The 144,179-nt window shown below is 47.2% G+C and overlaps 1 protein-coding gene across 1 annotated transcript; it reads right to left on the bottom strand.

Annotated features, from left to right (window-relative positions):
- Positions 1-45,496: 45,496 nt before the first annotated feature.
- LOC147113803 (sialic acid-binding Ig-like lectin 16) lies at positions 45,497-124,341 on the bottom strand. Its single transcript, XM_085995140.1, has 10 exons — positions 124,251-124,341; positions 87,739-88,098; positions 87,308-87,601; positions 82,451-82,732; positions 80,822-81,103; positions 67,976-68,215; positions 65,993-66,088; positions 63,268-63,329; positions 48,811-49,008; positions 45,497-45,792 (listed from the first exon to the last, which is right to left on the bottom strand). Exons 1-10 carry the CDS (start codon positions 124,300-124,302, stop codon positions 45,580-45,582), a joined length of 2,079 nt encoding a protein of 692 aa, XP_085851266.1. The 5' UTR covers positions 124,303-124,341; the 3' UTR covers positions 45,497-45,579.
- Between the last annotated feature and the right edge of the window lie 19,838 nt (positions 124,342-144,179).

The raw sequence follows: 144,179 nt of genomic DNA, 5'->3' as shown, positions 1-144,179 counted from the left end.
GGTCCCGCCTCCCTCAGTCGGGAGAGGTAGTTAAGACCATTAAATAGTAGTTAAGGGCCTCTGTAATCCTATTTTGACAAGTCTTTGTTATTTTACCACATTTTCAGCATGTTGCACGACGTCCTAAACCACGCCAGCTAATCCTGGCAGATTGACAAGTGGGTGGCCTCCTCACAGCTGCAGCTCCACCATTAAAACAGAGCTTTCATCAGGGAGCAGCTGCAGGTGGCAAAACGTTTGTTTCAAAGCTCTTCTAGCACTTTTAGCAGGCCTACTGAAGTCGGAGGTGCTGCAGCTTCTATCTCTCAATTGTGGGTCCTCCTTGGAAGACCCTCTCCCCACTTGGACTGAGTGCTTCCCCAACAGCTGCATGGGAACCATTTATCCTTTCACCATGGACCTCAGATTCGGATGAGGAGCAGCCACGGCTGCAGCAGAACCAGGCAGCTCAGCAGCAACAGCAGCAGGAGCCCCAAACCTCCTGCTCACCCACCTGATGCTGCACAGGGCAGAAGGTGCCAACACCTGGAAGCACGTCGTGCAAGGAATACACTCATCCCGACCAGATTTGCATAGGTTGCCCATTGTGACACATGTGCTTGGCTCCTTCTTAACACATGATAGACAATGGACATGACTCTCTGGCCTCCTTTCATGCTGATCACCAAACTGACCACGCAAGTGTCGCGGAGTCTGCAATGTGGAGCTGCCTAAGCCGAAATAACAGATGCCATCATGCCAACAGTTTGCCATCACCTAATTTTATTACATTCCCACAGGGATGGCATTTCCTCAATAAACAGAAACAATCACCCAATCTGCACACAGATCTGGAGGTTATATCCCTTGCCAGCTGGACCCACACAGCCTTGGTTTCTTTGTGAGGCCTCTTCCTCCCAGATGAGGGGAAGAGCACCTCCCTGCTGGCTCTCGCCCCCTCAACCAGCATACCCAGCGCCTCATCCGAGAACCTCGGTGAGGCGCTTGCCTAGGAGCTGGCCATTTTTCAAGGAGATAACAGCTTGGAGGTGGTGCAGCATCGACCAAAAACAGGTGGAATGAGCCAAGGCAGCAAGCAGCCCTTAAATGAAGCTGAATAAGTGATGTCAGCAGAGGCGAGTTTCATCCCAAAACACTAACTGGCCCAGGGGAACCCACACCTCTGAAATCAATTGGCCAATTAGGGGAAAATCGCAAATTGATAGATTAAATTAACTAATCATCAATATAATATTTCAGCAGTGCTTCCTGCAATCAGTTCTGCATGTTCAATGCTAAGCTGGTGTTCAATATATCCTAAAGTTTGCCCGTCTCATGTTCGGCTGGCACGGCTCCAGTATAAGTGAGGTCGGGTAGAAGTTTCGCTCTGGCTGCCCACCTCTGCTCCGCGGTCTCGTCCGTTCTCAGTTGGCCCTGGAGAGGGAGCATGGTCTCTTGGTCAAAATTTATCCCTCAACCAACATCACTAAAACAGATTTTCTGGTCATTATCTCATTGCTGTTTGTGAGTGCTTGCTGTGCGCAAAGTTGCTGCTGCCTTTCCTACATTACAACAGTGATTACACTCCAAAAAGTACCTCATTAGCTGTAAAACGCTTTGGGGCATCGTGAGGTTGTGGAAGACGCTATATAAATGCAAGTTCTTTCTTTCTTCAGGAGAAATGATGAGAAACCCCCTGTGTGCAATGAAATAAAGGCAACGTGTAATTCTAATTTAATTAAGTTAAATGACTTACCAAACAAAATCGAATAAACCCACCGTTTGGGAAGCTGGACGCACAGTTGACTGCAGCTTGTGGTGTGATCAGTTCCAGGAGCTCACTGCAGAAGCAACTCTCTCTAATATATACACCCAGGCACCTCCCTGTCATCGAGGACAGGAAATGCTCCCAGCCCAATAGAAGTGAGTCAAGGCTGCGGAGCTTTTGAAACTAAATGTCATAACTAATTTGCAGAAGGTAAAGGGCTGTTTTCAACTGACAAGTCACTCCAGCTCTGATGGATGTTAAGTTGCAATGTCGCCCTCACAGTCTGCTCTGTGCCAAAAGACTTCAAAAGACTTGCATTTATGTACAACAACAACTACAATAACTTGCATTTGCACAGCACCTTTAACGTAGTAAAACGTCCCAAGGAGCGATTATCAGACAAAATTTGACACCGAGCCACGTACGGAGATATTAGGATAAGTGAACAAAAGCTTGGTCAATAGAGGTAGGTTTTAAGCAGCATCTTAAAGGAGGAGAGAGAGGCGGAGAGGATTAGGGAGGGAGTTCCGGAGCTTAGGGCCTAAACAGCTGAAGGCTGTCAAAGCATTGCCAATTCGGGGCAGGACTGGCAGATTCTCTTCGAGACAAATTCGTCTGCGGTCTCCTAAGTGAAGGAACACAGAAAAGGTTACTTTCTGAGAAAGATTTAACACTGGACAAGGCTTTCAGTATGGCTGTATCATACGAAGCAGCCGCAAGAGGAGCTGCAGAGATACAACAAAAGCCACAGGACTTCGGCACCCATGAAATGACACAGGGTTTCGAGAGATGTTATCGCTGCGGCAGATCCACCCATGACCAGAGGGACTGCTGGTTCAAGGACAAAGCATGCAGGCAATGCGGAAAGATTGGACACATTGCACGTGTATGCCGATCTAGACACAAAAAATCCACGGACAGGAAAAAAATCAATAAGGAAAAGTACAGAAAGGTACAAATGATGACGGACAGTAGCTCCGAAGACCAGAAGAGCGATAGCGACTCCGGAAACAAGAGACTAAGCTGTCTCAAATTACATAATGTAATTGCCAAAGAAGATTACCAGACCATTTGGGTTACCCTCACGATAGCAGGGTCCCCAGTTAAAATGGAGCTAGATACAGGATCAGCTCTGACCGTCGTAAGTCGACGGGATTACGAGTGGCTATTTCCGCATATACCTTTGAAAGACACATCCATTATCTTGAAAACATATACGGGGCAGAAAGTATACCCCAAAGGGAAAATAAAGGTGCCTGTTGTATACAATGGCAAGGAAATACAGAAGTTGTATTTATATGTTCTGCAAGATGGTGGTCCACTGCTGTTGGGACGTGAATGGATCAGGAAGATACGTTTAGACTGGCACTCCATTCAGGCACTGATGGTGACCAGTAAGAAAAAAAATGATGATGACGTCATACCTGAACGATTAAAAGACATCTTGGCCAACGCCAAAGAAGTGTTTCAACAGGAACTAGGAACCTTGAAAGACGTCACCGCCTCAATAAAAGTGGAAGATGCGGCAATTCCCAAGTTTTTTAAGGCAAGGCCGGTGCCATACGCAATTCGTCCAGCAGTCGAGGCAGAGCTGGAGAATTTGGAAAAGGCAGGCGTATTATCCAAGATAGATTGGAGCGAGTGGGCAACACCCATCGTCCCGGTCATGAAGAAAACATTGAATAATGATAAATCTGAAGAACAGAGAAAAATTCGCATCTGTGGGGACTTCAAGGTGACTGTAAACCCGGTCCTTCACATGGTACAGTATCCTCTTCCGAGGATAGAAGATATTTTCGCCTCACTATCCGGAGGGAAACGTTTCACCAAAATTGACTTGGCACAGGCATATCTACAGATGGAGGTTGAAGAGGCCTCTAAAAAGTATCTCACGATAAATACACACAAAGGCCTGTACCAGTACAATCGACTGGTTTTCGGAGTAGCATCAGCTCCAGCTATCTGGCAAAGAGCTATGGAGCAAGTCCTCCAAGGGATTCCGGGGACTCAATGCTACCTAGATGACATCCTTGTAACAGGAGAAAACGACAACGAGCACCTTGCCAATTTGGAGCAGGTGCTCACTAGGCTGAGAGAACGGGGCCTATGAGCAAATCGCCCCAAGTGCGAATTTTTCCAGAAACAAATATCATATTGTGGCCACATAATTAACGAGGAAGGGTTGCATAAGTCACCTGAAAAAATTGAAGCGGTCATAAAAGCCCCAGCACCTGAAAATGTCTCACAATTAAGGTCGTTCCTGGGATTTATAAATTACTATCATAAATTTTTACCGAACTTGTCAACTCTTCTGCACCCTCTTAACGAACTGCTACAAACGGGAGTAATTTGGAAATGGAGCGAAGACTGTAAACGTGCCTTCCATAAATGCAAAGGCTTGGTCACGTCCAAGGAAGTTTTGGCTCATTACAACCCATCACTGCCAATCAGGCTGGCGTGCGATGCATCCCCTTACGGCATAGGAGCGGTATTATCGCATAGATTCCCTGATGGCTCGGAGCGGCCGATAGCTTTTGCGTCACGCTCATTGAACTCAGCTGAGCGTAACTATGCCCAGATTGACAGGGAAGCAATCAGCCTGGTATGGGGAGTGAAGAAATTCAACCATTACCTACACGGACAAAAATTTACCTTGTTGACTGACCATCAACCCCTCGTCTCCATATTCAACCCTAAAAAGGGTGTTCCCATTATGACAGCGCAAAGGCTACAGAGGTGGTCCCTTTTCCTAGGGGCACACCAATATGACATAGAATATAAAGGATCAAAACAGCATGGGAATGCTGACGGTTTATCGCGCCTACCGTTGCCAACGGTAGAAGAGGCACCTACAGTGGACCCAGTGGAGATGTTCCACTCAACCATAGTGGAATGTCTACCAGTAACAAATTCTGCCATTGAAAAGGAAACAAGAAATGACCCGACTCTCTCACGAGTCTACGATTTAACGGTGAAGGGATGGCCAGCACATGGCAAACCACTGTTGCCAGCATTCTCGCAAAGAAGAGAACAGCTGTCAGTGTGCCGAGGAACCTTGATGTGTGGATCCAGAGTGGTGATTCCACCCAAACTCCAGGATAAAGTGCTAAAGGAGCTTCACGAGGAGCATCTGGGTGGAGTGAAAATGAAGAACCTAGCCAGAGCGTTTGTGTGGTGGCCAGGTATCGATGGAGACATCGAAGAAATGACCAAGAGCTGCCTAGGATGCCAGAAGGTCCAAGACGCCCCACCACAAGCCCCTCTACATCCATGGGAGTGGCCCTCATCTCCATGACAAAGGGTACACATCGACTTTGCTGGTCCATTTATGGACTCAATGTTCTTAATCGCGGTTGATGCACACTCCAAGTGGCCGGAGGTAATAAAGATGTCCTCCACCACCACGGCAAAAACCATCACAGTATTAAGGACCATATTTGCCAGGAATGGGCTGCCTGAACAGATATGTTCTGATAATGGACCGCAATTTGTGTCCGAAGAATTCAGGAAGTTCTTAAAAAACAATGGGGTTAAGCACTACACGTCCGCCCCATACCATCCCGCCACCAATGGATTGGCTGAAAGGTTTGTCCAGACCTTCAAGAAGGCCATAAAGGCCATGGGTAATGAAGACATAAATCTACAGCATAAGGTAGATAACTTCTTGTTTTTGCATACAGGAATGCAACACATGTGGTTACAAACCAAACTCCCGCCATGATGTTCTTCAATAGAAGCCTAAGATGCCGGCTGGATTTGATCAAGCCAAACATCAGAAGGGACGTGGAGAACCGGCAATTTCAAGGCATGAATGAAAGGCCAACTAGAACCTTCCAGATAGGTCAACAAGTTTTGGCCCGGGACTACCGTACCGAGAAATGGCAGCCTGGAACTATTTGCACACGAGTAGGATCGCTGATGTATACCGTGGACATTGGAGAAAGCATAATAAGGCTCCATGCTGACCAGATCACAGAGTCATCCAAAAAGGGACAACCTACACCACAACTCTATACGCCTAATGATGAAGCAGAGATACCCATAGTATCTACCTCCGATCCAGTGATACTGGAACCCGATGAATCCAACACTGGCATTCAAGCCGAATCGACCTTGCCAAAAGAACCTACTACACCACCAAAAACTACTACACCACCGAGGCGTTATCCGGACCGAGTCAGGAAGCCTCCAGAGAGACTGACTTATAATTGATTAACTGCAGCAAATGTGTAGATTATTGTTCTTGTAACATGTTAATTAATGATTACTTAAAATGTTATGTACTGGTTGTCTAAAAGGGGAGGAATTGTGGTGTATGTGCCTTTAAGAGCCCCCTGTGTACTGTAATGCCGGTAGTGGCCACTCGGGCTATATAAGCCTGTATAGTGTCTTGTATCTGTTAGTTCACCTCCAGACTTTGTTCAGTAAACACCTGTGAAATCAACTCCTGCATTCCGTGTCTCCATTAACACACGGATACAAGTACTGTGCTCAGTTTTGGGCACCGCAGCTCAGGAAGCGTGTGTAGCGCAGATTCATCAGAATGATACCAGGGTTAAAAGGGTTAAATTATGAGGACAGGTTGAATAAACTTGGACTGTATTCCCTTGCGCTTGATGGGTGATCTGATTGAGGTGTTAAATAGAGTTGATAGGGTAGATACAGAGAAAATACTCCTCTGGTGGAGAAATCGAGAACATAAGGACATAGGGGGAAAAATTCGGTTGTTTTGTGCCTCCAGTTAGCGCCCTAAGAGGGCGCTAATGAGTCGCAAAGCAACTAGTGCCTGGGCGGGGCGATGTTTGCGCCGCTCGCAAAATTGACCAGGCATTTGCGGTGGCGCTAAACACTACCGCCACGATCTCCTGCGCCCACAGATCGTGATGTCAGTCGAGCGTGCAACGCCCCGGTAGCGCCTCGGACTGGATATTGAGTGGCGCCCCCTGCCTTACCACCTGCCACTAGCAATGACAGGTTGAGGGGAGCGTTTTGCAGTCGGGAAGGGACTGGGGGAGTGCTATTTAAAGGCGGCTGCTTCCTGCCTTTTTTTGTTGGCGACATTTTTGCACCACACATTCTGAGAGAGAGAGAGAGACTTCTGGAGAGATTCAAAGCTGTTTGAAGTTTTGGGTACTGAGCAGCACTTTGCAGGTTCATTTTGATTTGACTTTCCTTGCATCGATTTAGAAGAGACTATGGGGGCTGCAGTCTGAGCTCTTTCCCTGGGTTCTCTCCATTGTTCTTTCCAGCAGATTTGATGTACAGGTCTCTCCAGGCCGAGATTCAAGGATGCAATGAGCAGGGTGTGGATGGAGAGCAAGATCAACCCTCCCCTTTAAGAATTGGCCGGCGCCAGTGTGTCTGTGTTCCATTGATGACTGACATCACATGAGCTTTGCCAGCGTTCTGAGGTAGCGCCTTGCTCCTCAGCGTTGGTGCCTTAAGAGAGGTGTGCAGTGTCTGATTTAGCGCTCCAATCACCTCCAGGGGTGATAGAAGCCAAGTTTGCAGTTGGAGGCGATAATTAGCGCCAGGCGCTAAACTTTGTGCCCGGCCGATAATTGCGCCCCAAATGGGGCGATACTGAATTTCCCCTCCATAATCTTAAAATTAGAGCTAGTCCATTCAGGAGCGAAATCAGGAAGCACCTTTTCACACAAACAGTAGTAGAAATCTGGAATTCTTTCCCCCAAAAGGCTGTGGATGCTGAGGTCAATTGGAGCGTTCAAGACCGAGATACTCAATTTTTGTTGGGTAAGAGTATGAACTCATATGTAGCAAAGGCGGTTAAATGGAGTTGAGGTACAGATCAGCCATGATCTAATTTAATGACAGAGCAGACATGAGGAGCTGAATGGTGTACTCCTGTTCCTATGTTCTTAAGTTCCACCATGGAGTGCAACGACAGGTTTTCCCACGCACAATTTTTCTTTATCGTCCACCTATGAGCTGCGATCCATCACTTTCACACCTGGGAGGCAATGCACCTACCGGTCCTGACTTCAAGTCTGTATACCTTTCCATTTACATACCGACGGATGGAAGTCATCCTACCATTGTCGATCTCTGCCTCATCTGCTATTCCTCTCCCTCTATCACAGCCTTGGTGCTATGAGACTTAAAATCCACTGCCTCAACCCTCTGTTGACCAGACGAGGTACTTGCCCAGGGTGCAAATCAATACCCTCAGTCACCATTCCCTGTCGCAACTCACTTCACAAAACCAGCAGTTACCACTCTCCAATCACCACTCCCCCAGTCACCATTACCCATCACAACTCGCTGTCATGAAACCATCAGTTACAATAACTCCAGCCACACTTACCCTGTCACCACTCTCCCGGTCACAATACCTCCAGCCACCATTCCTCTCATCATAATACACCCAGTCACCATTCCCCCAGGCCCTATTCCTGGTCCATAATACCCTCAGTCACCAATTCCCAGTCACCAAACCCCCATCACTATTCCTCCAGTCAGGTTATCTGACCCTTCAGTAGGGTTGCTAACCCTCCCGGATTTTTCGGAGACTCCCGGAATGAAAGATGTATCCCCCAGGCACTGCTGCCAGCAAACTGGGAGAAATGTGGAGTTTATGGTTTCCATTCGGGCCGTGTACTTAATTCACCTGCTTGCGGGCAACCTCCCGATTTCCAAAACGTTTTGCACATCAGCTGTTAGCGCAGAACCGTGAGCAAAGACACTCAATCAAAGGGGACCCAAGCTTTATGATCTAAATGCAAACAACATTTGCAAACTGCGGCTAAGTGTCATGTGATCAGATGTCATGTGATCAGATGCCATGCAATTAACTGTCACGTGGTCAAAGGTCACGTGACCAGGCCTCCAGGAATATGGCCAACCCGAGTTACAACCCTACCTCTCCCCTGAGTCAACACTCTTCCAGTCACTTGGTGACTCAGCCTGCCCTTCATCCTCCATTTACAAATCCCTTAAAAACGACCTTTTTGCTTTGCACACATCTGGTTTGCCTGAGCTAGGATCCTGGTTTCCTGCCCTGTACCTCATACAGCACAATACAGTGGGAGCAACTTCTTCACTCAAACAGTATATCATCTGCTTGTCTAAACCCATCCTATTAGTTCAACGATTTGTAATTATCTACATTCGGTTTTTAACCACAGCAAAGTACTTATTAGTTAAACATCAGTCAAGCACCAGCATAAGCAGACACAAATCAAAGTAAATATAATTAGTCTGAAGGAGCCCTGTTCTCTAATTTGAACAGTAGTTTCCATAATCACACCGATTACATAATAATGGGCCAGAATTTGCTGCCAAAATAACGGTGAGCTTAATGCACCTGCTGTTAGTAATGTGTAAATCGTCCAGAAACTCCTGGCGAGGAAGAGATTTAAAAAAATTAATTAATGGGATGTGGGCGTCACTGGGAAGGCCAGCATTTATTGCCCATTCCTAATTGCCCTTGAGAAGGTAGTGGTAAGCTGCCTTCATGAACCGCTGCAGTCCGTGTGGTGAAGATATTCCCACAGTGCTGTTAGGAAGGAAGTTCCAGGAAGGAAGTTCCAGGATTTTGACCCAACGACAAGGAAGGAACAGCAATATATTTCCAAATCAGGATAGTGTGTGACTTGGAGGGAGACTTGGAGGTGGTGGTGTTCCCATGCGCCTGCTGCCTTTGTCCTTCTAGGTGGAAGAGGTCGCGGGTTTGGGAGGTGCTGCCGAAGAAGCCTTGGCGAGTTGCTGCAGTACATCTTGTAGATGGTGCACACTACAGCCACGGTACGCCGGTGGTAGAGGGAGTGAATGTTTAAGGTGGTGGATGGGGTGCCAATCAAGCAGGTGCTTTGTCCTGGATAGTGTTGAGCTTCTTGAGTGTTGTTGGAGCTGCACTCATACATGCAAGTGGAGAGTATTCCATCACACTCCTGACTTGTGCCCTGTAGACTGTGGAAAGGACTTGGGGAGTCAGGAAGTGAGTCTCTCACCACGGAATACCCTAGCCTCTGACCTGCTCTTGTAGCCACAGTATTTATGTGGCTGGTCCAGTTAAGTTTCTGGTCCACAGTGATCCCCAGGATATTGATGGTCAAAGGGAAGTGGTTAGACTCTCTCTCGTTGGAGATGGTCATTGCCTGGCACTTGTGTGGCACTAATGTTACTTGCCACTTATCAGCCCAAACCTGAATGTCATCTAGGTCTTGCAGCATGCGAGCACGGACTGCTTTAATATCTGAGGAGTTACAAATGGAACTGAACACTGCAATCATTAGCAAACATCTGACCTTCTGATGGATGGAAGGTCATTGATGAAGCAGCTGAAGATGGTTGGGCCCAGGACACTGCCCTGAGGAACTCCTGCAGCGATGTCCTGGGGCTGTGATGATTGATCTTCAATCACCACAACCATCTTCCTTTGTGCTAGGTATGACTCCAGCCAGTGGAATATTTTCCCACTGATTCCCATTGACTTCAATTTTACTAGGGCTTCTTGATGCCACTCAGTCAAATGCTGCTTTGATATCAAAGGCAGTCTCTCTCACCTCACCTCTGAAATTCAGCTCTTTTGTCCATGTTTGGACCAAGGCTGTAATGAGGTCTAGAGCCAAGTGACCTTGGTTGAACCCAAACTGAGCATCAGTGAGCAGATTATTGGTGAGTAAATGCTGCTTGATAGCACTGTTGATGACACCTTCCATCACTTTGTTGATGATTGAGAGTACGTTGATGGGGTGGTAATTGGCCGGATTGGATTTGTCCTGCTTTTTGTGGATAGGACATACCAGGGCAATTTTCCACTTTGACAGTTAGATACCGCTGTTGTAGCTATACTGGAACAGCTTGGCTAGAGGCACGGCTAGTTCTTGAGCACAAGTCTTCAGCAATACAGCTGGGATGTTGTCGGGGCACATAGCCTTTGCTGTATCCAGTGCCCTCAGCCGTTTCTTGATATCACGTGATGTGAATCGAATTGGCTGAAGACTGGCTTCTCTGATGGTGGGGACTGCAAGAGTAGGCCGACATGGATCATCCACTCGGCACTTCTGGATGAAGATGTTTGCAAATACTTCAGCCATATCTTTTGCACTCACATGCTGGGCTCCACCATCATTAAGGATGGGGATATTCATGGAGCCTCCTCCTCCCGTTAGTTGTTTAATGGTCCACCACCATTCACGACTGGATGTGGCAGGACTGCAGTGCTTTGATCTGATCCGTTGATTGTGGGATCGCTTAGCCCTGTCTATAGCAGGCTGCTTCAGCTGTTTAGAATGCATGTAGTCCTGTGCTGCAGCTTCACCAGGTTGGTGCCTCATTTTTAGGTACATCTGGTGCTGCTCCTGGCATGCTCTTCTCCACTCCTTATTGAACCAGGGTTGGTCACCATGGCCTGATGGTAATGTTAGAATGAGGGATATGGCGGGCCAGGAGGTTACAGATTGTGGTGGAATACAATTCTGCTGCTGCTGATGGCTCACAGTACCTCATCGATGCCCAGTTTTGAGCTGCTGGATCTGTTCTGAATCTATCCCATTTAGCAGGGTGGTAGTGCCACACAACATGATGGAGGGTGTTCTCAGTGTGAAGACAGGACTTCGTCTCCACAATGACTGTGCGGTGGTCACTCCTACCAATGCTGTCATGGACAGATGCATCTGCGACAGGTAGATTGGTGAGGATGAGGTCAAGTAGATTTTTCCCTCATGTTGGTTCTCTCACCACCTGCTGCAGGCCCAGTCTGGCAGTTACATCCTTTAGGACTCGGTCAGTAATGGTGCTACCAAGCCACTCTTGGTGATGGACATTGAAGTCCCCCACCCAGAGTACATTCTGTGCCCTTGCTGTCCTCGGTGCTTTTTCCAACTTGTGTTCAACATGGAGGAATATTGATTCATAAGCTGAGGGAGGACGGTAGGTGATAATCAGCAGGAGGTTTCCTTGCCCATTTTTGACCTGATGCCATGAGACTTCATGGAGTCCGGAGTTAATGTTGAGGACTGCCAGGGCCACTCCCTCCCAACTGTATACCACCGTGCCGCCACCTCTGGTGGGACATACCCAGTGATGGTGATGGAGGATCTGGGACATTGGCTGAAAGGTATGATTCTGTGGGAATTACTATGTCAGGCTGTTGCTTGTCTAGCCTGTGGGACAGCTCTATCAATTTTGGCACAAGTCCCATTAGTGAGGAGCACTTTGCAGGGTGTGCCTTTGTTGTGTCCGAATCCAGTGCCTAGTTAGGGTGGTCCGCCTGGTTTTATTCTTACTCTTTTGTAGTACTGGTTTGGTACAACTGAGTGGCTTGCTAGGCCATTTCAACCACATTGCTGTGCAATGTTCATCTTGGAGCTTTGTTCTGTGTGGCCGGTTTCCTTTAATGTGTGGTCTGTTTAAATTTCTGCGCATGCACAGCAAAAGACGATTTTTGGCCTGCACAGGACCTTTCTTAAGGAACATTAGCAACTTAGAGGGAACATTGAACTGGAGTCACATATATGACAGGTGGCAGATTTCCTTCCCTAAAGGACACTAGTGAACCAGATGGGTTTTTACGACAACCCAGAAGTTTCATGGCCACCATTACTGATTACTAGCTTTTTATTGCCGAATTTAAATTCCCCAGCTGCCGTGGTGGGGTTTGAACTCACATCGCTTAAGGTTTGCAGTGCATGTGTGTAAATGCACAAAGTGTGGTAAATAAGGTTGTTGAGCTGCAGGCGCAAATAGCCACATGGGAATATGATGTTGTGACGATAACTGGCTCTAAAAAGGGGAGGATTGGGTACTAAATATTCCTGGATATAAGGTGTTCAGGAGAGATAGGGAAGGAAAGAAAGGAGGTGGGGTGGCAGCATTGATTAAGGAGAATATTACAGTGCTGGAGAGAGAGGATGTCCTGGAGGGGTCAAGGACAGAATCTATTTGGTTAGAGTTGAGAAACAATAGAGGTACCATTACACACTAGGTGTGTTCTATAGGCCACAACTAATGGGAAGTATATAGAGGAACAAATTTGCAGGGAAATTACAGAGAGCTGCAAGAACTATAGAGCAGTGATAATGGGGGATTTCAACTATCCTAACATAGACTGGGATAGTAATAGAGTAAAGGGCAGAGAGGGGGAAGAATTTCTGAAGTTTCTTGATCAAAAAAGGGTGTAAGGATAAACCCAGTAACTAAAGGCCAGTCAGTTTAACCTCAGTAGTGAGGAAGGTTTTGGAAACAATAATCTGGGCCAAAATTAACAGTCACTTGGACAAGTGTGGATTAATTAAGGAAAGCCAGCATGGATTTGTTAGAGGCAAATCGTTTTTAACTAACTTGATCAAATTTTTTTGATGAGGTAACAGAGAGGGCTGATGAGGGCAATGCGGTTGATGTGGTGTACATGGACTTCCAAAAGGCATTTGTTGAAGTGCCACATAATAGGCTTCCCAGCAAAGTTGAAGCCCATGGAATAAAAGGGACAGTGGCAGCATGGATACAAAATTGGCTAAGTGACAGGAAACAGAGAGTAGTGGTGAACGGTTGTTTATCGGACTGGAGGAAGGTACACAGTGGGGTTCCCCAGGGGTCGATACTAGGACCACTGCTTTTCTTGATATATATTAATGACTTAGACTTGGGTTTACAAGGCACAATTTCAAAATTTGCAGATGACACATGACTTGGAAGTATAGCGAACCGTGAGGAGGATAGTGATAGATTTCAAGAGAACATAGACAGGCTGGTGGAATAGGCGGACACGTGGCAAATAAAATTTAATGCAGAAAAGTGCGAAGTGATACATTTTGGTAGAAAGAATGAGGAAAGGCAATATAAGCTAAAGGGTACAATTCTAAAGAGGGTGCATGGACAGAGAAACATGGGGGTATATGTGCACAAATCATGGAAGGTGGCAGGGCAGGTTGAGAAAGCGGTTAAAAAGCATACAGGATCCTGGGCTTCATAAACAGAGGCATAGGGGGCGATTTTCCCAGCCCTGAGGAGGCAGGTTTGGAGGCGGGACAGTTGGCAAATTGGCAAAAACTGAGGGCGGGTTCGGAACCTGCCTCCAACCCACCTCTGCACAATTTTGCCTGAGGCAGGTTTGATGGGTGTGATTTGGTCCCGCCTCCCTCAGTCGGGAGAGGTAGTTAAGACCATTAAATAGTAGTTAAGGGCCTCTGTAATCCTATTTTGACAAGTCTTTGTTATTTTACCACATTTTCAGCATGTTGCACGACGTCCTAAACCACGCCAGCTAATCCTGGCAGATTGACAAGTGGGTGGCCTCCTCACAGCTGCAGCTCCACCATTAAAACAGAGCTTTCATCAGGGAGCAGCTGCAGGTGGCAAAACGTTTGTTTCAAAGCTCTTCTAGCACTTTTAGCAGGCCTACTGAAGTCGGAGGTGCTGCAGCTTCTATCTCTCAATTGTGGGTCCTCCTTGGAAGACCCTCTCCCCACTTGGACTGAGTGCTTCCCCAACAGCTGCATGGGAACCATTTATCCTTTCACCATGGACCTCAGATTCGGATGAGGAGCAGCCACGGCTGCAGCAGAACCAGGCAGCTCAGCAGCAACAGCAGCAGGAGCCCCAAACCTCCTGCTCACCCACCTGATGCTGCACAGGGCAGAAGGTGCCAACACCTGGAAGCACGTCGTGCAAGGAATACACTCATCCCGACCAGATTTGCATAGGTTGCCCATTGTGACACATGTGCTTGGCTCCTTCTTAACACATGATAGACAATGGACATGACTCTCTGGCCTCCTTTCATGCTGATCACCAAACTGACCACGCAAGTGTCGCGGAGTCTGCAATGTGGAGCTGCCTAAGCCGAAATAACAGATGCCATCATGCCAACAGTTTGCCATCACCTAATTTTATTACATTCCCACAGGGATGGCATTTCCTCAATAAACAGAAACAATCACCCAATCTGCACACAGATCTGGAGGTTATATCCCTTGCCAGCTGGACCCACACAGCCTTGGTTTCTTTGTGAGGCCTCTTCCTCCCAGATGAGGGGAAGAGCACCTCCCTGCTGGCTCTCGCCCCCTCAACCAGCATACCCAGCGCCTCATCCGAGAACCTCGGTGAGGCGCTTGCCTAGGAGCTGGCCATTTTTCAAGGAGATAACAGCTTGGAGGTGGTGCAGCATCGACCAAAAACAGGTGGAATGAGCCAAGGCAGCAAGCAGCCCTTAAATGAAGCTGAATAAGTGATGTCAGCAGAGGCGAGTTTCATCCCAAAACACTAACTGGCCCAGGGGAACCCACACCTCTGAAATCAATTGGCCAATTAGGGGAAAATCGCAAATTGATAGATTAAATTAACTAATCATCAATATAATATTTCAGCAGTGCTTCCTGCAATCAGTTCTGCATGTTCAATGCTAAGCTGGTGTTCAATATATCCTAAAGTTTGCCCGTCTCATGTTCGGCTGGCACGGCTCCAGTATAAGTGAGGTCGGGTAGAAGTTTCGCTCTGGCTGCCCACCTCTGCTCCGCGGTCTCGTCCGTTCTCAGTTGGCCCTGGAGAGGGAGCATGGTCTCTTGGTCAAAATTTATCCCTCAACCAACATCACTAAAACAGATTTTCTGGTCATTATCTCATTGCTGTTTGTGAGTGCTTGCTGTGCGCAAAGTTGCTGCTGCCTTTCCTACATTACAACAGTGATTACACTCCAAAAAGTACCTCATTAGCTGTAAAACGCTTTGGGGCATCGTGAGGTTGTGGAAGACGCTATATAAATGCAAGTTCTTTCTTTCTTCAGGAGAAATGATGAGAAACCCCCTGTGTGCAATGAAATAAAGGCAACGTGTAATTCTAATTTAATTAAGTTAAATGACTTACCAAACAAAATCGAATAAACCCACCGTTTGGGAAGCTGGACGCACAGTTGACTGCAGCTTGTGGTGTGATCAGTTCCAGGAGCTCACTGCAGAAGCAACTCTCTCTAATATATACACCCAGGCACCTCCCTGTCATCGAGGACAGGAAATGCTCCCAGCCCAATAGAAGTGAGTCAAGGCTGCGGAGCTTTTGAAACTAAATGTCATAACTAATTTGCAGAAGGTAAAGGGCTGTTTTCAACTGACATGTCACTCCAGCTCTGATGGATGTTAAGTTGCAATGTCGCCCTCACAGTCTGCTCTGTGCCAAAAGACTTCAAAAGACTTGCATTTATGTACAACAACAACTACAATAACTTGCATTTGCACAGCACCTTTAACGTAGTAAAACGTCCCAAGGAGCGATTATCAGACAAAATTTGACACCGAGCCACGTACGGAGATATTAGGATAAGTGAACAAAAGCTTGGTCAATAGAGGTAGGTTTTAAGCAGCATCTTAAAGGAGGAGAGAGAGGCGGAGAGGATTAGGGAGGGAGTTCCGGAGCTTAGGGCCTAAACAGCTGAAGGCTCGGCCACCAATGGTGGAGTGATTAAAATCGAGGAGGTGCAAGAGGGCAGAATTAGAGGAGTGCCGAGATCGCAGAGGGTTGTGGGGCTGGAGTAGATCACAGTGATAGGGAGGGGCGAGGCCATGGAGGGATTTGAAAACAAGGATGATCATTTAAAAATCTACAGCTTTGCAGGACCAGGAGCCAACGTAAGTCAGCAAGCACAGGGGTGATGGGTGAACGGGACTTGGTGGGGGTTAGGACACGGGCAGCAGAGTTTTGGATGAGCTCAAGTTTACGAAGGGTGCGAGGTGGGAGGCCTCTTTAACATTTCATCAGCGAGCTGTGGACATCCCAATGTTGCTCGACACTCCCCCGTGGCTGTAGCACACAAGCTGCCTCCTAGGTAAGGCCTGTCATTGGGGGCATGGTCACCGAGGGGGAAGGGGGGGAAGAAGAGAGGGACGAGGGAGCATTCGGTAACAAGCTGTAAGATTTTCGTGGGGCACAGAGGAGTTCTCTTGGCCCCACATAAAACATTTTTTTTTAAAGCACAAAGTGTACCTTTTTCTTGGAGAGGCCACCAGCAGTCACTTTAAGGGTCATCATTAAGGCATCCCAAAGCCTGGAGATTTTTTGACTGGCATTCATCATGCCTGCTTCATCTATTTCTCTTTGAAAGTTGCAGTCAAGGTCCTGCAACAGTTGTAGGACCCCAATTTGCATATTTAAGCAGCCGTCCCACCTTAGGAGTGCCAGGTGCCCATTTAAAGGCCCACTGGAAAGCTGAATCAGACGGGCAAATGGGAGCACAAGATCCCCACCTGACCTTCAATTGCTGGTTGTCTATTTTTCAGACAGGAAATGACCGGTCAGCAGTTTACAGACTCCCCCCCCACCCCCCCCCCCCGCATATTCCCTCCTTGTTTACCTTAGCCCTTTCTTTATCTTTTTGCTTATTTGCTCTTATTTTCATCAGTTTTATCACAATATGCCCTCTTCTTCAATTTTAGTTCATTTCTAACCTTTTTAATTATCCATGACATGCTGAAGCTTGAAATAGTCTCCTTTTTAATGGTATGTATTTTGTAATCTCCTTTTTAAAAATATCCCATTTATCTACAGCCCAGTGTACCAACTTCTCTTTCCACCTCGCCTCAGTTAGTTCACTCACCACCTTTCTAAAATCAGCCCCTTCCAATCTGCTGTCTTTGTTTCTGCAGTAACTTTTTCCCTTTTGATTTGGACCTTGAACCGTGTCGTATTATGGTCAGTACTCCCAAGGTGGTTTCCATATTTAACTCATCTACCTGTTCCGTTCCGCTACTCTTAACTAGACCTAGCAACACCTCCCCCTTTGTAGGTCTACTAACATACTGCTTGAGGAAGGAGACATGTACAGATTGTTCTGAAATGCCCCTTACCCTAGCACCTTGGAGGCAAGAAAACATCTGGGACAATTGGCCTGGACTGCAAAAGACAGTGCCCACCCCTCTAATTATTGAGTCTCCTGCAACTATTAAATTCCTAGCTGGATTGTTTATCTCGCTCCCTTCAGCCATCTCCTGTTTGTTGGTGTCATTGATATCCATTAGATGGTTCTGCCAGAGTCCTCACCTTGCCCAAAGGAAATGACTGCTTCAAACTTGTTGGAGGTGTAATCTGCTCTGGGTGTTTCTACTCAAGCATGTCCATCCTGACCTTCCATGGCCTGTGGACAGCCATTACCCCTTCCTCTGCACTGCCAGCTCCTTAGCTCTCAGTGAATGACTACCCTTAGAAACCTCTCTCCCTTCCTGATGTGTCGGATTATCTCTAGCTCCGTCCTCAAATTCTGAAATCTAGTTTCAGTTGGAGACACTTACTGCAGCTGTGTCTGTCCGAGTCAACATTTGCTACTTGAAACTCCCACAGTTTATATTCTTCATCCATTTATACTTTCAATTAAACTGCTCCTTAGGTGACCTTGGCAGTTTGTGCCACCTCCAGCAACCTTTGCATGCCCATTCAGTGCCAGAAGTTCAATGACCTCACCAAGTTAGACAAGGTAACAGGAGACATTCATACTTTGTATAAATGCCACTTTCAGAGGCAGGCTTCACATTTCCACCTAACTTGCTCTGCCTGTGCCCTCCCTGCAGGGGGGACCAACCTGCAAGGGTTCCTTCACTCAGAGCCCAACATACAGGGAAGCAGTGAACAACTCATATGATATGAAGTTGCTCATTTCTTGCACCTGTTATCACTCCCATTAATGAATGCTTACTGAAGCCTCGTCAGCCGTGGCTTCGTGGTAGCACTCTCCCCGCTAAGTCTGAAGGTTGTAGGTTTGGAAACCCACTCCAGGGACTTGAGCACATAATCTAGGCTGACACCCCAGGGGAGTACTGAGGGAGTGCTGCACTGTCAGAGATGCTGTCTTTTGGATGAGACATTAACTTCCCTCTCAGGTAGACATAAAAGATCCCATGGCACTATTCGAAGAAGAGCAGGGCAGTTATCCCCATTGTCCTGGCCAATGTTTATCCCTCAACCAACATCACTAAAACAGATTATCTGGTCATTATCACATTGCTGTTTGTGGGAGCTTGCTGTGTGCAAATTGGCTGCCTCGTTTTCTACATTACAACAGTGACTCCACTTCAAAAGCGCTTTGGGATGAAAGGCGCTATATAAATGCAGGTCTTTCTTTCTTTTGTTTCTGGGAGCAGGCCCCAGCCAAAGGACATGCCAGTCCCAGGGGAAGCAGAGGCCTACACAGAGCTGAAGCCTGAAATAGAAGTGGGTTCAGGTGAGATAGAAGGGGGAGGATATCTGGCCTGATTTTTTCCTTAAATCTTCATAAGTCCATGTAAGGAGTTTACTGTCAGTTGAAGAATCAGGGCTCCATCAATCTTGACTTTACATTTTCTTTATCATTCTTTGTGTTGTGGGCGTTGCTGGCAAAGCCAGTATTTATTCCCTATCCCTAGTAGCCCTGGAGAAGGTGGTGGTGGACCTTATTCTTCAACCGCTGCAGTCCGTGTGGTGAAGGTATTTCCGCAGTGCTGTAAGGGAGGGAGCTCCAGGATTTTCACCCAGCGACAATGACAGAACGGTGATATATGTTCCTGGGTTGCAGCAAAGAAATCCCTCATAGCGTGAACTGGATACGGTAATCTTACACACCCTTGTGCATTTCTCCCACCTTTCAGAAGGTGGACTGATAAACACTCTAATGAGGCGAGGCAACTAAAAACCAAGAAACTGGGTTTATTTTACATGTAGTATATGAATGAGCAGAATATGGTTTTCAGTGAATTTCAACCTATTCAATAAGACTCTGTGTAACATAGAAAATAACAAATGCTCCACATGGCCCCCGTTTGTGGATGGGTTGCATTATTTCCAGTGCATTACTCAGTGGTAGGTGGGTTTATTGTTCGCCCTGGGGCAGGTCTTGGCCAGATTCACACAGGGAACGCGGGCTTGCCTGTGGAACCTGAATTCTGCTTTTGCAGTGAACCCTAGTAAAAGGCATTGGGAAGATGTCCGAATTGTAAGATGAGCATCGCTGACTTCATTTGGTCAGTGTTCTCATGGAACCAGCCCCCGGGTGGCTGAGGAGGGAAAAATTAATAATTAATAAGGATGAACCAGAGAATAATACTGCTCAGAGCACCGGCACAGGAGTGGATCTCCAACATCATAGAATCCTACAGCACTGAAGGAGGATATTCGGCCCATTGTGCCTGTGCTGGCTCTTTAAAACAGCTGTCCAATTAGTCCCACTCCCTTGCACTCCCCATAGCCCTGCAATTTTTTTCCTTTTCAAGTATATGCATATATATATATCTTCAACAACAACATTTGCTGATATTTGGAAACAAGAATTTAAAATATACTGTTGGAATTTAAAAAAATCTTTGTTCCTCCTCAAATTAATCAAAAAATAAATGGTTTGCAACTTTGACTAGTTTATTATAGAGAGACCAAAACTGTCTGTCTGCATCATCTGATTCTGCTTTAGAAATAACTGCCATCCAAAAGTAACTTTGATAATTTTTTTTACAAATATTACTAGAAAACATTCCCCGTACTCAGTACATTTATATTTCTTTTTATTGAGAAGCTTGTGTCCAGGTCCAGGATCCACAGTGCAGGACATCACCAAGTTTGATAAGAGTGAAAGAGATGATGAGGTAAAACAGTAAAGTAGTTAGGTTAGGTGACAGCAGGCTATTCAACGACAGGAAGTGTAAAGTCCGCGCCTCAATAATACACGGACTGCGGGAGAACAATTAAACAGGTACGTCAGACTGAAGTACAGAAGCCTGCTAGGGCCTTTTATACAGGGGTGGTCACTGCCGGTACTGCAGTATAAAATCAGTTCTTCTCTTAAAGGTACATACACAACAATTCCTCCCCTTTTAGATAAACATAAGAACATAGAACATAAGAAATAGGAGCAGGAGTAGGCCAATCGGCCCCTCGAGCCTGCTCCGCCATTCAATAAGATCATGGCTGATCTGATCCTAACCGCCAACCACTATCACAGAACCATCTCCTGAATCTAACAGAATTAGACACACGAAATAGGAGCAGGATCAGGTTACATGGCCCCTGGGCCCGCTCCGCTACCCACAGGGCCATGACCGATCCGAACCTAGACTCATGTCCAAATTCCTGCCCGCTCCCCGTAACCTTTAATTCCCTTTACTTCTAGGAAACTGTCTATTTCTGTTTTAAATTTATGTAATGATGTAGCTTCTATCATAACATTCATTTAACAACTAAATAATAACTAATTACAATTACAATTTTCTCAGTACTATATACATCAACTGAAATAATCATTTAGAAGTTCAGTCTTTGAGGAGGCTTCCTAATCCTGACTGGATAGCGCCTTTCTCGAGTATCCTGTTCTTGCAGTGGAGTCGATTCTGGCTCATTGTCATTGGTTGGTTCGTCAGCTTCCAATACCACTGCTTCTGAGGTAGACGCAATCTGTACTTCGGGCTCATTACCAGGTGCACATGCTCATGGTATAGGTTGGCTTGTTCCTGTGACTCTAGAATCTGGTCAGCATGGCGTCTCACGATGCTCTCTGCAACGTCCACTGTGTACATTAGTGGTCCCTGCTGTGTGCATATCGTTCCTGGCTGCCATTTTTCTGTTCGGTAGTCGCGGGCCAAGACTGGTTGCCCTATCTTGAAGCTCCTGGTTGGCTTCTCGTTGATGTGCTGGAATTGCTTATCCTCAACATCTCGTCTTATGTTTGGTTTGAGCAAATCCAGGCGACATCTTAGCCTTCGGTTGAAGAACATTATGGCTGGAGCTTGGTTGGTGACTGCATGTGTCGCATTCCGGTAAGCAAACAAGAAATTTCTACCTTGTGTTGTAGTGGTATGTCGTTGTTATACATCGCCTTTATTGCCTTTTTAAAGGTCTGAACAAGCCTCTCAGCCAATCCATTTGTGGCTGGATGATATGGGGCAGATGTGTAATGTTTCACCCCATTATTCCTCAGAAACCTCCAGAAATCCTCGGACACAAACTGTGGCCCATTGTCGGAGCAGGTCTGTTCTGGCAAGCCATTCCTGGCGAAGATGGTCCGTAGGACTGCAATAGTTTTCTCCGTAGTGGTGGAGGACATTTTGATGACCTCTGGCCATTTTGAATGGGCATCCACGGCGATTAGAAACATTGAGTCCATAAATGGACCAGCAAAATCAATGTGTACCCGTTGCCATGGAGATGAGAGCCACTCCCATGGGTGTAGAGGGGCCTGTGGTGGTGCATTTTGGACTTTCTGGCATCCCGAGCAGCTCTTGGTCAGGTCCTCAATTTGTTTATCGATTCCCGGCCACCACACATAAGCCCTGGCTAGGCTTTTCATTTTTACCCCTCCCAGATGACCTTCATGAAGCTCATTGAGCACTCTGTCTCTCAACTTGGGTGGAATTACCACTCGGGATCCATACATCAAGGTCCCCCGGCACACTGACAGCTGTTCTCTCCTTGGCGAGAATGCTGGCAACAGTGCTGGCCATCCCTTCACCGTCAAATCATAGACCCGAGAGAGTGTCGGGTCATTTCGGGTTTCCTTCTCTATACTTGAGTTTGTAACAGGCAGACATTCGACTATGGTCGCATGGAAGATCTCAACAGGGTCCATTGCAGGTGCTTCCTCTACCATAGGCAATGGTAGGCGCGACAGCCCATCAGCGTTTCCATGCTGTTTCGTACTCTTGTACTCTAGGTCGTACTGATGTGCCCCTAGAAAAAGTGACCATCTTTGCAGCCGTTGCGCCGTCATCACCGGAACGCCCTTCTTTGGATTAAAAATGGAGACCAGGAGCTGATGATCAGTCAGTAGGGTGAATTTCTGCCCGTGCAGATAGTGATTGAACTTCTTCACCTCCCACACCAGGCTGAGGGCCTCCCTGTCAATCTGGGCGCAGTTATGCTCGGCTGAGGTTAACGAGCGCGACGCAAAGGCTATTGGCCTCTCTGAACCGTCAAGGAATTTATGTGACAGCACCGCTCCAATGCCGTAGGGAGACGCATCACATGCTAACCGAATCGGTAGTGTTGGGTTGTAGTGGGCCAATACTTCTTTTGAAGTGATTAGGCATTTACATTTCTGAAAGGCACGCTTACACTCATCACTCCATTTCCATGTTACTCCAGTTTGCAGCAGGGCGTTCAGTGGGTGCAGAATTGTAGATAAATTCGGCAAGAACTTATGGTAGTAGTTCACCAGCCCGAGAAACGACCTCAGTTGCGACACATTTTCCGGTGCTGGAGCCTTGACTACAGCCTCAATCTTGTCTGGCGACTTATGCAACCCTTCCTCATCAATCATGTGGCCACAATACGAGATTTGTCTCCTGAAGAACTCGCATTTGGGGTGGTTGGCTCGTAGCCCATATTCCTGCAATCTAGTGAGCACCTGCTCCAGGTTGGCAAGGTGTTCACTGTCATTTTCGCCCGTCACCAGGATGTCATCCAAATAACACTGGGTCCCTGGGATCCCTTGCAGGACTTGTTCCATTGCCCTCTGCCAAATAGCCGGGGCTGATGCTACCCCAAATACCAGTCGATTGTACTGGTAAAGGCCTTTGTGAGTGTTTATCGTGAGGTATTTCCTGGATGCTTCTTCCACCTCCATTTGTAGATACGCTTGGGCCAGATCAATCTTTGTAAAGCGTTTCCCTCCAGATAGTGAGGCGAAAATATCTTCTATCCGTGGAAGTGGATATTGTACTGTGTGCAGGGCTGGGTTCACAGTGACCTTGAAGTCCCCACAGATGCGAACCTTCTTCGGCTCCCCAGGCGTGCTGCTCAATGATTTCTTCATTACAGGAACGATGGGTGTGGCCCACTCGCTCCAATCCACCTTGGACAGCACACCCGAATGCTCCAGACTCTCCAGTTCTGTTTCGACGGCTGGGCGGATTGCGTACGGCACCGGTCTGGTCTTAAAAAATTTTGGGTTTGCGTTATCCTCGATTTTTATTGTTGCCTTTACTCCTTTTAGAGTCCCAAGTCCTTGCTGGAACACCTCTTTCGTGTCAGTTAGAATTTGTGACAGTCGTCCAGGTGTGATGTAATCATCTTTTTTGTCAGTCACAGTTTGCGCCTGAATGGAATGCCAATCCAATTGTATTTTTCGGATCCATTAACATCCCAATAATGGTGGTCCTCCATCTTGTAGTATATATAGATACAGTTTCTGTGTCTCCTTACCATTATATTTAACTGGCACCCTTATTTTTCCTCTGGGGTAGACTTTTTGCCCCGTGTATGTCTTCAATACAATGGACATGTCCTTTAAGGGTATGTGTGAGAATAGCCGCTCATAGTCTCATCGATTCATGACAGCTAGGGCTGATCCTATATCCAATTCCATCTTTACTTGGGACCCTGCTATCATGAGGATGACCCAAATGGTTCAGTGATCCTCCTTTGCGATCACGTTGTGTAACTTTAGACAACTTAATCTCCTGCTCCCGGAGTCGTTATCACTCTCCTGATCTTCCGAACTACTGTCTGTCATTTTTTTTACTTTCTTGTACTTTTCCTTAGTAGTTCTTGTAGTGTTGGTTTTCTTTCCCGACCTGCAGACTCTTGCTATATGTCCCATTTTCTCACATTGCCTGCATACTTTGTCCTTAAACCAGCAGTCCTTCTGATCATGGGTTGTTCTGCCGCAGCGATAGCACTTTTCTGCTCCATACGCCATTTCGTTAGCGCTGTATTCTTGTGGTTTAAGAACATAAGAACATAAGAAATAGGAGCAGGAGGAGGCCAATCGGCCCCTCGAGCCTGCTCCGCCATTCAATAAGATCATGGCTGATCTGATCCTAACCGCCAATCTACTATCACAGAACCATCTTCTGAATCTAACAGAATTAGACACACGAAGTAGGAGCAGGATCAGGCTACATGGCCCCTGGGCCCGCTCCGCTACCCACAGGGCCATGACCGATCCGAACCTAGACTCATGTCCAAATTCCTGCCCGCTCCCCATAACCCTTTATTCCCTTTACTTCAAGGAAACTGTCTATTTCTGTTTTAAATTTATGTAATGATGTAGCTTCTACAGCTTTTTGGGGCAGCATATTCCATGGACCTACCACCCTCTGAGTGAAGTAGTTCCTCCTCATCTCAGTTTTGAAAGAGCAGCCCCTTATTCTAAGACTATGGCCCCTAGTTCTAGTTTCACCCATCATCGGGAACATCCTCCCCGCATCCACCCGATCCAACCCCTTCACAATCTTATATGTTTCAATAAGATCGCCTCTCATTCTTCTGAACTCCAATGAGTAGAGTCCCAATCTACTCAACCTCTCCTCATATGTCCATCCCCTCATCCCCGGGATTAACCGAGTGAACCTTCTTTTTACTGACTCGAGACCAAGTATGTCTTTTCTTAAGTATGGACACCAAAACTGTATGCAGTATTCCAGGTGAGGTCTCACCAAGACCTTGTACAACTGAAGCAATACCTCCCTATTTTTATATTCTATCCCCCTAGCAATGAAAGCCAACATTCCATTGTCCTTCTTAATCACTTGCTGCACCTGCATACTAACCTTTTGAGTTTCATGCACCAGGACCCCCAGATCCCTTTGTACTTCAGTACTTTCCAGTTTCTTGCCATTAAGATAATAACTTGCTCTACGATTTTTCCTGCCAAAGTGCATAACCTCACACTTTCCAGTATTGTATTCCATCTGCCAAATCTCTGCCCACTTACTTAGCCTGTCTATGTCCCCTTACAGGTTTTTTATGTCCTCCTCACTCACTACTTTCCCTCCCATCTTAGTATCATCTGCAAACTTTGATATGTTACACTCGGTCCCCTCCTCCAAATCGTTAATATAGATTGTAAAGAGTTGGGGACCCAGCACTGACCCCTGTGGAACACCACTAGTTACTGATTGCCAGTCCGAGAATGAACCATTTATCCGAACTCTCTGCCTTCTGTTAGTTAGCCAATCCTCTATCCATGCCAAAATATTACCCCCAATCCCGTGATTTTTTATCTTAAGCAATAATCTTTTGTGTGGCACCTTGTCAAATGCCTTTTGGAAGTCTAAATACACTACGTCCACTGGTTCCCCTTTATCCACTTATGTTACTTCCTCAAAGAACTCCAGCAAATTTGTCAAACATGACTTCCCCTTCATAAAACCATGCTGACTTTGTCCTATTAAATTATGATTATCCAAATGTCCTGTTACTGTCTCCTTAATAATGGACTCCAAAATTTTACCTACCACAGATGTTAGGCTAACCGGTCTATAGTTTCCAGCCTTCTGTCTACTGCCCTTTTTAAATAAGGGTGTTACATTAGCAGTTTTCCAGTCTGCCGGGACCTTTGCTGAGTCCAGGGAGTTTTGGAAAATTATTACCAATGCATCCACAATCCCTACCGCCACTTCCCTCAAGACCCTAGGATGTAAGCCATCAGGTCCAGGTGATTTATCCGCCTTGAGTCCCATTATTTTACCGAGTACCACTTCCTTAGTGATTTTGATCGTGTTTAGCTCCTCCCCCCCCCCATAGCCCCCTGTTTGTCCAGTGTTGGGATATTCTTAGTGTCCTCTACTGTAAAGACTGATACAAAATATTCTTTCAGTGTTTTTGCCATCTCCATATTTCCCACCATTAATTTCCCGGTCTCATCCTCTAAGGGACCAACATTTACTTTAGCCACCCTTTTTCTTTTATATAACTATAAAAACTCACTATCTGTTTTTATATTTTTTGCTAATTTACTTTCATAATCTATTTTCCCTTTCTTAATCAATCTTTTTGTTATTTTTTGCTGTCTTTTAAAGTTTTCCCAATCCTCTATCCTCCCACTAGGTTTGGCTACCTTATATGCCCTTGTTTTTAGTCAAATACTATCCTTAATTTCTTTACTTAGCCACGGATGGCTGTCTTTTCTTTTACACCCTTTTCTTCTCAGTGGAATATATTTTTCTTGGAAGTTGTAAAGTAACTCCTTAAATGTACACCACTGATCATGTATTGTCTTACCCTTTAATCTAGTTTCCCAATCCACTCTACTCAATTCCGCTCTCATACCTTCATAGTCTCCTTTATTCAAGCTTAGCATGCTTGTTTGAGATCCAACCTTCTCACCCTCTAATTGAGTATGGAATTCAACAATGTTATGGTCACTCATTCCAAGGGGATCCTTTACAAGGACATTTTTAATTAATCCTGTCTCGTTACACAGGACCAGATCTAAGGTTGCTTGTCCCCTGGTCGGTTCAGTTACATACTGCTCAAGAAACCCATCCCTAATACACTCAATGAACTCATCCTCAAGGCAGCCCTGCCCAATTTGATTTGTCCAATTAATATGATAGTTAAAATCCCCCATAATTATAGATGCTTCATTATTACAAGCCGCAACCATTTCCTGATTGATACTCCGTCCAACAGAGTTGCAACTGTTCGGAAGCCTATAGACTATGCCCACTAGTGTTTTTTTTCCCTTATTATTCCTTACCTCCACCCAAACTGTTTCATTATCCTGATCTTTTGACCCAATATCATTTCTCTGTATTACAGTGATTCCTTCCTTTATTAACATAGCCACCCCACCTCCCCTTCCTTCCTGCCTGTCCTTCCTGATCGTTAAATAACCTGGTATGTTTAATTCCCAGGCATTGTCGCCCTGCAGCCATGTTTCTGTAATGGCCACAAGATCATACCCATATGTAGTTATTTGTGCCATTAACTCGTCTATTTCGTTACGAATGCTACGTGCATTCAGATAGAGAACTTTCAAATATGTTTTGTGACACTTGGTTCCTGCTTTTGCCCTTTTTATTACTTTACCTTTTACTCCATACCTTCTGCCCCTTCCTGACACGCTCTGGTTTTTAATTTCCCCACTGCTACCTAAGTCTATGACCTTCTCTGTTGTCATTTTTATTATTTGCTCTCTAGGAACCTCCCCCCGACTAGTTAGTTTAAAGCCCTGTTTACAGCCCTAGTTATATGATCCGCCAGGACTCTAGTCCCAGCACTGGCCAAGTGAAGCCCGTCCCAATGGAACAGCTCCCTCCTGCCCCAGTACTGGTGCCAGTGTCCCAGGAAGCAAAACCCATTTCTCCCACACCAGTCTTTGAGCCACGCATTTAACTCTCTAATTTTATTTGTCCTAGCCAAATTCGCTCGTGGCTCAGGTAATAATCCAGAGATTATTACCCTTGAGGTTCTGTTTTTTAATTTGACCCCTAGCTGCTCATACTCCTTTAACAGAACCGGCTTCCTAGTCCTATCTACGTCGTTTGTACCAACATGGACCAGGACAACTGGATCCACCCCCTCCCACTGCAAGTTTCTTTCCAGCCCAGAGGAGATGTCCTTAACCCTGGCACCGGGTAGGCAACACAGCCTTCGGGACTCTCGCTCTTGGCTGCAGAGAACTCTATCTATACCCCTAATAATACTATCCCCTACCACTACAACATTTCTATTTACTCCCCCCTCTTGAATGGCCCCCCGTTCCACGGTGCTGTGGCCAGGTTGCTCATCCTCCCTGCAGTCCCTGCTCCTGTCCCCACAGGGAGTAAGAACCTCGAACCTGTTGGTCAAGAGCAAGGGCTGTGGCTCCTCCAGCTCTACCTCCTGGATCCCCGTACCTGCCTCACTCGTAGTCACACCGTCCTGTCCCTGACCATGGGCTACATCTGAATTACTTAACTTCATAGGTGTGACCACCTCCTGATACACAGAGTCCAGGTACTTCTCCCCCTCCCTGATGTGTCGCAGTGTCTGAAGCTCAGAGTCCAGCTCATCAGCACGGAGCTGGAGTTTCTGTTGTATTTCCGCAGCTCCCCGTGCTGCTGCTTTGTAGGATACTGCCACGCTGAAAGCCTGTTCTAGCGTCAGGTTTTTTTCCGAATGTAGTCGTTTCTGGGTTCCTGCACTCTGGAGCCCGCAGACAAACTTATCCCGTAAAGTGTCTGTGATATACCTATCAATTCGTCCAATAAAAAGCGACGAGTTAGGAACGTAACTAAAGGTTTTTATTGACTAAATAACAGAGCCCACCCTCGTGGGTGATCGGGTCCAACAAGGAGGAATACCAGCCAGTCGACTACCTTTATACCTGGGCAGGTAGGTGGAGCCATGGGCGGAGTCGGAGGTGGTCAGCCCAGGTATAACAGCGCGACAAGAGGCGACCTCGTATCGTGATACAACAGTGATAACGGTGATAACAATACAACAGTGATAACTATAGTGTAACGATAAAAGTGGTTTACCACATTCACCCCTTGTTTAGATTTGAGTCCGGCGGGGTGAAGTGTACTACCAGTTCTGGTATGTCAGTCTGTCCGGAGGCCTCGTAAGCCTCTCCGATCGTCGCAGCGGCGGTGCTGCATTATCCGGTGTTAGTGCTGGTGTCTGCGTGGTCGGCGAAGGCTCGTGGGGTTCCGGCATGCCGTCTACCTGGGCTGGAATTGGAGGGGTGGTGGGGGGGGTAAAGGTGGTGTCTCCGGAGTGCCCGAGGGTGCGAGGTCTCGTAAGGAGACAGTGTCCTCCCGCCCGTCTGGGTAAGCCACGTAGGCGTACTGGGGGTTGGCGTGCAGGAGGTTCACCCTTTCGACCAGGGGGTCTGTTTTATGGGCCCTCACGTGCTTTCGCAGCAAGACGGGCCCCGGAGAGGTCAGCCAGGTTGGTAGAGTGGTTCCCGTAGTCGACTTCCTGGGGAAAACAAACATTCGTTCATGGGGGGTGGCGTTAACGGCAGTGCAAAGTAGTGACCGGATGGAGTGCAGCGCTGTCGGGAGGACTTCCTGCCAGCGGGAGGTTGGGAGGCCCTTAGACTTTAAGGCTAAGAGGACGGCCTTCCATACCGTCGCGTTCTCTCTTTCCACCTGGCCGTTCCCTTGGGGGTTGTAGCTGGTGGTCCTACTTGCTGCAATACCTCTCGCTAGTAGGAACTGACGGAGTTCCTCGCTCATGAAAGAGGAGCCCCGGTCACTATGTATATAGTTTGGGAACCCGAACAAGGCGAAGAGGTCGTTCAGGCATTTAATGACCGTGGTACTGGTCATGTCTGGGCAGGGGAAGGCAAAGGGGAAACGGGAGTACTCATCAACAATGTTGAGGAAGTACACATTACGGTCAGAGGACGGGAGGGGCCCCTTAAAGTCGATGCTCAGGCGCTCGAAGGGGCGGGTGGCCTTGATCAGGCTTGCTCTGTCCGGCCTAAAGAAGTGCGGTTTGCACTCGGCGCAGGTCTGGCAGTTCCTGGTTATGGTCCTGACCTCCTCGATGGAGTAGGGCAGGTTGCGGGCCTTAATGAAGTGGTAAAGTCTGGTGACCCCGGGGTGGCAGAGGTCGTTGTGGAGGGTCTGAAGTCTATCACTTTGCGCGCTGGCGCATGTAATTCGTGACAGAGCATCGGGGGGTTCGTTCAGCTTACCTGGCCGGTACAAGATATCATAATCGTAGGTGGAGAGCTCGATTCTCCACCTCAAGATCTTGTCATTCTTGATTTTGCCCCTCAGCTTGTTATTAAACATAAAAGCGACCGAACGTTGGTCGGTAAGGAGGGTAAATCGTTTGCCTGCCAGGTAGTGCCTCCAGCGTCGTACCGCCTCCACAATCGCCTGGGCCTCCTTCTCGACCGACGAGTGTCGGATCTCAGGGCCCTGTAGGGTCCTTGAGAAGAAGGCCACCGGTCTCCCCTCCTGGTTAAGGGTGGCGGCTAGGGCGAAGTCGGATGCATCGCTCTCGACTTGGAAGGGGATGGACTCATCCACTGCGTGCATAGTGGCCTTGGCAATGTCTCCCTTAATGAGGGAGAAGGCTGCGCACGCTTCCTCCGTAAGGGGGAAGGATGTGGACTTCATGAGGGGTCTGGCTTTGTCCGCATAATTGGGCACCCATTGGGCATAGTAGGCGAAGAGCCCCAGGGTTCTCTTAAGTGCCTTAGGGCAGTGGGGGAGGGGTAGCTCCATGAGGGGGCGCATTCTTTCGGGGTCGGGGCCGATGAGTCCGTTCTCTACTACACAGCCAAGGATGGCAAGGCGCGAGGTGTTAAACACACATTTCTCCTTATTGTAGGTGAGGTTCAGCCGTTGGGCTGTACGGAGGAATTTCTCCAGATTCACGTCGTGGTCCTGCCGGTCGCGGCCGCAGATGGTGACGTTATCTAGGTAGGGGAATGTGGCCTGCAGTCCGTTCTGGTCAACCATCCGGTCCATCTCCCTTTGGAAGACCGAGACCCCGTTGGTGACACCGAAGGGGACCCTAAGGAAGTGGTATAGGCGCCCATTCGCCTCGAAGGCGGTGTACTGGCGGTCCTCGGGGTGGATAGGGAGTTGGTGGTAGGCCGACTTAAGGTCGATGGTCGAGAATACGCGGTATTGTGCAATCTGATTGACCATGTCAGATATGCGGGGAAGGGGGTATGCGTCCAGCTGGGTGTATCTGTTTATGGTCTGGCTGTAGTCGATGACCAGGCGATTTTTATCGCCGGTCTTAACGACCACGACCTGGGCACGCCAGGGGCTGTTGCTCCCCTCGATGATGCCCTCCTTCAGGAGACGCTGCACCTCAGAGCAAATGAAAGCTCTGTCCCCAGCGCTGTACCGCCTGCTCTTGGTAGCGACGGGTTTGCAGTCGGGGGTGAGGTTAGCGAACAGGGAAGGTGGCGGCACCTTGAGGGTGGATAGGCTGCAGGTGTTACGCGGTGGGCGGTTTAACCTTCGCTGGTTGTCGACTGTGAGTGGGGGGAGGGGTCCACCGTATGCTAGGGTTACACTTTGGAGGTGGGATTGGAAGTCCAGCCCTAGTAGGACGGCAGCGCAGAGCTGGGGGAGGACGAGGAGTTTAAAGTTTTTATACTCTGTACCCTTAACCGACAAGGTCACAGCACAGTAGCCGCTAATGTCCGTGGCGTGGGACCTCGATGCCATCGAGATTCGGTTGCGCGTTGGCAGGACAGGGAGGGAGTAGTGGCTCACCGTGTCTGGGTGGATGAAGCTCTCCGTGCTTCCGCTGTCGAACAGGCAGGTCGTGGCGTGGCCGTTTACTTTGATGTCCATCATCGACTTGGACAGGTGGTGTGGGCGGGCTTGATCCAGAGTGACGGAGGCTAGCGTGTAGGTAAGCGAGTCGTTGTCGTCTGCGGGCGAGGCGGTCGTCGGGTCCGGGGGCCCGGTGGCAGTCGGGCGTGGTGGGTAAAATGGCGTCTCCCACGAGGTAGGACAAAATGGCGGAGAAGATGGCTGCCCCCATAACTCACATGAGGCACTATTGGGGTCGGTTGCCTTGATCAAAGATGGCCGCCCCCATGACTCACGTGTGGGGATACTGGCCTCAGTTGCCGTGAAAGAAGATGGCCGCCCCCACAGTTCGCATGAGGCACTGCTGGCCTCTGAAGATCCGCTCCTGCAGGCCTTAGAGAAATGGCCTTTCTTCCTGCAGGTTGTGCAGGTAGAGTTCCTGGCTGGGCAGCGCGACCTCGGGTGCTTCTCCTGGCCGCAAAAGAAGCAGCCGGCGGCCCGATCGCGGGTGCCCGATGTCGGAGCCGGTACCGGGGGTGGCGGGCCCGGTCGGGTCCGGGACGCCGACGCTGAGGTAGGTCCCGGGGGCGGCGCTGCGAAGGGTATTGCGGTAGGGGTCGGGGTAGGTCCCGGGGGCGGCGCTGCGAAGGGTATTGCGGTAGGGGTCGGGCCCGAGTCCCAGGGTCGCGAGCAGTACCTGGAAAACGCCTCCTGGTCCTGATGGGCCACCTCCAGGGAGAGAGCGAGGGCTTCAGCTTTGTCCAGGTCGAGGTCTTTAGCTTCAAGCAGTCTTTGCCGTGAGTAGTCGGACCGTAGGCCTTTCACAAAGGCATCGCGGATATTATCTTCCGTATTTTCAACAGCCGTCACCGCTTTAAAGTCACAGTTCCTGCCGAGTGCTCTTAGCGCCCGTAAAAATTCAGCTACAGACTCTCCTGGCTGTTGCGGGCGGGATCTTAGGAGGTGCCTGGTGTACATGTAATTTACCGGGCTGCGGTACTGCTGTTTCAGTAGGTTGATAGCGGCCTCGTACGTAGTCGTGTCCTGTATGAGTGCGTATACTCTCGGGCTCGCTTGGGCGTTCAGAAGTCTTAGTTTGGATCTCTGCGGGGCGCCGGATTCTTCCAGGTAGGATTCGAAGCAGTCCAGCCAGTGTTTGAAGTTGAGGGCTGCGTTTGCTGCCTGTGGGTTTAGATCCAGGTACGGTGGTTTGAGGGCTTGCAGCCAAGCCGGCTGGTGTGGCTGTGCTTCTGGGAGGGCTTCTGGCTGGCCAGTAGTAGACATCTTTAAAATTTAGTCAATAAAATTGATATACCTATCAATTCGTCCAATAAAAAGCGACGAGTTAGGAACGTAACTAAAGGTTTTTATTGACTAAATAACAGAGCCCACCCTCGTGGGTGATCGGGTCCAACAAGGAGGAATACCAGCCAGTCGACTACCTTTATACCTGGGCAGGTAGGTGGAGCCATGGGCGGAGTCGGAGGTGGTCAGCCCAGGTATAACAGCGCGACAAGAGGCGACCTCGTATCGTGATACAACAGTGATAACGGTGATAACAATACAACAGTGATAACTATAGTGTAACGATAAAAGTGGTTTACCACAGTCTGCCAGTCCTGCTCCGAACTGGTAGTGCTTCGATAACTTGCGTAGTTCCGTAAGATAGTCAGCATTGTTCTCATCTTTGTGCTGGTTTCTTTTATGGAAATTGAATCTTTCTGCTATCAGCAGCGGTGTAGGGTTTAGGTGTTCCTGTAAGATATTAACAATCTCTTCAAAACTTTTCTCCATTGGTTTAGCTGGGGTAATTAAATTCCGCAATAGGCCGTACGTTCTCGCGCCCATTAAATTTAATAATACCGACGCCTTCTTTCCATTGGCCACCTCATTGGCATTGCAGTATACTTCAATTCTTTCCACATACGTGGTCCAGTCTTCTACCTCGTTGTCGAAAGCAGTGATACTGCCACTCTTCGGCATCTTGGGTGATTTAAAATGGCGCCTCCCGCGCTTTTTCTTCTTCCCCAATGGAATAAAATGGCGCCTCCCGCGCTTTGCCTTCTTCCCCAATGGAATAAAATGGCACCTCCCGCGCTTTTCCTTCTTCCCCTTGCTGCCACGCTGCTCCTAGCGTTCTACAGGGTAATGGTGGCGACCCGCGGCTTCGGCGCGTCTCACTTTTCCTTCCCCTCGTTTATTTTCTCTCCGCTGCCCGGTTCTTGAGCACCGACCGCGCCCTGTGCGCTCCACCCTCTCTCTCTCTCTTTCCTCCCGGCAACGCTGCGCGGCCCCTTTTGCAGAGCCGCTCGATCGAGCTCGAGCCCGCCGCAGTCCGGAAGGGTCAGCGCACTACCTGCTACCAGCACGATTTGCTGGAACACCTTGACTGGGGAGCCAAGCCCAGCTCTCCACAGCCTCTCCCGCAATTCTCCGAACACCGATGGATCCTTGGGCGGTTGCCCGCGGTCGACGCCCGTTGCTCTAACTTCGACCTCCAAGAAACTTCTTCTCAGGGAAAGATCCCCGTGAGGTGATGCAGTACTGCAGGTGAGTTCGAACTTGCTCGTCGTCACTGTAAAGTCCGCACCTCAATAATACACGGACTGCGGGAGAACAATTAAACAGGTATTTTACTGAACAGAGGGTGGTCACTGCCGGTACTGCAGTATAAAATCAGTTCTTCTCTTAAAGGTACATACACAACAGGAAGCATCACAGCTGGGCTCAATTCTCCTCCCAACATCCCCACATGCGCACTTTCCAGTGGTGGGGGAGGTGGTTTTGGGGTCATTTGATAGCAATCAGGAGCGAGAACCCAGGATGATTCACTCCCCCCTTCCCCTCGCTCCTTAGCCCTCGCGGAGCTGAGGCGAATCGCAGCAACCAAACCACTGCCCAGGCTGACACTCCAGTGCAGTACTGAGGGAGTGCTGCACTGTCGGAGGTGCCATCTTTTGGATGAGACATTAAGCCGAGGCCTCGTCTGCCCTCTCAGGTGGATGTAAAAGATCCCACAGCGCTGTTCGATGAAGAGCAAGGGAGTTCTCACTGGCGTCCTGGTTAATATCCCTCAACCAATGGCCCTTCACTAAAGTTATCAAAACAAAAATAATTCCAATGTGAAGCCAGCCATCATTAGGGGGAAGATTTTGCAATGGAAAGGGAGGGCAATCGATCATCATTGTCCATGTGGGAGCAAATGATATAAGCCAAGGTCTGAATTCATGCAGGATGGATTTAGGAGATTAGGAAACAAGTTTAGGAGCAGGACTTCACTGGTGTTAATCTCAGAATTACGTCCCCAGCCGTGTGCTAGAACAGGGAAGGACAGGAAGATTAGGGAAATCATTGCATGGCTAAACGTGTTGTGAAGGAAGAGGGATGTCACTTTGTTGGGCATTGGCACCAGTTCTGGGATTGATGGATTTTGACCAGGATGGGCAACATCTGAACAGAAATGGTGCTAATGTACCGGCAAAACAGGGAAGCGATTACATTTTTAAACTAGGAAGGGGGCTGCTTGGAAAATAAAACTAACCAGGATCAGTTAGGGGCCATAAATATAAGAGTAGGGGTCATAAATATACAATAGTCACTAATAAATCCAATAATGAATTCAGGAGAAACTTCTTTACCCAGGGAGTGGTTAGAATATGGATCTCGCTACCACAGGGAGTAGTTGAGGTGAATAACATAGATGAATTTAAGGGGAAGCTAGATAAATACAGGGAGAAAGGAACAGCAGGTTATGCTGATAGGGTTAGATGAAGAGGGGTGGGAGGAGACTCGTGTGGGGAATAAACGCCGGCACAGACCAGTTGAGCCAAATGTCCTGTTTCTGTGCTGTACATTCGATGTAATTCTATGTAAAGGCTCCACAATATACACCTATGTGGCCACAAAGGCAAAAAGCTGGGGCGCTCTGGGTCGGTACATCCTTGAATGTGTTTTGCTAACAGGACAAAGGAGTTCAGATACCTTAAATTAAAACATTAAAAAACTGCTGTAAATCTGAAGCAGAAACGGGAAAATGTTAGTAATCATTCAGCATCTGTGGAGAGCAGATGAGTTAACATCTTGGGTGTTTCGCCTGAACTGCCTCCAGGGTACCAATGGAGGAGATTTTCATAGTGATCTCCCATTACTGACATGTCCTTCCATGAATGTGGAAGGCCAGTGTTGCTGTAAATGGCCGATGGCATTCTTTCACACAAGTGGAGAAATTCCTGAAATTCTCCAAATCCCAGTGACTCATTCTCTTTGAGCTTTCAGATGGCGCTATCCCAGGAATGTTAGGTGCCCTTTAAATCAGATCTAGATGCCAGCAATCCAACTATAATTCCCAAACATGTATTATAATAATGTTTCCGTGTCTGGATTGTTTTCCTGTAATTTTGGCCTACAATTGAATAAATAGACACCCTCCCAGCCTAACACTAATGCCATATTAGTGCTTTGTTAGTACTGCATTAGTCCTGTGTTAATGCGGTGTTAATTCTGTTTTAGTCTTGTGTTAGTGTGGTGTTTGTACTGTGTTAGTCTGGTGTTAGTGCTCTGTTAGTGCTGTGTTCGTGCATCATTAGTGCAGTGTTAGTGCAGCATTAGTTCTGTTTTAGTCCTGTGTTAGTGTGGTGTTTGTACTATGTTAGTCCGGTGTTAGAGCTTTGTTAGTGCTGTGTTCATGCATCGTTAGTGCGGTGTTAGTTCTGTTTTAGTCCTGTGTTAGTGTGGTGTTTGTACTATGTTAGTCCGGTGTTAGTGCTTTGTTAGTGCTGTGTTCATGCATCGTTAGTGTGGTGTTAGTGCAGTTTTAGTCTTGTATTAGTATGGTGTTAGTCCTGTGTTCATGCACTGTTAGTGCGGTATTAGTGCTGTTTTAGTCTCGTATTAATGCATTGTTAGTCCTGTGCTAGTACTGTGTTAGTGTGGTGTTAGTCCTATGTTGGTGTAGCATTAGTGCGTTGTTAGTTTTGTGTTAGTTTAAAAAAAAAAAATATTTGTTTTTATGGGATGTGGGCGTCGCTGGCAAAGCCAGCATTTGTTGCCCATCCCTAATTGCCCTTGAGAAGGTGGTGGTGAGCCGCCTTCTTGAACCGCTGCAGTCCTTGTGGTGAAGGTACTCCCACAGTGCTGTTAGGTAGGGAGTTCCAGGATTTTGACCCAGCGTCGATGAAGGAACAGCGATATACTTCTAAGTCAGAATGATGTGTGACTTGGAGGGGAACTTGGAGGTGATGGTGTTCCCATGTGTCTGCTGCCCTTGTCCTTCTAGGTGGAAGAGGTCGCGGGTTTGGGAGGTGTTGTCGAAGAATCCTTGGCGAGTTGCTGCAGTGCATCTTGTAGATGGTACATACTGCAGCCATGGTGGAGGGAGTGGATGTTTCAGGTGGTAGAGGGGGGTGCTAATCAAGCGGGCTGCTTTGTCCTGTATGGTGTCGAGCTTCTTGAGTGTTGTTGGAGCTGCACTCATCCATCACGCTCCTTACTTGTGCCTTGTAGATGTTAGAAAGGCTTTGTGGAATCAGGAGGTGAGACACTCGCCACAGAATACTTAGCCTTTGACCCGCTCTTGTTGCCACAGTATTTATGTGGCTGGTCCAGTTAAGTTTCTGGTCAATGATGACCTCCAGGATGTTGATGGTGGGGGATTCGGTGATGGTAAGGCCATTGAATGTCAAGGGGCAGTGCTTAGACTCTCGCTTGTTGGAGGTAGTCATTGCCTGACACTTCTGTGGTGCAAATGTTACGTGCCACTTATCAGCCCAAGCCTGAACGTCATCGCGGTCTTGTTGCATGCGGGCAGGGACTGCTTCATTACCTGAGGAGTTGTGAATGGCACTGAACACTGTGCAGTCATCAGCGAACATCCCCATTTCTGACTTTATGTTGGAGGGAAGGTCATTGATGAAGTAGCTGAAGATGGTTAGGCCGAGGACACTGCCCTGAGGAAGTCTTGCAGCTGTGATGATTGACCTTCAATCACCACAACCATCTTCCTTTGTGCCAGGTATGACTCCAGCCAGTGGAGAGTTTTCCCCCTGATTCCCATTGACTTCAGTTTTACTAGGGCTCCTTGATGCCACACTCGGTCAAATGCTGCCTTGATGTCAAGGGCAGTCACTCCCACCTCACCTCTGGAATTCAGCTCCTTTGTCCATGTTTGGACCAAGGCTGTAATGAGGTCGGCAGCCGAGTGGTCTTGGCGGAACCCAAACTGAGCATCAGTGAGCAGTTTATTGGTGAGTAAGTGCCGCTTGATAGCACTGTCGATGACACCTTCCATCACTTTGCTGATGACTGAGAGTAGACTGATGGGGCGGTAATTGGCCGGATTAGATTTGTCCTGCTTTTTGTGGACAGGACACACGTGGGCAGTTTTTCACATTGTCGGAAAGAAGCCAGTGTTGTAGCTGTACTGGAACAGCTTGGCTAGAGGCGTGGCTCGTTCCAGAGCACAAGTCTTCAGCACGATAGCCGGGATGTTGTCAGGGCCCATAGCCTTTGCTGTATCCAGAGCGCTCAGCCATTTCTTGATATCACGTGGAGTGAATCGAATTGGCTGAAGAATGGCTTCTGTGATGGTGGGGACCGCAGGAGGAGGCCGATATGGATCATCTACTCGGCACTTTTGGTTGAAGATGGTTGCAAGCGCTTCAGCCTTGTCTTTTGCACTCACATGCTGGGCTCCCCCATCATTGAGGATGGGGATATTCATGGAGCCTCCCCCCCTGTTACTTGTTTAATGGTCCACCACCATTCACAACTGGATGTGGCAGGACAGCAGAGCTTTGATCTGATCCGTTGATTGTGGGATTGCTTAGCCCTATCTATAGCATGCTGCTTCCCCTGTTTATCACACATGTAGTCCTGTATTGCAGCTTCTCCAGGTTGGCACCTCATTTTTAGGTACGCCTGGTGCTGCTCCTAGCATGCTCTTCTACACTCCTTATTGAACCTGGGTTGGTCCCCTGGCTTGATGATAATGGTAGAGTAAGGGATATGCCAGACCATGAGGTTACAGATTGTGGTGGAATACAATTCTGCTGCTGCTGATGGCCCACAGTGCCTCATCGATGCCCAGTTTTGTGCTGCTAGATCTGTTCTGAATCTATCCCATTTAGCACGGTGGTAGTGCCACAGAACACGATGGAGGGTGCCCTCAGTGTGAAGACGGGACTTCGTCTCCACAATGACTGTGCGGTGGTCACTGCTACCAATACTGTCATGGACAGATGCATCTGCGACAGGTAGATTGGTGAGGACGAGTTTAAGTAGGTTTTTCCCCTCGTGTTGGTTCTCTCACCACCGCAGGCTCAAACTGGCAGCTATGTCCTTCAGGACTCAGCCAGCTCGATCAGTAGTGGTGCTACCGAGCCACTCTTGGTGATGGACATTGAAGTCCCCCACCCAGAGTACATTCTGTGCCCTTGCTACTCTCAGTGCTTCTTCTAAGTGGTGTTCAACATGGCGGAGTACTGATTCATCAACAGGAGGTTTCCTTGCCCATGCTTGACCTGAAGCCATGAGACTTCCTGGGGTCCGGTGTCAATGTTGAGGACTCCCAGGGCCACTCCCTCCCAACTGTATACCACTGTGCCACCACCTCTGGTGGGACAGGACATACCCAGCGATTGTGATGGAGGAGTTCAGGACATTGGCTGAAAGGTATGATTCTGTGAGTAGGACTATGTCAGGCTGTTGCTTGACTAGTCTGCAGGACAACTCTCCCAATTTTGGTACAAGTCCCCACATGTTGCTGAGGAGGACGTTGCAGGGTTGACTGGGCTGGGTGTGCTGTTGCCGGTGCTGGGTGTGCTGTGGCCGGTGCTGGGTGTGCTGTGGCCGGTGCTGGGTGTGCTGTGGCCGGTGCTGGGTGTGCTGTGGCCGGTGCTGGGTGTGCTGTTGCCGGTGCTGGGTGTGCTGTTGCCGGTGCTGGGTGTGCTGTTGCCGGTGCTGGGTGTGCTGTTGACGGTGCCGAGGTCGATGCCGGGTGGTCCGTCCGGTTTCAGTTTTATTATTATGTTTTGTAGCAGTTTGTTACAACTGAGTGACTTGCTGGGCCATTTCAGAGGGCAGTTAAGAATCAACCACATTGCTGTGGGTCTGGAGTCACATATAGGTCAGACCAGGTAAGGACGGCAGATTTCCTTTCCTAAAGGACATTAGTGAACCAGATGGGTTTTTACGACAATCCGATAGTTTCATGGTTACTATTACTGATACTAGCTTTTTAGTCCAGATTTATTTAATTAACTGAATTTAAATTCCCCAGTAGTGGGATTTGAACTCACGTCTACTGGATCAGTAGTCCAGGCCTCTGGATTACTAGCCCAATGACATTACCCCTATGCTACCATTCCCAAGTTCTGTGTTAGCGCTGAGTTTGTCCTGCATTAGTGCTGCTTTAGCACTGCATTAGTGCGGTGTTAGTGCTGTGGTCGTCATGTGTTGGCGCTGCGTTAGTGTGGTGTTCGTCCTGTGTTAATCCTCTATTAGTGCTGTGTCAATGCTGCATTTTGGCTGCGTTCATCCTGCGTTAGTGCCGTGTTAGTGTGGTGTTAGTGCTACAATAGTGTGGTGTTAGCACTGCATTAGTCCTGCGTTAGTCCTGTGTTAGTGCTGTTATTGCAGTGTTAGTCTTGTGCTGGTGCTTTATTATTCCAGTGTTGGTCCTGTGTTAGTGCTGTGTTAGGGCTGTGCTTGGGCTGTGATAGTGCTTTGCTAGTGCTATGCTAGTCCTGTGTTAATCCTGTGTTAATCCTGTGTTAGTGTGGTGTTAGCGCATTGTTAGCAGTGCTGCGTTAGTGCTGCGTTAGTGCTGTGTTGTGTTGAAGCACTACACATTGTTGAGTTTTGTACTTAGCCATGTAGAGAACTTCAGTCGAGAACTTCAATTCTGTCCTGTCTATCTACAGCTTGACTGCCTCAAATTACACATTACACTTCTTCGGCAGTGTAAGTAATCTCAGCCATTACTTTATTCTCACTCTGCACATGGGGTGGGTATCTCACTATGTCTCCTGAAGGTGTTGGTAAGTGCTGGGGTCACGGTCAACATCCCATAGAATTGTGCAATGGAAGAGCCCCAGAGCTGGACCCCTTGTACAGTCCCACGCTGTAGTGTTGATGCATCAAATGACATATTCCAGACAAAGTGTTGCGTGTGTATCGTCCTCCCACTTCCTGATTGGTGCAACTAAATCTTGTTAATTACACCGGGCGGTATTACTAAATGTAGCTATAAAAATATTGGAGATGGGGGGAAAAGGCTGCTTGACCGACAGTCAAGAATCATCCAATTGGTTTCTGCCGGGTTCGCTTTCCAAGTGGTACCGGAAGGCAGTGCCCGTGAGGATGGGCATGTCGGGTGACCAATGGCGGGAGCGTGGGAAGGGCGGTGTGGCTGTAGGTGGGAGAGTCATGTGATAATTCCTCCAGGAATACATCTGACCAGAGTTGGCAACCCTACCGGATGGGCAACACCGCTTGCTTCGCTGCGTTCTGGCCTGGGAAGTACAAATCGAGGCCTACATGTGTCTCCTGACACAAGCCTTCAACAAGGCCTGAACTGTTGTTAACAAACCCTTAACAAGCAGGGATTTCTTTTCAATAACTCTCCTTACCCACATTTCACACACACACGGTTTAGTTACAGTAGTTACAGCTACTGTTTCATTTCAGTAAGATTCAGAGCAAAGTAATTCAGTCCGGGAAATAAACAAATGATGTGGCTGTGATTTATTATTTTCTTAAACTACAGCCAATCTTTATCAGGAATATCAAACATTTTTTCCTTGCCATAATTCTTGTTGCCATGCCGGAATACTTCAGTGATGAAATGAATGGTGGCCTTTGTCTTCTGAGTGGGTGAATTGTTGGGCTTGGCAGGGGCACCATGATGTCACAAGTGTCCTGATTACACCTGTCAATTAGGTCCAGACTGCTGCTGCCCATTGTCATGTGACCTTATCTCAGAAGTCTGAGATGTGTTTTCCATGTGTGTGAAGAGACAGCTCCAAGAATACCTTCCTCCCTATCTTTCAACTTTCTGTCTCTCTCTATCTCTTTGTATCTGTCTTTGTCTCTCCCAGTTACTCTCTTTTCTGTCTCTCTCTCCCTGTTGCTCAATTCAATTCAATTTAATTCAAATGCTTTATTGGCATGAAAGTTTACAGGGAACCATGTTGCCAAAGCTTACATAACAAAAAGTACAGGTTTCCAACATTCTGTAGGTGTCAAACGTTTTTTTGACCCTCGTTGGGTACAGACAGTATTAAACAGTCGTTGACCCTCGTTGGGTGCATTCAGTATTAATTTAAAACAGTCATTGGGTACCTTCGGTATTGATTTAAACATTTTTAGCGTATATATGCTATGGGTGTGCTCGTTAGTCACTCAATGTTCCTCAGGTTGTGACATGTTGTTACATATTGGGCACCAAGATATGGTCTGTCTCCCTCCCCCAGGACTATTCTTAATTTTGACAGGTCATCCAATTCTTTGAAATCTGGGGTTGTAAGGCTGAGCTTGTCAAAATATATGTTTCTTGTCTCGTTGAATTTTTCGCATTTTAGGAGGAAGTGCACCTCTGTCTCAACCTCGCCGGCCAGACAGTGATCACATATTCTATTTTCTTTAGGTTGCCAGGATTTCTTGTATCTTCCTTTTTCAATTGCCAGTTGGTGGTCGCTTAGTCTGTATCTGGTGAGGGTCTGTCTCTGTTTTGTGTCTCTGATGGTCGAGAGATAGTCTGCCAGTTTATATTCTCTTTTTAGGGCCCGGTAGCATTCTAATCTGCTTTGGCTTTTGGTTTTTGTGTTCCAATGTTCCAGGTAGATTTCTTTGCATTGTTTAATGATTTGGTTCACTCGGATTGGTGTTTGGGGAGCAGTGTTGGTCTGGGACTGGTCAGGGTCCGGCTGGGTAGGAGAACTTAGTTTCAGTAACAACTGACTCAGGGGGCTCGTTTCTGGGTTCACCTCTTGGGTCTGGAGGGCTTTGAAATGAAGGGTGTCTGGGGAACTAGATTTGAGGTGATTTAGAAAGTTTAGTGCTCATTTTTGGATGTTTATTATCAGTGGGTATCTGCCTAGTTCGGCTCTACATGCATTTGTTTGTGTTTTCCTTTGGGTGCGAAGAATGCTTCGGCAAAATTCTGCATGTAGGGCTTCTATTGTGTGTTTTTCCCATTTAGTGTAGCTATGGTGATTGAGTGGGCCCCATACTTCACTACCATACAGCGCAATGGGCAGGATTATATTATCAAATATTTTGAGCCAGATTTTGATTGGAATTTGGATGTTGTAGAATTTTCTTTTTATTGCATATAGGGCTCTTCGGGCTTTTTCTTTTAGTGCGTTCACTGCTATGTTGAAGCTCCCTGATGCTGTAATGGTTAGACCAAGGTAAGTGTAGCTCATAGTGTGTCCTATGATGGTATCACTGAGAGTAAACTGGTATTTGTTTTCCTGACATCTGGGCCTTTTTTGAAAAATCATGATGTTGGTTTTCTTTAGATTTACTGTCAGGGCCCAATTTTGGCAGTATTTGTCGAGTAGGTCTAAATGTTGCTGTAATCCCTGTTCTGTGGGAGACAGCAGAACCAGGTCGTCCGCATAGAACAGGGATCTCACTTCCCCATCCAGGAGAGAGAGACCCGGTGACTCGCTTTGCTCCAGCTTGTCTGCTAACTCATTTATGTATATGTTGAACAGGGTCGGACTCAAGTTGCAACCCTGCCGGACGCCTCTTCTCTGGGTGAAGAAACCGGTGCGTTTGTCTCCAATTTTGACACCGCATTTATTTTTCAGATACATCGATTTAATAAGGTCATAGACTTCGCCCCCTATTCCACACTGAAGAAGTTTGTAATAGAGCCCTTCGTGCCAAATAGAGTCAAAGGCTTTCTTGAAGTCAATGAAACAAGCGAATATTTTCCCATTTTTTTGTTTGGTGTATATGTTTTTCAATGAGAGTGTGAAGGGTATAGATATGGTCGGTGGTGCGGTGTTTTGGAAGAAAGCCTATTTGATTTTTTCTAAGGATATTATGTTTATTAAGAAAATCCAGTAATCTGCTATTTAGAATACTGCAGAATAACTTCCCTAGACAACTGTTGACACAGATGCCACGGTAGTTGTTTGGGTCTGATTTGTTTCCACTTTTATATATGGGAGAGATGAGTCCTTGGCACCAGATATCTGGAAAACAGCCCAAACGTAATATGATGTTGAATAACTTGAGTACCACACCCTGCATCTCCATAGTGCTGAACTTGAGCATTTCATTTTTGATGTTGTCTGGACCACAGGCTTTCTTTAGGTGGAGAGATTTTGTTTTTGTGGCCAGTTCTTTCCAAGTGATTGGGGATTCCAGAGGGTTTTGGTTGTCTTTAATTGTTACTTCTAATGTGTGGAGTTTTTCTGTGACATGATGTTGACTTGAGTTTGATTCGTTTACTGGGATGTCTTTGTAGAGGTTTTCAAAATGTGTTCTCCAGATGTCACCATCTTGGATTGGTAATGCTTGTAATTGAGTTGTACTCAGGTTATTCCACATATCCCAGAATTGATTTTGATTAATGGAGTTTTCAATTTCTTCAAGTCTTTTGTGGGTATAGTTTTGTGTTTTGTTCCTAATGGTATGTTTATATCTTTTGAGGGTCTCATTGTATCTACTACGCAGGTCTGGGTTGTTTGGTTGGCGATGCTTTTGGTTTGATATTTTTCTCAGGTCTTTTCTGGCATTTTTGCATTCGTGATCAAACCATTTCTCATTTTTTTGTCTTTTGTAATGTTTCCTCTTCTGTTTCACAAGGTCGGCTTTTACAGCTGCCTCATGGAAGATCCTATTTATATCATCTATGGCCATGTTTACACCATCTCTGGTGATCTCATATAGATTTTCTTTAAATTTTGATATTTTACTTGTGAGATCAGGTGAATTTAGTGCTGTGATGAATTTATCTCCACTGTCTGGGGCCCATCTTTATGTCTGGTTTAGTTTGTCTCTGTATCTCTCTCTCTGTCTGTCTCTCTGTTTCTCTTTTTTTCATCTCTCACTCGCTGTCTCTCCCTCTCACTCTCTCTGCTGTCTCTCTCGCCCCGCCTCTCTCTCTCTTTCTGTCTCTTTCTCTCCATCTCTCTCGCTCTCTGACTTTGTCTGTCTGCCTCTGCCTGTTTCTCTCTTGCTCCATCTCTCTCGATCTATGTCTCTCTATCATAGGTACATAGTCCCTATCCGGCCTTCACCCAACTTTCCAGCAGGGGTCGCTGGCGAGCCATCGGGAGCCGGAATCCTGGTTGACTTCTTGCCCTTGCAACATTGTAGTGCCCTTATGGCTGTCATTTTATGAGCAGCAGCATCTCCTTCAAGGCCCCTCCAGGGCACACACCATCCTGACTTGTGTAATGATATCAGCAAATAGTGATGGTATTTGCCTGTTTGATTATTTATGCCTGACCAGCAGAGGGCACGTGACAGAGGCAGAGTTGAGTTTAGTTTTAGTTTCGTTTTAGATGGATCTCTAACATGGTGTCTCCTGTAATGCTGTTAACTGAGTTGAACATACTTTAGATAAAAAGACAAGCTCTTTCATGAATGTGTCGTCATTGAACCCACAAACAAATCAATACAACTTGGACATACATCGTTGTTCCTTCACCATCGTTGGGCCAGTATCCTGGAACTCCCTACTTAGCACCAACCTTAGGAGCACCATCACCACAAGGACTGCAGAGGTTCAAGGAGAAGGCTCACCTTGGGGAAACTGCGAATGGGCAATAAAAGCGGCCTTGCCAGCGACGCCCACATTGCGAGAAAGAATTTTTAAAAAGAAGCAATATACAGAACGCCTGAAGGTATTTTACAGAGTATGATGTGGATGAAAGTCCAATTATTCTACACAAAATAAATCTGTTTCTGAACCTATTTTCCCCGTATGACGCCATATACAGTTTGTTGTGCTTCATGCTTTGCTGCTTTTGGAACCTGCGGATTGTCCTTAAACGTTACACAGGCGTATAGCATGGTCTCTTCTGAATCCTTTTTGGTAGCTCCTGCCTCCTTGCTGATAGCCTTACACATGTCCACATTCTCATACTCAGCACTGTCGGTGGATGCAGTCATTTGATTGCCCTGCTGATAGGGTGATAAAATTATTTCGGTCTGTAGAATTGAAAGTGCTACTCTTTAAAATAAAAGCTTGCCTTTCTCCGCCCTTGTCACAGCTGATCTGCTGCTGAAACCCTCCTCGATGCCTTGGTTACCTCGAGACTCGACCGTTCCAAGGCTCTCCAGGCTGGCCTCCTATCTTCTCCCCTCCATAAACTTCACCTCACCCAAAACTTTGCTGCCCTCATCCTAACTCGCACCAAGTCCCATTCACCCATCATCCCTGTACTCGCTGACCTACATTAGCCTCGATTTTAAAATTAGCACCCTTGTGTTCAAATCCCTGCATGGCCCCGACCCTCCCTATCTCTGTAATTTCTTTCAGCCCTACAACCCTCCGAGAACTCTCCACCCAACTCTGGCCTCTTGTGCATCCCTCACTTCCTTCAGCTCACCATTGGTGCTGTGGCTTCAGCTGCCTCGGCCCTAAGCTCTGGAATGCCCTCCATAAACCTCTGTCTCTCTACCTCACTGTCTTTTAAGACACTCCGTATTATGCACCTCTTTGACCAAGCTTTTGGTTACCTGCCCTAACATCTTTTTCTTTGGCTATGTGTCCAATTTTGCCCTGCGAAGCACCTTGGGACATTTTACTACGCTAAAGGCACGATATAAATGCAAGTTGTTGTTGGCAGGCAAAGCTACGCTCAGACTCCTTTTCTCTTTTACTAACCGCCGCCTTTATCATCTCCCTGCCTCCTCCAATATCAACTCTATGCAGAGTCAGAGTCAGGGGTTGGTGGGCGATCCTGCCACTGGGGCGCATTTTGGGTGCCCGGCTTACCCTCAGGGCAGACAATATGGTGCCTCTTGCCCATTCCGAGGGGGTGAAGCTGGGGATGCGACACCAGCCGCTTCTGTTGGTATGTGAGCTACAACCTGAAACAAATGGCCAGGCTCCAGCTAGCTTCTTGTACTGGCACAAAGAGAGGTACGTATCGACGAATGGGTGGTGGCCCCTTGACGGTGTGCTGATTCTTGTGTGTGTTTCCCTATTACTGTCGTTAACTCCACTATTATCACCTCATTTAAGCATTTAGATGAGCACTTGAAATGCCATAGCATACAAGGCTATGGACCAAGTGCTGGAAAATGGGATTAGAATAGACAGGACTTGATGGCCGGCACAGACACGATGGGCCAAAGGGCCTCTTTCCGTGCTGTATAAATCTATGACTCTATGACTAATCACACTATTCACATGTAAATAGCCAGACATCTGATATGCAAAGCATCAAAGTGTAGAATAAAACTCTCGGCAACCTTGCTCAAAGGAAATTAATTTTGTCTCTTAAAAAGAAAAGGGAAATATTTAAAACAGTGATCAATAGAGTTCAAGAGAAATATACTCCGCTAAAAATCAAGAACAAACTAGCCAATAATGAAACACCATGGATAAATAAAGAGATAAGGGTAAAATTTAAACTAAATGGCAAGGCTTACGCTAAGTACATAGACAAAAAGGGAGAGGATGACAAAAGGGAGCACAGTTGTTCACTATTTACATAAATGATTTGGACTCGGGAATCGGAAGTATTTAGCATTAGCATTACATATACAGCAGAGAAACAGGCCATTCGGCCCAACCATTCCATGCTGCCATTTATGCTCCACTCAAGCCTTCTCCAGTCTTTCCTCATCTAACAATCAGCAGAACCCTCTATTCCCTTCTCCCTCATATGCATCTATACTATTCGCTTCAACCACTGCCTGTGGTAGTGAGTTCCATAATTCTCACCACTCTCTGGGTAAAGAAGTTCCTTCTGAATTCCCTATTTGATTTCTTAGTGACTATTTTATATTGATGGCCTCTAGTTTTGCTCATCAGAAAATTTAATTCCTACACCCATTCCACAAATCTGTCAATGCACTCAATTACCACCACCTAAAGTCTATACTTAAAGTCAGGTCCACCAAATGCTTGTAAGTTTTGTTTTAAACTTAGAAGCATCGTATTACCAGATATTGTGTACTAGTAATAATGGACATTTTAAATGAAGAGTTTAAAGAATCACTATATCGCTGACAAGAAGTACAATATCAAAATTTGTGGATGACACCAGAGTGGGGGTATAGTTAATATTGAGGAAGATTGCAGCAAAATACAAGAAGATGTTAGCAAATTTGCAGAATGGGCGTTTAAATGGCAAATGAATTTCAATATAGGTAAGTGTGAAGTTGTGCATTTTGGTTGGAAGAATAAGGAGTCCATCTCCTTGGAAAATAAGAGTTTAAATGGGGTAGAGGTGCAAAGGGATCTGGGGTACAGATTCGCAATCATTAAAGATAACGACGCAGGTTGATAAACCCATAAATAATTATCGAAGCACTAGGGTTCATTTCTAGAGGAATAGAATTCAAAACCAGAGAAGTTATGATAAACTTGTATAGAACCTTGGTTAGACCACACTCGGAGTACTGTGCACAGTTCTAGTCTCCATATTACAAAAAGGATAGAGAAGCACTGGAGAAAGTGCAAAAAGGATTTACAAGGACCAGAACTGTGAGGTCATAACTATCATAAAAGAATGAACAGGCAGGAACTCTTTTCTCTGGAAAAGAGAATACTAAGAACCAACCTTAATAGAGATCTTTAAGATTATGAAAGGGTTTGATGGGGCAGACGTAGAAAAGATGTTTCCACTTGTGGGGGAGTCCAAAAATTGAAATCATAAATACTGTATAAGAAAGTCACTAATAAACCCAATAACGCATTAAGGAGAAATTTCTATACTTAAGAGAAAGTGGTGAAAATATGGAATTTGCTACCACATGGAGTGTTTGAAGCGATTAGCATAGATGCATTTAAGGGGAAGCTAGATAAGTACATCAGGGAGAAAGAAAAGAAGGATATGCTGATAGGGTGAGATGAAGTAATGTGGGAAGAAGCTCGTGTGGAGCACAAACACTGGCATAGACTAGTTGGGCTGAATGGCCAGTTCCTGTGCTGTAAAATTCGATGTCATTCTACTTAAGTGAATTTACCTGAATGCCGCTATATATGGTTTGTTCTGGGTTGGCTGTTGCTGGTTTCAGGCCCTCAGGTTTGTTGTCAAACTTTATGGAAGCATACAAGGCATCTGCAGAATCCATTCTGGGAGCGTCCCATTTCTCACCGGGGCTCTCGATCATGCACAAGTTGTGATATACATTGCTGTCGATGGAACTGTTCATCTGGTTGACCTGCCAGTGAGACCACGGTTACAACACTTGTTTTAGAAAAGATCTTTTTAAAGCACTCGCACAATTGGAAAGATGATGGGGTGAATTTTGTCTTGCAGGAGCGCATGGGTTTGGGAGCGGGTGGGGGGTTAAAGGCGCGGAAATTGTCGGCACGTCGGGAAGCCGGCTCCAACCCGCTGACTTCCGCATTTAACTGCATCGCGTTAGGCTGCGTGCGAGCAACCCCCTCGGGAGAGGCGGGTTGTCAATTTAAAAATATTAATCGCTCAATTACAGCGATATTAACATGGCTTTTGGAATTTAACTATGGGTGCACGGGTTTCCTGGAACTCACCAGTGAAAGCAAGGCGAGAACACAGCGGCAATTGAGAGGGGGGGGGGTGAAGACGTGACAGGGAAATATGCCAATAAGTACTGAAACCTCACAGCTGCTTTCTTGCCTGATTGTGTGAAAGGCTTTGTTCACATTATTTGTGCTGAGAGGTGACTCTCACAACTTTGGAGGTTACTTTCACAACTTTGGAGGTTAGTAGGTCTGATCTCCACTTTGGAGCTGTGATCTATCGCATCAGCATGGGTGCCGCTTATGCTGTTTTATTTTGGACCTCAGATGAGGACCAAGATGACCAGCAGCATCAACAGCACCAGCAGCAGCAGGAGCAGCACAAGCAGGAGCACCAGCCGCAGGAGAACCAGCAGCAGGAGCAGCAACAGTCTGCTCCTCACAGACCTGCCGCTCCACAGGAGAGTGGGCATGAGCAGAGAGGTGCAGCTCGCAGGAGGCTGTACCACAACACAGGGTGGATGGGCAGAGGATTAGCTTCCACGACATGTCAGAACACCAATGTCGCAGGAGGCTCAGCATCTCGCGTTAGGTGGTGGCAGACATTTGCAGCCTGCTGGAACAAGACCTGCTGCCAAGTTGACCTGTTGGCCATGCTTTACTAGTGACTGTCAAAGTCACCACTGCCCTCAACTTCTTTGCCTCTGGCTCCTACCAGGGCTCTGCCAGAGACATATGCAAGATCTCGCAGTTGGCGGCCCACAAATGCATAAGACAGGTGCCAGGGCAGGCAATTATGTCAACTTTGCCACTGCTGATAGTAGTCAGAATGAGTGAGTGCTCAGGTTTGCGGCTCTGGCTGGATTCCCACAGGTTCAGGGCATCATCAACTGCATGCATATGGCAATTAAGGTACCCCCATATCACCCAAGGGCTTCCATTCCATCAATGTTCAGCTGGTGTGCAACCACAAAAAGATGTTTATGTAGGTGTGCGTCAGATTCCCAGCCAGCTGCCATGATATTTTGTCCTGCGGCAGTCTACCTCCCTGAACTCTTCACACCTTGAAGCAGACTTACTGACTGGCTGCTTGGAGACAAGGGATACCCACTTAAAACGTGGCTGATGACACCTGTGAGGAACCCAACCAATGAGGCCCAGGAGCAATACAATGAAAGCCATATGACAACCAGATGTGTCATTGAGCAATCCATAGGCATGCTGAAGATGTGCTTCAGGTGCCTGGACAGATCTGGAGGCACCAGCCAGGGTCTCCAAAATGGCCGTGGTGTGCTGCACTCTGCACAACATTACACAGCAGGGAGGTTTGGACCTGCACAGGAACAAAGCCTCTTCACAGAGCCTCTTCAGATGATTTCGAGGAGGAGGAGGAGGTGGAACATGATGCGGCCAAGGCACCAGCAGCAGTGCACATTGCTGCCCGGGATGCCCTCATTATTGCGAGGTTCACTTAGGTTTCACCAGTCCACCCATCTGACAGCTCATGCAAAACCCACTTCCCACAACACAAAGCAGTCCTGCAAACAACCAGTGATTCCTTTCACAGCTCTCATTGCTCGACGTCAATTCTTGTCTTACCATTCATCACAAGTGAAAAGGCCACTTGCCAGGTAGCAACCAAAAATGGGCAACATGGGAAAGTGGCAGAAACAAATAATATTTATGTGGCACAAAAATAAAACAGAAACTTAACGATCTAACATTGTGTAATGTCCATGCCCTTGTGCAACTACAGCTCTTTACATAGGATTTCATAGGGTATACAGCACAGAAACAGGCCATTCGGCCCAACCAGTCTATGCTGGTGTTTATGCTCTACTTGAGCCTCTTCCTGTCTTTCCTCATCTAAACCTATCAGCATAACTCTCTATTCCCTTCTCCCTCATTTGCTTATCTAATCGCCCCTTAAATGCATTCGCTTCAACCACTCCCTGTGGTAGCGAGTTCCACATTCTCACCACTCTTTGGGTAAAGAAGTTTCTTCTGAATTCCCTGAATTTGATTTCTTGGTGACTATTGTGATAATAATAATAACTTCCGGGAAGTTATGTGCACATCACTTCCTGTGAACTGTGAACTGTGAACTCTGTGCATACATCACTTCCTGTGCATACGTCACTTCCTGTGTTTGGACTAGTATAAATACTGAACTGCTCAGTATTGTAAAAGGGCTTCACCTAGAGGCATGGTGAAGACCGCTCTTGTATATAGTTTAATTATAAGTTGCTTAAAGCTTACTTTAAAGTTCCTTGATGTGTGAGACTCTTTTGTTACATCAATTTAAGCAACTTAGTATTTACACTCACAAATACTAGACCTTCGGACAAACTCGGAGTTAAGGATCCAGGGAACCACCCATCATGGAAAACATCCTTAAACCTACTCGTCTGGACTTGGACCCAAACGCACCAGCAGCTGGCAGGGTATGGAAGCATTGGTACCGTACTTTTGAGAATTTTCTTGATGAATGTAAAGCGAATGCTTCTACTAAACTGAGGATACTTATCAACTATGTGACCCCAACAGTGTTTGAATATGTTGATGAATGGGATAATTACGATGAGGTGATCCGGGCACTTAAAAAACTATATGCCAAGACCGCAAATGAGGTCTATGCTAGACATCTACTGGCCACAGCCCGACAAGGGCCAGGGGAATCGATTAACGAATTCCTTCAAGAACTTCGCAGGCTCAGCGTAGATTGTAACTTTCAGGCAGCCTCGGCTGAGCTGTACCGCGAAGAAATGATTCGTGATGCTTTCATCTGCGGGATTGCCTCTCCATTTATACGCCAGCGTCTACTAGAAAGTAAAACACTTGAGCTACAAAAGGCTTTTGACCTGGCTTGTTCTCTGGATTTGGCAAAGAAAAATGCAGACCTCTATCAGCTGCCCAGATCTCGATCTGCTGCTGTAACTGCAACCAGATGATTCAAGTGGCCTCAGGCGAACCCTATCATGGAGGAATCTAATCCTGATGATACTTCTGATGAAGAAGAGGAGTATGACCCCACTTTAGCAGCCTCTTGGCAATCTAGGAAGGAATGCTTCTTTTGTGGAGATTCTTTTCACCCTAGGAAATTCTGCCCTGCTCGCAATGCGCTCTGCAGTCATTGCGATAAAAAGGGACACTTTGCAAAAGTTTGCCAATCAAGAGCCTCTACGAGGGCCTATCCAGCTAAGGCCTACCGAACTGCCCCAATTAGGGCCTATCAAGATGCTCTGGCTAGGACCTATCAAGCTTCCTCTCGAGCTCTCTCCCGAAGAAGCACACCTAGAGTTTCAGCCACTCTCTGTGCAACCACACCAATTACAGCTGCTTGCCCACAGAACCTGTTTCATGCAGCTACAAAAGTTTCAATTAATGGGCATACCTTAGATGCCTTAATTGACTCAGGAAGTACTGATAGTTTCATTAGAGAACAGATTGTTGAGAAATTGAAACTACATATCTTCCCATCGGACCAGGCAATTGCGATGGCTCAGTCATCACTTAATACCAGAATCTCCGGCTTTTGTATTATTGATATGACACTTAATGGTCGCATGTATCCCTCCACCCGACTTTCGGTGCTCAAGGACTTATGTAGTGACCTCATCTTAGGGCTGGATTTTCAAAAACAGCATAAGAAACTCACCATTGAGTTCGGCGGATCCAAACCTGGACTTACTATTTCTAATATACTGTCTAAATTACCGTTTTGTGCATTATCAGCAGCTTCACTTGATGAACCCTCATTATTTGCCAGTATTCCTCCTCGATGCAAACCAATAATAACGAAATCGGGGCGCTTTAGTCAGGAAGACCAATCTTTTATTGAGGCTGAAATCTCTCGACTTTTAGCAGAGGATATCATCGAACCATGTTCGTCGCCCTGGCGGGCTCAAATCGTCATCGTCAAGAACCCTCTAAAACCTCACAAACAACGACTATGCATTGATTATTCGCAAACCATCAATCAATATACTGACTTGGACGCCTACCCATTGCCACGCATTGATGATATGGTTAATAAACTGGCCGAATACAAAGTGTTCTCAACTTACGATTTAAAAAGTGCCTATCATCAGGTACCCTTGAAGGTCTCAGATAAGCAGTACACGGCCTTTGAGGCTAATGGACGGCTGTACCAATTTCGTCGCCTCCCATTCGGGGTTACTAATGGAGTGGCTGTCTTCCAACGGGCAATGGATGGCCTGGTTAAGCAGGAAAACTTAAGGGACACTTTTCCCTATCTTGATAACATTACTATTGCAGGTCACGATCAACAGGAACACGACGCCAACCTCCAAAAATTTTGGGATGCCCTCCATCACCGTAACTTAACTTTGAATGAATCTAAATCTGTTGAGTCACAACCGACCATCAACATCCTTGGCTACTGCGTAGGCAATGGTATCATTAAGCCAGACCCAGAAAGACTTCGCCCACTCCAAGAGCTCCCGTCACCTAAGAATCCGGCTTCTTTACGTCGGGCTCTCGGTCTGTTTGCATACTACGCTAAATGGATTCCTCATTTTTCAGACAAAATCCAACCCTTGCTGCATGCTCGATCATTTCCATTGGAAACAGCGGCTGTTGCAGCCTTTAACCTTCTCAAAAAACAGTTGGAGAAAGCGGCTCTTCACTCCATCGATGAGAATCTCCCTTTCATAGTCGAATGTGATGCCTCGGAGGTGGCGGTCTCGGCTACTCTAAATCAGGAAGGTCGTCCTGTAGCATTTATGTCCAGGACCTTGCAAGGTGCCAAGCTACATTATCCTCCGGTTGAGAAGGAAGCCACAGCCATCATAGAGGCGGTACGGAAGTGGAACCATTTCCTAGCTCGCCAGCACTTTACATTAATCACGGACCAGCGATCAGTCGCCTTCATGCTCGATAATCGAAAACGAACCAAAATTAAGAATAATAAAATACAGCTTTGGAGGATGGAACTGGCCTCTTTTGGTTACACCATTCACTATCGACCTGGCAAGGAGAATGTGGCCCCGGATACCCTCACACGAGCATTCTGCTCCACTATGTCGTCCTCTACTCTCATAGATGTCCATAATGGATTGTGTCATCCTGGTGTTACGCGCATGCTACATTTCGTACGATCACGGAATCTCCCTTTTTCTACTGGAGATGTAAAGAAAATGTGCTCAGAATGCTGGCTTTGTGCAGAATTAAAACCTCAGTTCTTCCGCCCCTCAGATGGTATGCTCATACACGCAACCCAACCGATGCAACGACTTAGCATCAATTTTAAGGGCCCAGTACCCTCTTCAACTCGGAACACATATTTGCTCACCATGATTGATGAATATTCACGTTTTCCGTTTGCCTTCCCCTGCTCCAATATGCTGGCGTCCACAGTAATCTGTTGCCTTGAGCAGGTATTTTCTCTCTGTGGCATGGCGGCTTACATTCACTCGGATCGGGGTCCATCATTTATGTCAAGGGAACTCAAGGACTACCTCTCAGAACGGGGAATTGCTACAAGCAAAACGACGCCATATCATCCCATCGGAAATGGACAGGTAGAGAGGTATAACGGTATCATCTGGAATTCCGTACATCTTGCTTTAAGATCTCGGGGCCTACCAAACCAGCAATGGGAAACAGTGCTTCCGGATGCATTGCACTCTATACGGTCCCTTCTTTCTACAGCCACAAATACTACACCTCATGAGCGGTTCTTTGGATTCCAGCGTCGCTCATCTTATGGGACATCCCTCCCATCATGGCTAACTACTCCTGGACCTGTACTACTCCGAAGATATGTTCGGACGTCTAAAAATGACCCTCTCGTAGACGAGGTCGAACTAACCGATGCCAACCCCACCTATGCATACATACGATATCCCGACGGCCGAGAATCTACCGTATCATTACGGGATCTGGCTCCCTGCCCACCAGGACCTAGTGGGACATCGAGTGATGGTATTTTACCAGGAGCCTCTTGGAACCTACCGGGTACCCCTCTCCAGGATCCTGATCTGACACCAACTAGCTTGCCGGTAGAACCCCGTACTCAAAGTTGCGACCCTCCCAGTACCGCGCACCAAAGTACTGATCCGCCACAGACCAGCTCTGCACCTCCCTCTGAACAGAGACAGACCGACTCTGCACCTATTGGGACTCGTACACAAAGCCATGATCTCCCCGACCCTTCACAGGGTAATCCAGGCCACACAGAATGGCCAACAGCATGTAAGCGGACCAGCGACCCTCTACGACGGGAACCCAAACGGGTGCGACTCTTTCTCGTTCGGCGGCTGCGGAATAAAAGGAAGACCACAGCCTTCTAATCTCGCAGGAGGGAAGAATGTGATAATAATAATAACTTCCGGGAAGTTATGTGCACATCACTTCCTGTGAACTGTGAACTCTGTGCATACATCACTTCCTGTGCATACGTCACTTCCTGTGTTTGGACTAGTATAAATACTGAACTGCTCAGTATTGTAAAAGGGCTTCACCTAGAGGCATGGTGAAGACCGCTCTTGTATATAGTTTAATTATAAGTTGCTTAAAGCTTACTTTAAAGTTCCTTGATGTGTGAGACTCTTTTGTTACATCAACTATCTTATATTGATGGCCTCTAGTTTTGCTCTTCCCCACAAGTGGAAACACTCTCTGTATCCACTCTATCAAAACCTTTCATGATTTTAAAGACCTCTATTAGGTCACCCCTCAGCCTTCTCTTTTCAAGAGAAAAGAGACCCAGCCTGTTCATCCTTTCCTGATAGGTATACCCTCGCATTTCTGGTATCATCCTTCTAAATCTTCTCTGCACCCTCTCCAGTGCCTCCACATCCATTCTATGATATGGCGCCCAGAATTGCACTCAATACTCCAAGTGTGGTCTAACCAAGGTTTGATATAAGTTTAGCATAACTTCACTAATTTTCAGTTCTATCCCTCTAGAAATAAACAGAAATAAACCCTAGTGCTTGATTTGCTTTTTTATGGCCTTGTTAGCCTGTGTCGACATTTTTGTGATTTGTGTATTTGTACTCCGAGATCCCTTTGTTCCTCTACCCCATTTAGATTCTTATTTTCCAAGTAATATGTGACCGTCCTATTTTCCCTACCAAAATGTAATACCTCACATTTATCTGTGTTGAATTTCATTTGCTAATTATATGTCTATTCTTCCTCTTCCTAGCACTTCTACATGGTGCAACCCCTGTGGCTTCAGCAGAGGTAGAGGTAGGCTGCTCAGATCCCTGCTCTGACTGCTGAGATGCTATTGCCCAACATCCTCTGGGTTTTGGGGCTCGTGAGGGCCCCGCCAAAGACTGGTCCACCTCCACTGTCGCAGGGGCAGACTCGGCCATCGGAACACGAGGCAGCATGTGGGGTACTGACTGAGGGGGGGCAATGGGTGAGAAGTGGAAACGTTTTGAGCCAAGTCCCCAATTCCATGTCCCCTTTCACCATCATCCCTCTCATGGCCAAGCTGCACTTCCCTGTTAGCAATGAGCTGGAGAGCACTTTGCTGCAGATCAGTGGGGCGATGAGCAGCCAAGGCTGGGGTTTCGTCAATCCTATTTAAGGTGGCATTCATAGTGTACAAGCCATTGATAAAGGCCTGCATGCACTCGTGTGATTGCTACCTTTGATGCTCCATGCAGGTGGTCAATCTTTCCATGGACGAAGACTCATTGCAAAGGCCTGCAACAGCATGCTACTCATGCTTGAGACGGACTCCTTCAATCTCTCTGCAAGCGTGCACAGTGCGGCTGGAAGCCTGCCAGTACATCGCACATTCTTTGCTGCTGCTCCAGAATTATCCTCTTCGTCAACAGCCCCTGAGGTTCAGCATCTGCGTCCAGCTGAGCCAAGCTTGGAGCACCCTGCGACCTCCAACGTGGACTCTCCACTGCTGGCCCTGTCTCCACCACCTGCTCTTGCTCACTTGTGATGTGCGAGTCCCCAGGTGAAAACCCAACTATCTTCCATACCGGTCCCACCGAAGTGTGAATATCTGAACTGGTGCATGGTCTGCATGAGTCCTGTGATGCTGTTTCCTCAGAGTGATTTACCTCCTCTGAGGAGTCATTGTCCGCCTGCACCACCCCCTGCAGGAGTCTTGAAGGCCCTGTGGGAGATTAAAGACATGAATTAGAAATGTCAAGGCAAGACTGTTTTATGTGACCATTATGCACATGATCATATTTCACTCGTTGCTGACATCAAGTCAACATGAGCGAGTGTTGTATGCCATGTGGCTGTGTGATATTTAATTCTGTCACCAGGTAGCTGGGAGGCCCCCATCTCCAATGCCAGGCACTCCGAGACTCCACTGATCTCCAGCTCCTCCTTCTCTGCAGATGTCAATGGCGAGATGGCTGAAAATCCATTTCTGGTTCTCTGCCTCTCCCTCGTGTTCTGTGCTCTCTTCTCCTGCAAGAAGGGAAAGAAGAGACCTATGAGTGAGAGCAATGGCATGTGTTGAATGGATGGATGGAGAGCATTTGTTGATTCTGACTATGAGGGAGAGGCATGACATTGCATAAAGATGATGGTGAGTGTCAGTGGTGGATGGACAGATGGGGATGTGAGGAAGTGCACCTGCAAGGTATGTTGGTATGAGGAGTGATGTGCTGGAGTAGGCTTGAGAAGGCAGAGTGAGATGGTTGGGGTGGTATGCACATCAGGATGTAGGTAAATGTGCCACTGTACTCACCTTTCCTGTCCTGCTGAAGTCATTAAACTGGTTTCGGCATTGAACCCAGGAGTGTGGCACTACATTCCTGCTGCTGACCTCATGGGCATCCTACAGCCACGCCTTCTTGGATTCACTGGCAGGCTTCTTCCTCCCACCAGCAAGGAACAGTATCTCCCTGTGGGCTCTTACAGCCCCCAGCAGCACATCCAGGGAGATGTCACTAAAATGAGGCGCAGCCTTTGAACGTGTCTCCATTCTGTCAATTTGTTGTGTTCTACTCCCAGCTCCAGAATCCATCACATGTCGTGTTTGGAGTTCCTGTTAAATACTGGAGTTGAAATTGACTCATGGGGGTCGCTATTACGCCTAATTGGTCGGGAAACCCGGAAATAATATGGCTATGCAGTGGCTGGGTAAAAAAGCAATGCACTTACTTCCGGGTTTTCTGCGCGCTACTGGACCCCTGCCCCTGCTCTCAACGCATCAGCAACTTAAAATCTAGCCTGATGGTTCAGATAGCCTTACCGTAGCTTTTTCCAATCAGCCAATTTAAGGGGTGTACAGCGGTTAAACAAAATCAGAAAATTACGTCAGAGTCTCTGACTCTGGACCTTGGTTCACTTTGCAACATGTATGTATTTCTAGGGGCAGAAAAATTGGGGCAGGTAGCTCAGTATAATATGGAAATTCACCAGGGGGTGGGTGGGGTGAGTATCATACCATTTCACCCTGTACACTAGGGTTGAAGAAGTTCATTGTATATGCAAATTCATTTGTAGGGTGTGGTCATAATATTTGGGGTTTTATGCCAGATATTTATGGGGTTGCTCTGTCAGTGGGTCTTGAGTCCCCTATGATCTGGAGTGCAGCTTCCTCTGCCCATTATTGAGTTAAATGGTAATATAACACAAATTATCTCAACAGAGAAGCCTTATTCTGTTTAAGATGTGTGGCCATGTGAATTCTCCTCTCTAAGGAAGGTGGACCGAATATGCACGCTACCAAGACAGACCATAGGCTTAAATCTGAACATTTGACTTATCTATATATATAAAAGGATATGTCTGTCTGTCTGTCTCTCTGTCCGGCTATACAACCAAAAGTTATAGAGCGTACCTACACATATGTTATATCAAAAGAAAGCTCATCATTAGGGGACTCTTGTAGGTGTATTTACTTTTTGCACGGACAAAAATTGTGCCGACGGTCGGACAAAAATTGTGCCGACGGTATCCAAAAACGTTCAAAATTCCTCTCATTATCCGCTCATTTGCATCAAGTGGGGGCGGGTTCATTGTGTATGCGGGCGGGCCATCCTACAGTTGAGTGACGTGATGATTGACCAATCCTACAGTTCAGTGACCTTATCATTCTGAACCGAGGTGAGTCGCCGAGGTGAGTTCCAAACTTTTCATTTCTTTTTCCCGCTTTTTGCGTCTTTAAAAAAAAAGTTGCTTTTAAAACACATAGGCCTAGAAATTCAGTATAGCCATGTTCGGGGCGCTACAGTCGGGCGGCCGCTAAAGTTTGCGTCCGGCGCAAGTTCGCGCCACCTTCGCCGATATTCAGCCGCATCGCCCCAAGAGGTTGCTGCTGCGTTAAAACAGGCGATGCATGACTATCATTAGGCGCTAAGCTGGCGGTCCGGGGCGATACCCCCGAGGGCGGGCGCAGCGCAGGTGCGGCGAGTTGCTGATTGACGGCAGACACTCTGGCGCTGGTCAGCTCTTAAAGGGGGAGGGTGGACTTGTCTGGCTGCCATGCCCTGCGCACTGCAGCCCTGAAGCAAGGCCTGACCAATGCTGGTTCATCAGTTCTACGCCCTGGACCATGGGGAAGCCCGCTATTCTTCCAAATCACATTGTACGCTGTTGCTGCTTGTCCAGGGTCATGGGGAAGGAGATGTACTGACGTCTCCTTCTGAAAAGGGCATTGTTCACCTGTCGGATGCAGCAATGTACCGCGAACTGGGAGATGTTGGCAATGTCCCCAGTAGCGGATTGGAAGGAGCCGGTGGCATAGAAGTTGAGAGCCACCGTCACCTTCACTGCCACCGACAGAGACGTCCTGCTCCTCAGCTGTGGCTGCAGATCTCTGCGAAGCAGGTGGCAGATCTCAGTGACCACCTCCCTTCTGAATCGCAGCCTCCGAACACACTGCTCCTCAGAAATGTTCAGATATGAGAACTGCTGGCGGTATACCCTGGGTGGGTAAGGCCTCCTGTGCCGACACCTGTTGGCCCTTCTCCGTCTGGCCATGACTGGCACTCTCTCACGGCGTCTCTGATCCCTTTGAATGCAATGCAGAAAGCCAACGTTTCCACCCATTGTAGCCCCCATTACAGTATATGTGGCGACTCAAGGCTATGGCACTGAAAGTGAAATCCAAGCGCAAAGCTCTGGCCTGAAGCCAGAAGTACCTGTGCAAGCGCTGAGTCAAAGCAGAAAGCTCTCTGCCTTTGTCTCTCACACAGAAGGATTGGCACAAAATGGCTGTCACTTATAATGCAGGAGGAGTCCCCTTTAAATAGCGCCCCCCGCACCCCGCAGCGACTGGGAACCGTTCCCCTCTACCAGTCGCTGGGGGCGCCAGGCGCAAAGAAGGGCGACGCCACTGAAGTTCCGGTTTGGGGCGCACAAAGGGCGTTGCACGATGAAATGACGTCAGGATCTGCGCGCGCAGCTGAGCGCGCGCAAAGACTTTGCGCCGATGCTAAATCTCGAGTGAAGTTGGGGAAAGGCGCAGATCGCGCTGCGCCCGGCCACTAGCCGCCTAGCGCCCAACATCTCCTCCTCCTAAGGCGCTACCGGCTGGCGCAAGCAACTGAATTTCTAGGCCATATTGTTTTTAAAAAAAGTTAATTACTTTCTAAATCTTTTATCTAATCTCATTAATTTTCCTACCTTTCCCCGTTTTTGCAGGTAGGCCTCGAAGCCTGGGCGTCTGTTGCCAGCCATGTTGGACCCAAGGCAATTGTTTTGTGGCAAGCTCCTCCCACACCCCACACCCCCGCTGGGCCCGATTCTGAACCAACGGCCAGCCATCTTGGTAAAGGCTGGCTGGGTTCACTGCAAATTCCTCGAACTTCATTCACGCTCGCGCTGCACGGCGCACGCGCACCTCCACACAGAGCGTGGCCAGAGGGAAGCGAGCAGGATAGCGGGGGGGGGGGCGGGACTCGGGAGGGGAGGGGAGGGGAGCGGAGAGGGTTACCCCGGCAACCGGGCTTGCCAGCCGCAATCGGCCGTCTCAAGCCGCTCAGGCCCGGTCCCGGAGATCGGGAGGCGGAGGGGGAGGAGGGTTACCAAGGCAACCGGACCCGGCCAGCCGCAATCGGCCATCTCAAGCCGCCTCAGGCCCGGCCTCGGGAGGGCGGGGCTTGGGCTGACCGTGGCGCTACGCTCGGCATGTCAGTGCGTGGGGCGGCACGGAGCTCAGCGGAGCCATCGCCGGCAGAGGGGAGAGGGTCTGCTGGCTCCCCCCCCTCCTTCCCCCACCTCACCCATCCATCCCCTCCTCTCCCCCCTCTCCTCTCCCCTCCCCCCTCTGCCCCCCTCCCTCTCCCCCCCTCTCCCCCTCCCCCTCCCTCTCCCCCTCCCCCTCCCTCTCCCCCTCCACTCTCCCCCTCCCCCTCCCTCCCCCCTCTCCCCCCTCCCCCCTCTCCTCCCCCTCTCTCCCTCCCCTTCACTCCCCCTCCCCTTCCCTCCCCCTCCCCTTCCCTTCCCCCCTCCCCCCTCTCCCCTCTCCTCCCCCTCCCCCCTCCCCCCTCCCCCTACCCTTCCTCCCCCTCTCCCCCTCCCCCTCTCCTCCCCCTTCCCCTTCCTCCCCCTCCTCCCCCCTTTCTCCCCCTTCCTCCCCTTCCCCCTTCCTCCCCTCCCCCCTTCCTCCCCCTCCCCCCTCCCTCCCCCTCCTCTCCTCCCCCCTCCCCTCCCCCCCTCTCCCCCCTCCCCCCTCTCCTCCCCCTCTCTCCCTCCCCTTCACTCCCCCTCCCCTTCCCTCCCCCTCCCCTTCCCTCCCCCTCCCCTTCCCTTCCCCCCCTCCCCCCTCTCCCCTCTCCTCCCCCTCCCCCCTCCCCCTCCCCCTACCCTTCCTCCCCCCTCTCCCCCTCCCCTCTCCTCCCCCTTCCTCCCCTCCCCCCTTCCTCCCCCTCCCCCCCTCCTCCCCCCTCTCCCCCTCCCCTCCCCTCCCTCTCCCCTTCCCTCCCCCCTCTCCCCCCTCCCCCTCTCCCCCCTCCCCCTCTCCTCCCCCTCCCTCCCCTCCCCCTCCCCCCCTTCCCCCCCCTTCCTCCCACCCCCCTCCCCTTCCTCCCCCCTCCCCCCTTCCTCCCAATTGGATACAACTTGATTTCTCTCTGAACAAGAGCTCTAAGGCAAAAGGCCACTGACAATTAACATTTTAAAGGAAATATTGATGTAAAGATCCCATTACCTGTCCAGTGCCATACAGATATGATATTAAACCGAGATCTCGCTTGGTGGATGTAAAAGATTCCATGACGCTGTGTGAGAGTAGGGGAGTTCGCCCCTATGTGCTGACCAATATTTATCCCTCAACCAACATCACCAAAAACAGATTATCTGATCATTTATCTCACTGCTGTTTTTGGGACCTTGCAGTGTGCAAATGGGCTGCTATGTTTCCCTACATTACAACAGTGTCTACACGTAAAATCTAGCCCGTTGGTTCGGATAGCCATTAGTTGGTTACAAAGTGCTTTCGAAATCCTGAGGACATGAAAGGCGTGATATAAATGCAAGTTTGTTGGTGATTAAATGGCATTAATATAAAACATTAATAGCCCAATCTTCCATAACCAGGAGATGTGTAAATTGAATATAATCCTGGATATAAGTGAGCCCAAAGCTGGCAGTTGTTAATTTTGCCCCTAACTACCGTGGGGCCCAATAAAAGTTGAAAATGTGACAAGTGAATGGTCACATGTTCTCGGTTGCCACATTGTAAACTGAGTGCAAGAGGAATGGATACACTTGTGGTACAGGGATAACTTTCTATTCATGGCCCTCAGGTGGGTCGTTGGGCAGCAACAGGAGGATAGTAAACAGCACAAAAATGCGAGCTCTAGTAGCACCATGAGGGGGAGTGGAAGGCATGACACAGATGAAGTAGTAGGACTACTGAGGACCACAGGGGAAATGGGAGTGAGCTACACGTGACTGCTTCCATACCAAGCGTAGAGCTGATTTACAGTTTAGCTTCTCTCCAAATAATCCTCTGCAAGAAGCAAACTAAGTTATCGGGGGAAGCGTGTAGCCAGTTTAATGACATCTTCACAAACCTCTTGTGGATCCTGCGCCGCATTGTAGAGGACTGGTTGCGAATCACATTCAAGCTTTCTTCCTGAAAAAAAAACAGGATGAAGCTGTCAGCTGTGGCTTGGTGGGTAGCTCCCTTGTCTCTGTCAGAAGGTTTTGGGTTCAAGTCCCACTCCAGGGATTTGAGCACATAATCCAGGCTGACACCCCAGTGCTGCACTGCTGGAGATATCGGCCCCGATTTTCCCCCAGCCGTCAGGCGGGGTTTCAGGCGGGCGGGGGCTGAAAATCCCGAATTTGGGGGTCCCGACACCATCCCACCCAAAACCCCGCCCCACGTTAGTTTCAGGGGTGACGGGTACCCGCCCCGCACTGGGACCCGCCGAAACCAGGCGGGAAGGGATTAGTGTCAATTAACTGCCTGTTAACAAGTAGTTAACAGGCAGTTTTTAGCCTAATCCCTATTTTGAGGGGTTTCGTGTGGGTTTCCCGATGGCTCCAAACCACGCCAGGTTAGAGCAGACGAACCGTCGGGTTGAAGGAGTTGGAGGGGTCGCAATGTTGGCGCTCAGGTGAGTGATGGTTGCATGAGTGTAAAGGTAAGTGTGTTTGGTGTGTCTAAAGTGTGTAAAGAACTTTTACTTACCTGTACTTACCTTTACAGCCTTTCTTCCTGTAGCCGTCGGGAGCCCATCACTCAGCCGGAACTGAAAGCTGAACGGCTGCGATCTGTCAAAAGTGACAGCCTTCAGCTTTGAGTGCCGGTAAGAGTTCTAACTGAGTCTGTGCAGAATGACTCATGTCAGAACTCAGACTGTCAGTGTTTGACAGCTTCAAACAGCTGTAAAACACTGATATTTCATCTGTCAAAAACTCTTGACAGATGAAATTTCAGCCTGTGGCATCACCTGTTGTCGGGTGGCCCTTAATTGGCCTGCTGAGCCCGCTGGGCGGGGTCAACAAGGTCTATCAAGGGAAAATCGCGCGGATTGGCCGGACGTCGAAGTAGGCGGGTCAAAAACCCGAAAGGGGAAGTCCTGCCTTCTTCCCAACAGGTTCGGGAAAATCTACCCCATCGTCTTCCAAATGAGATGTTAACCTAAGGCTCCATCTGGACTCTCAGGTGGAAGTAAAAGAGCCCATAGAAGGGAAGTTCTCCCCGGTGTCCTGTGCAATATTTATCCCTCAACCAACATCAGTAAAGCAGAATCTTTGGTCATTATCACACTGCTGTCTGTAAGACCTTGCTGTGCACAAACTGATGCCGCGTTTCCTACATTACAATAGCGATAACACTTTAAGAGTACTTTATTGGCTGTAAAGCACTTTTGGACACCCTGAGGTCATGAAAGGCGCTATATAAATGCCGGTTCTTTCTTTCTTAACAATTTGTGGGTCATTCTCAGAAAGAAAGGTTATTGGTCAGTAATGTTTGGACACTGGACCTTAGACCTCTGAAGTAAATGATTACCTGTGAAGTGAAAAACAGCAGATATCCCATAGTGGGCTAAGAAAGTGGTACAAAGGCACATTGGAAACCAACCTCAAGGTATATAATGTTATTGCTGAGGACTGAGAGGACATGGTACTGGATAGGCTTGGTGGTGCACTGCTCTATGTGCTTGTGACTTTCACTTTGGAAGCAAGCATCTGCAGAGATGAGCCATAAGCTATTTTTTAAATCATTCTTTGGGATGTGGGTGTCGCTGGCATTTATTGCCCATCTCTAGTTGCCCTTAAGAAGGTGGTGGTGAGCCTTCTTCTAGAACTACTACACTCTGTGTAATGAAGATACACCCACAGTGCTGTTGGGTAGGGAATTCCTGGATTTTGACTCAGCGACATTAATGGAATGTCGATATAAGTCAGGATGGTGTGTAACTTGGAGGTGATGGTGTTCCCATGAACTTGCTGCCCTTGTCCTTCTATGTGGTGGAGGTTGCCAGTTTGGAAGGTGCTGTTGAAGAAGCCTTGACGAGTTGCTGCAGCGCATCCTGTAGATAGTACGCACTGCAGCCATGGGATGTCGGTGGTGGAGGGAGGGATAGGCTGCTGATCAAGCAGATTGCTTTGACCTCTACAGTATATGTCCAAGTCAGGACAATGTGTGATTTGGAAGGAAACTTGGAAGTGATGGTGTTCCCATGCATCTACTGCCCTTGTCCTTTTGAGTGGTGGGGGTCGCGGGCTTGGGAGGTGCTGTCAAAGTGCAGTTGCAGCAACTGACTGACTCCAGCCCACACACTGACACAAGCAGAAAGCCTGTGGTTAGCAGCAGGCCCATCAGTTGCCAGCGGATGCACTGGTGGATCTGAGAAACATCTGTGGATCCTCCATATGATCCAATCATATACCTGTATCTACAGAAAGAGTGAGAAGAAAGTAAAGGAGAAAGGAACAAACTAGCCAGCAGAGAAGAACAGCCAAACAAGCAATAAAGGGGGTAGGACATCAAAGAACTGAGGAGACAGAAGAGCTGGAGGGTGAATGGACAGTTGTAATGGCAGAGTCATCCTGCAAGAAGTCCACCCAGATAGTGCCAGGGACGACAATATCAAAAGCAATGGTCAAGGTTAGGTTTAAGGGTACAGGAGAGTGAGATTAATTGGATTACTCTTTCAAAGAACCGGCACAGGCACGATGGGCTGAATGGCCTCCTTCTGTGCTGTATGATTCTATGATTGAGCAATGATCATAGCTGGGCTTCTCTGTGCCACCGTGAAGAGCAGTCGGCAGCAGGGACCTTACCTCTGAACAAGTGTTTCCTTTGTATCCAAAGCACAATCGCGAGGAGAAGTACTGCACCAACAACAGATCCTGTAATTGCTGGTAGCAGAACGGATGCTGAAACAGCCAATAACACACATTTCATTAGTTGCAGTCGCAATGGTTAAATGGTTATATTACTCTTTCAATTTTCTCCACTCTCATTTGGAAGGTAACTGATTCAGATTGGGTTACGTTTACATAGAATTTCATAGACAATACGACACAGAAACAGACTGTTGGTCCAACCAGTGCATGTTGCCGTTTATCCTCTACTTAAGCAGTAGTCCTAATCCCATGTGCCCCCCACCCTGTTCTCATATCTCTATATCCCCCTTTCCTTCAACCACCTATCTATCTAACCTATTCTTAAACATGACATGGTCTCTGCTTCAAATACAAACTCTGGCAGTGCATTCCACAGCCTTTGGATATTAAGGGAATCAAGGGATAAGGGGATAGTGTGGGAAGGTGGAGTTGAGGTAGAAGATCAGCCATGATCTTATTGAATAGATGAGCAACCACAAAGGGCCAAATGGTCTACTGCATTAATGTGAGCCATAGCTCAGTGGGTAGCACTCTCGCCTCTGAATCTAGAAGATTGTGGGTTCAAGTCCCACTCCAGAGACTTGAGCACAAAATTTTGGCTGATACTCCAGTGCAGTACAGAGGAGCGCTGCACTGTCGGAGGTGTCGTCTTTTGGATGAGACATTAAACTGTGGCTCCTGTCTGTCCTCTCAGGTGGATGCAAAAGATCCCATGGCACTATTTCGAAGAAGAGTAGGGGAGTTCTCCCTGGTGCCCTGGTCAATATTTATCCCTCAATCAATATCACTAAAATGTTGATTGAGGGCTAAATGTTGTGGGAGCTTGCTGTGCACAAATTGGCTGCTGTGTTTCCTACATTACAACAGTGACTACATTTCAAAAGTACTTAATTGGCTGTAAAGTGCTTTGGGATGTCCTGAGGTCATGAAAGACGCTATAGAAATGCAAGTCTTTCTCTTTTTCTTTCCTGCTCCTACTTCTTATTATCTTATGTTCTTACAACCCTGTGTTAAAAACATTTCTCCAGCTCTCTCTCCTAAATTTCTTACATTAATCTTATATCTATGTAAAATATAGAGGATTAAAGGGCGATCTAATTGAGGTGTTTAAGATGATTCAAGGATAGGGTAGATAGAGAGAAACGATTTACCATCAGAACAAGGGGGCATAACCTTAAAATTAGAGCTAGGCCGTTCAGGAGTGATGTCAGAAAGCACTTCTTCACACAAAGGGTTAATGGATATCTGGAACTCTCTTCCCAAAAAGCTGTTGAGACTCGGGGTCAATTGAAACTTTCAAAACTAAGATCGATAGATTTTTTGTTAGGCAGTGGTATTAAGTGTTACGGAACCAAGGTGGGTAGATGGGGATAAGATACAGATCAACCATGATCTAACTGAATAGCAGAACAAGCTTGAGAGGCTGAATGGCCTCCTCCAGTTGACATGTTCCTACGTTTCCTTGTTCTAGATCCCTCAGCCACTGGAAATTGTCTGTTTCTATCCCATCCCTTTATAGTTCTAAGCACCTCATAACTTTTGGTCACAATTCTGTGTTGATATTCAACATTATAAATTGCTGTGTCAATATTTGCCATTTAATTTTACGATCTCAACTGTCACAATATATTTGTAGACTCTGGCCACTAAGGGGCAGGAGGGTGGTGTGTAGTGTAAGTTGTTCTCTCCCAACTCTGTTGTCACCTAGTTTATAAAAATAATAAATAAACTAACACATTTATCAACTGACTGTGGGAAACACCACAGGCAATTCACTAGCATTAAATAAAAGGTGTGATGTGCTGTGACAAAAATCATTCCAGATCTTTTGTCTGGTTGCAGTTTGAATTTTGTTCGTAGATTTTTCCCTCCTTTCATTTTGCTTGCTAATAATTCATTCTAATTATATATACTTACTCTGTGTTGATTTGAAACACTGATTCTCCGAATATATAAACCCATGTTTATTCTGAGCTTGACATGAAACACAAATGCTTGATGTTGTTTGCAGAGTCAGGGTGCTCATGGTCCAAGTGCCATTGATCACTGGCTTGACATTGCCCGTGTAGTTCCATGTAATGTGTGCCAGAGGATTGGCTTCGGCGATGCAACTAAAGCTCATCCCAACTTGGCTCGTGTTCACTTTAACAGGTTTGTCTGCAGGAAGAAATTGAACACCGGTTGTAATGTATTATCACATGGTTTAGTATGAGCATCACTCTGGCCTAGTAAAGCAAGCTCATGAACTAGCAACTGGTGTCTGTCCTTCATTTGTTCTACCCACATATATTACATTTTTGGCGATGAGGATGGGACCCCAAAGCTATTTTTGGGGATCATGGAAGGACACAGTGTTCAACCTTCAAGTGGAAACGTTTAAGGTGAATTTGTGACACCTAAACTGAATTTTTTGCGATGTTTTACTATTAATGCTGATGCAGAATCATCTGTGCTTCACCTTCGTGTGCATGTATACACAGCAACAGGTAGCGTGCTGAGTCATTGTTCAACGGGATCAGGACAATCATGGCCGTGCCTACAGGATTCATTGGAAGCCTCGGCATGTATATGTTCTTATATTGTTCTTATATTGAGCGGATGGAGATTTTTTTTAGGGCCAAAAACATTATTGAAACTGAAGGTGCAGATGAGAATGTTCAAGCTCAAAATAAAGTAATTCGTGAATGTAAAAAAGCAATTTTTCTAACGGAGATTAGGCCAGATGTCTACAGAACGTTGACAAACCTACTCGCACCAGGGAAAGCGAAGGATGCATCATTTAAAGACATTGTCGCGAAACTCGAGGACCATTTCGACACAAAGCCATTAGAAATAGCAGAGAGCTATAAGTTTGGTATCAGAAACCAAAAACAAAGTGAAACCATCAGTGAGTACATTGTAGCTCTTAAAAACCTGTCTTTGCAATGTAACTTGGGCACATTTTTGGATTATGCGTTGCGAGATAAGTTTGTGTGTGAACTGGTTGATGAGCGCACACAGTCCAAATTACTGAACACTTTGAACCTTACATTTGACATAGCATGCAAAATTGCCCTATCTATGGAGATGGCATTTAAGAATGCTAGGGAGCTCCGTCCAACTCAAGAGTTAAATAAAGGAAACTACGATGGTCTGAGGCGCGAGTTGGGTAGGATTGATTGGGGAATGTCACTCAAAGGGTTGACGGTGGATAGGCAATGGCAAACATTCAAAGACCAAATGGATGAACTACAGAACTTGTTCATCCCAGTTTGGCATAAAAATAAAACAAAAACGGTGACTCAACCATGCCTAACAAGGGAAATTAGAGATAGCATAAGATCCAAGGAGATGACATATAAATTGGCCAGAAAAAGCAATAATCCTGAGGATAAGGAGCAGTTTAGGATTCAACAAAGGAGGACAAAGGGATTAATTACGAAGGGGAAAATAGAATATGAGAGTAAGCTTTCAGGGAACATAAAAACTGACTGTAAAAGCTTTTATAGATATGTGAAGAGAAAAAGATCGGTGAAGTCAAGCATAGGTACCTTGCAGTCAGAATCAGGGGAATTTATAATGGGGAACAAAGAAATGGTGGACCAACTAAATACATATTTTGGTTCTGTCTTCACAAAGGAGGACACAAATAGCCTCCCAGAGATGCCGGGGAACATAGGGTCTGATGAAAGGGTGGAACTGAAAGAAATCAGTATTTATAGGGAAATGGTGTTCGGAAAATTGATGGGACTGAAGGCCAATAAATCCCCAGGGCCTGATAATCTACATCCTAGGGTACTTAAGGAAGTGGCCCTAGAAATAGTAGATGCATTGCTGGTCATCTTCCAGAACTCGATAGACTCTGGAACAGTACCCATGGATTGGAGGGTAGCTAATGTAACCCCACTATTCAAAAAAGGTGGTAGAGAAAAAGTGAGGAATTATAGACCGGTAAGCCTGACATCAGTAGTGGGGAAAATGCTAGAGTCCATTATAAAAGATGTAATAGCAGAGCACTTGGAAAGCAGCGACAGGATCGGACAAAGTCAACATGGATTTACAAAAGGTAAATCATGCTTGACTAATCTACTGGAATTTTTTGAGGATGTAACTGGTAAAATAGATAAGGGAGAACCAGTGGATGTGATGTATTTGGACTTTCAGAAGGCTTTCGATAAGGTCCCACAAAAGAGATTAACATGCAAAATTAAGGCACATGGGATTGGGGGCAAGGTATTGACTTGGATAGAGAACTGGTTGGCAGATAGAAAGCAAAGAGTTGGAATAAACGGGTCTTTTTCCGAGTGGCAGGCAGTGACTAGTGGGGTACCGCAAGGATCGGTCCTAGGACCCCAGCTGTTCACAATATATATTAATGATCTGGACGAGGGAATTGGATGTAATGGCCTAGAAATTCAGTTGGCGCCGCGCCAGGGCTTTAGCGCCGGAAATTTAGCGCCGGCGCTAAGTCCCCCTGCGCGCGCCAAAAATTCAGTAGCGCCATGCCCAAACGGCTGCCGGCGCTACAGGAGGGTGTCAGCGCCTCGAAATGGGCGCTGACTGCCGCATTGCGGCGCAATTCCGGCGCTGCGGCACCCGATGCGGTGCGGCAGGCTGGGGAAGTGCAGGCCTCCTCCTTCAGTTAAGGAGGAGCTGCCTGCACCCGCCCGCTGGCCGTTGAAATCTTGAAAAAAATGAGCCCGGCACCTCGGAGAAGTGCCGGGCTCGCAGGCCAGACGCATCTGTTCCGCGGGGGGGGGGGGTGGAGGAGTCCGGGGAGGGAGGCGCGGGCAGGCGGCCGGCGGGAAAGCGGCCGGCCGCCGCGCGACCTTAATGTGCCGGCGCTAACTCGCGTAGGACTCTGCTGAAACATCGTTAGTTGCGGCTGCCACGGGCGAGGCGGCCGCAACTCAATTTCGGCGTTGGGGCCCGTCACCACGGCAACCGGGACGCTGCGCACACCGATGACGTCATCGGTGCCGGCGCAGCGCAACTGGTCTAACGCCGATGGCAGGGCCCCACTGAATTTACAAACCGGCCATAACTCCGGCGCTAGGCCCTCTAGCGCCTCAAATGGGGCGCTAACCCTACTGAATTTTCAGCCCAATATCTCCAAATTTGCAGATGACACAAAGCTGGGTGGGAGGGTATGCTGTGAGGAGGATGTAGTGAAACTCCAGTACGATTTGGACAGGTTGGGTGATTGGGCAGAAACATGGCAAATGCACTATAATGTGGATAAATGTGAGGTTATCCACTTTGGTGGCAAAAAGAAGGCAGATTCTTATTTGAATGGCAATAGATTGGGAGAAGGGGAAGTGCAAAGAGACCTGGGTGTTCTTGTGCACCAGTCGCTGAAGGTAAGCATGCAGGTGCAGCAGGCGGTTAAGAAGGCAAATGGTATGTTGGCCTTTGTAGCAAGATGGTTCGAGTACAGGAAGAAGGATGTCTTGCTGCAATTGTACAGGGCCTTGGTGAGACCACACCTTGAGTATTGTGTGCAGTTTTGGTCACCTTATCTGAGGAAGGACGTTCTTGCCATGGAAGGAGTGCAGCGAAGATTCACCAGGCTGATACCTGGGATGGCAGGAATGACGTATGAGGAGAGATTGTGTCGACTGGGCTTATACTCACTGGAGTTTAGAAGATTGAGAGGGGATCTCATCGAAACCTATAAAATTCTGTCAGGCCTGGACAGACTAGATGCAGGAAGGATGTTTCTGATGGCCGGGGAGTCCAGAACCAGTGGTCATAGTCTAAGGTTAAGGGGTAAACCATTTAGGACTGAGATGAGGAGGAATTTCTTCACCCAGAGTGTGGTGAACCTGTGGAATTCTCTGCCACAGAGGGCGGCGGAGGCCAGTTCATTAAATATATTCAAGAAGGAGTTAGATATTTTTCTTAAGGCTAAAGGGATCAAGGGATATGGGGAGAAGGCAGGGACAGGGTTCTGAATTTGGATGATCAGCCATAATCTCATTGAATGGCAGAGCAGGCTCGAGGGGCCGAATGGCCTACTCCTGCTCCTATCTTCTATGTTTCTATGTTTAAGAGACTAGGGCAGCTGAGGTCTACAATCACAAAGCCACCGCCAAACCTAAAGTTGTGAGACCAAGTCAAAAGCATGTCAGTGAGAGCAGTTCAGTAAATTGTTATTGCTGCAATGGAAATCACTCACCACAGACCTGCCAATACAGAAATGCGAAGTGTTTTCACTGCCAGAAGCAAGGCCATATTTCAACAGCTTGCAGAGCTAGATCAAAAGCAGGAAGTAAGAACTATTCTAGTGGCAATGCAAAGCAGTGACAACAAAAGGGAGGAGTTCACAATATTGAAGTGAACTCACCTGATGTTGAAGAGTTAGGTATCTACAGTATCTATGCCACTAGCGGCCATATTAGCAGTCATGAGAAAGACTTCTGTACAAAATTTTTAATCAATTACCAATATATTGATATGTATATTGACATGGTGGCAGACTGCTCTATCATGAGCAAGGACACGTATGAGAGTAAGTTTAATCAAATACCACTTACAAAGAGTACCGTAGAGTTAAAAACCTACTCTGGAGAAATCCTAGAGACATGTGGACAAATGGGCAATCAGTAAAGCTGCCTATTATTGTAGTGAGCTACAAAAACAGGCCAACCCTCATGGGCAAAGACTGGTTGAGAAAGTTGAAACTAGACTGGAAAAACATCTTCAGTGTAGATGCTTCAAAGAAGCGACTTGACACAATGCTGGACAAGTATAAAAGCATGTTCTCAGACAGTTATGAGGGCATCACTGGGTATGACGCACATAACCGCATCAAGTCCAACGCGAAGCCTGTCAATTGTAAGGCAAGGCCGGTCCCCTATGCATTGAAAAGTCAGGTGGAGGAAGAGCTAGAGAAACTGAGAGAGAACAGAGTATTAGTAAAAACTAACAAAAGTGAATGGGCTACCCCGATCGTGGTAGTGCCTAAAGCAGACAAAACTGTACGCTTGTGCTGTGACTACAAAGTCACTATCAACCAAGCAGTTGATGATGAGCAGTACCCATTATCTACATCGCAAGATTTGGATGCAGCTCTCTCTGGGTCAAAGGTTTTCTCTAAGCTTGACCTGTCGCACGTTTACGCTCAGCTGAATGTTGACAAAGAGAGTCAACAGTATCTCACCATCAACACACACAAGGTAATGTACTCATACACCAAGCTGCCGTACAGTGTAAAGTCCTGCCCCAAAATCTTCCAGGTACAATGGATAAGATTTTGCAAGGAGTTCCAAATTGTTTATGCAATCAAGAGGCTTTGGCCTAGAAATTGAGTTTTGGCTTAGCCAGGGCTTTAGCGCCGGAAGTTAGTGCCGGCGCTAAGTCCCCCTGCGCGCGCCAAAAATTCAGCAGGGCCACGCCCAAACGGCTGCCGGCGCTACTGAAGGGTCTTTGCGGCGGTAAATCGGCGCTAACTGCCGTTTCGCGCCGCAATTCCGGCGCTGCGGCACCCGATGCGGTGCGGCAGGCTCGGGAAGTGCAGGCCTCCTCCTTCCCTTAAGGAGGAGCTGCCTGCACCCGATCGCGGCCCGCGAAAATCTTTTAAAAAATGAGCCCGGCACCTCGGACAAGTGCCGGGCTTGCTTCTGTTCCGGGGGGGGGGGGGGGGGAGTCCGGGGAGGGAGCTGCGGCCAGGCGGCCGGCGGGAAAGCGGCCGGCCGCCGCGGGGCCTTTAATGCGCCGGCGCAAAGACTCGTAAGACTCTGTTGCCAGAGTCTTAGTTGCGGCTGTCACGGGCGAGGTGGCCGCAACTGAATTTCGGCGCTGGGGCCCGTCGGCATGGCAACCGGGACGCTGCGCACACCGATGACGTCATCGGTGCCGGCGCAGCGCTACCGGTCTACCGTGGCGTAAGGGCCCCAGGCAATTTCGGCGCCGGCGCCAAATGCAGCGCTAGGCCCTCTAGCGCCGCAAAATCGGCGCTAAGGGCACTCAATTTCTAGGCCTTTGTTGATTGCAACAAGCAGTGAGCAAGAAAATCTAGAAGTGTTAGATATAGTGCTTCAAAGGTTGAATTTCCACAATGTCAAATTGAAAAGGAGCAAATGTGCTTTTGTGCAGCCTGAGGTTGTGTATCTTAGTCTAAAAGTTGATGCAAATGGCTTGCAACCAGTTAAGGAAAAGGTTGATGCTGCCATTAATGCTCTAAAGCCACAGAACGTGTCTGAGTTAAGATCTTTCCTTGGAATGGTCCAATACTACGCACGTTTCTTACCTGAGTTAGCGACCATATTAGCGCCATTGCACGAGATTCTCAAGAAGGATGTCCAGTGGAAGTGAACAAAAGCGCAACAGGAAGCTTATGATGCTTGTAAGAGAAGTCTCTCTAGTGATGCTCTACCTGTGCACTATGACACAGAGCATGAGCTTGTTAGCATGTGATGCTTCTAGCTATGGTGTGGGAGCTGTCATAAGTCATGTAATGGATGACGGCCAAGAGAAACCAATCGCGTTCGCTTCGCGAACCCTCACAAAGAGCGAAAGAAACTATGTGCAAATTGAAAAGGAAGCACTCGCCATAGTGTTTGGAATCAAGAAATTCCAACAGTTCCTGATTGGCAGAAACTTTACCCTGATAACCGATCACAAACCGCTCCAAGCAATATTGGGGCCCAAATCTGCCATCCCTGCAATGGCCGCATCAAGAATGCATCATTGGGCAGTGTTGTTGTCACAATATGACTACACAACTGAATATTGCACTTCAAAGCAAAATGAAATCACAGATGTCTTGTCCAGGTTGCCACATGAGGACTCATGTGTTGGGAGTGAAGGTGAGATTTTCACACTAGGTGCAGTTGACAAAGACTTTCCTGTGAATGCAACTGAGATTGCAAATGAAACTCAAAAGGACTCAGTACTGAAAAGAGTGTATGAAAACACCTTAAATGGATGGACTGATCAGTGTCTGGACACAGAGTTAAAACCATTCTATAACCGTCATACTGAATTGTCTTGCGCGAAAGGTTGCATCAAGTGGGGAAACAGAGTGGTGCTACCTACTTCTTTGAGAGATAGAATTCTGGCCACACTTCATACAGAACATCCAGGGATCATCAGTATGAAATCAAAATTGCAAGAACTTTTGTTTACTGGCCTGGATTGGACAGTGATCTTGAATCACTTGTCAGCAAATGCAGCGTTTGCCAAAATTGCAGAAACAATCCACCCAAAACTCCACTACAACCCTGGTCATGGCCAAGTAGACCTTTTCAGAGAGTACATGTAGACTTCTGTGAGAAAGCAAATGATTATTTCCTCGTACTTGTAGATAGTCACTCAAAGTGGATTGAAGTGAAACACATGGGGGGAAAAATTCATTTGTTTGTGCCTCCCGTTAACGCCTTAAGAGGGCGCTAATGGGGCGCAAAGCAACTAGCGCCCAGGCGCGGACATGTTTGTTCTGCTCGCGAAATTAACTAGACATTTTGTGGCGGCGCTAAACACTACCGCCATGATCTCCTGCGCCGACAGATTGTGACATCAGTCGAGTGCGCAACGCCCTGGTCTGGATATTGAGTGGCGCCCCCTGCCTTACCACCTGCTGCTAGCAACGACAGGTTGAGGGCAGCGTTTTGCAGTCAGAAAGGGACTGGGGGAGCGCTATTTAAAGGTGACTGCTTCCTGCCTTTTTTTGTTGGTGACATTTTTGCACCACGCATTCTGAGAGAGAGAGAGAGAGACTTCTGGAGAGATTCAACGCTGTGTGAAGGAGTTTTGAGTACTGAGCAGCACTTTGCAGGTTCATTTTGATTTTCCCTTCCTTGCTTCGCCAGCGCACCTCGGTAGCTCCTTGCTCCTCGGCCTTTGCGCCTTAAGACAGGTGTGGAGTGCCTGATTTAGCGCTCCAATCACCTCCAAGGGCGATAAAAGCCAAGTTTGCCGTTGGAGGCGATAATTAGCGGCAGGCGCTAAACTTTGCGCACGGCCGATAATGGCACCCCAAACGGGGCAATACTGAATTTTTCCCCCATGGATTCAAATAATACAACTGAACGTACCATAGATGAATTGAGATCTATCTTCATATCTCATGGCTTACCTGAAGAGCTTGTTTCTGACAATGGCCCTCAGTTCTGTTCTGCTCTATTCCAAGGATTCATGAAATGGAACAGTATCAAACACATTCTCGTTCCACCATATCACCCAGCTTCAAACGGAACAGCCAACAGGTCAGTCAGAATAGTAAAAGAAGCTCTCAAACAATAAGTGATGCTGGGTTGTTTGGGACTCAGCATGAAGCAATGTTTGGTCAATTTCTTGCTGAACTACTCCACACACTACAACTGGATATACCCCAGCAGAACTTTTGATGAAGAAGAGAGTGAGAACACAATTGAATCTTGTTCAACAAGATTTGGCCTCAAGAGTTGAACAGAAACAGTTGAGTCAGAGATGTTATTATGACAGCAATCAGAAAGAACGCAGTTTCAGACAAAACGAGTGTGTTCGTGTTCTCAGTCCCCCTGGCAAGTCGAGTTCACACAAGTGGGATATAGGAACCATAGTAGAGGTTGGTGGAACCAAGAGATATTTGGTTGAGATTGGTGACAACACCCGAAGTGTTCATGTAGATAAAATGATCTTGAACCACTTGATCATGAACACATACAAGAGTTTAACTCTGTTCAGACTTCAGAAACTGAAGTACCAGGTTCAAACAAATCTTAGATAGAAACAGGATCATTTTTGAGTTTGGAACCAGAACAAAACAGCTGGAAAATTGGTTCAACACCAAAACCTCCGCAAACCTGTTATGAAACTGGATTTGTAGCTAATTTGTAGTTGATTTAAAAGAAAAAAAAGCCAGGAGTTTTTTTTTTATATGGTACATGTAATGCTGGGAAAGGTGGAACCATAGTTTTGTTATATTTGAGAGGGGAATATGTGTATTTTCTTTTAAGGGGAAAGCAATGTAATGTATTATCACATGGTTTGGCACATGGTTTAGTATGAGCATGCTCAGTTTGTTCTGGTCTAGTAAAACAAGCTCATGAACGAGCAACTGGTGTCTCTGTCCTTCATTTGTTCTACCCACATATATTACAGCGGTAAATCACAGATTGTCGGTTTTCTCTCCTTTACTTCCCTTCCCTCTCATTCAAGTTGGCGAGGCTCATTGGGCCCCAGTTCCATGGGCATTGGCAGTCCTCCAATACCATATCCAATTGTCATCTGCGAGTCTAGACAGTGAGTGTCAGCAGACTGTTTGACCATGGGAGGGAGGGTGGGGGATGTGCAGGGAAAGAGGTGTCACAGCTAAAGCCAATTGTTAGCTTTTGCTGTCCACACAGATTATTTTTCCAGTCAGATCACTGGATAGTAATCAATAGTAGTGCTGCTCGCTAATGCTTCTTCCCTTCCCTAACCCAAGAGCACTGTGGCCAGTTGGGGCACCCAACTGTTGCACAGCCTGTTTAATGCAGACAGAGGATGGAAGATGGGACTTTAGCATGCAGGTTGCCCACTGAGATACCAAAGCAATATAAATGCAAGTTCTTTGTTCCTTAAAGGAAGGACAAGAGATTTTTGAAAAGAATCAGGGACACGATAGTTATGAGGAGGCACTTGAGGGAGAAGTTAAACACACAGGTGGGAAGCTATGGGGATGAGCAGGTCGCCTGCCTGGTGGGAGGCTTAGTCCATTTCAATGGCTGGGCCTCATATGCCTTCTGCCTGCCGATATGGCTGGGGTTGCTGTCGTTGCCTTCCTATTGGCTGAGGTTGCTATCCTTACCTGCCTATTGGCTGGGGTTGCTGTCCTTGCCTTCCTATTGGCTGGGGTTGTCTACCTATGGATTGTTCAATATTGCTGACCACCTTTTCTGGTTTAGATGTGCGGGATAGGGAGGGGTGTGATTTGTACTGAGTAAACCTCAGGAACCCAACACTTACTTTGCTTCTAGCACTTGTTGGTGTGAATGTAAGAAATTTTTGAAAATTGGGTGGGGCACAACAAGCCTCATTATATATAAACCGTCTTGATTATACTCACATTATTATCACCATTAGTTCTGGCCTGGCCTTTCCCTATCTCTGTAACCTTCTCCAGGACTACAAGGTTGACTTCCCCCGAGCTCTTTGTTCCTCTGACTCCAGCCTTTTATACTTCAAAGCTCCCTTTCCGCCACCATTGGCAGCCATCCCTTCAGCCACCTAGATTGCACTGCGGAAAAATTCCCTCTTTCACCATCCCCCACCTCCTGTATGGCCTACTCCTGTTGGTTTTTCGTGTTTTCCAATGATAAAGTCATTCCAATTAGCCACAGACCATCTGGATGAGAGAGGTGAAAATATCAGCAGGAATCCCACTCCTGGTCATTTTGCAGTGGACCTGTGTGAATGCTGCATGAGAAGAGCATCAGGGAATATTAATGTCTGAGCTGAACAAATATTCACAGTACATTGACGACTAAGGATCTAGAGACGACCTGATAGAGGTCTTTAAAATAATGAAAGGGCTGGATCGCACGTGTATTGATAGATTATTCCAGTTGACAGATTGGGAAAGACCAGGGGACATCAGTTGCAACTATGGAGGAGTAGGAATAAACTGGATGTTAGCCCGTTCTTATTTTCCCAGAGACTAGTAAGTCTCTGAAATGCGTTGCTCACTTGAGGGGGTCAGAGAAGAATTTTCTAGAGTATATTTTCCTGTATTTGCCGTGGACTTTTCTCTGGATTTTTGCCAGAGTGGTATTAAAAGGTTCTGTTTGTCCTGTGTGTTCTTCCCTCTTGTACCAAGTGTAGGTAGCTTCAGCACAACGGTTATTGGTGCACATTAGTGAAACCTTGTAGCCCTCTTTCATCTCTAATTGATTATTTACTTGATTGTTTATATTTTTGGGTGCATCTGAAAGTCGGAAATTGATTGTGGACTAATGCCGCAGAATACAGCGCCATTAATGTTTTGTCAAGTGTTACCACCCCAATCTCTCGCTCTCATTCTCTGCTTAAGTAATGACATAGACCTAGGGGAGGTAGGGGTGAGGAATTTGGGGGAGGGTGGGTAGACGAGATTTGAGGGAGGGTAGGGACAACTTATTCAGTGACAGCACCACTGAGCTTGTCAGAGGACGAAATCAACCAGAAAAACCCTAAACAGGTATGATTGCTCACATTGAACATGGATCTCCAAAACCTCCGAAGTCACATTTCCCAGGTAATTTGTTGCTGTGCATTTGTAGAATCCAGAATCTCTTCTTGAAATACTTTGGAAGGGCAGAGTGGCTCTCGTGATGTTAAGAGGTTCTGTTTGGCCTTTGTCTTCCTCCCTCTTGTACCAAGTGTAGGTAGCTTCAGGATAACTCTGACTGGCGCATGCCAAAGAGACCTTGTCACCTTCTTTGATCTCCAATTGTGATCCATCACCTGCTTGAATGGTTATGTTTTTGGGTGCATCTGAAAGTAAAAAATAGATTGTGGGTTAACGACATATAATATGGAGAGGAGCGCACAGGTTGTAATGTAGCACTGGGGGTTATTAGCTGAGTCGGTCTTCCCCCATAATTCACAGACCCCACAGGCAGTAGGTAAAACTTTACTTCCTTATCTTGGAATTAATGGAGGACATTAGATCTACCTCGTATATAGACTCATAGAATCGTAGAATGATACAGCACAGAAGGAGGCCATTCAGCCCATCCTGCCTGTGTTGGTTCTTTGAAAGAGCAATCCAATTAATCCCACTCCACTGCTCTTTCCCCAAAGTCCAGTATTTTTTTCCCTTCAAGTAATTATCCAATTCTCTTTTGAAAGCTACTATTGAATCTGCTTCCACCACCCTTTCAGGCAGTGCATTCCAGATCACAACAACTTGCTGTGTAAAAAAATGTTTGCTCATGTCACCTCTGGTTCCTTTGCCAATCCCCTTAAATCTGTGTCCTCTCGATGCTGACCCTTCTTCCACTGGAAACAGTTTCTCCATATTTACTCTATCAAAACCATTTATTATTTTGAACACCTCTATCAAATCTCCCTAGTTGTTCTCAGTTGTGGGACTGGAGTCACATGTAAGCTGTATCAGATAAGGGTGACAGGTTCTCTTTCCTGAAGGGCATCAGTGAATCAGTTGGGTTTTTACAACATACTAAACAACTTTTCACGATCATTTATCCTGATGTCAGCCCAAACATTTAACAGTTTTATTGAATTCAATTTCACAATTTGTGATTTGAACTCACAGGCCTTTGGGTTGCTGGTCTAGTATCATCACCACTGTATTATTGACTATGGGGAAAATTGTCTATTGGCTACTCAGTAGTGTACTTCCTGGAATACTCATCGACATGCATCTCCTTCCCTTCACCCCACAATTGGCAGCCGTACTTTCAGCTGTCTAGGCCCGAAGCTCTGGAATAACCTCCCTAAACCTCTCCACCTTACTCTCCTTCTTTAAGACCACGTGTGAAACCTTGTAGCCCTCTTTCATTCTAATTGATTATTTATTTGATTGTTTATATTTTTGGGTGCATCTGAAAGTCGGAGATTGATTGTGGACTAATGACGCAGAATACAGCGCCATTAATGTTTTGTCACGTGTTACCACCCCAATCTCTCGCTCTCATTCTCTGCTTAAGTAATGACATAGACCTAGGACCTAGGGGAGGTAGGGGTGAGGAGATTTGGGGGAGGGTGGGTAGACGAGATTTGAGGGAGGGTAGGGACAACTTATTCAGTGACAGCACCACTGAGCTTGTCAGAGGACGAAATCAACCAGAAAAACCCTAACCAGGTATGATTGCTCACATTGAACATGGATCTCCAAAACCTCCGAAGTCACATTTCCCAGGTAATTTGTTGCTGTACATTTGTAGAATCCAGAATCTCTTCTTGAAATACTTTGGAAGGGCAGAGTGGCTCTCGTGATGTTAAGAGGTTCTGTTTGGCCTTTGTCTTCCTCCCTCTTGTACCAAGTGTAGGTAGCTTCAGGATAACTCTGACTGGCGCATGCCAAAGAGACCTTGTCACCTTCTTTGATCTCCAATTGTGATCCATCACCTGCTTGAATGGTTATGTTTTTGGGTGCATCTCAAAATAAAAAATAGATTGTGGGTTAACGACATATAATATGGAGAGGAGCGCACAGGTTGTAATGTAGCACTGGGGGTTATTAGCTGAGTTGGTCGTCCCCCATAATTCACAGACCCCACAGGCAGTAGGTAAAACTTTACTTCCTTATCTTGGAATTAATGGAGGACATTAGATCTACCTCGTATATAGACTCATAGAATCGTAGAATGATACAGCACAGAAGGAGGCCATTCAGCCCATCCTGCCTGTGTTGGTTCTTTGAAAGAGCAATCCAATTAATCCCACTCCACTGCTCTTTCCCCAAAGTCCAGTATTTTTTTCCCTTCAAGTAATTATCCAATTCTCTTTTGAAAGCTACTATTGAATCTGCTTCCACCACCCTTTCAGGCAGTGCATTCCAGATCACAACAACTTGCTGTGTAAAAAAATGTTTGCTCATGTCACCTCTGGTTCCTTTGCCAATCCCCTTAAATCTGTGTCCTCTCGTTGCTGACCCTTCTTCCACTGGAAACAGTTTCTCCATATTTACTCTATCAAAACCATTTATTATTTTGAACACCTCTATCAAATCTCCCTAGTTGTTCTCAGTTGTGGGACTGGAGTCACATGTAAGCTGTATCAGATAAGGGTGACAGGTTCTCTTTCCTGAAGGGCATCAGTGAATCAGTTGGGTTTTTACAACATACTAAACAACTTTTCACGATCATTTATCCTGATGTCAGCCCAAACATTTAACAGTTTTATTGAATTCAATTTCACAATTTGTGATTTGAACTCACAGGCCTTTGGGTTGCTGGTCTAGTATCATCACCACTGTATTATTGACTATGGGGAAAATTGTCTATTGGCTACTCAGTAGTGTACTTCCTGGAATACTCATCGACATGCATCTCCTTCCCTTCACCCCACAATTGGCAGCCGTACTTTCAGCTGTCTAGGCCCGAAGCTCTGGAATAACCTCCCTAAACCTCTCCACCTTACTCTCCTTCTTTAAGACCACGTGTGAAACCTTGTAGCCCTCTTTCATTCTAATTGATTATTTATTTGATTGTTTATATTTTTGGGTGCATCTGAAAGTCGGAAATTGATTGTGGACTAATGACGCAGAATACAGCGCCATTAATGTTTTGTCACGTGTTACCACCCCAATCTCTCGCTCTCATTCTCTGCTTAAGTAATGACATAGACCTAGGACCTAGGGGAGGTAGGGGTGAGGAGATTTGGAGGAGGGTGGGTAGACGAGATTTGAGGGAGGGTAGGGACAACTTATTCAGTGACAGCACCACTGAGCTTGTCAGAGGACGAAATCAACCAGAAAAACCCTAACCAGGTATGATTGCTCACATTGAACATGGATCTCCAAAACCTCTGAAGTCACATTTCCCAGGTAATTTGTTGCTGTACATTTGTAGAATCCAGAATCTCTTCTTGAAATACTTTGGAAGGGCAGAGTGGCTCTCGTGATGTTAAGAGGTTCTGTTTGGCCTTTGTCTTCCTCCCTCTTGTACCAAGTGTAGGTAGCTTCAGGATAACTCTGACTGGCGCATGCCAAAGAGACCTTGTCACCTTCTTTGATCTCCAATTGTGATCCATCACCTGCTTGAATGGTTATGTTTTTGGGTGCATCTCAAAATAAAAAATAGATTGTGGGTTAACGACATATAATATGGAGAGGAGCGCACAGGTTGTAATGTAGCACTGGAGTTTTTAGCTGAGTTGGTCGTCCCCCATAATTCACAGACCCCACAGGCAGTAGGTAAAACTTTACTTCCTTATCTTGGAATTAATGGAGGACATTAGATCTACCTCGTATATAGACTCATAGAATCGTAGAATGATACAGCACAGAAGGAGGCCATTCAGCCCATCCTGCCTGTGTTGGTTCTTTGAAAGAGCAATCCAATTAATCCCACTCCACTGCTCTTTCCCCATAGTCCAGTATTTTTTTTCCCCTTCAAGTAATTATCCAATTCTCTTTTGAAAGCTACTATTGAATCTGCTTTCACCACCCTTTCAGGCAGTGCATTCCAGATCACAACAACTCGCTGTGTAAAAAAATGTTTGCTCATGTCACCTCTGGTTCTTATGCCAATCCCGTTAAATCTGTGTCCTCTGGTTGCCGACCCTTCTTCCACTGGAAACAGTTTCTGCATATTTACTCTATCAAAACCATTTATTATTTTGAACACCTCTATCAAATCTCCCTAGTTGTTCTCAGTTGTGGGACTGGAGTCACATGTAAGCTGTATCAGATAAGGGTGACAGGTTCCCTTTCCTGAAGGGCATTAGTGAATCAGTTGGGTTTTTACAACATACTAAACAACTTTTCACGATCATTTATCCTGATGTCAGCCCAAACATTTAACAGTTTTATTGAATTCAATTTCACAATTTGTGATTTGAACTCACAGACCTTTGGGTTGCTAGTCTAGTATCATCACCACTGTATTACCACATTTACCTGCAAGAGTATGGGGGAAAAGCCAAGGCAAATTGACTATGGGGAAAATTGTCTATTGACTACTCAGTAGTGTACTTCCTGGAATAACTATCAACATGCAGTGGAAATATGAACCTGAAGTTAGCAGGTGCAGGCTCACAAAACGACCGCGAAATGGACTAACACAACAATCCAAGGTGAAATAAGTAAACAAACACATGCTGCAGAAGGATGAGGGGGGACCAATGTCAAGACTACAGAAACTTCAGAAGCATATCATAAGGGTGATTAGATGGTCAAACTGGAATTAAATACAGTTGCAGAGTTTAAACACAATGGCAAATAATTCTTCCAGTACCACAACAGCAAGATCCACGTTAAGGAAGAGGTGGAGAAGTTTAAAAGACGTAACTGGGGATAAGAAGAGAATAGTTAATACATTCAATGAAGGCTTCTTTAAAGAAGACTACAGTGATGTTCCAGCCATCAGTGGAAATAATCCACAGTCATTATCATCAACAAGATGTAGGTTCTAGATGAGCAAAAATGGATAATGCAGACAAATCCACATGGGGTGGATGGTGTCTGTGCCAGGGACTGCGAAGATGGCAAGAAACATGCGAGTTGCTGACAATTTTCATGAGGGAGTGAATGAATGCTGTGGAGGTATGCCAAATTGGAAGCAAGCCAACAAAGTACCTATATACAAGGAAGGGGAGAATCTAACCTGGGCAACTACACACCCATCAGTCACACATCAATTTCTACTAGAATAATGGAATCAATTATTAAGAGAAAACTTGAACGGTACCTATATGAGAACAAGCCAACATGGTTTTAGATTATATTGAAAAGTCGGTTATATATAAGTTGCAAGATGTCATGCTAAAACTATACAGTGTTTTGTTTAGATCACACCCTGAGGACTGTGTTCCGTTTTGATCACCAAGGCACAAGGGGAGCATTCAAGCCATATAGGCCTGATGAACATCATTGACCTTTTTGAGGAAGTGACATTCCAAGTGGTCAGGGAAGAACTACGGGGGAGAAATTCAGTTGCTTTGCGCCTCCTGTTAGCGCCCTAAGAGGGCGCTTATGGGGCACAAAGCAACTAGTGCCCGGGTGCAGCGCCGCCAACGCCTCCCACGAAATTCAGCGGGAGGTTTGTGGCGGCGGTAACCGTTAGTGCCCTGTGGCGCTGCGCTGCCGGTGATGATGTCATCGCTGTGCGCAGCACCCCGCTCGTGCCTCAGCCGCGATCTTCGGTAGCGCCCCCTGACTTACCGCTGAACACTATGTCCCACAGGGCCAGGGGGGCCTACCTGCGGCCAGGGCGGCACTAATTAAAGGCGAGGTGCCGGGCAGCCATTTCTGTTGCTGGCCGCCTGCCAGCGCCTGCCTCCATTAAGAAGGGGAGGAAGGCCTGCAGTACCGCGGCACATAGTGCCACGATATTCTCTCACAGCGCCCCAAGAGGGAGTCGGGGCACTTCCAGTAGTGCCCTGCTTCCCTCTTGGGGCGCTACCAGTGAATTTCGGCCGCGGGGGCGCTAATTTTTTCGGGACACTAAAAGTAGCGCCCTGGCGAAGTTAGCGCCCCAAAGGGGGCGCGACTCAATTTTTCCCCCTGCATCTCTAAATAAAGCCTTCTGCTAAAGTGTTTTCTCACAATGCAAAGGAAGATGACAGCTATTTGAATATTCTTGATAAAGAGAGAGGAAGTACTTGAAATATCCAGGCAGTGCAGGCTGCTAAGTCTCTGATAAGACTTAATAAAATTCTACTTTTAGCAGGTCACCGTCCATCCTTCAACCTCCATAAACTTCAGTTCATCTAAAGCGCTACTCCCAGTATCCTATCCCAGACCTAGTCCTGCTCAACCATCACCCCTGTGCTCACTGACCTACATTGGCTCCTGGTCCTTCAATGCCTCAAATTTTAAATTCTCATTCTGATGTTTAAGTGCCCCCATGGCTTTGCCCCTCCCAATTTCTGGAACGACTTCCAGCCCTAGAACTCTCCAATTTCTCTGCATTCCTCCAACTCTTGTCTCTTGTGCATTCTTCCCCTCCCCTTCATTCTACCATTGGTGGCAGTGCCTTCAGTTGTCTAGGCCCTAAGCTCTGGAATACATTCCTTAAACCTCTCCACCTCACTCTCTTCTGTAAGTCTCTCCTTAAAACCCACAGTTTTGACCAAGCTTTTAGTCGTCCTTCCTACTAGCTCCTTCATTAGCTTGGGGTTGATTTTTGTTTGATGACGCCTCTGTGCCTTGGCACAGTTTTCTACGTTATGGGAGCTATACGAATGCAAGTTGTTGTTGTTGCTAAATACAGAAGAGGGAGGTTGATGTGATTGCGGGAGGGTGGGGAGAGGAGATTTGGGAGAGGGTGGGGAGAAGAGATTTGGTTGAGGTTGGGGAGAGGAGATTTGGTTGAGGGTGGGGAGAGGAGATTTGGTTGAGGGTGGGGAGAGGAGATTTGGCTGGGTTTGGAAGCCGAGAGTCATAGGAAACAAACATCTGCTAAGGGGCATTGATGGACTCCTGGGGTAGATTATGAGTACTGATACTGGGCATGTTACACAAGCAGTGCTTTATTACTGGGCCTATTGAATGAATGTAATTTACAAGTCCCACAGGCAGAAGGCAATATTTGAGTGATTCTATATACTGTAATAAATGGAATGGATTAATAGTTGCATTAAATGTCTCAGGATGTGGGAGGGTGTAAAGCTAAAACTGACTTCATCATGTGATGAAGGAGTAGCATGCGAGGCTTCAAAAAGTAGCTCTTTGTGTCTCTCCTTTTGTTGTCCTACTAACAGTAACACGGTGATGAGGCTTTAGGGCCTTTTTGCTGTGGGCAGGTACAACACGGGTTCGCTACAAGGTGATGGGGAGAAAGGGGTGCAGTGGGATTGATTTTGGATTACACTAGCAATGAGCTGGCACAGACTCAATGGACCAAATGCAGCCTTCAGTGCTGCAAGCTTCTTTGGTCCAGTGGCATATTCTTCCTCCCTCCCCATTTCCCTCTCCTGTTGGAAAGTACTTTATTTGGATCACACTTCTAACAGTTTTTCTCTTCCTTTTTTCATGATACAGGTCCCATCAAGTGCTGTGCAAACAATGTCATGTTATAATAACATTAAAACTTGTAATTTGCTGCTCAAACACAACCTGCTATTGTACACAACAGGCCCTTCTACCGATAACGATAAAAGACAAAAGATAAAAGGAGAGGTAATGCTGGAGACGGGTGTTGATAAACCTGAATGGCTTCAAAACGCTATTCAACATATTTTGCAAATAATCCATTCCCCTATAATGGCCAGAGCGACAGATTCTGCTTCCCTGAGACAGCAGTGGGGCTATAGGAGCAGTGTTCAGAAGACACCCTTGTTGGCTGCCTCTAATGGCTTCTTTGTGGAATTAATTTTAGTCTCAACCCACAAAATTATCACGTTGCGTCTTTTAAGGGAAAGCGGATAAATAGTTGAAACCTGGATTATGTGCTTAGGTTTTAGATAACACTTGGTCCATGGGATGCAAGTCTTTCTTTCTTTAAGACCTTCCCTAAAACCCAACTCTTCCACCAAACTTTTGGTCAGACTCTCTCCTAAAATCTCTTTCTTTGGCTCAACATCTATTTTTCCTCACGCCTCCCTGAAATGGGACATTTTTCTGCATTAAAAGCACTGATGAAATGCAAGATGTTGCTTGTTTTTGCTGTTGAAAGTACTTTTTGGCTGGCGACTTACATCCCACTCGCAGAGTTACATTGGCTTCATCTGAGTAAGGGTAGTTACTGTAATTGACTGAACATCTGATGATCTTGTTGTGATCCTGGTACGATGGGATGAACTCAAGGTTGCTGCTGAGTGTTGTTGCTGAGTCATCAACTTTGCCTTGTTTTGCAACCTGGCCAGCGATGCCATCCCAGTTAAGACTGGCTCCGACCCTTTGGTCAACGTTGGATGAGGAACAAGTCAAATTGATCCTAACCCCTTCAACCAGTTGTGTGGAGAACAAGATAGTGGGTTTTGTCGGACGAGCTGCGACAGAAAGGAAAGGGAAATGATTGATAGTCAAGTCATTTAATGCATTCAGTTTATGAAATATGTTGCAATTATAGGCAGCGGGATTCTGAAATTTGTACAAAACAAAATAAATATCGGGAAGGAAAAATTACCATAAACAGTGAGTTCCAAGCCAGGTTTTCCTGTCCACTTGTCTCCTTCTGTTATTTCAAATCTGAAGCAGTAAGTACCACTATGGTCTGTCTTAACATCACTTATCTGAAGAGAGCAGTTTTTCTGATTCAGATCTCCTATGAGACTCACTTCAGGTCTGTTGTTTGCGTTCTTGCTGCTGTATAGTTCCGGAGTGTGGCTTTTGAGACATGGCGATTCTAACCACGTGGCAGTTATTCTGGTCGAACGTACATTATCGTAAGGATATTGGAAGGAACAGTTAAAGATCACAGATGTCCCTTGCAATGCATAAACAAAATGTGGAACCAAAACACCCCATCCAGTTGTAGCCATAGAATCTGTAGGAGAAAAGAACAGAAAACACGGTGATGTCACTGACCCCAAATCCATCGTCACTCCTGCAATCTGCTAGGGCAATCTCTGGCTATGCATCATTCTCTTATATTTACATGATTTCATGCTACATTTATGTAGAAGATTTATAAATAGGAAATTGCAGCTCACTGTGTCAGCCGTGGCTCAGTTGGTACCACCCTCGCCTTTGAGTCACAAGATTGTGGGTTCAGGTCCCACTCCAGAGATTTGAACACATAAAGCTCGACTGACACTCCAGTGCAGTGCTGAGGGAGTGCTGCACTGTTGGAGGTGCCGCCTTTCGTCACACCAAGGCCGTATCTGCCCTCTCAGGTGGATGTATAAGATCACATGTCACTATTTCGAGAAGAACGGGGAAGTTATCCCCGGTGTCCTGGCCAATATTTATCCCTCAATCAACAGCATTAAAACAGATTATCTGGTCATTGTCACATTGCTGTCACCTTGGGAGCTTGCTGTGCGTTAATTGGCTGCTGTGTTGCCTACATTACAACAGTGAGATATTAAACTGAGGCCCCGCCTCCCCTCTCAGGTGGACGTAAAAGATCCCATGCCACGTTTCTAAGAAGAGCAAGGGCGTTCCCACTGGTGTCCTGGCCAATATTTATCACACAACCAACATCACTAAAACAGATTATCTGGTCATTATCTGAAAATGGGACAGGAACTCAGGCCCCTTCCTACCCATCAGCACTTGCCTGTAGCAGATAGGAAAGGAGTAGCCAACATCTGTCCCAGCAAGGGCAGGGGAGGAGGGAAATCTAGGTCAGGGCATTGAGGCCTTGCTGTGTAATTTTGCTCCTTATTTCACTACGGTTGATTTTGGGCAAGACAACAGGAAAGAAATCTAAGCCTGGAAAGTTTGAACAGCAAAGTAATATTCTCTATCTTTATCAGTAAAAGAAAATCACACAAAACAATCTTAAGTTAAAGTTAAAAGCAAAATACTGCAGATGCTGGAAATCTGAAATAAATTCTCAGCAGATCAGGCAGCATCTGTGGAGAGAGAAACAGAGTTAACGTTTCAGGTCGATGACTTTGCATCAGAACTGGCAAAAGTTAGAGATGTAACAGATTTTAAGCAAGTGCAGGGGCAGGGAGGGGAGGAAAGAATAAAAGTGAAGGTCTGTAATCGGGTGGAAGGCAGAAGAGGTTAAATGACAAAGGGAATATGGTGCAAGGCAAAAGGGGGTGGTATTGGGACTGATGTGCCTACAATAACCACAAAACTAGAAGTTATAGACTTAAACAAGTTGGCTTTTAATCACTAAGATCAGAGCTAACATCTCAACACGCCGACTGGTTCACAGGAATGAGTCATACAGATCCTGGGATCTTTATGTAAGAGAAATCAGGGGCGGAGCCAAGAGCCAAGACCTGGAACCTTCCAGGTTAGTCAGGAAAGAGGAAGTGAAACTATACACAGTGCGGGGGAGGGTAATATACATGAGTGCAAAACGAATACAGGAAATACAGGATCAAGACAAACAGATTTCATTACATTCACCCCTTCTTTAGATTTAGTCCATTGGGGTGATGTTTCTTAAAAGTTGGTATAAGTGAGTCTGTCAGGAGATTTTGCAGTTCTCAGTGATTGGCGCAAAGCCGGTTGGGGTGCCTCTAGGGGAGTGGATTCAGGTTCCTCCGCTGTCCGGGCCTCCGCAGTGTCTTCCAGGTTATCTGCAGTGTCCTCCAGGTTAAAGTTGGGTATTGATACCTCTGGGCGTCCTGTCTCTTTGTAGTGTAGGTCTTCCTCGGGTAGTCTCTCATCGTTCTCTCCGCTCCCCGAGGGAGCGAGGTCTTTTATGGAAACAGTGCCCTCTCGCCCGTCAGAGTATTCGATATAGGCGTACTGAGGGTTTGCATGGAGGAGCTGTACCTTTTCCACAAGGGGGTCCATTTTATGGCCTCTCACGTGCTTCCGCAATAGTACTGTCCCCGGAGACGTCAGCCACGCGGGTAGAGATATGCCTGAGGTGGATTTCCGGGGGAAAACGAACATCTTTTCGTGAGGGGTAGCATTAGTGGCTGTACATAACAGAGACCTTATGGAGTGGAGCACGTCTGGGAGGACTTCCTGCCAGCGGGAGGTCGGAAGGCCTTTTGACTTTAAGGCTAATGTGACAGCCTTCCAAACAGTAGCATTCTCCCTTTCCACTTGCCCATTACCCCGGGGGTTGTAGCTAGTGGTTCTGCTAGTGGCTATCCCCTTTGAGAGCAAGAACTGGCGCAGTTCGTCACTCATGAATGACATCCCCCTATCGCTGTGTATGTAGTTCGGCATGCCAAACATGCAGAATAGATTACAGAGACACTTGATGACCGTGGCACTGGTCATGTCTGGGCAGGGAATGGCGAAGGGGAAGCGGGAATATTCATCGATGATATTGAGGAAGTATACGTTACGGTCGGCAGAGGGAAGGGGTCCCTTGAAGTCCAGACTTAGGCGCTCGAATGGCCGTGTGGCTTTGATAAGGTGTGCATGGTCAGGCCTGTAGAAATGAGGCTTGCATTCCGCACAGATGTGGCAGGCTCTGGTCATTGCCCTGACCTCCTCGATGGAGTGGGGCAGATTGCAGGACTTTATAAAATGGTATAGTCGGGTGACCCCTGGGTGACAGAGGTTGTTGTGGAGACCCTGTAATTTGTCCGTATGAATGCTGGCACACATTCCCCGCGATAGGGCGTCTGGGGGTTCATTAAGGGCTCCCGGCCTGTACATAATATCATAGTCGAACGTGGATAGTTCGATCCTCCACCTGAGTATTTTGTCATTCTTGATTTTCCCCCTTTGTTTGTTATTAAACATGAAAGCCACTGACCGCTGGTCGGTGAGCAGGGTGAAACGTTTGCCGGCTAGTTAGTGTCTCCAGTGCCGCACTGCCTCCACTATAGCCTGTGCCTCCTTCTCGACAGAAGAGTGCCTGATTTCAGGTCCCTGAAGGGTTCGGGAGAAGAAGGCCACAGGTCTCCCAGCCTGATTGAGGGTCGCAGCTAAGGCAAAGTCTGACGCATCGCTTTCGACTTGAAAGGGAATGCTTTCGTCCACTGCACACACTGCAGCCCTTTCAATGTCCTGTTTGATACTGGTGAAAGCCTCCCGAGCATCAGCTGATAGTGGGAAGGACGTCGATTTAATGAGGGGTCGGGCCTTATCAGAGTAATTGGGCACCCATTGGGCATAATACGAAAAAAATCCCAGGCACCTTTTTAAAGCTTTGGGATTGTGTGGCAGGGGCAGTTCCTTTAGGGGGCATAATCGGTCAGGGTCCGGTCCAATTACCCCATCTTCCACCACACAGCCGAGGATACAGAGACGGGTTGTGTTGAAGACACATTTGTCTTCGTTGTAGGTTAGATTCAGCTTTGGGCAGTTTTTAAAAATCTCGCAAGATTTAGATCGTGGTCTTGCTGGTTGTGCCCGCAGATAGTGACATTGTCCAGATAGGGGTAGGTAGCTTGTAGTTTATTCTCGTCAACCATGCGGTCCATCTCACGTTGGAAGACCGAGACCCCATTTGTTACCCCGAAGGGCACTCTGAGAAAATGGTAGAGGCGTCCGTTCGCCTCAAAGGCGGAGTATGGGCGGTCCTCCGTTCTAATGGGGAGCTGGTGATACGCGGATTTGAGGACGATAGTCGAGAAGACTCGGTATTGCACAACCTGGTTGACCATTTCTGATATGCGGGGTAAAGGGTAGGCGTCCAGCTGGGTATAAATATTAACAGTCTGACTGTAGTCAATTACCATCCGTTTCTTTTCGCTATTTTTAACTATGACTACTTGGGCACACCATGGACTGGTACTGCATTCAATAATGCCTTCCCGCAGGAGTCTGTCCACTTCCGCCTTGATAAAGTGTCTGTCTTCCAGACTGTACCGTCTACTTTTGGTTGCTATGGGCCTATAGTTCGGAGCGAGATTAGCGAATAAAGAGGGCGGGCTGATTTTTAAGGTTGATAGGCCACAGACTGTGAGTGGTGGCTGGGACCCGCCATATGCTAGCGTGACACTTTCGTGGTGGCACTGGAAGTCCAGGCCCAAGATTACATTAACACAGAGTTCTGGCATCACGAGGAGTTTAAAATCCTTGTAGTCCGTGCCTTTTACAGTCAGTGTTACCGCACAGTAGCCCAAAATGTCCGAAGTGTGGGGCTTAGCAGCCATAGCAATTCTGCTCCGTGTAGGGGTTACCGTTAATGAGTGCCGCCGTACCAGGCTAGGGTGGATAAAACTCTCGGTACTCCCACAGTCAATTAAACATTTCGTTAAATTCCCGTTTACCTGTATGTCCATCATGGATTTTGTCAACGGGTGTGGCCTGGATTGATCCACCGTGATCGAAGCCACTGTTGGGCCCTGGGCGGCCGTTGAGTCGGCAAAAGATGGCGGATCCCAAGATGGCGGCCCGCACGGCATGCACGAGGCGGTGACGGAGTTGGAAATCAGATTCCCCCTGCAGACTTTGCTAAAATGCCCCTTTTTCTTACATTTGAAGCATGTAGCGTCCTTCGCTGGGCATCGTTGTCTGGGGTGCTTGGCCTGGCCGCAGAAGTAGCATTTCGGGCCTCGAGACATTGCCGCTGTAGTAGGACTCCTGGGTGAACTTCTGTGTGGGGACTCCGGCGGTGTAGAGCTGGTCTGAGACCTGGATGGGGAAGATGGCTGATTCCAAGATGGCGGCCTGCTCGGCGCGCACGAGGCGGTGAGGGCCGCATGGCCGGAAGAATAAGAGTCAGAGTTTTTCTGGGCCACGTCCAGCGATCGCGCAGTGGCCACTGCCTTTTTTAAGTCCAGGACCTCCTTCTCCAGCAGTCTCTGCCGGATATAATTCGATTTGAGGCCCGTGATGAAGGAATCGCGGACCAATTCGTCAGAGTACACGTTGGCCGTCACGGCCTTGCAGTTACAGTCCCGGACCAAGTCCTTTAGGCCCTGTAAGAAATCGTCCATTGATTCCTCAGGTCGCTGCCTGCGTGTAGCCAGCAGATGTCTGGCGTACACTTCGTTTACCGGCCTCTGGTATTGGGCCTTCAGGATAGTGATGGCCTCCGTGTAAGAGGTGGCATCCCGGATGAATGAATAAATCCGATGACTAACGCGAGTAGTCAGTAGACTCAGTTTATCTACCTCGCTAGCGGATGAGGCCCCCGCGAAGAGTTCGAAGCATTTGAGCCAGTGTCCAAATTGATTTGATGCTTCAGCAGAATGTGGATCCAAGTCCAGACGCTCTGGTTTTAGGAGTCGATCCATCCTAGTATTCTTTAGTGATTAAAATTGATGTGCCTTCAATAACCACAAAACTAGAAGTTATAGACTTAAACAAGTTGGCTTTTAATCACTAAGATCAGAGCTAACATCTCAACACGCCGACTGGTTCACAGGAATGAGTCATACAGATCCTGGGATCTTTATGTAAGAGAAGTCAGGGGCGGAGCCAAGAGCCAAGACCTGGAACCTTCCAGGTTAGTCAGGAAAGAGGAAGTGAAACTATACACAGTGTGGGGGAGGGTAATATACATGAGTGCAAAACGAATACAGGAAATACAGGATCAAGACAAACAGATTTCATTACAGGGACAAGTAGAGAAACAAAAGATGGGTCTAGAGAAGGAAATCCTCAACCGAGGATTCCCCTCTACCATGGTTGACATGGCCTTTGACTGTGTCCATCCCATTTCCCGCACTTTGGCTCTCACCCCTTCCCCTCCTTCCCAGAACTATGATAGGGTTTCCCTTGTCCTCACCTCACCAGCCTTCACATTCAAGGGATCATCCTCTGCCATTTCCGCCACCTCCAGTGTGATGTGACCACAAAACAAATCTTCATAGAACCATAGAAACATAGAAGATAGGAGCAGGAGTAGGCCATTCACCCCCTCGAGCCTGCTCTGCCATTTAATGAGATCATAGCTGATCATCCAAATTCAGTACCCTGTCCCTGCTTTCTCCCCATAGCCCTTGATCCTTTTAGCCTTAAGAAATATATCTAACTCCTTCTTCAATATATTTAATGAATTAGCCTCAACTGCCTTTTGTGGTAGAAAATTCCACAGGTTCACTACTCTCTGGGTGAAGAAATTCCTCCTCATCTCTGTCCTAAATGGCTTACCCCTTATCTTTAGACTGTGATCCCTGGTTCTGGACTGCCCCACCATCGGGAACATCCTTTCTGCATCTAGTCTGTCTAGTCCTGATAGAATTTTATAAGTTTCAATGAGATCCCCTCTCATTCTTCTAAACTCCAGCGAATATAAGCTCAATCGACCCAATCTCTCCTCATACGTCATTCCTGCCATCCCAGGTAGCAGTCTGGTGAATCTTTGCTGCACTCCCTCCATGGCAAGAACATCCTTCCTCAGATAAGGCGACCGAAACTGCACACAATACTCAAGGTGTGGTCTCACCAAGGCCCTGTACAACTGCAGCAAGATATCCTTGCTCCTGTACTCGAATCCTCTCGCTATGAAGGCCAGCACACCATTTGCCTTCTTAACCGCCTGCTGCACCTGCATGCTTACCTTCAGCGACTGGTGCACAAGGACACCCAGGTCTCGTTGCACTTCCCCTTCTCCCAATCTATTGCCATTCAGATAATAATCTGCCTTCCTATTTTTGCCACCAAAGTGGATAACCTCGCATTTATCCATATTATACTGCATCTGCCATGCAGCTGCCCAATCACCCAACCTGTCCAAATCATACTGGAGTTTCTCGGCATCCTCCTCACAGCACACATGCCCACCCAGCTTTGTGTCATCTGCAAACTTGGAGATATGACATCTAGTTCCCTCGTCTAGATCATTAATATATTTTGTGAATAGCTGGGGTCCTAGCACCGATCCCTGCGGTACCCCACTAGTCACTGCCTGCCACTCGGAAAAAGACCCGTTTATTCCAACTCTTTGCTTCCTGTCTGCCAACCAGTTCTCTATCCAAGTCAGTACCTTACCCCCAATCCCATGAGCTTTAACTTTACACGCTGATCTCTTATGTGGGACCTTATCGAAAGCCTTCTGAAAGTCCAAATACACCACATCCACTGGTTCTCCCGTATCTATTCTACCAGTTACATCCTCAAACTATTCCAGTAGATTAGTCAAGCACGATTTACCTTTTGTAAATCCATGTTGACTTTCTCCAATCCTGTCACTGTTTTCCAAGTGCTCTGCTATTACATCTTTTTAATGGACTCTAGCATTTTCCCCACTACCGATGTCAGGCTTACCGGTCTATAATTCCCCGTTTTCTCTCTACCACCTTTTTTGAATAGTGGGGTTACATTAGCTACCCTCCAATCCATGGGAACTGTTCCAGAGTCTATAGAATTTTGGAAGATGACCAGCAATGCATCTACTATTTCTAGGGCCACTTCCTTTAGTGCCCTAGGATGTAGATTATCAGGCCCTGGGGATTTATCGGCCTTCAATCCTGTCAATTTCCCTAACACCATTTCGCTACAAATATTGATTTCATTCAGTTCCTCCCTCTCATTAGACCCTATATTCCCCGACATCTCTGGGAGGTTATTTGTGTCCTCCTTTGTGAAGACAGAACCAAAGTATGTATTTAATTGGTCCGCCATTTCTTTGTTCCCCATGATAAATTCCCCTGATTCTGACTACAAGGGACTTACGCTTGACTTCACCAATCTTTTTCTCTTCACATATCTATAGAAGCTTTTACAGTCAGTTTTTATGTTCCCTACAAGCTTACTCTCATGCTTTATTTCCCCCCTCTTAATTAATCCCTTTGTCCTCCTTTGCTGAATCCTAAACTGCTCCCAATCCTCAGGTTTTCTGCTTTTTCTGGCCAATTTATATGTTCTCTCCTTGGATCTTATGCTATCCCTAATTTCCCTTGTTAGCCATGGTTGAGTCAACTTTTTTGTGTTATTTTTATGCCAAACAGGGATGAACAAATTCTGTAGTTCATCCATGCGATCTTTAAATGTTTGCCATTGCCTATCCACTGTCAACCCTTTAAGTAACATTCCCCAATCCATCCTAGCCAACTCGCGCCTCATACCATCATAGTTTCCTTTATTTAAATTCAGGACCCTAGTCTCTGAGTCAAATACTTCACTCTCCATCTTAATGAAGAATTCTATCATATTATGATCGCTCCACCCCAAGGGGCCTCGCAGAACAAGATTGCTAATTAATCCTTTCTCATTACATAATACGCAATCTAAGATGGCCTGATCTCTAGTTGGTTCCTCAACATATTGGTCGAGGAAACCATCCCGTATACATTCCAGGAATTCCTCCTCCACAGTATTGTTACTAATTTGGTTAGCCCAATTTATATGTAGATTAAAGTCACCCATGATAACTGCTGTGCCCTTATTGCACACATCTCTAATTTCCCATTTAATGCCATCCCCAACCTCAGCATTACTGTTTGGGGGTCTGTATACAACTCCCACTAACGTTTTCTGCCCCATGGTATTTCTCAGCTCTACCCATACAGATTCCACATCATCAGAGCTTCCCCTCCCCTCCCCTTTCAGCCTTCCGAAGGGACCGTTCCCTCTCCAACACCCCCCTCCTGTACCCACGGCACCTACCTGTGCAAGCACAGGAGATGCAACATCTGCCCTTTTACGTCTTTCTTTCCCACTGTTCAGGGCCCCAAACACTGCTTTCAGTGAAACAGCGATTTACTTGTACTTCTTTCAATTTCGTTTACTGCATTTGCTGCTCATGATGCGGTCTCCTCCATACTGGGGAGACCAAATGCAGATTGGGTGATCACTTTGTTGAACACGTCCGCAAGCATGACCCCGAGCTTCCGGTCGCTTGTCATTTTAATTCTCCACCCCACTCCCACTCGGACCTCTCTGTCCTTGGCCTCCTATACCATTCTAATGAAGCTCAACGGAAGCTCAAGGAACAGCGCCTCCTCTTTCGAATGGCCACTTTACAGCCTTCCGGCCTCAACATTGACTACCACAATTTCAGATCGTAACCACTGCTCCCATTTTTCCAGACAGCAGCTGTTGCTAATGGTTCTACTATTGCCATTTACAGCTCCTCTAGACCCATCTTTCATTTCTTTGCTTGTCCCATTACCACCCACTTTTGCGTTACACCATCATCGATTTTGTCATTTAATCTCTCTTGCATTCCACCTTATCACAGACCTTCCCTTTTGTTCTTTCCTCCGCCCCCCCCATCCTCACTTTCCCTGCCTCTGCACTTGCTTAAAGCCTGTTACATCTCGAACATTTTCTAGTTCTAATGAAAGGTCATTGACCTAAAACGTTAACTCTATTTCTTTCTCTGCAGATGCTGCCTGACCTGCTGAGTATTTCAAGCATTTTCTGTATTTATTACATAAGTTAATTGAGTGGTCATACTAAAATTAATAAACATACGAACATGCAAAATTGACAGTCAGGAAATGACCAGCTAATCTATTAAGCTTGCTCCACACTCATGTTGGCTGGAGCATCACGACTAGACACTTCCATCAGCCTCCTCAACGCCCCCCCTGCTCCCCACCACCCACCCCACAATCCTGTAGCCATGTAATCTGCTAGGAGTGTTAAAAAAAATACCAGAGAAAATCTCCAGGACCAATAAGGGAAAAAGAATGCACTGGAAACTTCCTCTCCAAACCCCTCAAATGATCGAAACCTGACCAGGAGATAACATGGACCATGAAATGTTCATACTAGAGAATCTCCTATGACTTTACTCACGCTAAATTGGATGATTTTAAAAAATATAAATGTAGGAGTATTATACAATGTAGTGCACAATGTATTGTTTCGCTGCTAAGATGAATGTATTATTTCATGCTAACTCTAAAGTGCCTTTAAGACTCTGTTCAATAAAGATAGAGAGACCAATCAGAGTATAATTGCTCTTTGGTGAGGGAAGTTACAGATTGGGAGGATCTTGTAAATTTCAGGCTGCAGGTCAGAACCCAACATGAAATATCTGGCTTTCTTTTTCTTTTTTTAAGTTTGATTGCTGTGGTGAATTAATGGCAGCAAACATACGTACTCCTGTCTCAGTCGATATTTTCTGTTGCTGCAGGAGTTTGTCGATAGGTAGCAACTGATTGGTTTTGTTTCTCTCTTTTTCTAATACTATTTTCTGAACATTGATGCAATAAGTACGGAGAGTTCATGGAATTCGTTGTCACCAAAATTGAAACCATGTTGTAATGATCAGTAACCTGTCATTCTGGAATGGTACACTAGGTGGTGCTGTATGTATATAAGAGTGGGCTACCCACAATGCACTAGGCTACCCACAAGGCAGCAGTCAAGATGGAGGCCTCTACCTAGTCCACATGTGCTCAAAAAAGTGTCTAGCAAAAGCTAGCTGTTCTTAATAAAAATGACTAGTTATTAATGAACATAATATGGTACCAGGATTGGTAAGATCTGCTGAATATTGTGCAATGCGACATGGAGAATTTGAAGCCACCAGAGCGTTTGAAACTCACAGGAAATGTCGACTACAATTGGCAGACTTTTAAACAACAATTCGAACTCTACATTGCTGCCATCGGGTACGGTACGAAGCCAGACGCAAGGAAAATAGCGTTGCTGCTCACGGTTGCAGGCCCACAGGCGATAGAGGTATTTAATATATTTGTATTTAATCCAGAGGAGAACAGAGAAAAATTAGACGATGTGCTAAAGAAGTTTGATACACATTGTTCTCCCAAAAAGAATGAAACCTATGAGAGGTACATCTTCCATTCTCAGACACAGCAGCAAAATAAGACTTTTGATAGCTTTTTGACTGATCTGAAACTGAAAGCACAGACATGTAATTTCTCTGAGCTGGAAGCATCCATGATTCGTGACCAGATTGTGTTTGGTATTCATGATAAAAAAGTCAGGGAATGTCTGTTGAGAGAAACCGAACTAACATTGGAAATTGCTGTGAAAATATGCCAAGCTAGCGAGCTAGCTCAAAAGCATGCCAAGACTTTCAGTGAAATCAATGATGATGCGATTGCAGTAAGTGCTGCTCTCGGTGCTGTGTCCTACAAGGGGAAGAAACATGGGCAGAACAGAAGTGAAAAGCAATCGGAGGAAGGAATTTTTAATTGTAAATGCTGTGGTTACAAACACCAGTTAAAACAATGTCCAGCGTTTGGAAAAATGTGCATAAAATGTCATGGAAAGAATCACTTTGCCAAACAATGCTTTTCAAAAGTAAAAACTAAGAAAGGGCAACGAGTTAATGTAATTGAGGACACTGATTTAAGTGAGGCATGTTTTGCAGGAATGGTGTCATGTGACAATATCAGAAAGGATACAGAAAATGTGCAGCCCTCAGGAATTAACAATGCTGAACATAAAGTTAATGCAGTAAAAGAGGACAAATGGATGATCCCACTGCAGGTAAATGGAGCATTAGTTACATTGAAACTAGACACTGGGGCAAAAGCAAACTTAATCAGTATGAGTGACATTACCAATATGAAAGAAAAGCCCAAAATACAGAAAATGTCAGTACTACTGAAGGACTATAATGGACAGAAAATAGATAGCTTAGGTGTATGCAGACTTAAAGTGACAGTCAAAGACAAAGTGCATCACCTCATGTTTTCTGTTGTGGCTGAAGGACTTGATTCACTACTGGGTGACAAAGCTTGTGAGGACTTAGAACTGGTCAAGAGAGTCTACCGTATAAACTGTGCCATAAGCAGACCAGATGACTCGAAGGATTCTGTAGTGAATAATTTCCAGGATGTGTTCAAAGGATTTGGAGTTCTACCATTCACTTACAAGATCCAGCAAAAGGAGGATGCTCAGCCAGTGGTACATGCTCCATGAAGAATTCCAGCACCCCTGCGTGACTGGCTCAAGAATGAACTGGACAGAATGACCACACTAGAAGTCATCAGGAAAGTCGAAGAGCCAACAGACTGGGTTAACTCCATGGTATGTGTAAAGAAAAAGAACAAAGATCTAAGAATATGCATGGATCCAAAGGACTTAAATGCAAACATAAAACGTGAACACTACCAGAATCCCAAGCGAGAAGAAATCACCAGTGAAATGTCAGGTGCCAGATACTTTACAAAGCTCGATGCCTCACAAGGATTTTGGCAACTAAAACTGGATGAAGAGAGCACCAAATACTGTACCTTCAACACACCATTTGGCAGGTATTGTTTCCTCAGAATGCCTTTCGGGATAATATCTGCATCTGAAATCTTTCATAGAGCGATGGAACACATAATTGAAGGTCTGGAAGGAGTTCGGGTCTATGTTGATGACATCATCATCTGGGGCTCCACACTGAAAGAACACAATGAGAGACTGACTAAAGTGCTACAGAAGCATACGCCGGAATGGACTGAAGCTCAACAAAGCCAAGTGTCAGTTTGGCATCCAGGAAGTCACTTTCCTAGGAGATAATCTATCTGGTAAAGGAATAGAGCCAGATATGGAAAAAGTAAATGCCATACTCAAAATGCCCCGACCCACTGACAAAAAAGGATGGGGATGATAAACTTCATTGGAAAGTTCATTCCTAACTTGTCAGCTAAGACAGCCTGTCTGCGAGACCTGCTACGTAAAACAAATCAGTTCGCATGGACAGAAAGACATGAACAAGAGTGGATAAACCTCAAAACAGTGCTGACAACCACACCTGTACTCACCTTCTTTGACCTAACAAAAAGAATCAAAGTGTCAACGGATGCATCAAAAGATGGCCTAGGCACGGTCTTGCTACAAGCAGAGGGTGAAGATTGGAAGCCTGTTGCCTATGCCTCCAGGTCTATGACTGATACTGAGTGTCGATACGCCCAGATTGAAAAGGAATGTCTAGGCTTGGTAGTTGGACTAGAAAAGTTTCATGGCTACATATATGGACTTCCCACCTTCACAGTTGAGACAGACCACAGCCCACTGGTTGCCATCATAAAAAAGAACCTGAATGAGATGTCTCCAAGGATTCAACGACTCATGATGAAGCTGCAAAGATATGACTTTCAACTGATCTACACACCAGGCAAATACATAGTGTTAGCAGATGCACTATCCCGAGCACCCACAATGAGTCATGTGAGCTCTACTGAAGAAGACGTGGATGTTCATGTGAGTCTGGTCACTGCTGCGCTGCCCGTGTCAGACACAAAATCAAAGCAAATAGCAGAAGAAACAGTAAAAGATACAGTATTACAAACAGTAATAGAGAACATTGATCATGGTTGGCCAAAAGGTTCCTGTCCAAAATATTTTCACATAAGGTCAGAATTGAGTGTCGCAAGTGGACTATTACTAAAACAGAACAGAATAGTCATTCCACAGGCTTTACATCAAGACATGCTCAAAAGGATTCATGAGGGACACCTCGGAATTGAAAAATGCAAAAGGAGAGCAACAGACACTGTTTATTGGCCTGGCAAAAATAAGGACATTGAGAACATGATAGGCAAATGCGAGACATGTCAGAAACACCAAAACAAACAAGCAAAGGAACCAATGATAGTAGCTGACATACCAACAGCACCATGCCAAAAGGTTGGTATGGACCTTTTTCATTTAAATGGTAAAGACTATCTAATAGTGATTGACAACTATTCTAACTATCCTGAGATGGCACTGCTCTCAAGCACCACAGCAAGCAGTGTCATAATGCATGTGAAATCCATCTTCGCCAGACATGGAATTCCCAGGATTGCCGTTAGCGACAATGGTCCATGCTTCAACTGTAAGGAGTGGCAACAGTTTGCAGCACATTATGACTTTCAACACATCACATCCAGTCCTTTGTATGCTCAGTCGAATGGTAAGGTAGAGAAAGGTGTTCAAGTTCTCAAGCAGCTACTGAAGAAAGCGACAGAAAGCAAGTCTGATCCTTATCTCGCCCTGCTGAACTACCGAGCCTCTCCTTTAGACTCTGGTTCTTCACCTGCTGAACTCCTAATGGGTCGCAAGTTGCGTACCACGCTACCCTGCTGTGCAAAAGAAAAGCAGAGTAAGGAACTGAGACAGAGACTTCAACTGTTAAAGCTGAAACAGAAATCATACTATGACAAGTCATCCAAAACTCTGAAACCATTGACAAGGGATGATGTTGTCAGGATTGAGGATCCAGATGCATGGAACAGGAAAGCTACAGTTCTTGAGGAAGTAGGACCACTGTTAGAACTGAGGAAGGACAGATTCTCAGGAGGAACCGCCGTTCCCTCCTAAAAGCACAAGAGACTATCGAAGAGCAAATCGACGACAATGCCGCAACTGAATCTTGTCACTCACCACCAGAACAATCTAACACAAATACACATACAGGCTCTCATGAAAACACATCAGACTTACCTGTGCTGAGAAGATCCACACGTGAAGTAAAAAAGCCTGATAGACTTAATCTTTGAGTACAAAGAAAACTACATTGAAAATGTATTGACTGTTGAAGATGTTTATGTTGCTATTGATTAATATTGATTGATACTGATTTTGTTTAACCTCAAAGAAAGGGGGATGTAATGATCAGTAACCTGTCATTCTGGAATGGTACACTAGGTGGTGCTGTATGTATATAAGAGTGGGCTACCCACAATGCACTAGGCTACCCACAAGGCAGCAGTCAAGATGGAGGCCTCTACAGATACTGTACCTAGTCCACATGTGCTCAATAAAGTGTCTAGCAAAAGCTAGCTGTTCTTAATAAAAACGACTAGTTATTAATGAACATAATACATGTGTTTAGCTGTTTCCTTCTCTTCCTTTTGCCCTTTACCCCTTGCCCTCTAAGCCAAACACGCTCCCAGTCCTGGTCTCACACCAGGCCTGAATCTCTAGTTTCTACCCGAACACCCCAATCTGCCTTTTGCAAGTACTTCTTCTACTTGAGACCCATCTTCTGCTCCTTCAATCGGACAAAACTCCTGACCACCCAACTTCTCCTTTTGACCCCCATGTAAACTGATATTGTAAACTGTTCCCTTTCCTCTCCACCTCCTTTACAAAACTGTCATCATCATCACCCCCCCCCGCTCAAAAAACCCACCCTCAACTCCTCATGCTTACTAACTACAGCCCCATCTTCAACCATCAAGTTCAAGGTCCTTCAACATGTTGTCCCTTCCCAGTTATATGCCCATCTCTCCCACAACTCCTGTTTGAATCCTTCTAGTCAGGTTTCTGCCCCTCCCACAACACTGAAATAGCCCTAATCAAAGTCATCTCCTTATCACTGGCCATCTCCCTACCTCAGCTCATCTACCGCTGACACCCTCATCCATGCTCGTCACTTCCAGAACTTGATTATTCCATTGATATTTTTGCCAGCCTTCGATCCCCCACTCTCCATAAACCAGCTTGTTTAAAACTCTGCTGTCCATATCCTTTCCTGCTCCGAGCCCTATTCATCCTTCATCGCCACAGTGCCTTAAACTGTTAAATTCTCATGCTTGTGTTTAAACCCCTATATGGCCTTGCCCTCTGTTGCTCTGCAACCTTCTCCAGCCATATAAATTGCCATGCCTGAACTCTCCGTTCCTCTGATTCCTGCCTCTTGTGCTTCTCTTTCACCCCGCTATTGGCGGCCATGCCTTCAGCCACCTCGGCCTATGCTCTGGAATTGTCTCCTTAGACCCCTCTGCCTATTCAGCTCCATCCTCTAAGACCCTCCTTAAAACCCATCTCTTTGACCAAGCTTTTCTTCACCCCTCCTAATCTCTCCTTCCTATTTTGATGACTGTATTTTCTTTATGCCTCTGTGAAGCACTTACACTAAAGTTGCCAACGGGTGCCAAAGAAACACAAGTTGTTGCTCAAATTTGGTTATAGAAATGGGTGACGGACAAACCACTCGGTACACATCCCAGGGTGAAATTCGCCTTGGGCGGCAGTGTAAATGGCTGGAAAGTGGGCCATCGATTCACTATCGCCCATTTTGCACTACCGGCCAAGATGAATTTCACCCCTTGCTTTTCTAACTGTCCTAGTTATTCCATATTTTGAGTCAGATAATAGGCTATTTTATAAGGGGTGCAATCAGCCCTGTCCTCTAAACTCCACTTTACTTGAAGAATACACTTGGTCTTGACTCTTTATGTGCAACTCCACGAGAGATCAACAAATAAAATAATAAACCTCTCAATGTACCAATGGTAGCTACTATTGTTGAGTTTTGGTGGTGGGTGGGGGGGTGGAGGGGTGTGCGATTATGAACTTCGCCACCTGATTTCAACAGGACGAAAATCGTCCGGGTTTTGCGACAGGTGGGTGGGTGGGGTGTCCACTCCACTAGGTTAACACTCAGAGGGCAGAGTTGAAAATATCACCCGCGATGTCTTGAGTCAGTCAGCAGCAAGAAATTTCCTCATGAGAGGACATTTGTCCAGGATGCGGGCGATGGAAGATGTGAGGCAGAAAGCATGATTTGGCGGGCAGCGTGTGGATAATAGTGTCTTGCTTTGCACACTTTGTACAAAACTAATATATTGCAGGACAACGGAGTATTACAGTTTAAACTCTTTTAATGAAGCATCAGGTCTGTGAACTCATACAGCACAGCACCGTGTGGACAAGAAGGAGTCAGGACCCTGGGTCCTCCAAAACAATAGCAGTCCTTACAGATGCCTGCAGGCCAATGACAACTCAGCATGTGATCACATGTGAATATAATAGGTATTCCTTACAGATGCCTGCGGGCCAATGATAAATCAATATGCAAATGTTACATCCCCTTTCTTTTAAAAGAAAAATGTTGTGCATTACATTTAAACCTTTCTTCTACATAATGTTCTCAGTAGCATCAACATATAAGTAAACTCAACATTTAACTAGCACTGAAAACATCTCAACGTTTCAATAACAATGTACAGTTTTTTTAGGGCAGCGATCCGCCTACACCCTTTGGCAGTTCACAAGTCAAGGATAACTCTAGGCTTGACCTCTCATTGGAATGATGGTGTTGTTCCTTGGTGTTCAGGAGGTGCCTGCGATTGCGGCGGTACACCTGTCATTCTGGGGTGCGGACGTGATACGATCGCTCAGTGTCAGCTGGCTGGATGACGACTGCAGGCTTCCAGTAGCCATGCTCCTGGATTCTGATGGATTCTCCATTGTGCAGCGGCGGCAGTAGTCTAGCTGACCTGTCATAGTATCTCTTTTGGTGTCGCTGTCTCTGTACACGTTTTGCATGCACTTGCTTGCAGCTGACGACCTGCCAGGGCCTGTCTGGGATACGGTGAGGTATCATGGGCTCTTTGACATTTGATGGGCGGCATTCTAGACAAATGGAACATTTTCCGACAATGTCCTCGATGTGTTTGCACATTCCGGGCCAAAACATAATGTCACGTGCTCTTTGTTTGCATTTTTCCATGCCCATATGTCCAGCATGAATTTTTGTCAACATCTCTTCTCTGAGACTGGTAGAAATGATGATTTTCTCCCCTTTGAAGACGATTCCGTTGATTTGTGACAGTTCGTCTCTGTGGTTCTAGAATTCAGATATGCTCTGAGGGCATTTCCTCCTTTCCTCAAGCCATCCTTCATGTATGACTTTGCTCAGCAGTGTGAGTTGTGCATCTTTCTCTGTTCCTGCTTGGATCTCCTTCAGTTTTGAGTCACTCACAGGTAAGCTGTTGTACACCATGTGCACCTGCACATCCATGCCTTCACTGAGACTGCTGTCCTGGTAGCTAAGAGACTTACTGGAGAGCGTGTCTGCGACAGGAATGTCTTTGCCTGGATGGTGAATGCCTGTGAAGTCGTACTTCTGTAGCTGAAGGATCATTCTCTGTAGCCTTGGTGGGGCTGCGGCTAGTGGTTTCCTCATGATTGACTCGAGGGGATTGTGGTCGGATTCCACAATGACTTGTCGGCCATAGACGTATTGGTGGAAACGCTTACATCCAAACAGAATTGCATATAACTCTTTCTTGATTTGAGCATAGTTGATTTCACTGTCTGAGAGAGATCTGGAAGCGTAGCCGATGGGCTTTCCTTCTTGCAGTAATACTGTGCCTAGTCCGTACTTTGATGCATCCACTTGTAGTCTGAGCTCTTTGTTGGGGTCGAAGTAGGCAAGAACTGGTCCTGGTTCTCTGGTGATTAGGTCTTTCATTTTCTGAAATGCTGTGCCATGTTGTTTGTCCCATAGGAACTCATTGGATTGTTTGAGCAACTGACGCATGGGTGCGTTGATTTCGGAGAGGCTCGGGGCAAACTTGGCTAAGTAGTTAACCATGCCTAGTACTGTCTCTAGCTCTGCGTGGTTCTTCGGCTGCTCCATCTTCTTGATGGCGGCGATTTTCTCTGGATCCGGCTTAATGCCATCAGTTGAGAGGCGAAATAACTGATCTCGGTGGATCCGATTATGCTTTTCTCGGGGTTGAGCTGGATACCTTTCTCCTGTGATCTTTGTAGCATCGCACGGAGGTTCCTGTCATGTTCCTCTCTATTCCTGCCATCGATGAGGATGTCGTCTACGATTGCGACTACTCCGTTGAGGCCTTCATAGGTTTCGTCGATCTTCCGCTAGAATTCATCCTGAGCTGAGATAAGACCAAATGGTAAATGCAGAAATCAGTAGCATCCAAATGGTGTGTTGAACGTTGTTAGCTTAGATGAATCTTCCGTGAGCTTGATAATTCAGTATCCTGATCGTGCGTCCATTACACTGAAGTAACATGCTCCCACTAGCTTGGGTGTGATGTCATCTAGCGTTGGTAGAGGGTAGTGAGGGCGTTTGATAGCCTTGTTCAAATCTCTGGGGTCGAGGCAGACTCTGAGCTTGCCTGTACGTGGTTTATCAACCACTACTAACGCGCTGACCCACTCTGTCGGTTCTGTTTCCCGGACGATGATTTCTGTATTCTCCATGCTCTGCAGCTCCTCCTTCAGGTGACTATGTAGAGCAAGGGGTATCCTTCTCGGTGGGCAAACCACAGGGGTTGCTGCTGGGTCAAGGTGAATAGTGCATTCACCTGGGAATAGTCTGATTCCTTTGAAAACATCAGCAAACTCCTCCATGACTGTCTGCTTCTCAACTGGTGCTGTCAATGATAGTACTAGCTTGACGAGGTCCATGTCTAAACATGCCTTTAGACCTAGCACTGGCGGTGCTTGAGTGTCAATAATGTAAAAGTCCAGCATCATGTCGCTTTCTTTGTACTTGCATTTCATCACGCATGTGCCTTTTACAATGAGTTGCTCACCCCCATAGCCGGTGAGTCTGCGTGAGGTGGGCTGCAGCTCACACTCATCCTTCAAGCTGTGATACTCACTCAGAGGCATTACATTAACCTGAGATCCAGTGTCTAGTTTAAACTTAAGCTCTTTGCCCTGTTTTCCTATCTCAATATTGGCAAAAGCTTGCTCAGTCTCTGAAATCTGTTTTTTCTGTGACACAGAATCAATAAACAGTTCCTCTGCATTTGGCTCTCTATCTGGCATTTGGCTGTCACTCACTGTGTGTACTGATTTTCCGAAAACAGTCTTGCAAACTTTAGCAAAGTGGTTCCGTTTACCACATTTAGTACATTGCCTTCCTTTGGCAGGGCAGTACTCCTTTTCTCCATGCCAGTTGTTTCCACAATATCCACAGTTTTTGAAGCATTTTATGTCTGTGTCGCCCATTTTTAGAACTCTCGCTGTTCTTTCTGTTCTGAAACACACTCTCTGGGCAGTGTTCTTTGGTGTGTATCTATTAACTGCGTGCACTGTCTGTTCACTCGAGCTGCTCGTGGCGCCAGTTATGGTTTTCAACTGTGCTTGGGCTATCTTGTGTGATCTAGCTATGTCCATAGCTTTGTCCAGCATTAGCCTGGACCTAACATTCAAAAGTTTCTCTCTCACTTTAGCTGAATGTATTCCAAACACAATGCGGTATCTGACCATCTCATCTTTATCTGCATATACACAGTCTTTTACCAGCAGTTTTAACTCAGTCACGAACTGTTCAAACGACTCACTAGCTCCTTGTACTTTCTCCTGAAACTTGTACCTAGCGAATATCGTATTTGTCTTGGGTATCACATATGCTTCAAAGCGGTCAAAATAACTTTTCAGTACCTTTGCTTCATCTGCGGTGAGAGACCATGTGTTAAAAATGTCTCTCCCTTTTTCTCCGATCCACAAGAGCAGGTAGCTGCATCTTTCTTCCTCCCCTTAACATTTCAGTGGACCCGAGAACATCAACTCCACGTGTTGCTTGAACTTGCTCCATTCTCTAGCTAAGTTCAAACATTCCCAATTCATTTGAGGTAAGGGAGCTCCAACGATGTCCATTTCAAATCCCTGTTCTGACACCATGTCTTGTTTTGCACACTTTGTACAAAGCTAATATATTGCAGGACAATGGAGTATTACAGTTTAAACTCTTTTAATGAAGCATCAGGTCTGTGAACTCATACAGCACAGCACCGTGTGGACAAGAAGGAGTCAGGACCCTGAGTCCTCCAAAACAATAGCAGTCCTTACAGATGCCTGCAGGCCAATGAAACTCAGCATGTGATCACATGTGAATATAATAGGTATTCCTTACAGATGCCTGCGGGCCAATGATAATTCAATATGCAAATGTTACAAATAGGACAGATCGTTTTTAATATATTGTCACCAGCGAATGTCCTCGTGACTCAAAAGATGTCTGCGATCTGCTACGGCATGCTGCTTAACACAATGTGATTATACCCTTGGACAGGCCGCAGTTAGAATTCTGTGTCCAGTTTTGGTCTCCTCACATGGTGGGTGATATTGCAGCTTTTAAAAGGGTGCCGAGGAGAGCCACACAATTAAGTCCCAGTTTGACGAATCTTAGTTATCAAGAAAGGCTAAAAGAGCTGGGACTGTACACTTTAGAGAAGTGTAGCCTTAAGGGCGATTTGATCAAGGTTTATAAGATGGTGGAGGGAAGGAATAGATTGTGTTCGTGTAGACAGCTTGTTTCAACTAAATAACTTAGGGATCACCAGTGGTCACAATTTCAAGTTATGTTAGATCAGAACTAGGTTAGATGTCAGGAGGTGGTTCTTTTCCAAGAATAATGGACCTCTGGAACAGGCTGGTGGCTCGTGTGGCGGATGCCAATTCACTGAATTCCTTCAAGCGAGAGCTGGACCGGTTTCTGGGTGGGGTGGAGTTCACATCGTACAAAAGGTGGGCAATGTATATAACATTAATCAAGGCCAGACTGATCTACTGGATTAGTTTTGATTGCCTAAGGGGATCAGAGAGGCATTTCCCAGATATTTTTTATCTCTAATTGCTCTGGGTTTTTATTGTTTATACAGCTCTCCCAGGAGATCACATGGTTTCATATGGGTTGGGGAGCGTATATATATTGTGATGCACAGGGCATCGCAGTTGTGTGGGACAGCTTGGATGGACCAGAGGGTCTTTTCCTGTCCGTCATTTTTGAATGTTGGTATATTCACGGCAGGCAGACTGGCTGATTTATTCCCCTTCCTAAACCTGTGGCAGTTTTGAAGCCCCAAGTGTTGTGTCAGCTGAGACCAGCTGACCTCACCACTGACTGGGGCTGGAGTATGGGACCTTGAACAATGTCCGTCATTGTTCGTATGTTCTTATCATTGGTTGAAACCACAATCAACTGCAGTCTCAGCATCATGATCATTTTGTCAAATGTAAATATTGTAGGAACGGAGGTTCCTAACTAAATAATTCTGCTCAACTCGATGGATTAAAAGACTGGAATTTAATAACAATGAAGTTTGCTGGATGTTACAAGGAGGAAATCAAAACATGTTTGTTCAAGATGCCAGGTAGTCGAAGACTGCTGGAAAGTTCTCTAAGCTGACGTCATGACATCACCACGTTCTTCGCGTCACTGGCGGTCACGTGATCGGCGTCATGACATCACCACGCAGGATAAAGGCAAACGCACACTGTAAAGGTATCAATCAGTTTAAAGGTGCAGTCCCTGGCTGCACTATAATACAATTAAGGGGATTATACTAAAGTACACTGAGTCTCTTGTGGCTCCTCCACAGGCGCCCCCCCAGAATCCCCGTTAATGGCCAGTGTCAAACGAACAGGGGGCTTGATGGTTCTCTCCGAGCGTCGACGACCCTCAGGCGGCGGAAATGGAACATCGGGAGCAAGCATGGAGCCTGGCTGTGGTTGTTGCGGTGTGTCAAGTGCGGCGAACGCAGTGTCTGACTGCGAAAACGATGGTGAGGCATCTGTAGGCGGTTCAACGGCTGGCTGTTGTAATGATGAATCGGCGTGCAACGGCGGTCGTCCTCGGCGAGGTGGATGGGCAGGCACTGTTGTTTCAGTGCGATCGAGGTGAGCGGCCTTCAGACGGTCGATGGAGATGGTGTCCGGCCTGCCGCCTACGTCGACGGTGAAATATTTCTCACCGGCAGATATGACACGAAATGGGCCGGCGTATGGTGGTTTAAGTGGGTCTCTGTGCGCGTCGTGCCTGATGAAGACATAATCGGTGGACATGAGGTCCGCAGGAAAGTGAGGCCTCTGTAAGCCATGATGCGAGGTCGGAATGGGCAGGAAGTTCTTGGCCGCCTCGCGATGCTGGATAAGCTGCTGAGTTGCAGACCACGGTTTTGTATGCGGAGGCAGGACGTCACCAGGGACCCTCAAGGTTTGCCCGTAAACTAACTCAGCTGATGAAGACTGAAGGTCTTCCTTGGGAGCCGTCCTTCGCCCCAGCATCACCCAAGGCAATCTGTCTACCCAGTTGGATCCGCGCAGGCTGGCACGAAGGGATGCCTTAAGCGACCGATGGAACCTTTCGCACAGGCCATTCGCCTGCGGATGGTAGGCGGTGGTACAGTGTAGCTTGGTACCTAAGCCGTGTGCAATGGCGTTCCATAATTCGGAAGTGAATTGTGGACCTTGGTCCGATGATATGTCGGGTGGGATGCCGAAGCGAGCCACCCACGACGACAGGAATGCCCTGGCAATATCAGCTGTAGGTGCGGTCCACTATTGTGAGGAGATGCGTGAAACCCCGTGAACCAGGGAGAGGACCCACTAGATCCACGTGCACGTGGTCAAACCGTCGCTCTGGCACTGGAAACTCAGCCAAAGGGGCTTTGACATGCCGGTTGACTTTCGCTTTTTGACAATCAATAAAATTGTTTGTCCAATCTCGGACATCTAAGTGCATGCCCTTCCACATGAACTTGCGGGACATGAGATGTTGCGAAGCTCGCATCCCTGGGTGCGACAATCCGTGTATCGCCCGAAAGACTTTCTTGCGCCACTCGACCGGCACTATGGGACGAGGCAGTCCCATGGACGTGCCGCACAAAAGGGTGGTTCCTGCTGAGTGGAACTGAACGTCAGCGACTTGCCAACTGGAAGGCGTGCTCCGGTATGCTTGAACTTCAGGGTCAGCCAACTGCTCTTCCGCTAAGCCAGCGAAATCGACGCCCAGGTTAACTGCCAGGACAGGAGCGCGGGAGAGGCAATCGGCCACGAGATTGTCCTTGCCCGAGACGTGTCGTAGATCGGTGGTGAATTCCGAAATGAAGGTGAGGTGGCGCTGTTGCCGCGCTGACCAAGGTTCAGACGTTTTGGCCATGGTAAACGTGAGTGGTTTGTGGTCCACAAATGTGGTGAATGGGCGTCCTTCTAGCAGAAAGCGAAAATGTCGAATAGCCAAAAACAGGGCGAGCAACTCCCTATCGAACGTGCTGTACTTGCGTTCGTTCTTGCGTAGTTGGCGGCTGAAAAAGGCCAGCGGCTGCCAAGTCCCATCTACCCACCGCTCCTGCATCGCTCCAATGGCGTAGTCCGAAGCATCCACCGTGAGAGCGATGGTTGTACCTGGAATAGGGTGTGCCAGCATGGTTGCATCCGCCAGTGCTGCTTTGGTATCTAGGAAGGCCTGGTCCATCTGGGGAGTCCAGTTGATGAGGTCTTTGCCAGATTTCCCTTTCAGTGCTTCATACAACGGTTGCATCAACTGCGCTGCCTTGGGGACAAAACGATGGTAAAAATTAACCATCCCCAGGAATTCCTGCAAGGACTTAACAGCGAGGGGACGTGGAAAAGCTGTAACAGCCTCGACCTTGGTGGCTAGTGGAACGGCGCCGTCCGATGTTATCCTGTGCCCCAGGAAATCGATGCTGGTGAGACCGAATTGGCATTTGGCCGGGTTGACAATGAGGCCATGTTGGCTTAACCGAGTGAAATGCTGGAGTAGATGTAACAAGTGTTCCTTGGGGTTCTTGCTAGCAACGAGTATATCATCCAGATATACGAAAAGGAAAGGCAAATCCCGTAAAGCAGAGTCCATGAGCCGCTGGAAATTCAAAAAGGCCAAAAGGTGTGATGGCCGCCGTCTTGGGAACATCTTGGGGGTGCACCGGAACCTGGTGATACCCGCGGACGAGATCCACCTTTGAAAATATTGAGTTTCCAGCCAAATGTGCTGAGAAATCCTGGAAATGAAGTATGGGATACCTGTCAGGAATCTTGGCATCGTTTAGTCGTCTGTAGTCACCACAAGGCCGCCACCCTTCACCTGGTTTGGGGACGATATGCAGTGGAGAGGACCAAGGACTGTCGGAGCATCGGATGATCCCGAGGCGCTCCATTGTTTGGAATTCGGCTTTAGCCGCCGTGAGTTTGCTGGGTTCTAACCTGCGCGCTCGGGCATAAACTGCTGATCCATTCATGGTGATATGGTGTGCCACACCATGTTTCGTGACTGCTGCCGAGAAGGTAGGCCGGGTGAGCTCTGGAAAATCGCTGAGTAGGCGTGTAAACCCGTCTTGAACTGGTGCCGCAGAGGCGACCGACCAGGACACGGCGGTGCTGCGGTGGCAGGGCACCGCGTGGTAAGTGGATGCGTGAATAAGGCGGCAGTTTTTGACGTCGACTAGAAAACCATTTGCACAAAAGAAGTCGGCTCCTAGTATGGCCTGTGACACTGTGGCAGTGATAAATTGCCAGAGGAACTGCTGACCGCAGAAAGTAACGGTAACCGTCCGTTTCCCAAAAGTGCGAATCGCCGTGCCATTGGCTGCCTCGAGTGCAGGGCCGCGGCCACTGGATTGTAGATCCAGCCTGGAAGCTGGCAAAATGCTGCACTGGGACCCAGTGTCGCAGAGGAATCGCCTCCCCATTGTGGAATCCGTAACATAAAGTAATTTCCCCGTTGAACCGACCGCCATGGTAAATTGAACGCGCTTTTCAGGGCTTGTCGTCCTTTTCGAAGGGCGATGGCTTGCTGAAGGATTTTTTGGGGGGGAGAAACTGCAGGGAGGCACTGCAGGGAGGCTTGCAGCATCGAGCTTTGGCGCCAAAACGGGCGTGATACGTGCACCAGCCTGCTGGAGGAGGGCTGGGCTTCACATGCGCAGGAGAAGGGCGCCTCGTGGCTGCACAGCACTGCTGTGAGACTGCAAACATTTTGTCTGCCTCTGCCGCGAGCTTACACAGTCGGTGATCTCAGAGCTGGCCAAGGCTGTCTGCACCGCGTCAGGTAGCTGGCAGAGGAAAAGTTCTCGGAATAAAAACCATTGGTCTTCCGAACCAAGTAGGGTGAGCATTTGGCTCATTAATTCCGAAGGCTTTGAGTCCCCGATGCCTGGCATGGCAATGAGCTTGCGTGCGCGCTCTGATTTGTTAAGGCCAAATATTTGCAGTAAACGAGCTTTGAGAGCCTCATACTTGCCCTCGTCTGGTGGACTGCTCAGTAGGCTGACGACCTTCAAGGCCGTGGCGCTGTCGAGAGCGGAGACCACGTAAAAATAACGGGTCGAATCCGTTACGATCTCCCGCAGGTGAAACTGTGCTTCCGTCTGTAGGAACCAAGCTTCTGGTTGCTGCTCCCAGAACTGAGGCAATTTGAGGGCGACGGCATTTGTGCTCATGTTGAATTCTCTTCGAAGTTTGTTCGACGAGATCAGGGTCACCAATGTTGGAACGGAGGTTCCTAACTAAATAATTCAGCTCAACTCGATGGATTAAAAGACTGGAATTTAATAACAACGAAGTTTGCTGGATGTTACAAGGAGGAAATCAAAACACGTTCGTTCAAGATGCCAGGTAGTCGAAGACTGCTGGATAGTTCTCTAAGCTGACGTCATGACGTCCCCACGTTCTTCGCGCCACTGGCGGTCACGTGATCGTCGTCATGACGTCACCACGCAGGATAAAGGCAAACGCACACTGTAAAGGTATCAATCAGTTTAAAGGTGCAGTCCCTGGCTGCACTATAATACAATTAAGGGGATTATACTAAAGTACACTGAGGCCTAGAAATTCAGTTGTTTGCGCCAGCCGCTAGCGCCTTAGGAGGAGGAGAAGTGGGGTGCTAAGCGGCTAGCGCCCGGGCGCAGCGCGATCTGCGCCTCTCGCGAACTTCAGTTAAGATTTAGCGGCGGGTCAAAACCTTTGCGCGCGCTCAGCTGCGCGCGCAGGTCCTGACGTCATTTCATGGTGCAATTCCCTTTGTGCGCCCCAAACCGGAAATTCAGTGGCGCCGACCTATTGTGCGCCTGGCGCCCCTAGCGACTGATAGAGGGGAACAGTTCCCAGTCGCTGCGGGGCGCGGGGGGCGCTAATTAAAGGGGACTCCTCCTGCAGTATAAATGGCAGCCATTTTGCACCACTCCTTCTTTGTGAGAGACGGATCTTTGGAGAGAGACAAAGGTAGAGAGCTTTCTGGTTTGGCTCAACACTCGCACAGGTACTTGTGGCTTCAGGCCACAGCTTTGCACTTGTCTTTAACTTCAGAGTCATAGCATTGATTGGAAACATATAATGGGGGCTGCAATGGGTGGAAACGTTGGGCTTCTCCATTGCATTCAAAGGGCTCAGAGACGCCGTGAGAGAGTGCCAGTCATGGCCAGATGGAGAAGGGGCAACAGGCGTCGGCAAAGGAGGCCTTACCCACCCAGGGTATACCGCCAGCAGTTCTCATATCTGAACCTGTCTGAGGAGCAGTGTGTTCGGAGGCTGCGATTCAGAAGGGCAGTGGTCACTGAGATCTGCCACCTGCTTCGCAGAGATCTGCAGCCACAGCTGAGGAGCAGGACGTCTCTGTCGGTGGCAGTGAAGGTGACGGTGGCTCTCAACTTCTATGCCACTGGCTCCTTCCAATCCGCTACTGGGGACATTTCCAACATCTCCCAGTTTGCGGTACATTGCTGCATCTGCCAGGTGACCAACGCCCTTTTCAGAAGGAGATGTCAGTTCATCTCCTTCCCCATGACCGTTGACAAGCAGCAACAGCGTGCAATGGGCTTTGCAGCATTAGCGGGCTTCCCCATGGTGCAGGGCGCCATTGACTGCACGCATGTGGCTTTGCGGGCACCTCTAGAGAATGCCGAGGATTACCGCAACCGGAAGGGCTACCATTCGCTCAATGTGCAGTTGGTGTGCGACCACAGGCAGCTCATCCTAGCTGTCAATGCCCGCTTTCCAGGCAGCAGCCACGATGCCTTCATCCTGCGCTAGACTTCTGTGGCAGACATGTTCGAGGCCCAGCCTCACCCACGAGGATGGCTTCTCGGGGATAGAGGCTATCCTTTGTGCACCTGGCTGATGACCCCGCTCCGTGCGCCCAGCACCCCTGCTGAAGAGGGATACAATGACAGCCATCAAGCAACCAGGAACATCATTGAGCAAACAATCGGCGTGCTGAAGCAACGGTTCCGCTGTCTGCATCGTTCCGGAAGAGCCCTACAGTACTCGCCTGAGCGAGTCTCCCATTTCGTTGTTGTGTGCTGCATGCTGCACAACCTGGCTATCCGCAGGACTCCACCAGAAGAGGAGGAGGAGGAGGAGGACCAGCACAGGAGGGAGGCAGAAAGTGCATGGGCCGCCCGTCGGCGGCTTATTGCAAGTCGGTTCTAGGCCCCCTCTCAGGGAATGGCTTGTGCCAATGGCAGAAGATAAATGTAGCTGCTCCACAAGCCCTCAGCCGAGCAGGGCAACCAGGACTTCCAAAAGAAAGCATGGACAGTGCGATTTAAGAAAATTTTTTACTATGATACCTCTGTGCTCTTCCCACATGACAAACTAATGGAGAGAAATCCCCCCTAAAAACACAAATACACCAGTCTCAGCCTTTACAAGTAAAACAAATAGACCAGTCTCGGCCTTTAAATATGAAACAAATACACCAGTCTCGGCCTTTAAATATGAAACAAATACACCAGTCTCGGCTTTTATATATGAAACAAATACACCAGTCTCGGCTTTTATAAGTAAAACAAAACATTTGGCCACACCTTCTACTTTTTCCCCTGCGAGGGTGATCCGTCTCGATTCCGTGACTGACCCCTACCCGCCCTGCAGCTCCTCCTCAATGGGACCCCAGTGGCTGCAGCAAGGCTGGGGGAAGGCTGCTGAGGGTCAGATGGTAAGATGGCAGATGCCCTTGGGGGTCGGCCTGGACCAGCTCTGGGCCTGGAGGGGCCGGCTGCTGACTGCTCCAACTCTGCTTGGGCAGCAGCAGTCTGTCCAACAGCTGGTGGCAGCTGCAATGGAGGAGTGACAGTGACAGTGTTGGCTGCAGGAATGCTGCCAACCTGACAGATCACAGGCACTCCCTGGTCGGCTGATACATTTGCACGCGCACGGGCCAGCACTGCAGCATGTGCAGCAATCTGCTGAGGCACAGACTGCTGGGCTGCTGCGGCACAGCGAGTGCCCCGGCGATGCCTGGCCGATCCAGTGAGTGTGGCAGCAGTTAGTGCCCGTGTGGCCCTGGTCTGTGTCTGCATGACAGCAGCCAGTGAATGCACGGCATGACTGAGCACTTGGCTAGAAGCCGCCTGTGAAGCAGCGAAGTCCTGCTGACTCCTAGCCTGTGCTGCCGCGATGTCCTGCAGACTCCTGGCCTGTGCTGCACTGAATTGTTGCAGACTCCTGACCTGTGCTGCCCCGAATTCCTGCACACTCCTTGCCAGTGACTCTATGGAGTCAGGCATCCTTGCCACTGCAGCCATGAGCTCAGTGTGCCTGCGCTCAGCCTGGGCACCCATTTCGGCTAGGAGCCGCACCTCCTCTGCGCTCACCGTAGCAGGACTGGAGGCCGCACTCACCCTCCGGGGAGAAGGCCACCGAGCTTCCCCACCCCTCCCGCGTTGCTGCAGCCCGCTGGTCCCCGGAGCTTCACTACCCTCCGACCCTTCCCCCCTGCTCCCCTCCAGGGAAGACGTGTCACCATCATGGCCATGGGCTGTCTCGGCTGAGGGTGTCCCTGATGGGCTGGCTTCCTCTTCCTCCTCCTCTATGTCTGACTCGGACACAGTGCCAGCTTGAGGGGCCGCCTCCTCACCTGGCGAGTCACCATCTGAAAGCAGGGAGGCACAAGAGTTGCTTTAGAGTGAGGACAGGGCGGCAGCAAGGGAGGTATGAGTGCTGCTGTGCACTGCATTGGTTCGATAGTGGCAAAGGATGCTGGTGTGAGGCGCAAGTGGAAAGGGAGAGGTCAAAAAGGTGATGACCTTACCATTGGTGCCCAGAACAGGGTCAGCATCTCCAGTGGCGACGGGGCCACTCAGCCGGCCTACCATGATCCGCTCCACTCGCTGCTCGAGGTCGCTCAGCTGTTTCAGGTCAGGACGGCCTCCCCCGGTCTGTTGCTGCTGTCTTCTGTTATGTGCCAGCTTGGCTTGCAAGAGAAAGGACCGCCTCTAAGTACAGTGTCAAGCCCTGATCTTGCCCGCACTGCCTCCCATGTTCGATTAGCCCTGACAGTGTCAAGCCCTGATCTTGCCCGCACTGCCTCCCATGTTCGATTAGCCCTGACAGTGTCAAGCCCTGATCTTGCCCGCACTGCCTCCCATGGTCGAATAGCACTGACAGTGTCTAAAGTCCTGATTGCGCAAGTGCTTTTCATGACAGTCCCATAGCTGCTGGATGAGGGCTGGCCATTAGGGCTTTCAGACCCGTTTGGCCATTAAGTGAGGTGCACATGCAGGGATGAGGTGGATACTGGAAAGGATACTCACCCTGACAACCCGAGTGAGGTCGTTGAATTTTTTCTGGCACTGGGTTGGTGTCCTGCCAACCACGCTGTTGGACGTGACCCGGTTTGCCACATCCCTCCATGCTTTCCGATATTCGGCGGGCAGCGGCCTCCTGCCACCCTCAGGGAAGAGGATATGGCGCCTGCGGTCCACTGCGCCAACCAGCAGCCTCAGGTCACCCTCGCCGAAGCGCTGCGCTCTCTCCCTGGCCTTCTCCATTCTCCTGGGCATGGAGCTGTTCCAGAAGCAGTGTTCAGGCCTTGCCTTAGGGCTGCAGTGTGCAGGGCGTGGCAGCCAAGCAATTCCACCCTCCCCCTTTAAGTGCTGATCGGCGCCTGACTGTCTGCCCTCAATGAGCAACTCGCCGCACCTGCGCTGCGCCCGCCTTCGGTGTTTGTGCCCCGGATCGCCGGCTTAGCGCCTAATGATAGTCGTGCATCGCCTGCTTTAGCGCAGCAGCAACCTCTTGGGGTGATGCAACTGAATATCGGCGAAGGTGGCGCTAAGTTGCGCCGGGCGCAAAAGTTAGCGAACGCCATGCTGTAGCGCCCCAAACGTGGCTATACTAAATTTCTAGGCCTGAGTCTCTTGTGCCTCCTCCACAATATAATGGAAATCTACTTAAATAAATATCTGTAAAGGGTGAGGATTAAGCATGTTCAATGTAGAAAATACACAATATTTAAATATTTAAACATGAATATAGATATGATGAATGTTAATGCGTATTATACAAAATGAAATACATGCAAATACAGTGGCGCTTCATACTGTGCAATGCAAAATGATTAGTCAGTAGGAACCTACTCCACCCGGCTCCACATTCAGTTAAGTTACTCACCTTTGTGATTGGCAGGCAATCCCTAGGGCTGGTTTCCCTGAGTGAAGCCTGCAATGGCACTGGATGCCTCAGGGCAAATGAAGGCTGGAGCAAGGCCCTCAAGTGGGTGTTAGGCCCCTTATTTGCATATGCAAAGGTTCTAACGCCTGCTTTAGGCATGAAAAAAAGGATGCCTCTTGTTTGTTCTTACCCGATATGGCTGGCATCGCACTTCTGGCTGGAGGTGTAGACGGCTTTCCTGCCCACCATTTTGGGGTCATAGTAGGCCGCTTAGTGCCTGAAAAATGGGAGCTACGCGACCCAATTTCCAACTCATAGTGTCTAAAATATCTACTTACAACTGTAAAAATAAATGTAAGTACATTATAGAATATACACAACCATCTCCTGTCTACTCTTGATACTTTTAACACTAAAAATAATTTAATTATCCAATATTTTGAATTATACAATGGAAATAACATGACAAAAATGGGAACTTAATGCTTAAAATGTTATATATACAGTCCCCACCACATACACTGTCCTCGCTTATCATGAACAGCCTCCTATATTGGGCAAATAGCGCTGACCATTTGCCATTGCCATGGATGAAATTACAAAAGTGCCACTTAAAAACCTTATTAAGAGGGCGGGCTATTTTGGGCAATTCAAGCAGCTGTTTGTGGTCACCTTTCTTCCGCCCCAGCCCACTGCCATTCTCCCCGCAGCACTGTTTTAATATATTTGCATCACCCTCTTATTAAATACAAATTTTTTGAAAGACTTTCACAAACACGGCGGCAGTGGTTCAAGAACTCAGAAATTGTCCGGGGCAGGGCAGATTCATTTACATTATTTAAAGTGGAGTTAAGACAGTGATGCATATTATTCGTGATTACATTAGGATGAGGACGCAGCAGCAACTCAATCTTTACTGTTTGGAATTTTAAAATCCTAATCCTTGTTTTCAAATCCCTCCATGGCCTCACCCCCCTCCCTATCTCTAGGACCTCCTCCAGCCCTACAACCCTCCAAGACCTCTGTGCTCCTCCAATTCTGGCCTATTGCGTACACCTGATTTTAATTGCTCCACCATTAATGGCCGTGCCTTCAGCTGCCCAGGCCCAAAGCTCTGGAATTCCCTCCCTAAATCTCTCCGCCTCTCCAACATTACAACAGTGACTCCACTTCAAAAATACTTCATTGGCTGTAAAGCACTTTGAGATGTCCGGTAGTCGTGAAAGGCGCCATATAAATGCAAGTCTCTCTTTTTTTTCTTTAACTCTCTTTCCTCCTTTAAGAAGCTCCTGAAAACCTACCTCTTTGATCAAGCTTTTGGTTATCTGTTCTAATATCTCCTTATGTGGCTTGGTGTCAAATTTTGTTTGATAACGCTCCTGTGAGACGTTTTACTATGCTATATAAATGAATATAAAATATAAAAAAGAACAGCACAGAGCTTGAAAAGGCAGAAGAAAGATTGTAAGCCGACCCCTAATAACTTCAGGAAATAAATCTGAGGGAGGAAGCGAATTGGTGCCAATTGTGCTCATTCTGCTAACAGCTGCTTGCGACAAAAAAAGGAAGTTTTAAAAGAGATGTAAAACTGTGCCAAAAGGGGGGAATAAATAAATTTGAAATGGGTTAAAATTAAAATTGGACCCTGTGTAGGTACAGCCAACACCAAAGATAGAATAGAATCATACAGCTCCAAAGGAGGCCACTCAGCCCATCGTGTTTTTTTGAAAGAGCTATCCAATTAGTCCCACTCTCCTGCTCTTTCCCCATTGTGCTGCAATTTTTTCCTTTTCAAGTTTATATCCAATTTCTTTTTGAAAGTTACTATTGAATCTGATTCCATCACCCTTTCAGGCAATGCATTCCACATCACAACAACACGCTACGTGAATAATTATCATCCCCCTGAGAATTCATAGAATCATAGAATGGTTACAGCATGGAAGGAGACCATTCAGCCTGTCAAGACCATGCCGGCTCTCTGCAAGAGCACTTCAGCTAGTCCCACTCCCCCACCCTTTCCCCGTAGCCCTGCAATTTCTTTTCTTTCAGGTACTTATCCAACGCCCATTTGAAAGCTGTGATTAAGTCTGCCTCCACCACCCTTTCAAGTAGTGCATTCCAGAACCTAACCACTCGCTGCGTAAAATATTTCTTTCTTATGTCGCCTTTGGTTCTTCTACCAATCACCTTAAATCTGTGTCCTCTGGTTCTCGACCCCTCTGCCAATGGGAACAGTTTCTCTATATCTACTCTGTCCAGACCCCTCATGATTTTGAACATCTCTATCAAATCTCCTCTCAACCTTCTCTGCTCTAAGGAGAACAACCTCAGCTTCTCCAGTCTATCCACATAACTGAAGTCCCTCATCCCTGGAATCATTCTCGTAAATCTTTTCTGCACCCTCTCTAAGGCCTTCACATCCTTCCTAAAGTGCGGTGCTCAGGATTGGACACAATACTCCAGTTGAGGCCAAATCAGTGTTTTATAAAGGTTCATCAAAATTTCCATGCTTTTGTACTCTATTGGCTGGATTTTCTCAGCCCCGAGGAGGCGGGTATGGAGGCGGGACTGCCGGTAAAGTTGCATAAAGTGGGGGCGGATGGAAAACCCGCCCCCATCCACCTCCGTGCCCTTTTGCCAGGAGGCAAGAAGATGTCCTACTTTGGGTCCCGTCTTCTCGAGGCGGGAAAGGGATTAATTCCTTTTAACTGCCTGTTAACAGACAGTTAACAGGCAGAAAAAAGGATTAGTGCCATTTTACCTTTTCAGGTGAAGGCTTCCCGACCTTGGAGAACCCCGCCAGATAGGAGGAGACGAGTAGGAGGTCTGCAGGGGTTGGAGGGGCCTGAAAGTGAGATGTAGAGGTGAGTGATGGGTGCAAGTGTGGAGTGGTAAGTATGTGAGGTGAGTGTTAAGTGTTATAAAATCTTCACTTACCTTTGTTTCTGCCTACAGCCTTCAGCTGCGGTGGTTCTGGAGTCCCACAGACTGGCTTTTGGATCCCCCGAACCAACAGTCATATGCTTTCTACAAAGTTGAAAGGTTTGATGAGTCCTGAACACAAGGACTCAGCAAACTACAAAGAATGTCAGTGTTTGACAGCTTCACAGTTCTTCTTTCAAGAAGTCTTGACAGATGGCATGTCAGATGTTGAATTCTGGTGAAGCTGTATGGCATTATCTAATTATATTTCATGTTTATTGTTTTAATATGTTATAAAGTTTTATTTTTTTAATAACTGTGTTGTGAGCTCAATCAGAAAGAATATGGTTCCAGAAAATATATTTTGAGTGAATTGCTATTCTGCTCATTTACATTTTCTCTGGACCCATCTTTTGTTTCTATACTTGTCTCATTATCACCTCCTTTTGCCTTGCACCATCATCCCTTTTGTCATTTAATCACTCCAGACCTCTTCCTTTACTGTTTCACTCCCCCCCCGCCACCCCCCGCCCCCCCAACCAGCTTTCCCCTGGGGTCTGCCTAAAGCTTTGTACAACTGAAGCATTACTTCATCATTTTTATATTACAACTCCCTTGAAATAAAGACTAAAATTTCATTAGCCTTTTTGATTACTTTTTGTACCTGCATCTACCTTTTAGATTTGTGTCTAAATCCCTTTGCTCCTCCAAAGCTCCATGTCTCTCACCATTAAGAAAATATTCTGAGTTGTCTTTCTCATGTGTCAGCTGTGGCTCAATGGGTATCACACTCGCCTCTGGAGTCAGGAGGTTGTGGGTTTCAAACTTGAGCGCATAAAAATCTAGGTTGACACTCTAGTGGAGTGCTGCGTTGTCGGAGGTGCTGTCTTTTCTTCTCTCAAGTGGATGTAAAATATCCCATGGCACTATTTTGAAGGAGAGCAGGGGAGTTATCCCTGGTGTCCTGGGCCAATATTTATCCCTCAATCAACATAACAAAAACAGATTATCTGGCCATTATCACATTGCTGTTTGTGGGAGTTTGCTGTGTGCAAATTGGCTGCCGCATTTCCCACATTACAACAGTGACTACACTCCAAAAGTACTTAATTGGCTGTAAAGCACTTTGAGACGTCTGGTGGTCGTGAAAGGTGCTATATAAATGCAAGTCTTTCTTTCATATCCAAAGCGGATGACCTCACACTTATCCACATTGATCTCCATTCGCCATAGTTTTGCCCACTCACTTAGTCTGACTATGTCCCTTTGTAACTTCCTGCTCCCATCTACACAACATACTAGCTAAAATATTGCTGGAGCAGGGCATCTCGCGACATGCACCGTTAGTTAGAAATGTTCCCGTACCCTTCAGCTCGAAAATCTTTTGATCTGTAAGTTGCTGGAAGTGCAAGCTGATAACAGGACATCTGGGACCTTAGTAAATGATGGGAGCAACAGTGTGTCTCCTTAACCAATGAGAATTAAGGATTGAGAAAGAAACAGAGGAACGACAGTAAAGGAGGGTGAATTAGAGTCAAATCAGGTACAGATAGCGAAATAAAGAGAGGGGGAAAAGATTGGATTAAGAGAGAGAGAGAAAAGAGACAGGAAGGAAAAGTAAGAAAAAAATGTAAAATTTTTAAAATCTCTAAGCAGAATTTACTACATGCAGGAATGAGCCTCAACAGTTTAAATAGTTCAATTTCTGTGCCAGAGAGGATGATTAGCATTGCATTAACAATTATCATGTAGTCAAAAGGGAACTTATGCTACTGTATTAAGGACGAGCTCTAAATTTCTGCGGTGAGTTTAATGTGCAAATCCAGCAAGTTCTTAAAAATAACGGGGAGGTTGAGGTCGAGCTGCCAAATGGCGGAGCAGCGTCAATCGACCAGCAAGTTATGGCGATTCGTAACTCACAGCTTATCTCTTCGTCACCTGAACTTACTGCTGATTTGCACATTAATAACGCCATGTGTATTGACCCACCGTTATTTTTCCAGCAAGATTTGGGCCATTGTGTTTCCTAACTTAGTGTCATCCGCAAACTTGGATATACAACTCTCTATTCCTTCATCCAAGTCATTGATAAATATGGTGAAAAGCTGAGGCCCCAGAACAGATCCCTGGGGAACATCCCCCTCCCCCCACCCCCCCCGAAGATCCCAGCCCCTGATGCTGCACAGGCCATGCAAATGACCCAGGGGAAACAATTTTGCATGGACTCCTCACCTCAAAAGTGCCTGGCCTGGGCTTGCATGTGGCGATAGGCCACATGGATGAGCTACCAGAGGGCGACCATGGTCCATGGGGCCATAGCCCAGCAACAGTCAGCACCATCAGGAGAAGAGGGAGAGAAAAAACACTGGCAAGAATGGAAACAAAATTATTAAAGCTTAGACATAGTGATTGGTGGAATTGGATACTTACCCTGGATGAGACACACAGCTATAAGTGCCAGGGTGCAGTGTGATGTGCTCATTGTGTAGATCTCAGCCTCGATGGGACATGTACACACAGCAGCTGCGAACAATCAGACACATTGATACCTGCACAATAGACCATGGTCCACAGTCAACAAAGAGATCATTTAAATCGTGTTTAGGATATTGCACAAACTTCCACATCTGTTAGACCAAGCACTGAACTCGCATTGTACTTTTGGACTCTCACTCTTCTCCACCACCCCTTTCAGGATGTTGCAGTAACACTTCTGGAAAGAAGTAATTCGATGGTGGGGAGGGGGCTAGGTTTACCAACCCTGGAGTCTCCAGGAATTAAAGAGTAATATTCTGGACACTGCTGCCAGCAACACAGGAGAAAAAGCACAGGGGCATTAAAAAATGATGTGTCTTTCTTATTTTCTTTGAGCACTTTCGTTGATTCGTCATAGAAATATTGGAGATGGGGAAAAAAAGGCTGTTCCACTGGGTGGGAGGGTTGGAGGTGGGAGGTAATGTAATGAAGTCTCCAGGAATATGTCCAACCAGAGTTGGCAACCTAGAGGGAGAGGGATGGGAATTATTCACCTCCTGAAAGCAATGACTCATGCCTCATGCCCAGTGCACCAATGAAGACAGACTATGACAGAAGGGGAGTCGAGTGGGTGCAATCGGTTAGACAGTGTCCTGCTACTTCAGTTCCACTTCAGCCGACAGTGATGGAATGAAATCTTTCTCTCTCTCAGTCCATTTTAAGGAATATAGAGAGAGGAGTAGGCCATACAGCTCCTCGAGCCTGTTCCACCATTCAGTCAGATCATGGCTGATCTGTATCTTAACTCCATCTACCCACCTTGACTTCATTTCCCTTGCAATCCTTACCTAACAAAAATCTATCGATCTCAGTCTTGAAAGCTCAATTGAGTGCCAGCATCCAAAGCCTTTCCACTACTCTTTGTATGAAAAAATGCTCCCTGATTTCCCTCCTAAATAGCCTAGGTAATTTTAAGATCATGTTCCCTCATTCTTGATTCCCTCACCAGAGGAAATAGTTTCTCTGTATCTATCCTACCAAATTATTTTAACATTATAAACAACTCGATCAGATCACCCCTCAATCTCCTATACTCAAGGGTATACAAGCCACATTTATGCAACCTGATCTCATAATTTAACCCTCCAAATCCTGGTATCATTCTGATGAATTTGCACACTTGGCCTCATTAAATTCCATCTGCCATAGTTTTGCTCAATCTTTGGCCCTCACTTAATCATTCTAAGGGTTCTAAGAGAGATGAGTTGGGAAAGTTTTATCCCTGTCCCCAGTTGGCATGAGATCGTGTCACATAGATACCCCTAATTCAGTGCAAATTGGCTGAATATTGACAAGCTCACTCTAAACCAATGAGAGTATGTTGGAAACGACCGCATTGGTGCAGATATGGGCTTTGGTTGATGGCGTTTCAGCTCATTGTTGGGGAAGTTCGCAAAGGACTTCACTCTGCAGCTGGCAGAATGGAAAAGTATTTAATTCGCCCGTCCTGGCATCCTTCACTAAAGTCTCCCTCCACCCCGCAACACCCGCCCCCGGATTGGCAAACAGTCTCATCAAAAGCATTTTCTATCTGAAAACCCAAACCTGTTGTACATCAACTATCATAGAATCTTACAGCACAGTATGAAGCCATTTGACCCATCATGCTTATGCTGGCTCTTTGAAAGAGCTATCCAATTAGTCCCACTCCCCTGCTCTTTCCCCATAGCCCTGCAATTTTTCCCAATTCCCTTTTAAAAGTTATGATTGAATCTGGTCCCACCACCCGTTCAGGCAGTGCATTGCAGATCAGAACAACTCACTGCGTTAAAAAAAATACTCCTTATCTCCCCTCTGGTTCTTTTGCCAATTATCTTAAGTCTGTGTCCTCTGATTACCGGCACATTAAATTATTTTTAAACACACAATATAATTCTTCAGCATTTACTAAAGCGTTCATAAAAAATATTTTCCAGCTCTGAATCATATAAATGCTAGCTAGAGGTAAGAGTTTTGTTGTTCAAAATTTACTCATGACAAAAACGTGACTCTATTGTATTCATAATTAATTATTTACCCATTGTTAACGTTCATTTTACACAAATATAACATTTACTGACTTCATCTTAATGTGAAGAACAAAATCTCCTTACCGCCCTCCTTTATCACCTTCGTTGGTACACTGCTCCCTTTAGGGGGACCAGTCCTTTTCGTTCAAGCTACGTTACAGTTAGATCCACCAGTAGAACAGGAAATGGCATCACCAGCATTTGCTGTAAAACAGGACAGCGATAAGGTAAGGCCGACACAGCAACACTTGCACACAATACTAACTTATCAGCACCTTATATCTCCAAAAAAATAAGGAAGTAGATTATGTAAATAAGCTAATTTTAAAACGTAACAAAGGCGGACATGAAAAGATGACAGCTCGAAAACAGACTGCAACACATATTTTATAACAACATCTCGGGTGGTGAAATTCTATTAAATTGAAAAATGGTTGCGGGGAGCGTGAAGTGCGATCTGCCCGCGCCCGTTCAATGTGGTGCAGGCAGCACGCGAAACTCGTACTGCCTGCTCCTTATAATGATTGGGGCGCTGATTTCAGCACTAAACGCGGTGCTGGTTGGCTTAGCATGCAACAGGGGGGCCAATATCGGGTGCAGTCTACTGGACAATAAAATTTTGCTTAGGCTCTCTGCACTACTTAAAGGGGAGGTGCTTTGTTGCAGAATCACCTCATTGTCACTCTAAAGCCATGGCTCAACAGGGAAGAGAAAGGGCAAGGAGGATCTCAGATGCAGCACTGGAGGCCTTGGAGCAAAGACGCCATCAGGTCCTCTACCTGCAGGGGGGGAGGAGGCCTTCCAGGCACCACGCCAGAAGGCAGTGGGAGGAGACAGCACAAGTTGTCAGTGCCACATGTGTTGCCTCCAGGACCTGGATCCAGTGCTGCAAGAAGTTTAATGACCTCATATGAGTGGTCAAGGTGAATGAATACATCTTCAAATGCCACCAACTGCACCACTAGCCTCACACACTGCTCAATGCACCATACCCCCATCACTCACCGATCAACAATCTCCAGCAATTACGACTCATACCTCACAATCATTGCTTCACCTCACCCTCATGCACTTACCACTGCTGCAAGACTCACACCCACATCTCACATCTTGCACAAACTGTCAGCTATTCAACCATGGCAGGCACATCACCCAACACACTGTACCACAGTCACTGACACACTTCCCTTTCAGGAAAAGGTGGCACACAACAGACGTGAACAGCAGCAGACGGGCGGAAGGGAAGCCCTTCTTCAGAACCTCACTGAGCTGGAGGAGACAGTGCTGGAGATCATTGGAGGGGTCGTCACTGAGGTCGTGGTGAGCGGTAAGGTTGAAAGCATTGCTAATGATGGTATGCTCATACCTAATCCTTTTTCACACGTTCCACTTCCCACACATCCCACAATCTTTACTTACTTACAAGCTGCTGATGGTGTAAGCATGCACATCTTGCTTCCCCTTGTAAGGGGTTTTCTCCGATACTGATCCCCCGTTACACACAGTTCTTGGACGTCAGGATTTATAAGAACAAAATACACACATAATTACCTTCCCAGTATAAATCCCTATGATTTATATCAGGCTAACAACGCCCAAATACAAACCCCTACGCAAGGGTCATTTGCATCAAAACAATGTGACACAGTTAAACCCGTCCGCGATTTGACTGTTACATACAAAGTTACCCAGACTCAATCACAAAAGCCTTATTGTGATCTGACTGAAACTCAAAAACTTATTCAGACTCAGTCATAAAAGCCCCCTCTATGATTTGGCTGAAACATACAATCACCACTCCCGATCAGCTGTCTCTTGGAGTTGATTGTAGGCCCGAATCTTTCTGTTTGCTGTTCTGCCGTCAGCTTCCCCCACACCACTGTCTTTGAAGTGATCTTACTTTAAACCAAAACCAACTTGCAGTATTTCCTGGCCCCCTCCTGAGCGTACGATTCATTTCAAAATGTGTGATTTGTGATATCTTTCTGGCAAAGCAACCCTCCCAAAGTGACTGCATATGCGAAGTTGTTGGTTTCTGTTAGCATTCGTATTCAAAAGGTTCGAGGCCCAGCCCATTGTCTAGGCCTGCACTGAAACTAGTTATTCGGGGGCCATGGTCTAAGGTGGACAACGTAACCCCTTAAGGTACATGAATATGCGGATGTTCTTGTTCAGACTTTTGATTCGTAGTTTTGGCTGCAATGTTTGAATTAACCCTTTATTGCCGAGCCCTTTTTGCGGGCTCTGCAGTTCTGGGTTTTTATATTTCATAGTCCAATATTTTTACCGTTGGGGGGGAGGAATCGATCCTACATCTCCCCCCTTTAATATCTCTTACATTAGAGATATTACTTCCGTCCATTCTTCTGCCGTGGAGGGTGCATTGTCAGTTCCAGCCAAATCTCACAATTTTTACACAGTCTATACATTTGATTCTATAATCCCAAATCCCTTTTATACAGTCTTTTCTGTTTTTCCCTTTTTACCCTTCATTTCATTTTACACAATAACCTGAACAGATACAACACCATAATTAATTGTACAATTATCAACACATGTGAGGCAATTCAGATCCAGGGAGGAATTTCAATAATAAACCCAATGTCCCACCAAGGTGGGGTGGTCATTTCCCTGATCTCCTCTCGCATTTCTCTGTTTTCCTGCTGGAGCGTGTACTAATGTTTCTGGGAAAGCGCCACTTCCTTTACCAGTTTCGTCAAATGCTCAGGTAATGGCAGGATATCATACCCAAAATGTGATATATAATCTTGGAGTTTTGGTAAAATACCACCCACTGTGAGATTTACTGAGGTGTGATCTGAAATAGGGATTATCCTTTCCTGTCTTCTCTTCTTTTTAGGCAGTCCCTTGGAACCGAGGATGACTTGCTTCCACATTAAAAATGAGTTCGCAGGTGACTGATGAGTCCAATGCGGGACCTACAGTCTCGGTCACAGGTGGGGAAGATGGTGGTTGAAGGGGCGGGTGGGTGGGGTGCTTGGGTTGACGTGCGCTCCTTGCGCTGCCTGTGCTTGGCTTCCGCTTGCTCCCAGTGAAGAGACGCGAGGTGTTCGGCGCCTTCCCGGATGCTTCTCCCCCACTTTGTGCGGTCTTGGGCCACGGATTCCCAGGTGTCAGTGGGGATGTTACACTTTTTCAAGGAGGCTTTGAGGGTGTCCTTGAAGTGTTTCCTCTGCCCACCTGGGGCTCTCTTGCCGTGCCGGAGCTCCAAGTAGGGCGCTTGTTTTGGCAGTCTCGTATCGGACATGCGGACAATGTGACCCGTCCATCGGAGCTGATCGAGCGTGGTCAAAGCTTCGATGCTGGGGATGTTGGCCTGAGCAAGAACACTGGTTGGTGCGCCTATCCTGCCAATGGATTTGCAGGATCTTGCGGAGGCAGCATTGGTGATACCTCTCCAGTGCTTTGAGGTGCCTGCCACTTGAACCTCTATCAGGGGTTTAAAACAAAAGGTCGAGTCGTAAATTGGACACCAGGTATCATTGTGTACCCTATACTGATTTCCACTGGTGGTGACACAGTAGGTTCCGTTCCTCTCATAAGCAACCTGAGGCGGGACGTGCCTCTGAGCCATCACCTCCATGGTGCAGCTGATCAGATTCAAAACCACATACTGGTCTGTCGAACACATTCAGGTGATGTGGGCACAACACTACATGTGCCCCCCTTTCCTGACATCCCATCAGATCCGTGCCGGTCATGGAGTTCCCCCAATTAACCACATACGGAGGCGCTCCATGATGCCGCACATATACCCCATTTCGGGTAACACCCACATTTTCCACCCGATATACCGGCACTGTCTGTTGTGACTGATCGATCACTGGCATCCTGAGAATTATTTCCATTATGGTTTGGTTGTACTGATCACAGACGATTGGGACTGGGTACACTTCGGAGGCCAACCATAGCTGGCACGGGTTCATGAGATTGTCATAGTGCTCATGGCTCTTAGGTGTCTGTTGACAATCCATGATGGTACGCAACCTTGCTCCAGATCCTCTAAATTACTATGCCCCTCGTTTAATAACCAGGCACCGTACATAACACACGCATCATTTTGCGCGGCCCGGTCCGACACGTTCCGGTCCTCCTTTATTAAGTTGTTTATGGTCTGGGCGTGAGTTTGATGGGGCAGCCTTCAGAAGAAGAGTGATGGGGACTGTCGTGTCCGTGTATAATAAGACACAGACTGCGGAGAACGGTACAACAGGTGTTAACTCAACGTGGCTCACCGTGGAACTGATCTGTACAGATTACTACTCAGTGTTATATACAGGTGTGGTCACTGCCGGTACTGCAGTATACATGAGCTGTAAAAGATAGTTCCCCCCTTAAAGGTATATACATTACAATTCCTCCCCTTTTAGATTAACAGTACCATAACACTCATTTAACAATTAAATATCAAACTAATTACAATTAACACTTTTAACATGCAACATTAGCTGAAAATAGTCTATTTATATATTCAGTCTTGGGGGAGGCTTCCTGATCCTTTCTGGATAGCGCCTTTCCCGAGTGTCTTGCTCTTGGTGCGGAGGCGATTCTGGCCCCCTGTCGTCAGTTGGTTCGTCAGCTTCCGATGCTACTGTTTCTGGGGTAGATGCGACCTGTACGTCGGGTTCATCACCGGGTACGTATGGGCGAGGCATGGGGTTGACTTGTTCCTGTGACTCTAGGATCTGGTCAGCATGGCGTCTCACGATGCTCTCCCCAACGTCCACTGTGTACATTAGTGGCCTCTGCCGTGTGCATATCGTTCCTGGCTGCCATTTTTCTGCTCGGTAGTCACGGGCCAAGACTGGTTGCCCTACATTGAAGCTCCTTGTTGGCTTCTCATGGATGTGCTGGAATTGCTTACTCTCAACATCTCTTCGTACGTTTAGTCTGAGCAAATCCAGGCGAGATCTTAACCTTCGGTTAAAGAACATCATGGCTGGGGCCTGGTTGGTGACTGCATGTGTCGCATTCTGGTAGGCCTTGTGCTGCAGCGGAATGTTGTCATTGTACATAGCCTTTATTGCCTTCTTAAAGGTTTGTACGAACCTCTCAGCCAATCCATTTGTGGCTGGATGATACGGGGCAGATGTGTAATGCCTTACCCCATTCTTTTTCAAGAACCTCCAGAACTCTTCGGACACAAACTGTGGTCCGTTATCGGAGCAAATCTGTTCTGGCAAGCCATTCCTGGCAAAAGTGGTCCATAGGACTGCAATAGTTTTCTCCGTGGTGGTGGAGGACATTTTGATGACCTCAGGCCATTTCGAGTGCGCATCCATGGCTATTAAAAAGATTGAGTCCATGAATGGACCAGCAAAATCAATATGCACCCGTTGCCATGGAGATGAGGGCCACTCCCATGGGTGTAGAGGGGCCTGCGGTGCTGCATTTTGGACTTTCTGGCATCCTGAGCAGCTCTTGGTCAGGTCCTCAATTTGTTTATCGATTCCCGGCCACCACACATAAGCCCTGGCTAGGCTTTTCATTTTTACCCCTCCCAGATGACCCTCATGAAGCTCATTGAGCACTCTATCCCTTAACTTGGGTGGAATTACCACTCAGGTCCACACATCAAGGTCCACCAGCACACTGACAGCTGTTCTCTCCTTGTCGAGAATGCTGGCAACAGTGAGTCGCCATGTGCTGGCCATCCCTTCACCGTCAAATCATATACCCGAGACAGTGTCGGGTCATTTTGGGTTTCCTTTTCGATAAAAGCGTTAGTTACCGGTAGGTATTCAACTATAGTCGAATGGAATATTTCGACAGGATCCACTGCTGGTGCTTCCTCCGCAGTAGGCAGTGGCAGGTGTGATAGCCCATCAGCATTTCCATGCTGTTTCGTGCCCTTATATTAAATCTCATAGTGGTGCACCCCTAGAAAAAGTGACCATCTTTGTAGTCGTTGCGCAGTCATCACCGGAACGCCCTTCTTCGGATTAAAAATGGAGACAAGAGGCTGGTGATCAGTCAGCAAGGTGAATTTCTGCCCGTGTGGATAGTGATTGAACTTTTTCACTCCCCACACTAGGCTGAGGGCCTCCCTGTCAATCTGGGCGTAGTTACGCTCGGCTGAGGTTAGTGATCGTGACGCAAAGGCTATTGGTCTCTCTGAGCCGTCCGAGAATTTGTGCGACAGCACCACTCCAATGCCGTAGGGTGACACATCACATGCCAACCGAATTGGTAATGCTGGGTTGTAATGGGCCAATACCTCTTTCGATGTGATTAGTGTTTTGCTCTTCTGGAAAGCTCGTCTACATTCGTCACTCCACTTCCATGGCACCCCAGTTTGCAGTAGGGTGTTCAGTGGGTGTAGTATTGTAGACAAATTTGGCAAGAACTTATGGTAGTAGTTTACCAGCCCGAGGAACGACCTCAGTTGTGACACATTTTCCGGTGCTGGAGCCTTGACTACTGCCTCAATCTTCTCTGGGGACTTATGTAACCCCTCTTTATCGATAACGTGGCCACAATACGAGATCTGTTTTCTAAAAAACTCGCATTTGGGGCAGTTAGCTCGGAGCCCATATTCCTGCAATCTAGTGAGCACCTGCTCCAGGTTGGCAAGGTAATCACTGTCATTTTCGCCCGTGACCAGGATGTCATCCAAATAACACTGGGTCCCTGGGATCCCTTGCAGGACTTGTTCCATTGCCCTCTGCCAAATAGCCAGAGCTGATGCTACCCCGAATACCAGCCGGTTGTATTGGTAGAGACCTTTATGGGTGTTGATTGTGAGGTATTTTTTTGATGCTTCTTCTACCTCCATTTGCAGATACGCCTGGGCCAGATCAATCTTAGTGAAGCGTTTCCCTCCAGATAGCGAGGGGAAAATATCTTCAATCCGCGGAAGTGGATATTGTACGGTGTGAAGGACCGGATTCACTGTTACCTTAAAGTCCCCACAGATGCGAACCTTCCTTGGTTCCCCAGGCGTGCTGCTCAACGACTTTTTCATCACAGGGGCGATGGGTGTAGCCCACTCGCTCCAGTCTACCTTGGACAGTACACCTGAATGTTCCAGACTCTCCAGCTCTGCTTCGACGGTTGGGTGGATCGCATAAGGTACTGGTCTGGCCTTAAAAAATTTTGGGCTTGCGTTTTCTTCAATTTTAATCATCGCTGTCATGCCTTTTAGTGTTCCGAGTCCTTGCTGGAACACTTCTTTCGCGTCAGTTAGGATCTTTGACAGTCGCCCAGGTGTGACGTCGTCATCCTTTTTTTCAGCCACAGTCAGTGCCTGTATGGAATGCCAATCCAGTTGTATTATCTGGATCCATTCACGTCCCAGTAATGGTGGTCCTCCATCTTGCAATACATACAGGTCTAGTTTTGGTGTTTCCTTACCGTTATATATAACGGTCACCCTTATTTTTCCTTTGGGGTAGAATTTTTGCCCCGTGTAAGTCTTCAAAATAATTTTTGTGTCTCTCAAGGGTATGTGTGAGAATAGCCGCTCGTAGTCCCGTCGGTTTATGACTGTTAGGGCTGATCCTGTGTCCAATTCCATCTTTACCTGGACTCCTGCTAACTTGAGAGTGACCTAAATGGTTCGGTGATCCTCCGTTGTGATCACATTATGTAGTTTCAGACAACTCAGTTCCCTGCTTTCGGAGTCGTTATCCCTCTTTTGTTCGTCTGAACTATTCTCCATCATCTTATGTACCTTCTTGTACTTTCCTTTGGTAGGTTTCTTATTGCTGGTTTTCTTTCCCGACCTGCAGACTTGTGCTATGTGTCCTAGTTTTCCACACTGTCTGCACACTTTGTCTTTGAACCAGCAATCATTCTGGTCGTGTGTTGTTCTTTCGCAGCGATAGCAGTTCTCTGTTCCATATGACATTTCGTTTGTGCCATATTCTTGCGGTCTCTGTTGTATCTCTGCAGCGCCCCGTGCTGCTGCTTCATATGATACCGCAATGCTGAAAGCCTTTTCCAGCGTAAGGTCCTTTTCAGATAAAAGCCGTTTCTGGGTTCCTTCACTTTGAAGCCCACACACAAACTTGTCCCTTAAGGTATCTGCCAGTCCCGTTCCAAACTGGCAGTGTTTCGATAGTTTGCGCAGTTCTGTTAAATAATCAGCATTGCTTTCATCCTTATGCTGGTTCCGTTTGTGAAACTTGAATCTTTCTGCTATCAGCAGCGGTGTGGGGTTTAAATGTTCCTTTAGTATCGTTACTATGTCTTCAAAACTCTTTTCCATTGGCTTCGTTGGGGTTACTAAATTTCGTAATAAACCATGCGTCTTTGCACCCATTAAATTTAACAATACCGACACTTTCTTGTCATCTGACACCTCATTTGCCTTGCAGTACACCTCTATTCATTCGACATATGTAGTCCAATCTTCGACTTCATTGTCAAATGCGGTGATACTGCCACTCTTCGGCATTTTGGGTGTGGTTTAAAATGGCATGTCCCAATGGCTTAAAATGGCATCTCCCGCACTTTCCTTCCTCCCCCGCTGCTGCCAACGCCGCTCCCGGCGGTTCTCGTGGCAATGGCGGTTCCCTGTAGGTTTCGCGCGCTTCTCCTGCGCTGCTGCCAACGCCGCTCTCGGCGGTCCTCGTGGCAATGGCGGCGCCCTGTAGGTTTCACGTGCTTCTCCTGCGCTGCTGCCAACGCCGCTCTCGGCGGTCCTCGTGGCAATGGCGGCGTCTCGCGGGTTTCTGCGCGTCTCTCTCTCCCTCTCTCCGACGCTGCTCGGCACCTGAACACCGGCTGCGCCATGTGAGCTCTGCCCTCTCTCTCTCTCCCCCGTCGACGCTTCTCGGCCCTTTGCTGTGCCGCTCGGTCGGGCTCTAGCCCGCCGCTGCCTGGGAAGGGTCTGCGCACTACCTGTTGCCAGCCCGTTTCGCTGGACCACCTCGACTGGAAAGCCAAGCCTGGCTCTCGACAGCCTCCCCCGCAATTCTCGAGTCTCTGCTGGATGACTGGGTGGTTGCCCGTGGTCGACGCCCGAGTCTCTGGCCTTGACCTCCAATCCACTGATCTCCAGGAACGAATCCCCGGGAAGTGATGCAGAGTTGCAGGTAGGTTCGAACTTGCCTCGTCGCCAATGTCGTGTCCATGCATAATAAGACACAGACTGCGGAGAACGGTACAACAGGTGTTTACTCAACGTGGCTCACCGTGGAACTGATCTGTACAGATTACTACTCAGTGTTATATACAGGTGTGGTCACTGCCGGTACTGCAGTATACATGAGCTGTAAAAGATAGTTCCCCTTAAAGGTATATACATTACAGGCACGCACACAGAAATGCTTGGTGTCTGCCAGAGAGCCTCTTTTCAGTGTCAAGGAGCAGAGAGGAGCCCGGCTCCAACATTGCACGGGGCTTTGCTCGGAACTTGGAACCCATGATTTCCAGGATGGAAATGATAGGCAAGTCCGTTAGAGAACTCGTTGATCCAACCATGATGCTGGATGTGATGGGCGGTGTCGCAGCTTCCATTGCAGCACAAGTGGAAGCGACCCAATGTCTGAGTGCTGCAGTGGAAGCTCAGACTGCTCTCATGCAGGCTCAGTTTGCTGCCACGCAAGCTCGGACTGATGCCACTGTCGCTGGGTTTACGACTGTGGAAAGAGGCTTGCAGGGTCTCACAGCAGCCCAGCAATCTGTGCTCTGACTGATGACTTGGAATGCCGAGGCGCCGTCCCGGGGGAGCGGCTGTGGCTCTGTGGTGCAAGAACCTGCTATCCTCTCTCAGGATGGCAGCATTCCCACTCCCACCTTGCCACTCTGCCAGTGCCCTTGCTGCTGCCTGTCAGCCAGCCAGCCCAGACGGCTGCTGCCCAGGCCGAGGTGGTGCTGTCTACAGCTGGGCCTTTTAGGCCCAGAGCTGCTTGAGGTCATCCTGAAAAACCATCTGCAGTCTCCCCCACTGAAAGTCAGCAGCCTTCCACCAGCCATGCTGCAACCACTGGGGAAGCATTTCATACGATTACTAGAGCAGGGAAAAAAACACGAAAGATAAACACTGCGGGAATGCCAAGGACGCTTAGTTGATGTTGCTGTGTAGTTTTGCATTGATTCATTTATAAATTATGTTTGAAATGTTTGCTTTGCGGTGGCTCTCATTTCAACGTTGTACCCAAGAGGACATTGTGATGTTCCGTGACAGAGAAATGATAAGGTGGAGAAGTGGTGAGCAACAGGGATCTGGGATTTCATTCAGGGGAGCCGGATTCTGATGAGGCGCTCACAGACAGCCCGTCCAGAACGAGGATCTGCTGCCTGCCTCCTCCTTTCCTACTCTTCCTCCTCTTCCTCCTCCTCCTCCTCTTCCTCCTCTTCCTCCATCTCCTCCCAAGAAGGCCACGGAACCCGTGATGGCAAGGGCTACGCCCTCATAATGGCCAAGTTGTGAAGGATGCAGCAGACCACCATGAAATGGGACATCCACTCCGGTGTGTAATTGAGAGCTTCTCCTGAGCCATCAAGGCAGTGGAACCTTTGCTTTAGCACTTCAATGGTCTGCTCGATGATGTTCCTGGTAGCAGCATGGCTGTCATTATATGAGTGTTGGCCACGAGTGGTGGGGTTGTGGAGGTGTGTCATTAGCCCTTGTCTCCGAGTAGCCAGGTTTGATGTGCTGGCTGGAAGATTGCTAGCACACCGGACTGGTGCAAGGTGAAGGCATCATGATTGCTGCCAGGACACCGAGCATTCACCATCATAATGTGCTGGGCATGGTCACACACCAACTTCACATTAAGTGAGTGGTAGCCTTTGCGGTTGCGATACATCTCAGGATTGATATAAAGCCTCGTGTGTGCAGTCGATGTCGCCCTGCACCATGGGGACGCCCGATATCCTGGCAAAGCCACATGTGTGTTCCTCCTGCTTCTCTCTGTTCAGAGAGAAGACAATGAAGTCCTTCTCCTGAAGTACAGAGCCTCTGTGACCTCCAAGAAGCAGCAATGGATGGCGAACTGCAAGATGTTTGCTATGTCGCCTGTTCCAGACTGGAAGAATCCAGTGGCCCAAAAAAATTGAGGGCCACGGTGACCTTGAGGGCCACTGGCAGCATCAATGTTGCCCTGCTCTGAGGCTGCACATCTGGTTCCAGAAGGTGGCAGGGTCTGTGACCACCTCATGGGTGAAGCGGAGCTTCCAAATACACTGCTCCTGGCTTAAGTGCAGGTAGGAGAAGTGCTCTCGGAAGACCCTAGGTAGGTAAGGCCTCCTGCTGAGTGCCCTCCTGCCCTTCCTCCTCCTCCTCCTTCCTTTTCCTTTTCGTTGCTCCCTCTGCTCCCTGTCATACTCCAGCGCGAGGGGGACAGCAAGTAGAGCCCCCATGACTGGGAGCAAGTGGTCTGAGCAGAACCCTTTAAATCAGAAGCAAGGCGTTGTCCACTTGCAGCACTACTCCCTGTCACTTCACTGTTAACTCTGTGGGTTATATTGCGAATTACTACACAGACCACAAGAGTAAACTTTAACAGGACTTTACTATTCGAAGGTCAGGGTGGAACTGCCCAATAAATCATTACACAGCACTTATATACCGGTGTGGTCACCGCCGGTATTACAGTATACAGCAGCCAAGATAAAGTAGTGCAACTCTTAAAATAGTTCTCTTAAAGGTGGAACGGTTACATACAATAGTTCTCTTAAAGGTGGAACGGTTACATACACTACAATCCTCCCTTTTTAGCTTACAATATACCTATTCCCCATTAAACATAACATCATAACATATATACCCAACTTCATGTAAAACAGTTCACAGATTCAGTCTCTGCGGGAAACAGTTCACAGATTCAGTCTCTGCGGAAAACAGTTCACAGATTCAGTCTCTGCGGAGGCGCCTCCTGCGCTTCCTGACTCGGTCCGGATAACGCCTCGGTGGTGTAGTAGTTCTCGGTGGTGTAGTAGGTTCACGTTGCTGGGGTGACTCATCCAATAGTCCTTCACTGGACTTAACAGCTTGAACTTTCGTAACTTCAGAACCAGCCTTGCTGACTTCTAAAGGCTCGAGTACCTTGGGAAGTTTTCCTACTTCCAGACTGATTTGGCTCAGTTCAGAGGGACCACGTGCGTGACCTGGAAGGGGTGATAATGGTTCAGATGAGTCATCATCTTCATCATCATGGGACAACTCACACAAATATACTAGATTGCTGTCCTCCTCAGTATCTACGTCCTCCAAATGGTTTATTATTTCTATTTTTGGAGCTTCAACTGTGAGTGTGGCTGCGGTCTGTGCATTACTTGATTTGCAGCTATATTCACCAGAGTCTTTGGGTGTGAGATTTGTAATGGTAAGTTCTATCACATTCTTATTTTGTTTAAATTTGTAACGGTCAGAAGATTCGATTAAGCTCTGGTCTTTGTACCATCTGACCATCTTGGGAGTAAGTGTAAACTCACAGCTCAAAGTAGCAGAATGCTTCTCTTCCACTGTAATGTTCTGTAGTTCTTTGACTACCTTTGACGGAGGCTCTTTAATAGTCAGCCTTGCCTCAGATTTTGATTTCCCTGCAATAAACTGCAGCAAGCCGGTCATCTTACAAGTTGCTTTTTTTCAGAGTGAGACGATGAATAGTGCCACGATGCTCAATGTCCACATCTTCAGAAGCATGAAGAATTTCACCATTTAGTATCCATTTTGGAGACTTCACGTCAGCAACTGAAGCTCACACTCAAAAATGGCGTCACTTGGCTCTGACACTTCCACATCACATATGGGTTTAATGATGGCAATTGATTGCTCTTCTACATATAACTTTGCTGTGCTTTGGTCATCTATGGCATCGCACATGTAGTTGCCTTCATCTTCAAAAGCGACATTATTAATAACGAGCTTCCTGTACACATCTTCACTCACAATCTCATATTTATTACTGGGATGAATCTCTTTGTCTTTGTAATACCACTTGACAGCAGCATTTGACCTGGAAACCTTGCATTCGAAAATGACACGATGTTTCTCCATGTCAATCTTCTCTCTCAAGGGTTTCACAATTTTAATTGGCAATTCTTTAATTCGAAGCAAAGCTCTGGAAGTAGCGCTTTCAGCAACAAACTTGATCTCTGCAGCATCTTCAGTTTTTGCCTCTGCCACCAATTCCCTGAGTGGCTTATTACTGCTGACACTGCTCACAAAAGGGTGCTCTTTCTTCTTAGCTTTCAACTGATCGATGAATTCGACATATTCCCTTTCTTGTTCAGCTTTGATTCGTTTGGCCTCCTCGCGCAGACGGTTTGTGTGTTCCTGCTCCATTTTCTCAATCAGCTGCTTCAGCTGTCTTTCCAGATTCTCCCACTCTGTGTCAAAGAACTTTTTCTTTGCATTCATCTCTTGCTCAAAACGGCGAATCATTTGTTCTAATCGCTGTTGTAGTTTGAAATTGAGTTGAGTTCGAGCCCGGTGTTCCTCAGAAATGTGCATGTCTGTAGACTGGACAGACTCAGAATTCTCTGTCAAACTATGTTGTTGTTGTTCAGTGGAAATCTGTTCTGATACTTTGTTCTCTTCTGAAGCATTTATGCACTCCTTCGTTTTTCCATCATTAGACTGCAAGTCCATTTTAGACTTATCTTTTGCACATGGGCTGGTCTTACCATCATCAGTTCCAGAGTCTGAGCTGATTGTCTTCACCGAGTTCTCACTCTCTGCTTTGTCACTGTCACTGTTGCATATGCCCTCATCCAATATTCTGGACAATCGTGCAGGTTTGACATTTTTCTTTCCGGAATCTACCGTTATTGCTTTTAGGGAATGCCAGTCCATATTTATTTTCCTGATCCACTCCTGTCCCAGAAGTGGTGGACCTCCCTCAGGTAGTACATATAAGTCCATTCCTTGGTGTTCTTTTCCCTTGTGTCTCACCTTGACTTTTATCTTTCCGATGGGGTATACTCTTTGCCCCGTGTATGTCTGCAATACTATCTTCGTATCCCGTAGGGGAATATGTGTGAATAACTTTTTGTAATCTTGTTTATTCATGACCGTCAACGCCGATCTGGTGTCCAAGTCCATCTTCACGTGGACTCCTGCTATCTACAGTGCGACCCAGATAGTTTGTCGGTCAGCTTCCTTACTCACATTGTGAATTCTCAGACTACCCAGTTCCTTGCTGTTGGAGTCTGAATCCAAATTCTGTTCATCTGAACTCTTCTCAGCCACCTTGTGTACCTTGCTGCACTTTTCCTGCGGTGACTTTTTTTTGTTGCTGGTCTTCTTTCCTGACCGGCATACTTTAGCTATGTGACCAAGCTTGCCACATTTCCTACATTCCTGATTTTTAAACCAGCATTGGTTCTGATCGTGTGTGGTCTTCCCACAACGATAACATTTCGTTGTACCCAAAGCCATTTGATCCACGCTGAGTACCGTTGCCTTCAGCTGCATTTCCGCAGTGCCTCTCGCTGCGGCTTCGTGCGATGCTGCAATAAGGACAGCCTTATCAAGTGTAAGATCGTTCTCTTCGAGCAGTCGCTTTTGTGTTCCTTCCTTCGACAACCCACACACGAACTTGTCTCTCAGTGCCTCTGTCAGATTTTCCCCAAACTGACAGTATTTCGCTAGTCTACGCAGTTCAACCAAGTACTCTGCGTTGCTTTCCCCTTTCAGTTGCGTTCTCGCATAAAATTTAAATCGTTCCGCTAACATCAGCGGTGTGGGGTTCAAATGATCCTTCAGGACAGCAACGATATTAGCGAAAGCCTGATCCGCCGGTTTAGCTGGTGATAGAAGATGCTTCAATAGCCCGTATGTCTTCGCGCCCATTGAGTTTAGTAAGGTTAGTGCTTTATCATCATTTGATATTTTATTTGCCTTACAATATATCTCTATGCGTTCTACATACGTGGCCCAATCTTCCACATCGGGATCGAAATCGTTGATGTTACCACGCTTAGGCATCTTCGCAATCTTTTTGAGAAACAACAACGAATTTTTTCTTTAACTTTTTTTTTTCCAAAAATGGCAGTTTCCCGCGCTTGTCGTCTTCCCCGCCTACTTTCAAAATGGCGGTTTCCCGCACTTGTCTTCTTCCCCGCCTCCGAAAATGGCGGTTTCCCGCATTTGCCTTTCTCCCCCGCGGCTGTCTCTTGTCACTCCCGCTCGCTCGGTCTCGGTCTCCCTCGCTCGGTCTCGTTCTCCCTCGCTCGCTCGGTCTCGTTCTCCCTCGCTCGCTCGGTCTCCCTCGCTCTCCCGCTCACTCGGGCTCTGTCTCTCCCGCTCGCTCGGGCTCTGTCTCTCCCTCAGCGGTTTTCAATCGTGCCTCCCAGCCCCTCTTGCAGTCCGGTCCTTTCCCCCCCCGGCTGCGGCTGAGTTCTCCGCGGTTTTTTTTATTTTCTCCCGCGCCTTACGATCCCGGTCGCAGCGCCTCGCGGCCTCGGTAGCTGCCCGGCCTTTTTCACCGGTCGCGGTCGAGCTGTCTCTCGACGCTGTTGCGTCTCCCAGCCCGCTTGTAGCCCAGTCTCTCACACCGGCTGCGTTCCCGCTTGTAGCCCGGTCTCTCACACCGGCTGCGTTCCCGCTTGTAGCCCGGTCTCTCACACCGGCTGCGTTTGCCTGCACCGCGGCTTCCGTGCTCTACGCTGCCCCAGTCTCAGCGCCTCTGGCCCCGACTTCTGTCCGGCTCCTTTCCCCAGCCGTGGTCGAGTTCTCCGCCCTTATATCCTCCGTTTTTTAAAAATGTTCTCCCCTACTCACAGTCAACGTGGCCGACTTGCTTCTCGTCGCTGATCGGCTCACCCACCACCGTGATAGAAGGGACGATCACTGCCTGTTGCCGATGGAAGGCTTCGTGTCAGAATTCTTCCTTCTTCCTTTGCTCTGCAGACTCGAGTCTTCTCTCAGCAGAATGACGAGGGCGGATGCCTCTTCTCGACGCCCGTTAAACTGCCTTGGATGTATCTCTGCCGCAGGGTAAGATCGAACTCGTCGCCACTGTTAAGTCTGTGGGTTATATTGCGAATTACTACACAGACCACAAGAGTAAACTTTAACAGGACTTTACTATTCGAAGGTCAGGGCGGAACTGCCCAATAAATCATTACACAGCACTTATATACCGGTGTGGTCACCGCCGGTATTACAGTATACAGCAGCCAAGATAAAGTAGTGCAACTCTTAAAATAGTTCTCTTAAAGGTGGAACGGTTACATACAATAGTTCTCTTAAAGGTGGAACGGTTACATACACTACATTCACCAACTTTAAATAACTGTAGAAAGCTCCAAACAGTTGCACAAACTAATAGAAATCATAAAGCATGTCACCTGCAAGTTGTTGCTGATCCCTTTAAATATCGCTGGTAGGGGGTCCTTCCTGCTGCTGAATGCATGTTCAGCTGTTCATGATTTGGAAAAGACGTTAAATGAAGCAGCGTCGTCGAAAATGGCAGGTCGTGTGTCAAATCAGCGTTGCACACTGGTTGATGCCACGATCTGCCTCATTACCATTTTTCTAGCGAGTGCAGGTAATGGCGGCGCTGCCAACCTGCCCAAAACGGTGGCCACCGCGGGACACACCGGAACTGGGCGGAAACGAAGCAGCCGCCATTTTTTTGCCGAAACCAGCCTTATCAGCTGGCGCTAAGGTGATAAATTTCACAGTCCTCATATTTATATTGCATATTTAACATAGTTACATGCCCCAAGGTGCTTCGCAGGAGTGTTATCAAACAAAATTTGACACCGAGCCACATAAAGAGATATTAGGACATGCGACCAAAAGCTTGGACAAAGAGGTATATTTTAAGGAGTGTCATAAAAGAGGAATGAGATTGTAGTGAGGCGGAGAGGTATAGGGTGGGAATTCCAGAGCTTAGCACCTAGGCAGCAGAAGACAAGGGCGCCAATTGTGGAGCAATTAAAATCGGGGATGCGTAAGAGGCCAGAATTAGCGGAGCGCAGCGAGCTCAGGATGGGGGTGTTGTAGGGCTGGGGGAGGTTACGGAGTTAGGGAGGGGGCAAGGCCATGGAGTTAGAAAGTCTAATGTACTTTGGGTTTGCCATAACCAGCAAGATGGTGGTTGGGGGGAGCGAGAACGTGGTTGGGGGCAGTTAGATCATGGCCACGGGGAGAAATTGCAGGGGGAGGGATGGAGCAGACAGATCCCTGGGGGAATACAGAGCTAATCTTGTTGGGCTGGGAGGAAACACTCCTGCTCTTCCTGGCTCACAAGCAGTGCTGTAAAGGCAGTTACGAACCCAACCCTTCTCACCTCCTTTTACCTGCCGGGTGTCCCGAGACCTGGGAAACCCGGGCAGCATGGGCTAAAAATAAAAGCACTGTTAAAATGAAGGTACGTGGCCTCCTTAAAAAGGTTTCAACGAGTGACCCACCTCCTGATTGGTCAACCGCCCCTCGCCCCGCCTCCGTTAAAACCGGAAGTGGGCAGGTTCAAGGTGGGTTGGGTTCTGATTTCAGATTTTTTACTTTTTGACCTCCCACCTGAAGCAAACCCACCCGTTTATTGCATTTAAAATGACCCCTTTGTGTGTCTCAGTGAGGATTATTCAATCTGACTGGGTGAAGAGCCACTTTTTGCTTTTCCTCCTCACATATGCCACAGATTTGCTGTAGAGGGCACCGTGCTCCATACTCAGGAGAAATTATAATGAGGAATAAGGAAATGGCAGAGACTTTAAACAAATATTTTGTATCTTTCTTCACAGTAAAAGAGACAAAAAGCATACCAGAAATAGTGAGGAACAAAGGAGCTAATGAGAGTGAGGAACTTAAAGTAATTAATATTAGTAGAGAAAAAGTACTTGAGAAACTAATTGGACTAAAAGCCGACAAATCCCCTGGACCTGATGGCCG

This window comes from Somniosus microcephalus, chromosome 8 (assembly GCF_052327205.1).
Source record: "Somniosus microcephalus isolate GS21.2 chromosome 8, FLI_Smic_1.0, whole genome shotgun sequence".
NCBI classification, from domain to species: domain Eukaryota; kingdom Metazoa; phylum Chordata; class Chondrichthyes; order Squaliformes; family Somniosidae; genus Somniosus; species Somniosus microcephalus.
The sequence above is the reverse complement of the archived record's forward strand: the minus strand, read 5'-3'. Positions and strand labels throughout refer to the sequence as shown.

Excerpts from the sequence above, each read along its gene's own strand:
- LOC147113803 (XM_085995140.1), bottom strand. The coding sequence starts at position 124,302 with ATGAGCACATCACACTGCACCCTGGCACTTATAGCTGTGTGTCTCATC. Across the intron at positions 68,216-80,821 it reads TTTGGAGATCCATGTTCAAT|ACAAACCTGTTAAAGTGAAC; the intron begins GTGAGCAATCAT and ends TTCTTCCTGCAG. Across the intron at positions 63,330-65,992 it reads AAGGAAACACTTGTTCAGAG|GAAGAAAGCTTGAATGTGAT; the intron begins GTAAGGTCCCTG and ends TTTTTTTTTCAG.